This window comes from Erythrolamprus reginae, chromosome 2, assembly GCF_031021105.1.
Source record: "Erythrolamprus reginae isolate rEryReg1 chromosome 2, rEryReg1.hap1, whole genome shotgun sequence".
Classification (NCBI taxonomy): domain Eukaryota; kingdom Metazoa; phylum Chordata; class Lepidosauria; order Squamata; family Dipsadidae; genus Erythrolamprus; species Erythrolamprus reginae.
In genome coordinates this window covers 156,346,467-156,488,196 of record NC_091951.1, presented here as the reverse complement: position 1 = coordinate 156,488,196, position 141,730 = coordinate 156,346,467, and the positions used below count along the sequence as shown (strand labels likewise).

Genomic DNA, 141,730 nt, shown 5'->3' with positions numbered 1-141,730 from the left:
TCGCATTGTGTATAAATGAATGAATGAATGAATGATTGAATGAATGGTTTATAGCAATAGCATTTAGACTTATATACCGCTTCACAGTGCTTTACAGCCCTCTCTAAGAGGCTTACAGAGAGTCAGCATATATTGCCCCCAATATTCTGGGTCCTCATTTTACCGACCTTGGAAGCATGGAAGGCTGAGTCAACCTTGAGCCTACTGAGATTCGATCTGCCAAACTGCTGGCAGTTAAGGATGGAAAGTTGGGGCAAGAAGGGGTCATGTGTAAAGTGGAAAAACTGCTATTCATTTTCTCTCCCCCCCCCCCTTTCTTATGACAGGTCATCTTTGGACCCATGTTCTCTGGAAAAAGGTATGAAGGCATTCAGAATAGTTAACAATGGTATCTAGCTGCTTGAGATGACCAGAAAAGAAGACTGGGAGCTTCAAGTGAAATAAATTCCTTAGGGGGGGGAGGGAAGCTGCAGAGGAGCAAGAGTCTGAAGGCTTGGTTATACAGTACAGTACTGTATTCAGCTAGGCCCATGCATGCTCCTCCCTAACTCAGTAGACTAGGAATTAAAAGTATAGCTGAAATCATTTTAGCCATGAAAGCAACTGCATGACTTTGAGCCAGTCAGTCTCTCTGTCTAATCCATCTCACAGGGTTCATGTATTTGTAAAAATTATAAAAGCTGGATATAAATAAATAAAAACTAAAGAGTAGATTACAAGAGAGTAGATTACAAGAGAGTAGCACCGTCTTATTGTTTGAAACTTCAGCTATGAATTTTAGAAGTCTAAACTTTAATTTCAATGCCACTACAGGAGGCTGGAATAAGGAGTGGGCAAAAATTACCTTGTTTTCTGCTTCTGAAAATACAATATCTAAATGGGAAATGGTATAGGTTTGATATCTTGAAGAAGTATATTATCAAAGGGCCTAGATGCTCAATTGCTTTGACGTTATGTGGCCAAATTATTAAAATTGAGATTTGGGGTAGTGCAACAAGTTTTGATGCATGATAGAATAAAAAAGATTTGACTTTTTGATACTTTATGGGTTTTTTGAGTAGCATTTGTCACAATGGAATCTTAATTCTTTTTTAGCACTGAACTAATGCGCCGAGTTCGTCGATTTCAAATTGCACAGTATAAATGTCTACTAATCAAGTATGCAAAAGATACACGCTATTGTGTCAATGGAGTCTCCACACATGACAGGTGAAAATGCACTATGAGCAAAGTAAATCAATAGTTTATCAGTTGGAGAAAATACTTTGTAGAGATACACTTTTTGGTTCAGGAAAACAGAGTTCATATGTGTCGTAATGTTGATTGCTTGTGGATTTTGTTTCATCATCTTTGAGAAACTGCAATTAGTGATAATGACTCAACATACAATATGTCTGACAATTTTTTGGCCTTAAAAACTGTACAATAAAGCTTCATATAAGTATCAACATAATATGAGTTTTTAGAGAATTGGAAAAAGGATTTACCGATTATGATAAGACAACCATGGCATTATTAAAATGTGAAGACATTGTTTCACAAAAATAAGTCACTCATTTCCTTATATAGTAACAAGTTGTAACTATTTGACTATACCTATATATTACACTTACACAGTTTAATGTTTCTTTACAAAAACAAAGAAGAAATGTCTCCTGTCACTTTGGAGGGAGGAAACAAAATTGCAAAAGATTTTGTTAAATGCTAGCGTGATGTAGAATTCTCTGTGCAGTTATATTTTCATCACAATATTATTCTTGTGAGGAAAATCATCCCATATGATTCAATCTTATAATTGTAACTGAATGCAGTTCTTTGTGTAACTTGTTTTTTTGAAAGTTAAATAAGCTAAAATTGTGATCCCCCTAATTTATCATATTGTTTGAGCCTTCAGATTTTATTTTTTCACAAAATGTCATCTATTTTCCCATATAAATAAAACAATTGCAAAAGGGTAAAACATTTTTCTGCATCTTTTATTTGAATATCTTCATTAAAATGTTTGCTGTCAGATAGTCTTAAGGATTCAGAGGGTTGTTTTCTGTCTTAAAGAGGATCTACAGGTTTTTGGTATTTGGGAATAGTTACCCTTAAACAAATTTTAAAGTAAATACTTACCTTATAAGCAGAAACCTATCAAGGAGAGATGCAACCTAGAATTAAAGAGAAATTTCCTGATAGAAATTGATCAGTGGGATGGCTTGCGTCCAGAAATTGTGGGTGTTCCATCGCTGGAGGTTTTTAAGGAGAGATTGGACAGCCCTTTGTCTGAAATAGTGTAAGGTCTCCAAGCTTGAGCAGGGACTGGAGTAGAAGACCTCCAAGATCCCTTCCAACTCTTGATATTCTTTCTACACAGAAACACCATGGAGGCCATGTCAGCTTGTTGTCTCAAAGACGTCCAGCAGGAGGCTCTGAATTCTGCTGTGATTGGCATTGACGAAGGACAATTTGTAAGTTTATATTTCCTGAATGTTTAAATAAATGCCAAGTACTGTAATTGTTTCCATACTTAGAGTTTGAAATGTAATTCTGTACACACTTAGATAGGGTAACACCCATTTTATTCATTGATACTACCTCTGAGATGTGGGCCAACAGTGATGATATGATAGATCTTTATATTCTCTTGACTTGATTGTAAATGTGAATGATTAAAACACAATCTTATGCATGCGTAGCCTGGAGAATAAACCTCAGTAAACTCAGTAGGACTTAGTTCTTAGCAAATGGATAAAATTGTACTGTGAATACCATTTAAATGCTTTTAATGGCCTAATCTCAAACAAATTGAAAATGCAACCAGACTTGGGAACACAAGTAGAATTTTGATCATCTGGGGGGGGGGGAGCATGGGGTTAAAGGACACACACTGTTTAGAAGAATATCATTTTGCTCTCTTTACGCAGGAAGTGTGCAAATTTATTCTTTTGAATTATAAAACCTAGAAATTAGGGTAAGCTGAATGATAGAATTGCAACAAATAAAAGGAAATGCTTATGTAAACGACTATATTCTATATACAATTTATCTTACTATCAGAGAAATAATGTATTCAAATTTAATTACCAGAGATGATCAGTGGGAGGTTATGTTGTACTCCTGCTCTTGAGCTTCCTAGAGGCATCTAATGTACCAGGGCATTCAGAATGGTGAACTAAATAGATCTTTACGTTCTTTGGAGCAACATCGCTAACTTTATTCACAACAAAACAGCACCTTAGACATTGCTTTACAAAGTTTCTAAAGGCTGAAATGAGGGAATGATGAACTTTTAATTTTCCTAATTAGTTTCCAGATATAATTGAGTTCTGTGAGACAATGGCCAATGCTGGGAAGACTGTCATTGTGGCAGCCCTTGATGGAACGTTTCAGAGGAAGGTAAATTTCTTTAAATTCTTCATTAGAATTTCTGGATCGTTTATGTCACAGATCTACAAAATATTTCATGGTTTCATTTCAGGCTTTTGGGAACATCTTACAACTGGTCCCCTTAGCAGAGAGCGTTGTGAAGCTTAACGCTGTTTGTATGGAGTGTTATCATGAGGCCTCTTACACTAAAAGGTTGGGAGCCGAGAAAGAGGTAAGGCTCAAATAAAAGCTCTCCCTTTCTTTAAAGCTATTGATATTGCCTGTTAAAGGTTGAAAACAACAAAACTTTTCATTTTTAAATTTCATCCTACCAGGTGGAAGTAATAGGAGGGGCAGATAAGTATCACTCAGTCTGCCGGGTCTGCTATTTCAAGAATCAACAACCTTTGGTATCTGAAAACAAAGAGAACCTACTAGGTGGGAATAAGTCTCTGAATATTAGTGCCTCCAGGAAAGTCTTGGCTACCCGTCAGATCATGCATTGGAGTCCCATCTAAATTGAACAAAGGAAGCAAGAGATCTGATTCCCAGGTGAATTTAAAAAAACCATTTTCCTGACCTTCCTTCTAGCGTTGCATTGTTAAGCTGATGTCCCTTCAACACATCAGAAAGTTGTTTCTATGAGGAGCAACAAGACTTGAGGACATTATAACATGCTGAGAACTGCACTGGTTTATCAGTCTCTAGAGGGAAGATTTTGTAATGTCATCAGTGGCATTTCCTCTTGCACAAAAATTCCCCAAACTGTTTAATTTAGAGTTTTAACGGCCATAATAGCTAAAGTAAATTTACTAACAGCAAGTTGCATTATGAAACTGGAACACTGTTTTTCTAAATCCATCAAATTGGGGTTTAGGGGAAGGGGAATTCTTACTCTATTCAACAAGTAATTCATTCAGGCTGTTGGGCTGTAAAGACGAAATAGGTTAGCTGAACAAAATGTATTTTTATTTGGTGCTGTGTGTACCTGCCTGTAAGTAAAGGATCTGGGTTTGCAAAGGAAAAAAAGCCCTTTTTACAGCCCTTATAATTAATTAATAAAGGGGGCTTTCTTTTAACCTTCCTGAACAGACTTGACATCTTACATTATCAATTTAAATATATTCTACTTTCGCTTGTTTAATTTATTAAGTTGGCTACTAATGTGTCGGTCATTTTGAATATTGTATTCCTGCTTCATGCTTTCTAGCATACTGTCTAACATTTTGTGATGATTATCTGCACTTCCTCTTTTTGAGTAAATGTAATCTTTTTACACTGAAAACATCCCCCTGTCTTGCTTCTGTTGTCTTAGGAGCAGAAGTATTAACTTCTGTAGTGGAAACTGAAGGGTTGGTTTTAATCAGTGGTATTGAATAAAATTAATCTTAAAAGTTTTATGTATAGAACTTAGTAGTACCAGTTCATCTTAAGAATATTTAAGCTGCGACAAGAGCTTTATTACTGGTTTAAATTGTATTCTAGAGTTATCCTACCACCTTGTTAATGCCCTTTGAAATAACAGGCATTATACTGCCCTAATAACTAAAGCACATTAATCAGGAAATGGCTATATGTATGGCGTTTGTTGAAGGGAAATTTCAGCCAAAAATGCTGGAAAACCTAACAATGACTGCCAGTAATCTTATCCTACTTATTTATAGATGATTTTCACACAAAAGCTATACAACTTTTTTCCAAACAAAAAGCAGGCAGTAAAGGCTGGGTTAAAAGGGCTCATGCTTTTTAAAAGCTTCACTGCTATCTATATGCTAGATAATATACCTTTCCCAGTTACTAATCTTTCTGTAAACTAAAGTATTTGTCCTCTCCCCTAAAATTAGAGGATACATCAAAATCCACAATGTGTTCTAAGGGATGCATATAATTCAACTTCTATACCAAAAAGGGTTAAAACACTTCAAAGCCCCAAGATTGCAATATTTGCCTGAAGTTTCCCAAAACATGCAATTAGAAAACAATGTTGTCAACAGCCACAAGCTATGGATACAGAAAAGCCATTCTCCGAAAGACTTGTTAATGGAGATGTATAAATCATTGTGTGCAGAACAGTCATTTTTAGCTAGTCTTTGCCTGAACTACAATACATCAATTTTGAATGTTTTGGTCTGCATACAGACTAAAACGGGGGTCTATTTTGTTAAGTGGAGGACTGAAACAGATGGTTTTAGATAGAGCAAGAATGGTACCACATGCAGAGGTTGGCAGTCAAATCAGGGAGGAAGGAGAGGCACTGTGAATGTGGGGATAGGCTCTGCTGTGCTTTTGGGACAGAGACTGCTGGGAAGAGCAGGGCAATTGAGGCAATGGAGTGTGCTGTGCTTTGGCACTGGCTGCGGTTGAAGGCAATATGCCTATTCCATTCACCAGAAAAATCCTGCTTTGAGTTTGATCAAAAGACAGCATTGCAGCTATTCTTGAGCTCTTCTAGAATGCAAAGTGTTATGGGTTCAAAGCTGTGTGCGTTTTCCACTTCACACACATTCCTATTTGTTAGTGAGTCAGGAAAGTTTGGGAGAATAAAATCCGTAAGACTGACTTTGTCTTTGGTACATTATTGAAAACCTGAAGGTCTCTAGTCTAGAGAATACTTAAAACGGGTCTTAACAATTCTCCACGAAGCCAAGTCCTTCCCACTTTTAAACCCAAGGAAATGTTTGATATAGTAAATTCGGTTAAATCATTAATGCATTACACGTAAAGCTTTATCTAGAAAGGCTTTTAATTGGTTTTGGTATCAGCAGCGGAAACGATAGAAAGAACTGTACAGGTATTTCCCAGTCTGGAAGGGTAGCATCACAGAGCCATAGGAAAACCAGACCCTTTGGAGGCCTGGGATGATCAAGATCAGAGGTCTTCAAACTTGGCAACTTTAAGACTTGTGGACTTGAGGTTGCGAAGTTTGGGGACTCCTGATCAAGATGAACAACCACAGATGTAACAGCACCAGGCAGATAGCAGTGGCAAGGATCCCACTGGGGCACATCCAGTGGAAGTACAGTTTTCCTCTGCTGCGAAATGCCTCTAGCTTAATTTCCAGCAAGCAGCTTAGTTAGCTGCAGCACTAATAAGACCAAGTAATCAATACTGTGTCAGCAATTAATGTGCCTTGCAAGCCACACAGCAAGCTTCCTGTGCCCACAAAAGAAACATATTTTTTTTTTTGCAAGAAGCAAGATTTGAAAATAGTTCAAAACAATAGAATATCCCAGAACCCAATACAGGCATAACCCACAAATCTTTGGATGTGGCACCCTCGCCAATTTCACAGTAGACATAGTCCCCAGAAGTGACTGCATAGCTCTAGGGTACTATCCCTGCCAGCTGCTGTGAACAGTGTGAATGGCAATCAATACACAGGTGGAGGCTGGTAGCCCTCAGAGTTCTCTGCAGTGTGAGTGAAGGGGGGCTGCTGGTAGCTCTCGTGACTGGCATTGGGGTAACTGGAGTATGGGGGTGTCGGACCTGGAGCTGGGTCGATGTAACTTTGGTCAAAATCTTGGACACCCATCCTGTAACGCTGCAGGGCGAAGGCGATCAGGAGTCCCTATGGGAGAGGAAGAGTTAGTTGCAAGAGTAGGAATCTGCCCACAAAGGCTTGCTTGCCAGAGAAGAAATATCCTCTGCAACCCTCAGCAGTGTTCCGTGAATATGCCGTCGCCTTAATTTAATCACACTGCGGCTTAAAGTATCGAAGAAGTTAGTTCATATTGTAAAAGGCACCTCAATGCATTTCCCTGGGATTCCTTCATTCAAGGTTCTCACAGTCTTAACTTCCATGTTCCTCAGGCAATTAGAAGGCTGTCTTAATGATGGACATTTCAATGATTCTCTAATTTTGTGCTGAGGTCCTTTTAATGAAATAGCAAATGCAAAATAGCAAAAAAATCACCAGTTTCATATCCTGTTTGCCAATCAGGCAAAATAAGCTTTTAAAGCTGCTTGATCTCAGTGATGATGAACCTTTTTTTTCCTTGGGTGCCAAAATAGCATGTATGCACGCTATCGCGCATGTGCGAGTGCCCACATCCATAATTCAATGCCTGGGGAGGGCAAAAACAGTTTACCTGGCCCCCCAGAGACCCTCTGGAGGCTGGAAACGACCTGTTTCCCAACTTCTTGTGGGCCCAGTAGGCTCGTATTTTGCCCTCCCTAGGCTCCAAAGCAGGGGTAGGCAAACTTGGCTCTTCTATGACATGTGGACTTCAACTCCCAAAATTCCTGAGCTAGCATGAGTGGCTCAGGAATTCTGGGAGTTGAAGTCCACAAGTGTTAGAAGAGCCAACTTTGCCTACCCCTGCTCCAAAGGCTTCCCTGGAACTGGGGGAGGGTAAAAACACCTTTCCTCATTTCCTTCCCCCCCCTCCCCCCCAAGGTTCATAGGTGCCATAGGTTCGCCTCCCTGCCCTAGGCTGGCCACGTTCATCCCCGGGCTTTCTTGAGGCAGAGGAAGAAACTTTACTCACCCATGAAAAAATGGAGAAGAAACTGAAGGCAATTGATGCACGGGCAGAATCGGCCCCAATTCGTACATCGTCAGGATTCGTTGACGACCACTGGTTTGTCAGCACACAGAATCCAATAAACCACAAAAAGGTCCAAAGCGCTAGACAGAGGACAAGAGAACACACCCTTATAGATTACATGATAGCATGAGAGTAACATTTTAATTATACTTATGAAAAGTTGCAGTACGGTGCATTAATCCTATTCTGATATTCTTAAAGAGATGCAGTGGTGCAGAATGCAGTACTGCAAGCTACTTTTGCTGATTGCCAGTAGTTCAGCAGTTTGAATCTCACTGACTCAAGGTTGACTCAGCTTTCCATCCTTCCGAAGTGGGGAAATGAGGACCCAGATTGTTCAGGGCAATATGTTGAAACTAAACTGCTTAGAGATGGCTGTGGAGCACTGTGAATCGGTATACAGTGTTCCCTCGATTTTCGTGGGTTCGAACTTCGCGGAAAGTCTATACCACGGTTTTTCAAAAATATTAATTAAAAAATACTTTGCGGGTTTTTTCCCTATACCACGGTTTTTCCCACCAGATGACGTCATATGTCATTGCCAAACTTTCGTCTGCCTTTAATAAATATTTTTTAAAATAAATTTTAATAAATAAACATGGTGAGTAATAATCTGAATGGCTGCTAAGGGAATGGAATATTGCAATTTAGGGGTTTAAAGTGTTAAGGGAAGGCTTGTGATACTGTTCATAGCCAAAAATAGTGTATTTACTTCCGCATCTCTACTTCGCGGAAATTCAACTTTCGCGGACGGTCTCGGAACGCATCCCCCGCGAAAAGCGTGGGAACACTGTATAAGTCTAAATGCTGTTGCTATTATTTGTGGGAGGGGGGAGGATTCAAGTGAACATTGGCCACTTTGGACAAATGATCAAGAGCAGCGTCCCCCAACCTTTTGGGTGGCAGAGACCAGTTTTGTGGAAGGTTGTGGATCAGGGGATGTGGTATCACGCAGTCTGGATCCCATGTGCGTACAGATGGGGCCTCGCCCACTTGCGTGACCCAGTTCCTGGCAGGCTGCAGACCAGTCTGTGAGCTGAGGACCCCTTTTCTGCAGCATGGGCAGGCTTCGTTTTAAGGCATTGGGCAATAGGATACCTTTCAAACGCTTTGAACAATATTCTTAATCTTTGGCAGATGGCAGAGACTGAGCAGAATTGTAGTCCAAGGAATTTTAAAGGACTGCTTGTTCAATGATTGAAATTACTATGCGACTGGAAAAAGGAAATTCCTGGCCACTCCTTCATGTTATAGCCATCACAGCAGCCACTTGGTCACAATTTGGGTGCTTGGCGACCCATATTTATGATGGTTGCAATGTTCTACAGTGGTTCTCAACCTTCCTAATGCCAAGAGCATTTAATACAGTTCCTCATGTTGTGACCCCCAACCATAAAATAATAAAATTATTAGGAAACGGATGGGTTCTAACTTACCTGAGCTGCTGGTTCAGTTCCTCCTGCACTGCGTGGCCATGCCTCGTGGGCACACATGCGCAGTGCCGATTTTTTTAAAAAAAAGCAAACCCCCCCCCCAACCCAAAACAAGATAGTGACACATGTGCGGTGCTGGAAATTCAGCTTCTGTGCATGCTCAGAAGTTCCCATGCTACAGGGTTTGGGGTTTGGATTTTTTTTTGCAGTAGTCTATTGGCAGGTGGGTAGACCTGCCTGGAGACGAATAGAGGAGTGGTGTCTCGGTTCCTGAGACCATCGAAAATCTATGTTTTCTGATGGCTTTAGGTGATCCCTGTGAAAGGGTCGTTCGACACCCCCCCCAAAGGGCTTGCAACCCACAGGTTGAGAACCGCTGCTCTGCAGTCAAGTCATAAGACTGCCATTTGCAACCCTCACAGCCAACGTCCGACCAGCAAAATCAAGCCAGCAGGAAGTTGCAAATTATGCTCAAGTATAATTTGCACTAACTTAGTTATGTGTTTCACGGTTTCACATGACTGCTTAAGTGAGGGAATTGCAGGTCCCCGTTTCAGTCAGACTACCAGTGGTGACTTTTAATTTAGAGCACAAGATCCAAAACATAAAACCAGAGAACAGGCTCCTATTCTACGTTCTCTTATCCGCATGAAGGAGCACCCAGAATGAGGTCTCCTCCCTTAAGGCCACTTTGCCCTTTCAAAAAGCAAACCTTAGAGGGCATCATTCCAAATGATCTGAACAATTACATGCGAGGACAGGGGAATAATAAGCCACCCCGAGTCTTCGGAGAGGGGCGGCATACAAATCTAATAAATTATTATTATTATTATTATTATTATTATTATTATTATTATTATTAATAATAATAAGAGCCAAAAGGAGAAAGGCTGTCACAAGTCCGGAAGAGAAAAAAAGAATAGGGACAGAACTCAGCTGTTCTCCCCAGGGTCCTCTTTGAGTTCCCAGAAACATACCTGAGAAGGCTAGGTCGGCCATAACAAGGTACTTGCGATCCTTGGCACTGCTAATCTGGGGGAAGTAGATGTCGACCATAAAGAAAAATACACAAGCCAGGAAGGCCACCACACCAATGCCAATACCATAACGACAGGTGTCCTCGCTATGATTAAAGATGCAGTAAAGGTCTTTGTGTTTCCCATCGCTGGTGTAACCTTCTCCAATGATGCAGGAGAAAACAATGAGTGAAAATACCTGCAAAATAATAAAAGAGATGGGAGGAGAGATCAATGCTAACACTTCCCAGGGAAATCCCACAGCCATTTATTGAATTACAGATTCTACAAGTTTCGAACTCAAATTTGCATGCCTGAGGCTATTCTAGAGCAAGAAACATTGAAGGGCTATACAAATTTTTACTACCACACTGTGGGTTTGGCTTATTTTGTGGGTGTGGCTTGATGGTCATGTGAACAGATAGGAGTGGCTTGCCAGCCATGTGACTAGGTGGGAGTGACTTGACCAAGGATTTACCAACAACCTCAAAACAATACAGTGGTACCTCGTGATACGAACCTCTCATCATACAAACTTTTTGAGATACGAACCCAGGGTTTGGAATTTTTTGCCACTTCTTACGAACTTTTTTCACCTTACAAACCTGCCACCGCCCGCTGGGATGCCCCGCCTCCAGACATTCGTTCCAAGCCAAGCCCCAGTTTTTGCGATCCTGGGATCCCCCGAGGCTCCCCTCCATGGGAAACCCCACCTCCTGACTTCCGCAAAAACGCGCTGCTGTAGGGAAATCCCAGGAGGGGAATCCCAGGATTGCAAAAATGGGCAGAGTTGGGGGGACAAAAACAGGAAGAAAAGACTCATGGAGCTCAAGAGAGGAGAAAGGTGGGGAAATGAGCAGGACAGGTTGGGCAAAAACGGGAGGGACTCATGGAGCTCAAGAGAGGAAAAAGGTGGGAAAATGAGCAGGACAGGGTGGGCAAAAACAGGAGGGACTCATGGAACTCAAGAGGAGAAAGGTGGGAAAATGAGCAGGACAGGGTGGGCAAAAACAGGAGGGACTCATGGAACTCAAGAGGAGAAAGGTGGGAAAATGAGCAGGACAGGGTGGGCAAAAACGGGAGGGACTCATGGAACTCAAGAGGAGAAAGGTGGGGAAATGAGCAGGACAGGGTGGGCAAAAACGGGAGGGACTCATGGAACTCAAGAGGAGAAAGGTGGGGAAATGAGCAGGACAGGGTGGGCAAAAACAGGAGGGACTCACGGAACTCAAGAGGAGAAAGGTGGGAAAATGAGCAGGACAGGGTGGGCAAAAACGGGAGGGACTCATGGAACTCAAGAGGAGAAAGGTGGGGAAATGAGCAGGACAGGGTGGGCAAAAACGGGAGGGACTCATGGAACTCAAGAGGAGAAAGGTGGGGAAATGAGCAGGACAGGGTGGGCAAAAACGGGAGGGACTCACGGAACTCAAGAGGAGAAAGGTGGGAAAATGAGCAGGACAGGGTGGGCAAAAACGGGAGGGACTCATGGAACTCAAGAGGAGAAAGGTGGGAAAATGAGCAGGACAGGGTGGGCAAAAACAGGAGGGACTCATGGAACTCAAGAGGAGAAAGGTGGGAAAATGAGCAGGACAGGGTGGGCAAAAACAGGAGGGACTCACGGAACTCAAGAGGAGAAAGGTGGGAAAATGAGCAGGACAGGGTGGGCAAAAACAGGAGGGACTCATGGAGCTCAAGAGGAGAAAGGTGGGAAAATGAGCAGGACAGGGTGGGCAAAAACGGGAGGGACTCTTGGAGCTCAAGAGAGGAGAAAGGTGGGAAAATGAGCAGGACAGGGTGGGCAAAAACGGGAGGGACTCATGGAGCTCAAGAGGAGAAAGGTGTGGGGAAAATGAGCAGGACAGGGTGGGCAAAAACGGGAGGGACTCATGGAGCTCAAGAGAGGAGAAAGGTGGGAAAATGAGCAGGACAGGGTGGGCAAAAACAGGAGGGACTCACGGAACTCAAGAGGAGAAAGGTGGGAAAATGAGCAGGACAGGGTGGGCAAAAACGGGAGGGACTCATGGAACTCAAGAGGAGAAAGGTGTGGGGAAAATGAGCAGGACAGGGTGGGCAAAAACGGGAGGGACTCATGGAACTCAAGAGGAGAAAGGTGGGAAAATGAGCAGGACAGGGTGGGCAAAAACGGGAGGGACTCATGGAACTCAAGAGGAGAAAGGTGGGAAAATGAGCAGGACAGGGTGGGCAAAAACGGGAGGGACTCGTGGAACTCAAGAGGAGAAAGGTGGGGAAATGAGCAGGACAGGGTGGGCAAAAACGGGAGGGACTCATGGAACTCAAGAGGAGAAAGGTGGGGAAATGAGCAGGACAGGGTGGGCAAAAACAGGAGGGACTCACGGAACTCAAGAGGAGAAAGGTGGGAAAATGAGCAGGACAGGGTGGGCAAAAACGGGAGGGACTCATGGAACTCAAGAGGAGAAAGGTGGGGAAATGAGCAGGACAGGGTGGGCAAAAACGGGAGGGACTCATGGAACTCAAGAGGAGAAAGGTGGGGAAATGAGCAGGACAGGGTGGGCAAAAACGGGAGGGACTCACGGAACTCAAGAGGAGAAAGGTGGGAAAATGAGCAGGACAGGGTGGGCAAAAACGGGAGGGACTCATGGAACTCAAGAGGAGAAAGGTGGGAAAATGAGCAGGACAGGGTGGGCAAAAACAGGAGGGACTCATGGAACTCAAGAGAAGAAAGGTGGGAAAATGAGCAGGACAGGGTGGGCAAAAACAGGAGGGACTCACGGAACTCAAGAGGAGAAAGGTGGGAAAATGAGCAGGACAGGGTGGGCAAAAACGGGAGGGACTCATGGAGCTCAAGAGGAGAAAGGTGGGAAAATGAGCAGGACAGGGTGGGCAAAAACGGGAGGGACTCTTGGAGCTCAAGAGAGGAGAAAGGTGGGAAAATGAGCAGGACAGGGTGGGCAAAAACGGGAGGGACTCATGGAGCTCAAGAGGAGAAAGGTGTGGGGAAAATGAGCAGGACAGGGTGGGCAAAAACGGGAGGGACTCATGGAGCTCAAGAGAGGAGAAAGGTGGGAAAATGAGCAGGACAGGGTGGGCAAAAACAGGAGGGACTCACGGAACTCAAGAGGAGAAAGGTGGGAAAATGAGCAGGACAGGGTGGGCAAAAACGGGAGGGACTCATGGAACTCAAGAGGAGAAAGGTGTGGGGAAAATGAGCAGGACAGGGTGGGCAAAAACGGGAGGGACTCATGGAACTCAAGAGGAGAAAGGTGGGAAAATGAGCAGGACAGGGTGGGCAAAAACGGGAGGGACTCATGGAACTCAAGAGGAGAAAGGTGGGAAAATGAGCAGGACAGGGTGGGCAAAAACGGGAGGGACTCATGGAACTCAAGAGGAGAAAGGTGTGGGGAAAATGAGCAGGACAGGGTGGGCAAAAACGGGAGGGACTCATGGAGCTCAAGAGAGGAGAAAGGTGGGAAAATGAGCAGGACAGGGTGGGCAAAAACAGGAGGGACTCACGGAACTCAAGAGGAGAAAGGTGGGAAAATGAGCAGGACAGGGTGGGCAAAAACGGGAGGGACTCACGGAACTCAAGAGGAGAAAGGTGGGAAAATGAGCAGGACAGGGTGGGCAAAAACGGGAGGGACTCATGGAACTCAAGAGGAGAAAGGTGTGGGGAAAATGAGCAGGACAGGGTGGGCAAAAACGGGAGGGACTCATGGAACTCAAGAGGAGAAAGGTGTGGGGAAAATGAGCAGGACAGGGTGGGCAAAAACGGGAGGGACTCATGGAACTCAAGAGGAGAAAGGTGTGGGGAAAATGAGCAGGACAGGGTGGGCAAAAACGGGAGGGACTCTTGGAGCTCAAGAGAGGAGAAAGGTGGGAAAATGAGCAGGACAGGGTGGGCAAAAACGGGAGGGACTCATGGAGCTCAAGAGAGGAGAAAGGTGGGAAAATGAGCAGGACAGGGTGGGCAAAAACGGGAGGGACTCATGGAACTCAAGAGTGTGGGGAAAATGAGCAGAACGGGGTGGGCAAAAACAGGAGGCTCTTTTCGCCTTGCTTCATTGGGACTGCCACCTCTTGCCACCTCTCGCTGTCCCTCCCCCCACTCCGTTCACCTCAGCTCAGTCTGCCCCCCCCCCTTTTTTTTAAAGCCTTAATGTTTTGGATTTTCCTAATGGGCTTGCACGAATTATTGGCTTTTCCATTGATTCCTATGGGAAACATTGTTTCATCTTACGAACTTTTCACCTTGCAAACTTCCTCCCAGAACCAATTAAGTTCGTAAGATGAGGTATTACTGTACTCATATCAATGGACTCAAAACAAGGAGATCATCGAATTCACCCACATCCTAGAAGTGAGCATGTATAGAACAGTGAAATGACAGAAACATCTCACTTAGAATTTTGAAAGCACATTTTGAGCATTGTCATAAAGGTGCCTTCATAATTAAAATGGCCACTCACAAAATAATCACTTACTCAAAGACAACAATCTAAATGTTCCTTGCTACTTTCGCAGCCTAAGTGAATGTCCCAAAATGTTCCATTCCACATAACAGTCTTAACCCTCCTTCCTGCAGACTACCAAACAAAATCAAGGTTTCCGGCAAAACCTTTCTAGAGCAGGGGTCCCCAAACTTGGCAACTTTAAGACTTGTGAATTTCAGCTCCCAGAATTCTCCAGCCAGCTATGAAGACCTCTGTTCTAGAGAATACTATAGCCATTCGGAAAGGAGGGGAGGCAAAAACCCAGATCACGTAGAATTAATTCCAGATCTTATCTCCTTATATTTTTCCTAGACACTTTTGTTAGCAGAATCACTGGCTTTGGGGTTTTTAAATGCTTTCGGGAAGAATGCAGAGGCTGCCCAAAGACGATGCCCTACATTTTCTTTCAACATCTTTCAGTGCAAATTGGATGCTGTGGGGTGGAGCTCCATTTTCGCTACCCCGTCCAGGCAGCAGCCCACCTCTTGCAATATATGCACACTTTTGGTATGCTGCCCAATCCCCAAAGATTTGGAATAAGAGTAATAAAACAAAACAAAGTATCGTGGGCCAACTATAAAATTATTTATTTATTGATTGATTGATTGGACTTTTAGCTCTGGTATTCATGCAACCAGCCTTGCCCAAGAGGAATTCACTACCAGTATTCACAGAAATATTTGATTTTTTTCCTCCACGAACACAAGAAACTCTACCATAAAAGGTTTCCAGGTTCCTGTTAATGCAGTGGTTCTCAACCTGGGGGTTGGGACCGCTTTGGGGATCGAATAACCGTTTCACTGGGGTCGCCTCAGACCATGGGAAAAGACAAATTTCCCTTGGTGTTAGGAACTAAAGCTTTCTATTCTGGCGCCTTGGAACATATTTTTACAATCCAACCAATCAGGCATTTATAATGGGGGTGTATCTCTGATCTTCCTGCCAATCAGCTTAAAGTTCTATTGGGAGAAAGGGTGCTAGATTTATGGCTGGGGGCCACCACAACATATGAATAAGAAGAGCTTTGGTGGTGCAGTGGTTAGAGTACAGTACTGCAAGCTACTGCTGATCACCGGCTGCCAGCAGTTTGGCAGATCGAATCTCACCAGGCTCAAGGTTGACTCAGCCTTCCACCCTTCCAAGGTCGGTAAAATGAGGACCCAGATTGTTGGGGGCAATATATGCTGACTCTCTGTAAACCGCTTAGAGAGGACTGTAAAGCACTGTGAAGCGGTATATAAGTCTAAATGTTGAACATGAGGAACTGTATTAAAGGGTCGTGGCATTAGAAAGGTTGAGAACCACTGCCTGAATGGAATGGAATTGAAAGGCTCACCAAACTACAAACCGAATTCTGATTGCAGGCAAATCGAGCACACCCTCAAGCAGGTGCTTCTCAAACCAAATCAGCCCAGCAGCCTTTTGTGTGTGCCTACCTGCGGGATTTGCTTTTGCCTATGCTACAATTTTTTGAAAAGAAAGGCAGAAACTTCTAAAAGGTTTTTTTTTAAAGCTACAGAATCCATTCCTTCAAGTCTTTTAACAAATACACATTTCCTAGGATTTCAGGCTACCCCCTTTTTTTTAAAAAAAAGAAGAGCGTAGTAGAGTCAAACAAGACAGCTGCCTTCTACTTCCGTGTTTTGGGTAAGGAAAGCAGAGGGAGGGGTGGAATTCGGCTTGAATGGGTCTTTGTCTATCGCGGCGCTTAGACTTTATTTATTTATTTATTCATTGGATTTCTATAAGATTAAATCCAATTAAATTAAAATTACAGAATTTGTTTCCATAAGCCTACAGGTAGCAGCCGGCGCGCACGTTCTTTGCAAAGCAGGACCGGGTGCTGCAAAACAAGGGAGAGAGGAGCCATGACCGGGCTCGTTTTGCTGGTCCCATTTTCGTTAACATTGGTAAGGAAGTCAGTCCCTTCGCGCCGCCCGTGGGTCCATCAGCTGACCTCCCTATGACTAGGCTGCCTCGCCAATAAACAACGCTCGATACAAACGGGTTTTTAATCTGGCCCAGGGGTAGGCAAAGTTGGCTCTTCTATGACATGTGGACTTCAACTCCCAGAATTCCTGAGCTAGCATGATTGCCTCAGGAATTCTGGGAGTTGAAGTCCACTAGTCATAGAAGAGCCAACTTTGCCTACCCCTGAATTATTTTCTGGCCGAACCCGAAGCAAAGCTAAATCCGAATCGAAGCACACCGGCTCTCTCGTCACCTCAAGGGCTTGGGGAAAAGGGGGCCCCCTGCCCGGCGAGAGTCCAAAACACCCGCAACGCGAAGGGCTTGATTTGAACCCAGTCCTCAAACCGGCCGTTAAGTTTCCCAAGCGGCTCAGCGCCGTCGGGATTTTTTTTTTAATTTGGAGAAGCGAAACACCGAAGGGAAAGTTTACTTTTAAGCAACAGCCCCTGGGTGAAAAAGCAATAATCCCTCTCCGAAGGAACAGCCGGGGCCCTCCGCTATAATAAGCGTTGCGTGACTCTGCACTGCTTAGCTCAGGTTACTATCTAGATAGCGGTCCCAGCTCAATAAGTTAAACTAGGGGTCCCTCAAATTTTATGACTTTAAGACTTGTGGACTTCAAGTCCCAGAATTCTCCAGCCAGCCACAAGCCTTAAAGTCGCCAAGTTTTGAGGAGCCCAGAATTTTAAGCAGACGCTCCTCTCAGTGATTCTACTTCAGTGCTGAGGGATCACCTCAGCTACCGGCACACTCCGGCCACGTCACGCCCTAGGTGAGAGCACCCGTTCCAAGGCGTGGCCGCGAAAAAGGAACGCAAAAGAGAAGCCAAATCGGTCTCCGGCGAGCTCAAGCTTCCCTTCCGGAGCCGGACAGACTCACCGCGCTGCAAATGCGCGCCACGACCTGCGGCTGCTGCAAGAAAGCCCACAGGTCAAACGCGCCTCCCGCTTTGGGGGCTCCGTAGGCGCCTCCGCCGCTCTCCATAACGTCTCTGACGCTGCTCTCCGCCGACTTTGTCCCAGCCCGGAAACTCCCTACGGCCGCCTCGCCCCGAACTTGTGTTGGAAGCGCTCGTCGGCCCCGCCCCTTGGGAGGAGAGACCCTGGCCGGGACCGCGGAAGCGAAGGAGACCGCCTGCTGGTTTTGAAGAAGGGACCGCGAGCGAGGCTGCTGCTTCTCAAACCGTAGCTCATAAAATCATCTGGCCCATAAAATAACACGACCTAAGCATAGCCCATAAAATCATCTGCTACAACGTTCTTCCTGTCAACGACTACTTCAGCTTCAACCACAACAAGACACGAGCACACAACAGATGGAAACTTAAAGTAAACCGCTCTAAGCTCGACTGCAGGAAATACGACTTTAGTAACCGAGTAGTTGATGCATGGAACCAGACTGTAGTATCATCACCCTAACCCCCAAAACTTCACCCTTAGACTGTCCACTGTTGACCTCTCCCAATTCCTAAGAGGACAGTAAGTCCCCTGTCCTAATGTTTCTCTTTTACTAGTATCATGTATATAAATATTATCTTTGTATACCTCCAATAGGTAGGTGACAAAACAACTACCTAACCAATCAATCAATCAATCAATCAATCAATCAATAAGTTTGCTTTCTCCTCCCTTACTTACTAAGGGAAGGAGTTAGTACATGTTAACAATAGCCTTTACCTTGTTGTAATGCGTTTTTAAGCTGGGATTCAGGTTTGGGAGCTTTTCTGCAGAAAAAAACAACTACTGCCAACCTGCCTTCCATTGAGGACCTGTATACTGCATGAGTCAAAAAGAGGACCATGAAAATATTTACTGACTCCTCGCATTCTGGGCACAAATGGTTTCAATTCCCACCCTCAAAATGAGCCTCTATAGAGCACTGTACACCAAGACAACTAGACATGAGAACAGCCTCCCCCCAAAAAGCCATCACTCTGCTAAACAATTCCCTCAACAATGTCAAATTGTTCACTAAGGCTTAATTATTACTATTAGTCTTCTCATCATTCCTATCACCCATCTACAGTAATGGGCTGCTGTCCCCCGGGGAGTGGGGACACAATGGGAGTAGTAAGTTTATGCACTATTTATTGAATATTTAATAGGTTTTTTGTTGTCCTTCCTTCTCTAATACCTTAGTATGATCCTTAATTACTTTTAAAATAGGAAATAATTAAATAGTATGTTTTTACCCATAAAAGCTTTAATCATTTTAATCATTATCTAGAACTGAACTTTTATAGCAACTAAAGAAAATTGAGCTACTTGCCTAATCTATTATCATATTTTAACCTTGTGGGTTCAGTACAAAACCTTAAAATGTTAGTATGCTCCTCAACAAATAATGCTATCTAGCATTTGTCCTTTTTGTGGCTATTCAAATAATGTGACAATCAACTGAAAAAGAGTCCAAGCAGTTATTTGAAAACTTATTTTGATCGGTAAGCCATTCCCACCCAGTCACATGACCTTTAAGCCATCCCAGTCACATGAATGTCAAGCCATTCCCACCTGGTCACATGACTATTAAGTCATGCCCACAAATAAGCCACGCCCCCAGCGTAGCAGTAAAAAAATTGGCAGCCCATCACTGCCCATCTTCTCCTGGTTATGACTGTATGACTAACTTGTTGTTTGTATCCTTACAATGTACAGTACAGTAGTCCCTCACCTATCGCTGGTGTTACGTTCCAGACCTGGCCGCAATAGGTGAAATCCGCGATGGGGAATTTATCGACTGATAGTACTTATTTAAGTATTTATATTGTAATTGTTTGGTAAGTTTTCATTGTTTTAAGTGTTTATAAACCCTTCCCACACAGTATTTATTTTAGATACAGTATTTAAATACAGTACTGTATTTACAATTTTAGATATTTTTTTTTTAAAAAAAAACCTGCCGAAAGAGTTCGGCGGGCTGTTTAAATCTGCCGATCGACTTCCTCAGAAACCCACGATGAAGTGAAGCCGCAGTAGGTGAAGCGCGGTATAGCGAGGGACTACTGTAGTCCCTCACCTATCGCTGGTGTTATGTTCCAGACCCGGCCGCAATAGGTGAAATCCGCGATGGGGAATTTCTCCTCCTTCCCAGCTCTTTCTACAACCCCAAGCACACCGCCGCCGCCGCCAACCACTAAGCGCGCCTCCAAAGACTGCCTTCTCGGCACTGGCGAGGCGGGTTGAACGAGGGGATGGGCCTCCGCCGGAGCTCAGTCCCCGCGTGCTCATTATTCGCCCAGCCGCGGGCTGGTTGGCTTGTCCTGCCCTTCCAAACTTCTAAGCGCCGTATCTGTGCCAACGCTGACTTCAAAACCCCTGATGAAGTGAAGCCGTGGTGGGTGAAGCGCGATATAGCGAGGGACTACTGTATTTTAATGTTTCCTGATTGCTTATTTGTATCCTATGACAATCATTAAGTGTTGTACCTCATGATTCTTGACTTGTGTGTCCAATCACACTTGGCCAATAAAAAATTCTATTCTATTCTATTCTGGAAAGCTGATGAAGCCACGCAAATCTGGTGGGGGATCAATACCAAGGGGGAAAGATAGCTTCTAATTCAGTCTCCTGAATTAGGACAAATTTCTAAATGGCATATAGGAAAGTATGATCGCTTTAAGAGCGACTACTCAACTATCAGAGAAAGCAAAATATCCATTGGCTATACAACATTAAGCACACTTCGATAAAATATTCTTTTAAAAAAATAAATAAATCTGAATTTAATGTAATGTTGACATTGTATCCCTGCTCTGCAAGATGCAGAGTTTGCTAGCAGATTTCTAGATACAGTACTATGTAAGATAGTAACTATTACCTACAAAGCTCTATATGGCAGAGGGCTACTGTTTGAAAGATCATCTGCCTCACGATTTCTGTCCGTCCCGTATTATCTGGAAGCATGAACATGCTCCAAAGCCCCACAATTAAACAGTGGCGTCTTCTGAAGCTGGGAAATGTGTTTTATCTGAGTGGTATCTTTCCTCTGGAGTTAGGCCCACCCCAGATCCCTGCAATCCCACTCTGAAGATATTTTGGAAGGCCCTGAAAAACCTTCACAGGTAGTAAAGTGGGTGGGATTCCCCTGCTTGTGACTTTATGTTGGCTTTATTGTTTATGTCCTCACATTTTGTAGTTAACTTATTTTATTTATTCATTCATTCGTTTATTTGTTTGTTTGTTTATTCATTTATTCATTCATTCATTTATTAATTTATTCATTTATTTATTTATTTATTTATTTATTTATTAGATTTGTATGCCGCCCCTCTCCGTAGACTTTGGCGTCACTCTGGTCATTTTTAATATATTGTGTTTTTTTATAGTATATATATATATTATTGATTTTCTTAAAATAGACAGACACACATACAAACATTGAACACAAAATGGGGATACATTTTCCCCGCTTATCTTGAAAGTATAAATTCAAATACAGAAAAAGAATACATAATTAGATATACCGTATGTTGAATATTAAAAAATTTGCTAAATTTGAGTTAAGGTTTTTCACATTGTTACTAATATATATATAAAACCAAGATTCTTACTATATTTCTTATATATAAACTAATTCTTATATATAAACTAATTCTACCTTAGTCATTAAACAATAAATTTGAACTAATGTTAGTATTATTATTACCCAAGTAAAAACAAATACAACAAATTAACTAAAAATAAATTGTATATCTTATTTTTTCTTATCTATCCATTTATAAACATTGTTCCATGCTTCATAAAACTTAGTATCTTCTTGATCATTTAAACGTCTTGTCATCATATCCATTTCAGCGCAATCTAATAATTTTGCTATAACTTCTTCTTCTTTGGGGATTTCCTCCCCCTTCCAATTTTGCGCATACGTGATTCTAGCCGCTGTTAATATGTGTATAATTAAATATAAAATTTCTTTCTTGTAAGTCTGGTTGGTAATTCCTAATAAATAAAATTCCGGGGTGTTTTCAACCTCCTGCTTTACCGTTTCTTTTATTATCTCCTCTATCATCTTCCAATATATTTTAGCTTTACCACATGTCCACCATTGATGGTAGTAGGTTCCTATTTCTTTCTTACATTTCCAACACAATGGAGAAGTTTTAGGGAACATTTTTGCTATTCTATTTGGTGGGAGATGCCATCTGTAAAACATTTTAATTGGTTTTCTTTTAATGATACTGATTTGGTCATTTTCCAATTGTTGACCCAAACTTTTTCCCATGTATCTATGTCTATTTCTTTACCAATGTTTTTGCACCATCTTATCATATTATCTTTTAGGGTCAGTTCTATATTTTTAGTTGCAATAAGAAATTTATAAATTTTCCCTATTGTTTTTGTTTGATTAAGAGTAATTAAATTGCTTAACAAATTTTTATTTTTGTTAAAAATATAAAGTGTTTTATCTTTCTGGTATCTAGATCGAATTTGGGATAATGCCACCAATCTATTGTTATCCCTTCATATTGTAATGTAATCCTAGATTTTAATTTCATTTGGTCATTTAATAAATCTTTATATCGTATAATTTTTTTGTCTTTTATAGATTTTGGGTGTATTATTGCTTCTAGAGGGGCAAGCCATTCTGGAATAGTTAAAAAGTGGTTTTTCCTTATGTCTTTCCAAACTTCTAGTAAATATTTCCTTAATGTATGTCTTTTAAAATATGAGTGATTTTTCTCCTTATCATACCATATGAAGGCGTGCCATCCAAGCATAAGATCATACCCTTCTAAATTTAATATTCTTTTATTTTCTAGAGTAATCCAATCTCTAATCCATGTTAGGGCGGCCGCCTGATAATATAATTTCCAATTTGGAAGTCCAAATCCGCCCCTTTCTTTGATATCTTCTAAACAATTTATTTTTATTCTTGCTTTTTTCCCTTGCCATAAAAACTTTTTAACTATATTTGTTAAATTTTTGAAGAAAGTACTCCCTGGGTTTATTGGGATTACCTGGAATAGAAATAAAATTTTAGGTAAGATGTTCATCTTAATTGTTGCTACTCTTCCTAAAAAAGATATTTTCAAATTATTCCAAATTTCTAAATCTTTTTTAATTTCTGTCAATAATTTTAAATAGTTATCATTTTTTATAGTTATTGTTTTAGCTGTTAACCAAATTCCTAAATATTTTACTTTTTTAGCAATCTTTATTCCAGAGATACGTTCTAACTTGTTTTCTTGGATTTTACTCATATTTTTAGTTAAAAATTGTGTTTTACTTTTATTTATCTTTAAACCTGCTACCTTTCCATAATGTTCTATTGTCTGCATTAATATTGGGACTGTCTTAATCGGTTCTTCAATTATAAAAGTTAAATCATCTGCAAAGGCTTGAACTTTGTACGTCTCGTCACCTACAGTTAGGCCTTTTATTTTAGGGTCTGTTCTTATTTTAATTAATAAAGTCTCCAAAGCCATAATAAATAGTAACGGTGATAAGGGACAACCTTGGCGAACTCCCTTGTTTATCTCAAGTGTTGTTAATTGTTCATTATTCAATATTATGTTCGTTGTTTGTTTTAAGTAAATGGCATCTATTAAATTAACGAATTTTGAGCCAAATTTCATTTTATTTAATTGCATTTTTATAAATGTCCAATTAAGATTATCAAAAGCTTTTTGAGCATCTAAGAACATTAAAGGTAATGTTTTCCCCGGGTGTTGCTCATAATATTCTAACGTGTTTATGACAATTCTAAGATTGTTTTTAATTTGTCTGCCTGGTAGAAAACCATTTTGATCTTGATGTATTATTCCATTTATAACTCTTTTAAGTCTGTCCGCATATATAGCAGTAAAGATCTTATAATCCACATTCAATAATGATATAGGCCTATAATTTTTAATTTTTTCTGGTGCCGTACCCTGCTTATGGATTAAGGTTGTTAATGATTCTGTCCAAGATTTAGGAATCTTTCCTCTGGAGTTAGGCCCACCCCAGATCCCTGCAATCCCACTCTGAAGATATTTTGGAAGGCCCTGAAAAACCTTCACAGGTAGTAAGGTGGGTGGGATTCCCCTGCTTGTGACTTTATGTTGGCTTTATTGTTTATGTCCTCACATTTTGTAGTTAGCTTATTTTATTTATTCATTCATTTGTTTGTTTGTTTGTTTGTTTATTCATTTATTTTTTCATTCATTCATTTATTAATTTATTCATTCATTCATTCATTTATTTATTTATTAGATTTGTATGCCGCCCCTCTCCGTAGACTTTGGCGTCACTCTGGTCATTTTTAATATATTGTTTTTAATGACCCAAAGGTGGTTTTTTTTTCCAGGAGGCAGTGTACTTTCTTGTTTTTCCTTTGAAGATGTTTCGCTTCCCATCACCACTATCCTGTCAGAGCTGAAGAAGCTTCTTGGATGAGAAGCAAAACTGCTTCAAAGAAAAAACAAAGTCCAGTTGCTCCTGGAAAAAAGCACCTTTGGGACAACTTGACCTGGATGACTGAGAATCTCTACAGAATCTTGTTTTTATATTATTCCGTTGCAAGCTGCTTAGAGGCAGTTGGAGTTGAAACAGCACCAATATTGAATAAATTAAACAAGTCCTCTAAAACAGTGTTTCCCAACCTTGGCAACTTGAAGATATTTGGATTTCAACTCCAGGAATTCCCCAACCAGCGGATGCTGGCTGGGGAATTCTGGGAGTTGAAGTCCAAATATCTTCAAGTTGCCAAGGTTGGGAAATACTGCTCTAAACTGCTTGTTACATTGAAGGAACAGCATTGGAGATACAGGTTGGGAATAGTTCTTCTTTCTCTGAAGAGTGTGTTGTATTCACGGTTGGAGAATCTCAGCAAAATCTGTAGGCCTGAATGACACAATTCAGATCAAGGCTTTAGGACATCTGTTCCCTTTATGAAAAAAGAAAGCTAATAGATTCTTATTGAAAAAAATAATTTAATATTAAATGCAAGAAAGGGAAAATACTGATCACCTAGCAAGTAATGAAATCCGAGAAATTGTAGCCCCTTTAATCTTACAAAATACATTTATCTCGCTTTCTTAGTGCTATCTAATCTGAAATACATCAATTTTTCCAAACACAGCAGAAGTGGTTTTGATTCATTTGAACTAAATTGTTTTGTTAAGGCTTTCTCCCACTTGCATCCAACCCTCACAAACATGCCCTGGCACATTTCTTCTGCCTATGACAGGGCCTTTATCATGGCTCCTTTTTATAAGTCACTGTTAGCTGTACTAGTATTGAAACAATGTTTTCCTTACCAAGGATACTGCTGAAGGCCACCTTAAGGTATGTAAAAACTGTTAGCCTTTGGTTCTCATCACCTTAGCAGGAAGTGGGGTGGGGCTGCAATGCCTAACAGAGGCAAAATAAGGATCAACAATGAAGACCTCAACTTTAGGTGCTGTTTTCTATTCCCACCAACTCAATAGCAGGGGAAAGTCCTGAGCCTTGTTGGAATAAGTTTTCAATTCAAACTATTGCAACTAATTCAATTATTTAGATCCATTATGATTATGCAGGATTCTAGAAATCTAATACATGTGATTCATTAATTAAATAAAACACCTATCGTGAGTTTGTGTTATGTGAGTCATAAATATGATGCAGAGGATCGAATAGTTGCTCCTGTGCTCTGGTCAGTGAAGGTTCTTCCCACTTCATGTTTAGATCAGGATCATTTTCTACCTCCCCTAGTTCAGATATACTATTTTGTGGGTTCTGTTCTTCTCAGAAGAAAATACATTTTCTTGCTTGATCATCCTTTAACTCTTCTACCAGCTTCTTCTACATTCTTTTTTTTTCTCAGGAATCTTTTACACCACGTTTATTTATTTTATTTATTTATTAATTAAATTTGTATGCCGCCCCTCTCCGCAAACTTGGGGCGGCTCACAACAGTAACAGAAAACAATATATAATACAAATTCAATAATTAGAAAGCTAAAAACCCATAATTTAAAAAACATGCACACAACATACCATACATAAACAGTATAGGCCTGGGGAAGATATTTCAGTTCCCCCATGCCTGACGGCAGAGGTGGGTTTTAAGGAGTTTGCGGAAGGCAAAGAGGGTGGGGGCAGTTCTAATCTCAGGGGAGAGCTGGTTCCAGAGGGTCGGGGCCGCCACAGAGAAGGCTCTTCCCCTGGGACCCGCCAAACGACATTGTTTAGTCGACGGGACCCGGAGAAGGCCAACTCTGTGGGACCTAATCGGTCACTGGGATTCGTGCGGCAGAAGGCGGTTCCGGAGATATTCTGGTCCTATGCCATGGTTTAGGGGAATTCCACCAGAACTCTATTTTTATCACTAAATATCACTTTTCTTAGGCACACAAAATTCATGTTAACAAGAAAAAAAATGAACCATGAAAACATGATATTAAATACATGTCAAAACAAAACATCTTCCCATCATAGGTATAATAGATTCCACGGTGCATATTAATGCATCTCATCCAACATCCTTCTGCAAAATTACAGGATTGCTCACTGTACCTGTTGTCTCTTGAGTCTGTAATGCTTTGTCTATTCATAGCCTGTGTCTGAACAATGTAAACCGCAAAGACAATGCTGCAAGAGGCAAGAGAGAAACGGTCACGCTCATGCCAGCAGTTCCTGTATTTTTACTTTCTACTTCCTTCACTGAATAGATAGTGAAATGAGAGAGTTTAAGGATAAGGCATAAAAATAATTTTTATGTATTTTATTAATTAAGACAAATTAAATGTATTTGTTTATTATTATTATTATTATTATTATTATTATTATTATTATTATTATTATTTGTTGTGATTCCGTCTGAGGCCCCTCAGGGAACGGCTGATCCTCTGCCGGCTTCCTGCTCAGAGGGGGAGGATGAGGAACAGGAGGTTCAGGCAGACGGGGAGGAGGAATCTCAGGCTGAGGGAGAGGGAGGACAGCCAGAGTCCCCCGAGAGGGAGCTCTCCCCAGCAAGCAGCCTGGATTCCTTAGATGAAAATGCACAAGCAATAATCGATCTCCGGCAGAGAAGAGCAACACAACGAAGGGGACAATTAGCCAGGTACTTTCAGCACTAAAGAGGCAACAGCTGGGTTTGGGTGTGGTGCTCTCTGGAAAGGCTGAAAAGGCAGACCCACCCTTCCTGGCTTGTGGAGTATTATCTTTGGGAGTCCTGGGACCTGGCTGTGATCTTTGGCGTCTTGGAATTCTGGTTTGTGACTTTGAATACTGAAACCTTGGGGGAAAAAGGTGTGGGTCTTATTCTCTACAGTGGTGGGTGTGCCAGCAAGAAGTCTGCTGTATTGTCTGGCCATCAGGACTCTGCTGTGAAGTCTCATAGCCTGCCTGTTGGGAAGAACAGGTTTTTCTCTGTGTTTATTTTTCAAACTATAAAGTGCTTTTGCTTTTACCAGCGTGTCTGGCTGCTTTTTCCAGTTGGTGTTGAAGTCTGGGGGCACCCAGACAGAACAATTATTATTATTTATTAGATTTGTATGCCGCCCCTCTCCGCAGACTCGGGGCGGCTCACAACACAATAAAAACAGTTTATAACAAATCTAATAATTTACAGTTTAAAATATTAAAAAAAACCATTATTAAACAGACATACACACAAGCATACCATACATAAATTGTATAGGCCCGGGGGAGATATCTCAGTTCCCCCATGCCTGATGACAAAGGTGGGTTTTAAGGAGTTTGCGAAAGGCAAGGAGGGTGGGGGCAGTTCTAATCTCTGGGGGGAGCTGGTTCCAGAGAGTCGGGGCCGCCACAGAGAAGGCTCTTCCCCTGGGGCCCGCCAACCGACATTGTTTAGTTGATGGGACCCGGAGAAGGCCCACTCTGTGGGACCTGATCGGTCGCTGGGATTCGTGCGGCAGAAGGCGGTCTCGGAGATATTCTGGTCCCATGCCATGAAGGGCTTTAAAGGTCATAACCAACACTTTGAATTGTGACCGGAAATTGATCGGCAACCAATGCAGACTGCGGAGTGTTGGTGTAACATAGGCATACCTAGGGATGCATACCTAAATAATAAATGTTATGGGTTAGGATTCTTATTGATTAAATTGATAGATCTTAATAGAAATGACTTGTAATAACGGAATCTTGAAAGTTTGATTGTGCTATCATTGCTCCTTTATATCACAGTAAACACGGGAAGCATTTGTCTGAGCTACTTTGGAACATTGTTTTGCTTCCCAGGATATAAAATAATGTCTTGTCCCTCTCTACCTAGATGAAATTCAAAATGATCATTTCTTAAGAAATGAATGCATCCTGTCACACACAATATAAGAATATATGAAAGTGATGTATATCACATTTTTTTATTTAGTATAGTCTCAGTGCATTAGCTTTTCTTACTAAAGTCAGGCTCCAATCTTTCCCAAATCCTAATATTTCTGGTTTAGTAAAAAATCTCTAGCTCCAGCAATTAGGAATTTTTGGTTCCCAAGGATGGGAGGGACCAAAACATAGAGAGGAAACACACCTTTGGTCCAAATTTGGACACAGCCACCTACAGCCTTAGTCTGACCCTTAATTAAATATAAAGGTTGGGCCTGCTAGGGCAGTGTTTCCCAATCTTGGCAACTTGAAGCTATCTGGACTTCTTCACTGACTGGGGAATTCTGGGAGTTGAAGTCCAAATAACTTCAAGTTGCCAAGGTTGGGAAACACTGTGCTGAGGAATAGATAGCAGAAGCCTTAATAACAAGAGGATGCAATACAAGAAAAATGTTCAACTAACTCCTAATGGCTCTGCTAGGACTATCATATGAGAGAAAAGCTGCCATCTATTTTTTGTGCAATGGAACCTATAGTGAAGCTGTTCTAAAGCTTTAGGCATACAATGGCCACTTTTAGAAACTTATATAATCATAACACCTTCACAAAAATGCCAGAACATAATCTCTTCTTGTGCTGCAAAGCATCCTCCTAGGAACCAGAATTATTCTTTATTATTGTTATAAATCCTAATGACTAATTAAGAGTGTCTGATTTTGCAAAATATGCTTACAATGAAATGACACAAGATCCATGTGATGATTAGAATGTAACACTAGCACAAGGGACACATTCCCCTAGGTCTGCTTGCAATTAATATTTGAGACAGAGTTGTATAGATTAGAAAATGGTCAGATTAGAAAACTAAGGACAGTTCCCCATTTTATCTCAAACCACTTCTTCCTTTTCAGCATTCCAGTTGCATTTCTGTCTCTGATCTCTGTCTGAACCAGAATTTCCAGCATTTAAAAAAAAATATTTACAAATATACAATGAATACATTTAATTGCAGTTGACAGTAAAAACATATCGAGTTACAGAAAACAATAGTCATGTCGAATTATAGTCTAAACGATATACATTTGACAATAGACCAAGACAAATAGACAAAAAAAAGGTCGATAAACATACAAACATACAGAAAAAAAGAAAAGAAAAAAGGAAAGAGAAGAGGAGAGGAGAGGAGAGGGAAGGGTGGGCAGGTGTACGGTAGATCTGTATTGAGATTATGAACTGGATATATTTTCAGCAGATCATTTCCTTATATCTAATATTTGAAATTATAGATAAGTAAAATAAAGCGTTGAATAAATCAAAATAAAGAGGGTTTTAAGAAAGCCAGTCCAATTTTAAAGTATATATCGATGTCTCATACATCTATTGAGAAAGAAAGATTTAATACCAGATTTGTATCTGTTTGAATACAGTATATACAATTCTTAGCATTTGTTAGGCAAGTTGTTCTTTTTTTTCTAACCATCAGTAGAAAGGATCCCAACAGTTGTTGAATGCGGACTCAGTACTGTTTCTAACTGCCATAGTTAACTTAGTCATTTCTGCACAATATTTGATTTTCCCTATTATTAAGTCATCTTGGGGTATATCTTCGTTTTTCCACCATTGCGCAAATGCTAATCTAGCTGCTGTAGTTATATGAATAATTAGGTGGACTTGATTTTTAGAAAGATTCTGTCTTAGAATGCCTAAAAGAAAGCATTCTGGGGTTTTATCGAGTTTCAAATTCAAAATTTCATCTATCCAAATTCCTATTTTTTTCCAGTAGGCCTGCAATTTTTTTTACATTGCCACCATAAATGGAAGTAAGTACCTTGTTCTTTTTGACATTTCCAGCAGTTAGATGATAATTTATTGTTTAACTTAGCTAATTTTATTGGAGTAATATGCCATCTATAGAACATTTTGATTAAATTTTACTTATATGTTGTAGCTAGAGTCAATTTAAAATTTCTGCTCCATATGAGTTGCCATTCTTCAGCTTTAATTTCATTTTTAAAGTCGAGATTCTATTGTTTAATGTTGGTTTTTATTTTAATGTTATTAAATTTGTTAGTTGTTAGGTAACAATATAATTTTTAATTAGTTGCTCCTGTGGTCCTAAACATATTTTATCTAATAAGGTATTTTTTGCTATTCCTAACGTATTTTTATCTTTATTAAATTTCGATTGTATTTGTAGATACTCCCACCATTCTGTTTTTTGACCTAAAGTTTCTAGTTCTGCTCTTTATTTAATTTCTCCGTTGGTATTTATTATGTCTTTATATCTTATTATATTTTGTTTTTATGGAAGTTAGGGTGTTAGGGAATTTCCAACATTTTTGAGCTGTTTAGCTTATATGTAATTTTAAGAATAACTTATCGAAAAGAGTTGTTAGAGGGAAAGATTCAGAAAACAACTGCTATTGTGGATCTGCCTAACCAATTTATTAAAAGACAACTTGGCGAAGTTAGTCTCTGCCATGCCTTTTTAGCCTCTATGATGCAGTTATCTCTAAACCATATTTCCTACTGACTCAGTTCCCCAGTGGAGATATTAAGGGAGCCAGTTTAGTGTAGTGCTTAAGATGCTACCCTAGAAACCAAGAGGCTATGAGTTGTAGTCCAGCCTTAGGCACGAGAGTCCCTTTTTCTCAACCCACTCCATTATGTGTTGTTGTTGGGAAAATACAAGGAGGAAGCAGCATTATGTATGTCTCTGCCTTGAGTATAAAAATAATAAAGGCAGGGGGAAAAAACTAATAAATTATTCCGAAAGTGTTACCAGAAAGAATGTTGCCTGGTATCATAACTGGTGTTGACTGGTTTAATTCATGCATGCTGAGCATAATGGCTGCATGGATTACAACTGTCATAATTCTCAATGCAGTATATTCTCAATATATAATTTGCACAACAGCCATATTAAAATAATATATTTGAGACATGCTAGATGCATAATTTTAAAGTTTGTCATTCATTGTTTTAAATTATCTTTGCATGTAGCCAGCCTCTAGAGGTCTCCCTTGCCTTACACGCCAGCTTGATTAATGGTTTAAAAATTATTAGCTCTATAAATACTATCGGACAAAGATGGGCAACTTATCGTCCTACTGATGTTGCTCAAATTAGCAAAACATGAAGCAATCATGAAAACTGTTGTAATTCAACAATATCTGCAAAGCAACAAGTTGCCCACTACTATAACAGGGATTCCCAAATTATTTGTTCCAAGGGCAGTTTTTACATTTGAAGAGCATGCCATGTGGATTAAAAGAAACAAGCAAACAAAAATAGCCATGAAAGCTGGTCCATTCACAAAATGATTTCCATTAATTGGACTGACCAAGAGGCAAATTGCCTTAACTTCCTTGTTTTCTAGTCTTCCAAGATCCTATTATCAATCTATAGTTTAGTTTTGGAGGTTTTTATTATCATGTAGGCACATTTAAAAAACAGAATAATGAGTTACAACATCTGCTATTTTTATTTTATATGGATAGGAATTTTCCATTATTGGAAAAAGATGACTAAAGGATGATGTTTTACTTTGCAGCATGCTGACTTCAGTTTGATAGAAATAATAGCACTTTTCATTCACCACACTGACTTTTTTATACTAGGGCAGGGATTGATATTTTTTTCAAAAGGAGGGAGTGGAATATTTTTCACTTCCTTTGGTTGACATCATAATGTCATGAGAAAGTCTTCTTTGGTCATCCAGGAAGTAAAAGGCTGAGTTACAAACCCATTCTCCTCAAACATTGCCAAGTCTTATCTATTTGTACAGCTGGAAAATTATTTCCAGTTCCTTTTAAAAAATTTTATCCAGAAAATGTTTCCCAAACTGGAAGATTTTAGTTGAAGCCATACTGAAGCTCACTAGACTCAAGATTTGGAAGGATCATGATAGATTTGAATGTTAGACGATACCTAACAACATGAAATTTGATGGCGAGAAAAGGCAAGATGAAGGCAAGAATAGGTTCAATCAGTAACTGTGAGTAACTGTAAGAGAGATCAAGAGTCCTGGTGGAGAATCATTTAAATACGAGCCAGCAATATGCTATGTCCATCAAAAAAGCCAATGTGTTCTAAATTGCATTAACAGAGGGATAGAATCAAGATCACATAAGATCACAACTATTAGTACTGCTTTATAATGCCTTGGTAAGACCATACTTGGAATACTGCATCCAATTTTAGTTGCAACAATGCAAAAAAAAAGGTGTTGACACTCTAGAAAAAGTGCAGAGAATAATAATAATAATTATTAATAATAATAATTTATTAGATTGGTATGCTGCCCCTCTCCGAAGACTCCGAAGACCGAGCAGCAAAGATGTCTGGAGACTAAAACATATGAAGAATAGTTGCAGGAACTGTATATGTCTAGTCTACTGAAGGGGCTAAGGGACTAGGACGACATGATAGCAGAGTTCCAATATCTTCCAATATCCTTAATAACTATCGTCCAGACTCCAACCTTCCCTTTATGGTGAAGGTTGTTGAGAAGGTGGTGGCACTCCAGCTCCAACGGTCCTTGGAAGAAGCCGATTATCTAGGTCCCCAGCAGTCGGGTTTCAGGCCCGGTTACAGCACGGAAACTGCTTTGGTCGCGTTGATGGATGATCTCTGGCGGGCCCGGGACAGGGGTTTATCCTCTGTCCTGGTGCTTCTTGACCTCTCAGCGGCTTTTGATACCATCGACCATGGTATCCTTCTGCACCGGCTGGAGGGGTTGGGGGTGGGAGGCACTGTTCTCCAATGGTTCTACTCCTACCTCTCCGGTCGGTCGCAGTCGGTGTTAGTGGGGGGTCAGAGGTCGACTCCGAGGTCTCTCCCTTGTCGGGTGCCTCAGGGGTTGGTCCTCGCCCCCATGCTATTTAATATCTACATGAAACCGCTGGGTGAGATCATACAAGGGCATGGGGTGAGGTATCATCAGTACGCTGATGATACCCAGCTTTACATCTCCACCCCATGTCCAGTCAACGAAGCAGTGGAAGTGATGTGCCGGTGTCTGGAGGCTGTTGGGGCCTGGATGGGTGTCAACAGACTCAAACTCAACCCGGATAAGACGGAGTGGCTGTGGGTTTTGCCTCCCAAGGACAATCCCATCTGTCCAGCCATCACCCTGGGGGGGGGGAATTATTGACCCCCCTCGGAGAGGGTCCGCAACTTGGGCGTCCTCCTCGATCCACAGCTCACATTAGAGAACCATCTTTCAGCTGTGGCGAGGGGGGCGTTTGCCCAGGTTTGCCTGGTGCACCAGTTGCGACCCTATCTGGACCGTGACTCATTGCTCACAGTCACTCATGCCCTCATCACCTCGAGGTTCGACTACTGTAATGCTCTCTACATGGGGCTACCTTTGAAAAGTGTTCGGAAACTTCAGATCGTGCAGAATGCAGCTGCGAGAGCAGTCATGGGCTTACCTAGGTATGCCCATGTTTCACCATCACTCCGCAGTCTGCATTGGCTGCTGATCAATTTCCGGTCACAATTCAAAGTGTTGGTTATGACCTTTAAAGCCCTTCATGGCACTGGACCAGAATATCTCCGAGACCGCCTGCTGCGGCACGAATCCCAGCGACCAATTAGGTCCCACAGAGTGGGCCTCCTCCGGGTCCCGTCAACTAAACAATGTCGGTTGGCAGGCCCCAGGGGAAGAGCCTTCTCTGTGGCGGCCCCGACTCTCTGGAACCAACTCCCCCCAGAGATTAGAACTGCCCCTACTCTCCCTGCCTTTCGTAAACTCCTTAAAACCCACCTTTGTCATCAGGCATGGGGAAATTAAACATCTCCCCCTGGGCATGTACAATTTATGCATGGTATGTTTGTGTGTATGTTTGTTTAGTAAATGGGTTTTTAAAAATATTTTAAATTAATATTTAGATTTTTCATGAATTGTTGTATCCTGCTGTGAGCCGCCCCGAGTCTGCGGAGAGGGGCGGCATACAAATCTAAATAATAAATAAATAAATAAAATAAACCTAAGGGACTGCCACAAAGAAGAGGGTGTCAATGTATTCTCCTAAGAACCTGAAGGCAGGAAGAAGCAATGGATGGAAGTTGATGAAGAAGAGATCCAACCTAGAAACAAAAAGACATTTCCTGACAGAACAATTGATCAGTAAAATGCCTGGCCTCCAAAAGCTGTTGGTGCACCATTTGTGGAGGATTTTAAGAAGAGATCAGACATTCTGGAATGGTATAGGGTCTCATGCTTCAGCAGGGGGTTGGACTAGAACAGTGCTTCCCAACCTTGGCAACTTGAAGATATCTGGACTTCAACTTCCAGAATTCCCCAGCCAGCGAATGCTGGCTGGGGAATTCTGGGAGTTGAAGTCCAGATATCTTCAAGTTGCCAAGGTTGGGAAGCACTGGACTAGAAGACCTCCAAGGTCCCTTCCAATTCTACTATTCTATAGCCACAAGTGACTAAGTCCAACCTCTCTTGAATTCCATTAATTTTTATCTAACTATAAACAGGTGTTAACCTTTAATTCAAAATATACCCATGCATAGGCGGTTAAGCAATAAATCAGTTGAATAAGATCTTGTGTGGTCTTTCCCACCTGATATTGAAGCATTTATTCAATAAATTACTAAAGAACAGGAAATCAAAAATTGACTTACCGGTAATTGAGTAAAACTAACTACAGTATAGGCAAGTGTATTATGCAAACATAACCTATATCGTTAAATGTTTAACATCATGCTGGAATTATACACGTTGTTTTATGAGAAAGATGCTTCTTTTTTAAAAATAAGTTTTTCAATATGGATTAGAATAAATCAGTCTAGAATGCAAAACAATATATTTTATCCCTACATTACGGCTAATTATTACCCCCCTGCTTTGCCTTCACCAGACAATATTTTTTTTAAAAAAAAATCTAACATGAGTTTAGATGTTGCATGCATAGAAGCCCTTCATCCAATCATCACATAGCTAAGGTCAACTAAAGAGTTTGAGGAAATATTTCAGTTTATAGTTGCCAGCCTTTAATTCATAAATGCATTTTGATTAATGTAGTATAAAACTGATATTGGCTATACAGTAGTTAGATGTACTAATTTTAGACCTTGACATTACTCCATTACAACTCTCTTAGTAGAAATGTGGAAGTATTTAAATAGTAACTATGAGGCATATTATTGTTTTTCTCCTTCTCTTCCCCACCTTATCATTCTATGTTTTACACCCAGTTCGAACATTCCTGATAAATTCCTGGAGGAACAAAAACTTAAGATTTACCAACCCTGATTTTAAATAAAAAGGAAAACAATGAACATGCTTTCCTTCTGAAGAATTTGCTATCATAAACATAAAGCACAGGAGCGTTATAATTACCAGACTAGAAGGCAATTCACTATTTTAGTTTGATGCTTAGCAGTTTTGCTTTGCAATGAATGCCATTTTTGGAAGAATGGTTTTATATAATTGGTTTTATATAATATAATAAAAGAGTAAAAACAACAAAATTAGCAGAATAGAATAGAATAGATTTTTTAATTGGTCAAGTGGGATTGGAGACACAAGGAATTTGTCTTGGTGCACATGCTCTCAGTGTACAGAAAAGAAAATAAAAGTTCATCAAGAATCATAAGGTACAACATTTAATGATAGTTTGGGTACAAATAAGCAATCAAATCATGTCAGTAACCAGACAATATAAATTGTAAGGATACAAGCAACAAAGTTGCAGTCATACAGTCATATGTGGGAGGAGATGGATGATGGGAACAATGAGAAGATTAATAGTAGTGCAGATTTAATAAGTACTGTAGTTTGACAGTGGTGAAGGAATAATTTGTTTATCAGAGTGATGGCGTTCAGGGGAAAACTGTTTTTGTGTCTAGTTGTCTTGGTGTGCAGTGCTCTGTAGCAACGTTTTGAGGGTAGGAGTTGAAGCAGTTTGTGTCCAGGATGTGAGGTGTCTCTAAATATTTTCACTGCCCTCTTTTTGACTTGTGCAATATACAGGTCCCCAATGGAAGGCAGGTTGGCAGCAATTGTTTTTTCTGCAGTTCTGATTATCCTCTGAAATCTCTCTGTCTTGTTGGGTTGCAGAACCAAACCAGACAGTTATAGAGGTGCAGATGACAGACTTAATAATTCCTCTGTAGGACTATATCAGCAGCTCCTTGGGCAATTTGAGTTTTCTGAATTGGTGCAGAAAGAACATTCTTTGTTGTGCTTTTTTGATGACATTTTTGATGTGAGGTGTCCATTTTAGATCTTACAATATGGTTGAACCTAGAAATTTTAGGGTCCCTACTGTTGATACGGTATTGTCTAATATTGTAAGAGGTGGTTTCTCCTAAAGTCTACCACCATTTCTATGGTTTTGAGTGTACTGTATTCAGTTCCAGGTTGTTCCGGTTGCATCACAAGGTTAGTTGTTCAACCTCCCATCTGTATATGGATTCATCATTGTCTTGAATGAGCCCGATCACTGTTGTGTCATCTGTGAACTTTAGAGATGCAGTCATTGGAATAGAGAGAGAAGTGGAGAGAGCACCCAGCCTTGGGGGGGGAGGGCTGTGCTATTTGTACAGGTATCAGATATGATTCTGCTTAGCTTCACCTGCTGTTTCCTGTTTGTTAGGAAGCTTGTGATCCACTTAACATGTGTTCAGGTATCACTAACTGGTTCAAGCTGTGTGGACCTCAACTCCCAGAATTCCCTGTTTGACAAGGGTTGAAGTCCACACATCTTAGCAACCTTGAAAGACATTCACTTTGAAGCTATAGAAGCCTCCTGATAAGAGTAGTTGGTCTCACTGGATATGAAAGCTACTCATTTGTACAGAGGACACGCGTTTTTATTATCGGAAGCAGTTTTCCGTTTCAGTTGGACGGAACGTATAAAGCAAACCCAAAAGCACCTTTCCTGCTCCAGTAGGTGCTTCAGGAAAAAAAGAACTACAGCTCCCAGAGTCCTTTGTTGTTCAGGTGAAACACAGGGTGTGTTCTAGCCGCCGGGACTGGGGTTTCGTTTGGAGGAAAAAAAGTTTTCTTAGTGTGAAGAAGAGCCATTTAACCTGATTAAACCTGGAGGAATAACTCACAAGGTGAGTGGAAAAGTTGATCTGATCTAACTGCAGGGCTATATCGCGATTCCGGGAGTTGTAAAAAGGTTTCCGTCTTTATTGTGTAAGGACTTACTTATTCTCGCACGTTTTACAATTGTTTGTTTGTAATAATCGGGTGGGGTGAGGAGTGTGTGGGGGGGTCTCTTGGTTGCAAATTGGGGCCTGAATGTGATCTCCGTTACCGCGATCGCTATCCTGGATGAATCTCAGCAATGCTATTGTCCAGCGTAGGATTTGCTCCAGGCGGGAAAATCACCCGAGGGACGCGGCTACCAGGGATTCCCGCGTGGAGTAAGTGACTTCGGTGTTTCTTTCTCACACCCATGGAGCTGCTTGCGGAAGAAGTGAGGCCCTGATCCTGGAGGGGCCGGACCATAAATCAGACTAAGAAGTGTAATCTAACTAAATGCACTAAAATGCTTTTGCTTTTTTCCTAATACTGTACATTCCAAGCCCCCCCCCAAAAGAAACCCCCAACAGTACAAAAGCATTTTCTATTAGGTCCGGAGACAGTCTTAAAATCAGTTATTTAATTGTGGGATCCTAAGGTATTGGATTCAAATCAGGCAGGGTTTTCGTTTTAAAAATTTCGCTTAAAAGGAGTGCATCTTTTCTACCTTTCGAAAATCTGAAAGGGGCAAGAGAAACACTCATTATAATGTAGAGATAACTGGAAAGAGGCAAGATTTTAACACGCAGATCTCCTTGGGAAAACTGGCTGCTGCTTTATGATAAAATATCACTTATTGTATTAGCCACATACTGCATAATTTACTCCCATTAAGAAGTTCAAGAAGAAGTGGTGCTTCTTGCTAAATATAGATCTCGTAAGTCTTATGATTTTTTAAAAAGTAAAACTGCACAATCCTCAGAAACAAGAAAGCACTGACATTTCTGGACTTTAGAATTTACTTATACTAATGAAAATGCGCCTGTTGCCTTTTCTGAATTAGTTTATGTTTTGTAGGATTAGGTTTGCCCCACTTTTTTTTCACCATTCCCTCCAGAAGAGCACTTTTAAGCAAAAAATAAAAAAATTTTTTTTTTAAAAAAATGATTCGTTTCCACCCATTCCTTCTTAATAATAATAACAGAGTTGTAAGGGAACTTGGAGGTCTTCTGCTAAGGTCCTGATCAAGTTTAAACAACCAGTGATTGTAATAATCTTGCTCCTAGATAAACAGGCTGAGATCTTCAATATAAACATGAGTAGAAGAGTTGTTGGAAAAAATGGCTTTTCTTCCTTAACCCTTTTGGGATGCCCCAACGTATCAGCTCATTTTAAGGGGAGGTGGCTGCTAAGAATATGCCCAAAGAAAAGGGAGGGTAGAAGATGAGACAGCAGGCTGGACTGTTTGGCACAGCAGGAGCAAAAAGCCTTGCTTATGCAGCCTGTCCATTCTTCCAAAGCTGCGTGAGTGAGAGAATGTAAAGGAGGGTTTTGCCATTAGCCAGTGGAATAGGATGCTTTTGACGGAGGCAAGTGTTTTACTTTGGGACTATGACAGATTTCAAGAGCTAAGGTGGCCTTTGGGCAGCCTTGTTTTGGTAAGTAACCAGGCTGTAATTTTTATTTTGAGGAATGAGCTACCAGATGCATTAGAGATATACAGTACCATTTTTTCCTATGTTTTTCTTTGATGGATATATTTATTTATTTTATTTATTTATTTTGTCCAATACACAATGAGGGTTTTAGTGGGTATATATCTATATACACATAGTAAAATACATGATGAAGGTTATAGAGGAGATACTCATAGTAAAATATATCTAAGAAATAATAGAAAAGAAGATATAGTAATAGAACATATCAATGAAAGAATAGAAGAAGAGATATAGAAATAGAAGAAAAGATATAGGAAATATAGGAGAGCAATAGGACAGGGGACGGAAGGCACTCTAGTGCACTTGTATTCGCCCCTTCCTGACCTCTTAGGAATCTGGATAGGTCAACCATAGATAATCTAAGGGTAAAATGTTGGGGGTTTGGGGATGACACTATGGAGTCCGGTAATGAGTTTCACGCTTTGACAACTCGGTTACTGAAGTCATATTTTTTACAGTCAAGTTTGGAGCGGTTAATATTAAGTTTAAATCTGTTGTGTGCTCTTGTGTTGTTGTGGTTGAAGCTGAAGTAGTCGCCGACAGGCAGGATGTTGCAGCATATGATCTTGTGGGCAATACTTAGATCTTATTTAAGGCATCTTAGTTCTAAACTTTCTAGGCCCAGGATTGAAAGTCTAGTCTCATAGGGTATTCTGAATTAGGAAGAGACAACCTCCTGCCAGGTTCATTTCCCAGCTTTCTGCTGGAAACCACTTTGTTGGGTGATAACTTTTATATCTTCTTCTCCCATTCTCTCATTTCCCCTGAAACTCTGCTTTAGGGTTATGATTTCATCTGAGCAATACCATAAATACTGGCAAAAACATAGAACTGCAGTCTGGTTATTCTATGGGAGCTGAAATATTTTTGTTTCATCACACAATATACGCACTATGGAATAAATTTATGGAAATATAATCTGCCTGAACAAAACATTTAATTTCTTTTAATTCATTCTCTTGTACCTGCACAATGTTTTTGTGATGTGCTCATGCACATGAAATGATGTAGTCCTAGGGCAATGGGCTGGCTGGCTGAATCCTGATTGGCGCCTTAGAAACTCAGGAGTGACCATGCCAATTACAAATTCTTCCTTTGGGTGATCCAATACGTGATCCAAAATTCTTTGAGATTTGGGTGATACCAACTGGTGTAAATGCTGCCAAATATCTTCAGTTGTAGTTTATGTCTAAACTGAGCAAACCAATCAGTTCTGGGTTTTTAAGTGAGAAAACAATGTGGCTCACTAGGAAATTGGAGGTGGGGGGAGAACTATGAATCCTTTAAATTAGGATATATATGCATGGCAAAACCACTTGAAGACACCCCCCTCAAAAATAAATACAGTACAGTGATCCCTCGATTTTCGCGATCTCAATCTTCGCGAAACGCTATATCGCGATTTTTCAGAAAATATTAATTTAAAAATACTCCACGGTTTTTTTGCTATTTTTTCCCACCCGATGACGTCACTCTCTTCCTTCCTTTCTCATCTTTCTTTCTCTCTCTCTTTCTCTATCTTGCTTCTTCTTCTCTCACACTCTCTTCCTCCCTCTCTCATCTCTTTCTTTCCTTCTCTCTCTTTCTCTATCTCTCCCCCTCTTGCTCTCGAGCGGCGAGCGAGCGGCCGGGCGAAGGGCGGGCGAAGGGCGGGCGAGCTGCGAGCGAGCTGACATTCTTCATCAGCGGGGGCAGAATTGCACAAGCGTTTTGTTGAGGGAAATTGCCTCAGTTTTAAACGCGAGGCTGCAAAAGAGGGAAGCCTCATGCGCGCCGTTTCCTAAACCGTGCACGCACGGAGGCGCCGGAACATCCGGGTGGCTCCGAAGCCAAGGCGCCCAGGAAGCCTCCCATCAACCCAGAGGGCCCAAGAAACCCGGCCCGCTTAGGCCGCTCAGCGGAGAGGCCAGCGCAGCCGAGGCGCTGCGGGGAGCCGCCTCCACCTCCACTACTACTACTACTCCCGCCGCCGTCCCCTCCCAGCCAGGCAACATGAAGCAGCAATGCGGCTCCCCAGGCTCGGTCCCTCTGGCACTCGCCGGGGGACGCCTGAGGGGGCTCCCTGAGGAAAGCGTGGAGAGAGAGAGAGAGAGGTGGGCACGCTTTCAGCTGCCACCCCCTTAAAATCTCTTCTGCACGGAACGACCCTCCTCTGAGAGGAGGAGGCGCAACTCTTTCCCTGCCAGCGACACCCCCGTTTCCCCGAGGCGGCTCCCGTCTTCTTTCTCCCACCCCCTTCGAGCCGAACGGCCGAGACGCCCCCTTCTTCTAGTTTAAAGAGAAAGCAGAAGACATTATTAAAGCCCAACTTCGGATCGGTTCTTCGCTGCCCCCTTCCCATTCTTCCTTCCCCTGCTCTAGGGAACCGCACGCCCCTCATTCAAGGAGCAGCAGACAACCAGACAGACGCCTGTCTCCCTCCCTTTTCGGGTGCCTGTCTCCCTCCCTTTTCGGGTGCGGAGCCCCTCAAGTTGCCTCACGGGGAGGCGGCGGGAGAAGGAGAACTCCGGCTAAGCCAGGCTGTCTCTCTCTCTCTCCCCCGTTTCGGTCTTCCCGGCATCAGTGCCTTCGCCTTCCTCCCCCGACAGCGCCGCGTGCAAGCTCGGGTTATCCGACAGCCGGGAGCGTCCCTCTTGCTACCCACCTCTGAAATAAAAGTGAGCGAGCGGCCGGGCGAACGGCGGGTGGGCGGGTGCCTACGGGGAACGTGGTGGATCGGGCGGGTGGGCGGTAGCAGCGAGGGCGCCGGAGGCGCTGGGGGGGGGCGGGGGCAGCCAAAAATGGTGTTTTTACTTCCGCGCCACTACATCGCGAAAAATCGATTATCGCGAGGGGTCTTGGAACGTAACCCTCGCGATACTCGAGGGATCACTGTACTATTAAGTACTGTATTTATTTATTATTATTTTTTATTAAGTATGGATGATTATTGTGCAGATCAAGGGCCACCTGAGTAGATCTCCTCCAAATCAGACTGAAGAAAGTCTACACATCTCCTTGAATGGGTTAGACCAGTGTTTCCCAACCTTGGCAACTTGAAGAGATCTGGACTTCAACTCCCAGAATTCCTCAGCCAGCGAATGCTGACTGGGGAATTCTGGGAGTTAAAGTCCAGATCTCTTCAAGTTGCCAAGGTTGGGAAACACTGGGTTAGACAGTGATAAAGTTTTGCTATTCAGTTTGAATTGGTGCCAGAGCAGAACAAAAAGGCTTCTAGTTCATTGGAAAGGCGGGCAGTCATGACGGGGAAGCAAATACATTTCATGCATATCATTTGCGTAACAGCTGGCCCCTTGCATTCTGTGGAAGTGAAAGAACATGATGCTTGGCATTTATGTGTAATCCTTAGGTCATGCTAATCTACATAACGGGGTATAATTGAACTTCTGTACAAAAGAAGAACCCAATTCTGCTGATATCAAACATGAAGCATTTTAGAGCAGACGTAGGCAACTCTCTTGGCACCGGGGGTGGGCTACTGCCCGGACAGGGGGCAATGGGGGGACACAGTGGGGTAGCGAAAATGGGGCTCCACCCCAGAGCACCCAATTTACACTGAAAGATGTTGAAAGAAAATGCAGGGCGTCCTGCATAAGCCACCGCCACAGTGTGGTAGTAAAAATTTTGGTAGCCTTTCACTGCTTGGCACCCATCAGGTTCCCTCTCCATCTGACAATTTGTTTATATCCTACTTTTTAAAAAAACAATACATGGATATTGAGGTGCTGCAAAGAAAAGTGCCAGTACTGTATTTAGTTGCAACTGTGTTTGCATAAAAGCTGTTAAATAAAAATGGTGGGGCCATGGCCTATGGAGAAAACCTTTACAAAATGTTCATAGGTGGTATTTGCTGCCAGCAAGATTGGCCAAAACATCTAAGAACTCCTCTGCCAATTGTTGGAAATGTAACCAGACTCCAGGAATATACTACCACATGTGGTGGGCATGTAAGAAAGCAAGGAATTACTGGGAGAAAATTCATAAATGGTTTGAAACGATAACTGAGCATTATACAGTGATACCTTGTCTTACAAACTTAATTGGTTCCTGGACGAGGTTCTTAAGGTGAAAAGTTTGTAAGATGAAACAATGTTTCCCATAGAAATCAATGTAAAAGTGATTAATACGTGCAAGCCCAAAATTCACCCCTTTTGCCCGCTGAAGCGCCTGTTTTTGCACTGCTGGGATTTCCCTGAGGCTCCCCTCCATGGGAAATCCCACCTCCGGACTTCTGTGTTTTTGCAATGCTGCGATTTCACTGAGGCTCCCCTCGCTGGGAAACCCCACCTCCGGACTTCCGTTGCCAGCGAAGTGCCCATTTTTGCGCTGCTGGGATTCCCCTGCAGCATCACAAAAACACGGAAGTCCGGAGGTGGGGTTTCCCATGGAGGGGAGCCTCGGGGGAATCCCAGCAGCACAAAAACGGGTGCTTCGGTGGCAACGGAAGTCCGGAGGAGCGGCATCCCAGTGGTGGCAGTGGGTTTGTAAGGTGAAAATAGTTTGTAAGAAGAGGCAAAGAAATCTTAAACCCCAGGTTTGTATCTCGAAAAGTTTGTATGACGAGGTGTTTGTAAGACGAGGTATCACTGCATTGGGTTCAAATCAGAAATGTGCCTTTTTAGGTATATTGTCGGAAAGCTATGACAAAGCCATCATTTACTTAGTGTTACCTATATTGACGGCAGCTAGAATTTCCTATGTTGAATTTCATATTGGAAAAATATGAACACCCCATTGGATGATGACATAATAAAGAAAATTTGGACTTATGCTGAAATGGACAAATTACCATATTTTTCAGAGTACTGTATAAGTGCTAAAAGTGTTAAAAAGTGCTATTGCTAACATGTTGTAAGCCGCCCTGAGTCTACGGAGAAGGGCGGCATAAAAATAAATAAAATAAAATAAAATAAAATAATCAAATCAAATCAAATCATAAATAAGAAAATTTAGGTGTATCTTATACACCAAATGTAGCCCAATCCAGTGACCCCCACCCTTTGGCCTCTGCCTCCCAGCAATTTATCTCCTTGAAGCAAACAGTGCAGAGCCTGATTAGCATTAGCATAAGCAACTGATTATCATCCTCCCAACCACCAGCTGATTGAACTGCAGGCAGCCTCATGTGCTAAAATAAAAGTGAAACTAAAACTGCAAGGAGGCAAATTGCTGGGAGAGAATTTTATTTTCTTGTGCTAATCTGTTGCTGAAATTGGATGCAAGGAGGTAAGTCAACAACTATAAATGTCTATAAAATGTTCAAATTATTAGACTTATTTTTAAATACTGCTTTATATTGTTCTAGACAACTTAACAAAATATAGAAGCTTTTTAAAATAAATTCTTGATCTGAAGAGGCCCAGTGTTATTGTATCTTTTTTTAAATAGCAGAGAATAATGTATACTTCCAGAAAGCCACATCAATTTTAACAGAATCTGTACAAGTATAATCTGAAATGTAACAGTGTCCTGTTTAGTATTAAGATAAGGCAGTTGAGTTAAACCCTGACTTAGTCATGATTGGAGTAGATCTATTTAAATAATTGGGAGGAGTTAGTGTGACTACATTTAAGAAAACTTTCTGGCATGTACTGCCATAATGTACATTTCTCCAATTCTTTGCTATTTCTATGGGTCAGGAACACATGCACAGAAATACACAGCAAACAGTGTGTATCATCTGTGTTGTTTGCTGTTTGGCAAATAGCTGGCAGATTCCCCCCCCCTTCTTTTCCTCCCGAAAACCTAGGTGCGTCTTAAACTCCAATGGGTCTTATACTCTGAAAAATATGGTAACTTTAAAAATTAAAGATAAAGAAGACTTGAAATATTATAGGGTATGGAATAAATTTTATGAATGGATAGAGACAAGGGGGGAAATGAGAGGGAAGTTTATGAATATCAGTACAACAAAGATGTATAAAAATATGGATATAAAATGGAAAAATTTGTAAATAAGCTAATGTAAGTAGAAACTTAGTTTTCTTTTGTTTTTTTTGTTGGTGTGTTGCTCTAATTACTGTTAACATAGTACAGTTATAGTTATTAACTTGTATATTAAGTTTTGCCATTGATCTCTCTATTGCTCTGCTTTATTTGTATTACTGTCTTGACATGATACTGTCTTTTCAATAAAAAATAATTTATAAAATGATGGGTGGCACCATTGAGGGAGGTGCACATGATTTAATTTTTCCCCTATTGCTACTAATGTTGAGTTGAAGTGCTCCTGGACTTCCATGAGTCAGCAGAAAACTATTCAGACTGCCCCTGGCAATATCATAATAAGCAGAAAAGTGCTAATTAACCCCAAGTACAGCTATAGGTGACTTAAGGCTGTCTCATTCGTGGGTTGACAACAAGATGCCATGGAACATTGCAGAAAAACCGGTACCAGAGTATGCTGAATCTTTGGTTAAGTGAAACCACCGATCAAGTTATGGTGGCTGGGGAATTCTGGGAGTGGAAATCCATTCATCCTGAAGTTGCTAAGGTTGAGGTTTGCTCAGAAAAACCCAGGGAGGTGATAATAACAATAAACCAGCCGATAGCTAAGAAAATAAAGAAATAGAGCATAATTAATGGTTTGAACAGGAACATACCTATCCTATCTGGTCCATTAGCCTTTCTGTTCCCCAAACATCCTGGCAAATTTGTGGAAAGACAATTCATCCTCCTCAGGTCTTTCTTCCTGTCAGAACTAGTTGGGGAGGGGCATTGTTTTCTTTTGCCATGAAAAGTGTTCCAATATCTAACAGGTTGCCTCTTCTCAACCTATTCTCAAAAGCATCTGAAGGTAGAACAAGAAGCAATGGGTGGAAACCAATGAAGAAGACAAGCAACCTAGAACTAAGAAGAAATTTCCTGGCAGTGAGAACAATTAATCAGTGGAACAGCTTGTCTCCAGAAGTTGTGGATGCTCCAACACTGGGAGTTTTTAAGACGTGGTTGGATGACCATTTGTCTGAATGGTGTAGGGTTTCCTGTCTGAGCAGGGGGTTGAACTATAAGTCCTACAAGGTCCCTTCCAACTCTCTGATTCGATTAAGAAAGAGATGCTTTCCTTGCATTGAGAGATGAGAAGTGATGTTCTCCCTGCCCTCTCCTGGATGTGAAAAGACATTGCATATAGAGCAGGGCTGTTCAGCCTTACCAACTTTAAGACTTGTAGACTTCAACTTCCAGAATTCCCCAGCCAGTACTGGGGACTTCCTATTTAGCTCATTCTATACTGGATGATTTCTTTCATGGAAGAACAGCAGTGAAATCTACTTACCCTCCCTACTGGTTTGAAGGTGCATGCTTTTTCAACCTCTGCACATATGCAAAAGGTTTTGCGCATGTGCAGAGGGCTAAAAAAAAGAAAATGGTGATGTCCGGGCGGAACCCCACACTGCCACCACTACCAGTTCTCCAAACCACCAGCAGCCACTGCTACTGGTACACCCAAACTGGGCCTAACTGGTAGCATTTCATCTCTGTATAAGAGGACTGGGAGAGCCATCAACTCCAAGAAAGAAAGAAATCTCCAGAGTTTTGCTGCTGCCTTGTTTTTTCAAAGCTGAGTCCCAATATTTTAAAGTGTGGAATATCCAGAACTAGCAGCTCAGGTTTCAGGATTTTCTGAAAATCATAAAACAGCAGCTGTTAAATAAGCTGAAATTGCTCTGACTGTTCAATTGTTGCCACACCTGTAGTTCCACAAAGCTGTGAATCTCTCTAGCTTTGTTTAGCCCTTGTGTATTTTGGGGTCAGGGAAAGATTAAGGCTCTACAAAGCACGGAAAGCTGCTACTTCACAACAAGCTTTGCTCTGAAGCTGTGACTAAGCTGGAGCTGGCTTCCAATTTTTGCAACAGGGGAGGTGAGAATACATAACAAGGCTGAAGGATTTGTGTTTCAGAACGCTCCTTCAGAAAGTTTGGATTCTCTATTTATCAGGCTGGAACAAAGACGTCTGATCGTCCGTGTCCAACTTTCACCCTTGTCCTTGTATCAGAAGATAAAAAATATGCAACATATTGTTGCAGGCTACACTTCAAGTCATTTTTTTTTTGCATTAAAAAGGTCAAGTCTGGTTTGCCATCTTGCCATTTTAATGAAGTTTTATTTTGCCTCTTGCATAACAAGGTCCTAAGATCTCCAAAAAGCCAGACATCTTAACAGACAGACTAATAAGGGAGTAATAGATAATGTGAGAGAGTTCAGAGTGAGAAGCAGAAGTGGGTTTTTCTCCCCAAAGTCAAGAGCTGTCCTGGTCAAGATGATTGTTTAATCACTTCCCCAAGAATAGAGTATGTACTGACCTTATACTTAAACCACAAGTTTATAATTTCAAAAAGCAAAAGATGCCACAAAGTTCTTTGTTATTGGCAGACCAAAGTACTAGCATCTTCTGCAGATAAACAAAAGTATCTTTCTGAATACAGTAAAAGCATGTTGCAACCCTTGCTGAGTTGAGGGGCAGATAGTTTCCTGGTGTTGAACGCTGACAGGATGCTCCGTTTTTATCTTTCATAGGCAACAAGCTCACTTCCTTTCTTCATTCTTCTCATGCTCTATTGAGAGTTTTAACCCCCTGAACCTGCACAGTCAGTGGTAGAAACAAGCTTCCTGTCAGGCAGGAAGCTTGGTTGCTTCATTTGCTGGTGTTCACTCGGAGCCTCCTCTCAGGAATGCAGGAACTGGGCTTTTTTACTAACCCTTGGCAGCCTAGCCCATCCTGGATGATTGAAATGCAGAGCTGCTTATCTATCTGCCTTAGTGGCAGTTGGGCTGCTTGACAAGAATTGGGACCGTTAAGTTTTTGGATAGTGAAAGCCAGTGATACACCTGCAGGTAATGCAAAGGGAGCTTCCACTTTCCTTTGCAGATATGGTTTGCTTTTCTGCTATAAGTCAAGAGAGGAATGAAGTTTGAGTGCCAGCAGCTGTATTTGCATTGTCTGAAATGCAGACACCCAGCCTGAATTGCAGCCTTTGTCTTGACCCCGTTTTTCCTTCCTTTTTGTGTGATTTGCTCACAGCGGACCGGGCAGCTCTTGCGATACACACTTTCTAAATCTTGTAGTAGTAGGCAGCGGAAGAGCCCAGTACAGCTCTGTGTGTCTCATGTTGTGTCCTTTATGGTGTGTAGGCTTGAACGTTGTGGCCTGCTGTGCTTCGATCTTGAGAGGGAAGAAGAAGACATCAGATATTAACAGCGCCATCTGAACGATTTTGTTGGAAGAAGTGGAGCCTGAATCTTCTCAATGGAACCAGCTTCAAGTGACATTGATTCTTTCTGTAACCTGCATTTGGAAATGTGGCGGGACTAAAAAGTGCAGAGGCGAGCAAATTACTTCTTGTGGAGTTGTTTATCAAAATGTCCCACACGGTGACTTTCACCTTTGAGGACCTTGAGAATGGAGACCCTGCCAGGTGAGTGTGGTTCTTTTTTAAATAGGCACATTTTTAAAAAAAGCGTACATGGGAACTGTATTCATTCCTGCCTTAGAAAAAGAAAGCATGTGATCAGATGGTTAAGAGCACTTCCAAATTATGTACAAAGCTGAAAATTTATTTCAAAGCAAAACTCCTTTTCAAAAGCCTGACTTTTCTTTTTCTATATTGAATGATCAGAAAACTAAAAGTAGAATTCTTGTTAGCATAAAGCATGGGATGGAATATTGGTGTGCGGGAGTTCTGTTGCCTGTTTATGAAAGCTGGAGAGAGGAGATCCCAGTAACAAATACAAATCATTACTAACATTGAAAAGAAAAAGTTGATGGACTATTTATATGCGCTGTTGATGTTACCTAGTTTGGTAATGAAATACTATTCTCAAGGAAACCACCAAGATCAGAGAGCACCAAAGTCCCCAAAGTTCAACCCTGAGCTATAAAAATTCTCTACTATCAGGACTATTTATAATATCTAGTGTAGATCCTTGGGAATGAGTGGGTAGGGCATAAATTGCCCTACCAATTTTTCAGTTATTTTCAGAATAGTCTACAGTGTTGGGAAAATATTAGTCATTGCTTCTAAATGTTTTGAGCATCGCTGCTTCAGATCTGATTTTAAGACATATGAAACATGTTTTGTCCATTATTGAACCATATGGTACTAAGATTTACAAATTGCTATTATAGAATTTTAGTCACAGAGATCAAAAGTATAGGATCCATATAGTACAAATCAGTGAAGGGCTACCAAAATTTTTACTACCACACTGTGGGCGTGGCTTATGCAGGAGGCCCTGCATTTTCTTTCAACATTTTTCAGTGCAATTTGGGTGCTTTGGGGTAAAACTCCATCTTCACTACCCCACTGCGTTCCCCCCCATCCGGGCAGTAGCCCACCCCTGGTACAAATCCTGGAAGAAACAAGAATTGATTGATTCTATTCATTATTTCCCGAGACTTAGGACAGAACATACCAGAACAGTATACAGCTATGTAATAAAAATTTCCAGACTTTGGATGGAAATATGATAACAGTTTAATTAAATTCAAAATAAAAATAGAACAATTATAATGCAATTACTAGAGCGCTAAAAGATATGATGCTCAGATTAATCCCTACCTTACAAAACTAATTTCCAAGATGTAATAATCAACACTTTGTTGTTTGTTTGTAGTTTATTGTTTAAACATATAAGGCTTTGCTTTCACTCTCATTATGTAGATCTCCTGGGTGCCCATTAGTAGATGCTTACATAAGGCTCTGAAGACCCTGAGGGAAAGTCTTTGTAAACCATGTTTGATCATGTGGTTGGTTATTCTCCATCCCTCTTGTGTATTCTGTCTGTGTCTTAGATTCTGTCTTGGTTTGCTATAAGAACTGTAATGTTCTAATATGTTTTGCCTCCTTTCATTTAGTCATTATATATTCCCAACTACTAACTAAATCCCATGTGAAGTTGGTGAGATATTAGAGGCTGTTGTTTTAGGGATCCTGTCAATTAAACAGTTGAGCAGACTGCTTCTCTGTTCCCCACAGCCAAGACTTAAGTCCATATGATGAAGGGGCTGTCCATGATTCCTTCCACCAGCTAATTAAGGAGCAGAGCAGCTTGGCTGAGCAAGAGTTGGTGGAGATGCAAGATCTGACTAACAGGAACAAAGGTGAGTCAAGACGTGCCTATATAGCACAGAGACTTCCTGATGATTATCACGGATGTTCTATTTGCAGGTAAATAGTTTGGGTTAGGGGAAAAGATTTTGTGTAACTTTTAAGCGGTATTTCCTGTTTTTTCTTCAGAGAACACTGTAAAAAACTATGCGGCCTGACGTTACAGCTTTTAACTTAACAAAATTTATTTGTTTGTTTGTTTGTTTTCTTAGATTTGTATGCCGCCCCTCTCCGTAGACTCGGGGGGTGGGTGGGTCACAGCATACAATTAAACAATTCATGACAAATCTAATAAATTTAAAAAACATTTAAAAACCCCATTATTAAACCAGACATACACACAGACATACCATACATAAATAGTATATGCCCGGGGGAGAGGGGGGGGAATGCCTCAATTCCCCCATGCCTGACGGCAGAGGTGAGTTTTAAGGAGTTTACGGAAGGCAAGGAAGGTGGGGGCAGTTCTAATCTCTGGGGGGAGCGGGTTCCAGAGAGTCGGGGCCGCCACAGAGAAGGCTCTTCCCCTGGGACCTGCCAGATGACATTGTTTAGTCGACGGGACCCGGAGGAGGCCAACTCTGTGGGACCTAATCGGTCGCTGGGATTCGTGCAGCAGAAGGCAGTCCCGGAGATATTCTGGTCTGATGCCATGAAGGGATGTGGATGAAGAGATGTTTCTAGAAAGCATTTTCTTTCTTTTCAGTCATTGTATTTCTTTAGAACTATTACCTACAACTAAACAAAAATCTATGGCTTCCTAACTACGTTTAACAACCTTATTCACAATACAAAGTAGGGTGAAAAACAAATACATGTTCTCATTTTATCCTCACAATCACCCTGTATGGAAGATTGGCTTCAGAAGTAATGAATAGTTTGCAATACATTTATAGCCAGCATGGATTTTAATTTGAAGTACAGTAGAGCCTCGATTATCCGACATAAGCGGACGGGCTGACAGTTGGATAGCCGAAAATGTTGGATAATCCAGAGGGTCTAAGAAAAGCCTTGAAAATGAAATCGCTATGAATTGCAAACCTATTGAAATTTTATTGCAAGTTTCTCCTCCATTGATACAACCGGCTTCTTCCTTTTCATTACATTGTTTGGGGGCACGTTTGGGGCTCTGCACGTCACCTTCCCCATCACGGCTGCCATGTTTGGGGGGGTGTCTGGGGGCACAGAAATGCCTATGCCCCCAAGCAGCGTCGGACAAGTTGAGACTCTACTGCAGGGGTAGGGAACGTTGGCTCTTCTATGACTTGTGGACTTCAACTCCCAGGATTCCTGAGCCAATCATTCTAGTTCAGAGAATTGTGGACTTCAACTCCCAGGATTCCTGAGCCAATCATTCTAGTTCAGAGAATTGTGGACTTCAACTCCCAGGATTCCTGAGCCAATCATTCTAGTTCAGAGAATTCTGGGAGTTGAGCCAATCATTCTAGTTCAGAGAATTGTGGACTTCAACTCCCAGGATTCCTGAGCCAATCATTCTAGTTCAGAGAATTCTGGGAGTTGAGCCAATCATTCTAGTTCAGAGAATTGTGGACTTCAACTCCCAGGATTCCTGAGCCAATCATTCTAGTTCAGAGAATTCTGGGAGTTGAAGTCCACAAGTCATAGAAGAGCCAACGTTCCCTACCCCTGCTCTACTGTAATAACAATGACCTCTTTCACAAAATCAATATTATACTAAATAAGACAACTGAAAGGGCATTGGAGATAGAGGTGAGCCCATAGAGCAGTGAGGGTGAACCTATGGCACAAGTGGCACATGTGGCACGTGTGTCATGTCTCAAGGCACCTGAGGTGTTGCCCTATGTCAGCTCCAGCGCCCGCTGGATTTTGGGTTTCTTTTTTACCATTTTCATTCTCCCCAGGCTTTAGGGAAGCCTCCTTGTTGTGCCCAGAGGACAGTTGAGAAATACACCCCGCCTCTTACCCTTGGGCGGGAAAATACAGAGCCTGGATTGGCTGGATCAGCCTGGCAGCAGGAGGTATAAATAGCTGCCAGGCGCGGCCATCTTGTTGTTGTTATTGTTACAGTTAGTTGATGAAGTTGCTGTCTCACTTCTCCAATAAAGCCTGTTAACGATTGTCAGGCCTACTGTCTTTCCTGGGGAGGTTTTTACACTCCTGAACCCTGGGGACAGTGAAAAACAGCCCAATGGCCCAACCAGAAGTTGGGCCTTTTTTCACTGTGTTTAGGTTTCAACCTTGGCGGTCAATGGGGTGACAGAGGTAGCAGCCAGATTGCCTTCTCATCCAGTCAAGACATAGGGAGAGTGAAAAATAGTCCACAGGCTTCAGTGAGGCCTGTGCGCATGGGCGTGTATGTGTGTGCGCGCATGTGTGGGGGGGCAGTGGGGAGTGTGCATGCATGGGGGAAGAGCATTGCCTTGTGGGTGTGGGCACGCATGCACAAGCTATCACACCCTTTTGGCATCCAAGCCAAAAAAGGTTTGCCATCAATGCCCCGATGGTGAACCTATGGCATGTGTGGCACAGGTGGCATGAGAAGCCCCTTCAGAGGGCACACAAGATGTTGTACTATGTCAGCTCCAGCACTCATGCACACATTTTTCCCTCTGGATGCTTTAGGGAAGCTTCCTGAAGCCCCAGCATGCAAAAAACAGTACAACGGGCAAAACAGAAGTCCGTTTTTCTAAAGTTTGGGTTTGTCCATTTGGCTATTTTTTCACGTCCCAGGCTTCAGTGAGGCCTCTGTGCATGTGCAGAGATGGGGGAATTGTGATTATGCGCAGAGGCAGCAGGTGGGAGGTTTGTGAATGCGTGTGGGGGGAGGGAAGGGGGCAGGCACATGCACGTATGCTAGCACACACACACAAACCCTTTTGGCACGCGGACCAAAAAAGGTTCGCCATCCCTGGTCTAAGCGCTTGCTAAGAATTTTACCCACTTTTGAGCATCTCAGTGTTTTGGTATTTGTGAAGCTTGGATTTGGAGTCTTCTGCTTTTTTTCTGAAACACAATTTTTTGTACACAACTGTATGGGCACAAGGATCTCTGTCCTGGGTAAACGACAGGGAGTGACTCAGTCCACCTGGTAATCATGTTATAAATATTTGCTATAGGAAACAGTAAAATAAATTGAGTTGTAAAACGTTAGGAAAAAGAACATGCTCATTTGGGGATATGGCACAAAAGGAAGAAGGGGAGAGGTGGAGATTTCAGTTTTGATAGAACAATTCATAGCAACATTATTTTTATTATTTTATTATTTTTATTACTTTTATTATTTATCTTTATTATTTATCTTTATTATTTATTTTTATTATTTATTTTTATTATTTATTTTTATTATTTATTTTTATTATTTATTTTTATTTATTTTTATTTATTAGATTTGTATGCCGCCCCTCTCCGGAGACTTGGAGCGGCTTACAACAACAATACATAGTACAAATCTAATGGTTAAAAAAGGACAGTTTAAAACCCTCATTATAAAAACAGTCATGCATCCCAAACAAACTATACATAAAATGAAAGGGCCCCGGGGGAATCAATTTCCCCATGCCTGATGGCAGAGATGGGATTTTAGGAGTTTGCGAAAGGCAAGGAGGGTGGGGGCAGTTCTGATCTCCAGAGGGAGTTGGTTCCAGAGGGTTGGGGCCGCCACATATCAGGGACTTTTCTTTTTCTCCAGAAAATCCGGTTCATCCCTCAGATCCGACTGGAACTTGGAACCCAAATGTGCAGCTGGTTGAGCATCCTGATTTCTCTTCCACCACATTGCGCATCCTTGCCAATATGCCCAGCAGAACTATTGGTGAGTTGTGATGCTCCTGGGCTGTAGCCCCAGTCTGCTTCTTTCAATGGAGAAGAATTTCAGGACAGGGCCTGTGAAATGTGGGAGTTAGCATAGAGGACGATCCTTTTCTCCTCTCCGTAGTGACGGTCTTCCCTTTCGTTTGCAGGGCGCAGCAGAGGAGCCATCCTGTCCCAGTATTGCAACCGCACTGCCAGACGACGGCGTCGGAGCAGCCGTGCCCCTCTCCAGGAAGTATCCCGTTCTGCACGGCCTAGTTTCCGACAGCTGTCCCTAGAGTTGGATTCCAGTTACAGAGAAGAAGACCGTAAGTTGACTAAAAGAGGAGGAAGATGCCTGCTAAGGAGAAAAGTAGTGCAAGAAAAATAGAAGTGTATATTTAATTTAGCATGCAGTTATTATGAGTAGCAATAGCAATGGCACTTAGAGTTATATACCGCTTCACAATGGTTTACAGCACTCTCTAAGCAGTTTACAGAGTCAGCACATCGCCCTCAGCAACCTGGACTTCATTTTACTGAAGTCAGGCAGCCTTCAGTCGGTCAGGATTGAATTGCTGGCAGTCAGCAGAATTAGCCTGCAATACTGCATTCTAACCACTGCAAAAAAAAACCCCCAATGACATTTCCTTATAAATAAATAATCCTGTTCACTCTCAGTATGTAATCCAGCCATCCAGGCATTGTAATATCTCAATGCTTCTTAGAAAATGGTGATGAGACAGGGGTGGGCAGGAAGTAAAACAGCATGGAACGCCATTGCACCGGCGAAAATGGACCTGTGCACGTCCGGCGGGTGCGTCTCCTGGCCAACCCAGTGCGAGAAGCAGCTTGGAGAGGTGGCCGATGTAGCAGATGGCCAGGAGACGCACCCGGCTCCAGTTTATTTCCAGAGCCATCCTGGCACCTACACTGGGAAACCCGAATCTGAGTTCCCCATCCAGTTGAAAGTTCACATCCTTTGCCCCCACTCACAAACTTGTCACGTTGCCCACTCAGTTTGTGCCAGCGTGGCAAGCCCTTCCTCCTCTTCCTCCCAAATGGGTGGGCATAGGATGGCCTCGAACCACTCAAAAGAATGCTTTGTGGCTGCATCTGTCTCCTCGAGAAAATCACCCCTCCCAAGTTGTCATAAACATCAGGCCTTCTATAGATAGTGTGACAAGCCGTTAATTTATCACCAACTTCTTCACCTGCTTGACAGGTATTCCTTTTTTCACGTTCCTATACCTTTAAAGAAAAAAAGTGATCCCAATTGAAAGTGGAGCAAAGAAAGCATCCTTTTTCCTTCCTGAAATCCAAGTGTTTGCACTGGAGGTGCAGTTGGGCTGCTTGACCTCTGATCTCACCCTCTGCATTTCCTCCGTAGCCAAGTATTCTTTGCTGGTCAAAGAATTGCGGAACCTGCCAGCATATCAACGCAATCACATGCTGCAGACGATGCCTCTAAGCTTGGCTGAGAAGCGCAGATTCAGGTGAGTTCCTCTAATCCTTGTTAGTGTTCTGGTCATAATCTATTTTTGGAGGAGAGAATCTACTTCACTGCTCTTCCTCCCCAAAACAACTTTTGCCATGTTTTAAATATACTTCTCTCCCACCCCCCCATCGCATCTCTTACAGGCAGGATTCAAGTGGGCATTCAGGTACCTTGAGGAAACCCAAGCCAACGGGTCGCTTGTCTTATTGCAGCTGGATTAAATACCACATCCTAATAGTAAGCCATCTGCCCCACTTGACTTTTTTTGTGGTGGGTGAAAAACAAGTGGACTCAGAGGACTTTCTGTGTCTTTCTCAACCTGCTAAGAGAAAGGAAACTTTCACTGGAGTCTTTCTGTGAAATTTGTTACTTTTCCCAAAGAGTTGGAAAAAGTGCTCTGGAAAGCCTTTTTGCCAATTCATTATATACTTATCAAGAAGGCATTAGCAAGTTTTAGGAGGATCATTCTAGGTCACTGCATTGAATATGAAGCAGGGAGGGTTGTTGTTTGCCAAATTCTGGTGGAGGGGAAAAGTGACTTTTGGTTCCAACAGGCTCAGAAAAATAGACTAGTGTTGATAGAGTTCACCTCTGTATGTCTGGACTTTGGGAAAAGGTGTTAGGTTTGTTTAAATGGTTACTTTTTTTTTTGTTCCTGTTTTGTCCCAGCTAAAATTCCTCTCACCTGTGATTACTGTATTTAAGTTCAGTTTGTTGTCTTCACTTTGTTGTCCCCCCCCTTTTCTTTCTTACTGCACACTATGGTGCATTATGTGCCCACTTATTTAGAATGTTTTTATGGTTAGGAAAGGAACCCTTTTCTTTGCATAGTTACTTTGGTGTTGAATCAGAAAGGTAATGTGTATCTCAGGAACCGCCTTCTGCCGCACGAATCCCAGCGGCCAGTTAGGTCCCACAGAGTGGGTCTTCTCCGGGTCCCGTCAACGAAACAATGCCACTTGGCGGGACCCAGGAGAAGAGCCTTCTCTGTGGCGGCCCCGGCCCTCTGGAACCAACTCCCCCCAGAGATTAGAACTGCCCCTACCCTCCCTTGCCTTTCGTAAGCTACTCAAAACCCACCTCTGCCGCCAGGCATGGGGGAATTAAGACTTCTTCTCCCCCTAGGCTGATACAACTGTATGTATGGTATGTTTGTACGTATGCTGGTTTTATATATTAAGGGGTTTTAAGTTAGTTTTTTAGTATTGGATTTTTACTGTATATTGTTCATGACTGTTGTTAGCCGCCCCGAGTTTTCAGAGAGGGGCGGCATATAAATCCAATAAATGAAATGAAATGAAATGAAATGAAATTTTGTGGCTTTGCTCTTGATTAAAAAACTGGGAAAATAGGAAAGGTGGCTGCTGTGGTCTTCCTGCCAAGAAACATAACTTGCCAAGCAAATAGAAATAATTCCTACTTGGAAGCAAGGGATGCTTCTTCACTCCAGTGGAAGCTGCAAAGCCTTTTGTTCAACAGCAATTTTTATATCACAAAAAGGAGACAAAGAAGAAGCACTCCTTTTAACATGAGTTTTACAATCTGAATTCCTGGAAGACTTTCTTTCCATATATTTTAATGCTTCTTTGCTAATAGTGTTCTGGGCTTGAAAAAGAATCAATTAGCACACTTTTCCATTGTGCTAAATATTGCTTTAAACATTTAATTTTTTTTGCAGTATTCCTTCCAGTAGCTAATTGCAATTGCTATTTCTGCACAGTAAGACTGAGAGAGTTTCCCATAAGAAAGGTTGGGGTGACATGTTTCTGATGCATGTTGGACCATACTGTTATTTCCTGTCAAATAAAAGGGATTGGATGTTTACTCCAAAGTCATCCTCCTGTCATGTCTTCATCTGAAGTTGATCCTGCTGTGTCCATTTTTCTTGCAGGGCTTCCGGAATTTTTGGTACAACCTCCTGTCCTTCCTCCCTATTCTCCAGCCCTGGCATTATTCCCTCAAGGAGATCAGTGGCCGTTTTGGCTCTAGCATCCTCTCCTATTTCCTATTCCTCAGGACGTTGCTCTTCTTCAATCTCTTTATGTTCCTGATCCTGCTGGTCTTCGTAGTTGTCGTGCAGGCTGCTTTCCCTTCTGCCATACCCAACAGTGTGGCTTTCACAGGATCTGAACTCTTAACTGGAGCAGTGAGTATTCCTGAAATCCAATAGCTTTCCTTTACTAATAGAATTACTCAACAGAGTTTTGAATACCTATAGTGACATATTTTACTCTAATCCAGCCAGTTTCAGAGTAGAAATCATTGTTTAGCCCATGAAAAGATGGTTTAAAAATCCAGATAAAGCCTGATTCCTGCACTGTGAGACAGAATGGGGGAAATATAAGCCATTGGTGTCTATCAATTGTGCCTTTGATTTTCAGTCCATAGCTTTCTACCAGAGTCAAATGTTTGTTTGCCAATCTAACTGATTAGATTGCCATAGTAAATTACACACCTATTGACTTTTAGTCTGTAGCAACATGTCTGGATGGTTGATAGATTGCTTTCCACTATCAGTGCTTCTGCTTGTAGTCTACACTGTGATAGTGTGAACTTGTTCCAGAAACAAAAGAATACAGGTAGTCCCAGGGTTAAGAGTGTCCCTGTAGCAAATGTTCAAAGTTACACAAGAAGCAGCACCCCCTGGTGTTTATGAACAAGTCCCAAAACTATAAATCATGCAGCACCACAGCAATTGTTCATCCTTAAGAACAACCACTGAGGCTCTGCAACATTCATCCTGCACGTTATAGGCTGAAATAAAGGTCTGAAAGGGCAGATCCAATGCCATGTTCAGGCCTCCGAATCCGCCTCTCTGAAGCTCCATTTTGGCCTGCAACGTGCCAAGCAAGACCTGTAGAGGCCCAAATGGAGCATTGAAGCTTCATTTTGGCCTGCAATGTGCCAGGGAAGCCCTCCGGAGGACCAAATGGAGTGGCGGATCTGCCCCTCCCGAGCTCCATTTCAGCCTGTAACATGCCAGGCAAGGCCTGTGCAGGCGTAAGTGGAGTTGCAGAGGGGGTCACACAGCTGAGAGGCTGGAGAGGAGACTGCTTGCTAGACCTTTGCATGGTAAGTGATCTAGCGTGGCAGATTGGGGGAGGGAAAGCAATTGTGGGGAGCATGATTCATTTCAGTGGGTCAGGGAGGCATTGAGTGGTCTTAAGTAGGTGGCCTGTCCCATCACATGGCCTTCCCCACCCTGAAATATCTCATGTGCACTTAACAAACCGTGCATTCGATTAGCAAACGCATGGGTGAAAGGAGGGAGTGATCCCGTTCAAGGTATGAGGTTTATTACCGTGAATCCTTGGGTTACGAATTGTTCTGCCGGCGTGTTTCAACCATCCATAATTACAGGGTAATTAGTCCAGGAAGACACACACCACACGATAAAAGGAAAACCCAAAAGTTTTTATAAACAGAAAAACAGAAACAGCTCCCTTTTTAAATGTCAAAGGGATTTTCTGGTACACACAAGGCACAGGTTAAATGCAATCCAATTGCTCACCCAATAACTGGGAAATTGAGTCCAATTCTAAAGTCCAGAGAGTCCACACACAATCTTGAACAGCACAAAAACCACGATCTTGACGAAACAATGAATCAGATAAACTGCCATGAGGCTAAAACACCAAGCTGCACTTTTATCTGTAGCACTAATTACAGCAGTGCCACCCAACCACAGGTGGCCTCATTTTCTCTTATAATAATCCTTCAGTTGTTGTCTCCTATGCATTTCTCTATGCATGCGTGGATGTGTCATTAATTCTTGTTCGGAATCCATGGATGATACAGATAATTGATCTCCTCCTAGGCTGTCTGTCAAACTCCCCTCTTCCCTGTCACTCACGCTTCCTTGGTCAGAGGAGGCTTCGTCGGCAGATTCTATCGGGAGCAAAACAGACCTGTGGCATGTGGACATTTCCCCCACATCCACCTGCACATTCCTTGGGGCAGGAGCTGGGCCAGAGCTAACCATAGCACGAATGGAATGTGCAGGCTCCATTCCATTCGTAACTCAGGGACTACTGATAGTGTTTGGAATAGCCCAAGGAGTATAGGCTACTTCTATGTGATTTTGGAATCTGTGTAAGACCATTTCCATGAATAACCTGTGGCTCTAATTTTATGAACGAAATATTTCAATATGGTTACAGCCAGAGCCATCTTCTTTAGGAAAGGATAACCCTCCAAAGGATTGAGAATAATTTATTTTCTTCACAGGGCTACTTCAGTCACACAGTGATGTATTATGGCTACTACAGTAATTTCACACTGAATGCCCCGGATGCTTCTGAGGCTAATAGCACCCATCACAGGCAACACACGCATAGCCAGATGTCCTACAATATGCCTCTGGCTTACCTCTTTGTTACAGGAAGCGCCTTCTTTGGAATCTGCTTTCTCTTGATCTACAGGTGAGATGAGATGCTGACTAGCTCCCCTTTGCATAAGAGCCCAGCTGGTCCTTTCTTTTCTGCCAGGGAGAAGACCAGTCTTCCTAAATGCATTTAATGTGTATTTGCATCTCTTTCACGTAGGATTTAAATAAATGAATATTTTTATCGTTGTCCCAAGTGGTTTCCCCCCAGCTATCAATGTTTATTTTTATTGGCTGTGATTCTCAGCACCAGGGCGAGGAAGCTCTGAGGCTCACCCAGATTTTTTGTATATCAAGAGTCCAGGTCATCTGGACCAAGACCAAAGGATTGTGGGACATCTTAGTGGAATCAGAGTGATACAGGATTCCCAGAAGACAAAAGAAATGGTTACTCAGAAATTAGTCTCGCTGAACCTTGTGGGGGACTCTTATTTCTGCAACATAGGATTATATTGCAAATCTTGTGTAATTTACACATAAATTATTTGAACACAAATATTGTAGTTTGTTTCAAAACAATTTTAGACTCCTTAATATGATCATTTAAAAGAGGATTTAAATAATTACATAACTTGATATTCATCATTTTCAAACTGCGATTTTTCCCACCAAGAAATGGTTTGATATCAAATACTCTTAACGCAGGAGTGTCCCAACTCAAGGCCTGGGGCTGGATGCAGCCCATGGGGTGCTTAGATCTGCCCCGCGGGAGTGCCCTGGAAACAGTGAAGGACTGGCCCACGGTGCCTCTGCCAGCAAAAAGGCGCTTGGGAGGACCACACATGGGTCCTTCCAAGCTCCATTTTCACTGGTAGAGGGTTGCAGGAGGCTGTTCCAGCTAAAATGGAGTTCAGGAGCCTGTTTTCTCTGACAGAGTGCTCGGGCCACCACAGGCGCCCCTGACACGACTGACGTCGAGCTGGCCCTGCCCACTCTGGCCACACCCACTCTGCCCAAGGTCAAACACAACCCTGATGTGGCCCTCAGGGTGTCAAACTGAGTTATTAATTATTCCTGTTATTAATAGGAATAACATCATTCCTATTATAGCTTTCCCAGTGCTCTTAGCAATCTTGCCTCAGCAGTTTACTCAAATTTATAATATTAAGCTTATCTACAATCTTATGTAGGCATACCTGCCTATTAAATACAGTGAAATTTGCCTATAGCTCTGCCAATTTTTTAACCCGACAGTTAATTCCATGCTTGCAGCTAACAGAGTGACCACACAGACTCTTCCTTGGAAAACAGTTTAAAAACTGATACTGGTGTAACCAGCAAGATACTGATAACTTTTTTTTCTCCTCACAGTGTGTTTCACTCCTTTGGCGAGAGTTACTGTGTAGGCAGTACATCAAGTAACTTGGCAGTCAAAATCTTCTGTTCCTGGGATTACAAAGTGACTCAGAAACGCTCGGTCCAACTCCAGAGTGAGAATATTCGCACACATTTGAAGGTAAGTGCTGAACAGAGCTGCATAGTCTGTGAAAGTGCAAGAACTAAACTAATTGAGAAATAAAATCTCCAGTGTTAGAGAAACAAAAGAAACGAGAAGCCAGCTTGAGAATGCATTTGATAGAAATAGTGCAGCATTTAAGGCTGAATACACCAAAATCTTCATTTTCACCAATGCTTCTGCAAGTTGGTTAGCCAGTAGGTGTGAAGAGCCATGGTGGCACAGTGGTTAGAGTGCAGTACTGCAGGCTACTTCTGCTGATCACCGGTTGCCAGCAGTTTGGCAGATGGAATCTCAGTAGGCTCAAGGTTGACTCAGCCTTCCACCCTTCCAAGGTGGGTAAAATGAGGACCCAGAATGTTGGGGGCAATATGCTGACTCTCTGTAAACCTCTTAGAGAGGGCTGTGAAGCAGCATATACTGTAAGCCTAAATGCTAATGCTAAAGATATTGAATTCTGACTGATATCTTGCCCACTGCTACAGCCTTAGTGTACAAAAGAAGGAGAATAATCCCGACTTTCCATTATATCCTTTGGCTGAATACTTGCAGTGTTTCAAATTATGTGAATGTTTGAGCTATTTTCTTCTTTCCCTTACGAGCCTTGGTGGCGCAGTGGTTAGAGGGCAGTATTGCAAGCTGCTTCTGCAGACTGCTGGCTGAGGTTCACCAGTCCAAATCTCACCAGGCTCAAGGTTGACTCAGCCTTCCATCCTTCCGAGGTGGGTAAAATGAGGACCCAAGATGTTGGGGGCAATATGCTGACTCTCTATAAAACCACTTAGAGTGGGCTGTAAAGCACTGTGAAGCGGTATATAAGTCTAAATGTTATTATTATTATTGCTAACTATTGTATTATTGTATTAATGCTAATAGTATTAATACGACTACTAATGCTAACTACTGTACCTCAACCGTGCTAGCAACATTACCATCCCATGTGGTGTCTAAAATGTTCGTTGCCCCTCCTGATGCAGGACATTTTAGTGAACAAGAATCAAACTTAATGCCCTGAACCTATGACGTTCCCTGCCCCAACCAATTCATACTACAGTGAGGACGAAAGGATTCCATCTGCAGGAAATAAATATGTTTAGTGCATTTTATAGGAGGGGTACAAGAAAAACGCAGCAGCCTGTGTGCACCAGGGTGCCTCTTGATTCTGAAACTGTAGGTGGGATGAGAAATTTGGAGCTTTTGGCCCCTACAAGCAGTCAGATCAGTTCTTTGGCAAGGAGCTATCTGCCCCTTCCTTGGCAGGTCGAGAGGGGGAGAAGGGGTGCAGCTGCTAGTGATAGGTTGCTGATGAGATTATACTCCATGGAAGTTTGATCCTCATAACAACAGCAATGACAAAATTTTCCCATCCTATCGGTTTAGCAACAGGAAAGAGGACATGAATACAGAATAGGAAACCTGACTCATTTCATACTCAATGGCAAAGCCTTCTCAGAATCGCAGTGCTGAGCGTTAATAGAGAGATGAAGATTGCATCCAAGATAAGATGTTGTGTTCCCAGGAGGTTTCAATATAATTCGCCTGAAGCTCGTCTTTTCCTGTAATTACCTATTTTTGGTTTACATCACATTCCCACTTAAAGCCTACAGTTCACTTTTGTGGCTCTAGTCTGTCTCCAGAGATTTCCTTTACGAAAAATCAGTGCTGACTTCTCATTCATTCAGAAACTACTTATGTGTCAGGCATAACTGTACCGTTGCACTTTCATTATTGAGTCACATGCTTTAATCCCTTTTAATCAGGAACTAAGCACTCTCTCCCTCCCTCTCTCTCCCTCCCTCTCTCTCTCTGTATCTTCTCATTTTTGCAGGAGTGTCTGGCTGAGCAGAGGCTGGAATCCTATTTAAGCTTTTCTAAGAAACTTCAGGAACTCGTAGTCTTGCTGGTGGCCTGGACTGTATCTCTTAGCACTGTTGCAGGCGCCGCCATTGGTATACACTACTTTTCTGAATACGTACACCAGGTATGTGAGAAGTAGGGTTCCTATTCAGTTACCTGCTCCTGCTTCCTGGGAGAGAATCATGAGAATGAGATCATTTTCTAGGCTCAGACAGTAAATCAAGGCTCAGGAGTGGCAGGAGCCTCTGAGAAAGAGAAGTTAAAACAGACAAGATCTCAGCAGGCACATAGAAAGGAGCAGGGCATTCGTTACATAGCTGCAACTGCTATCTTATGTTTTTTTTATCCTTCTTGCCACTGTTCAGGACATTTATACCAATAGCAGTAAGTCTTGGATTCATTCATTTATATACTGCCATAGGAACCTATCAGAAAATCTTGCCCCCCAAATTCTGCAGGGATTTGTGAGGTAGCCTCTGAAAATAAGACACAATTGAACTGAAGGAGAAATAATAATAACAGTGTTTATGGTCAGAAAGCCATTATTGACAAATTAAAAAGGTAATTTATACATCAATGAAGAAAATAACATGATGCAAATAAAGCATAAGACAGGGCTGTAATAGAGTGATCTTTCCCAAGCTTGCATTCTCCAGGCGTATTGTTTTATTGTTCCCCTCGTACTCAGCCAACATTCTCCATGTTTGCTTTGGCTGATGGGAAATGTAACTATAGAGAACAAACACACTGTGGTAGACCAATAACACAGGTCTACAAAAACATATCTTTTGTAATCCTGACAGTTGACCTTGTACTTTTCTGAATCATTTTTTGTTCTGATTTCAAAAATGTATATAGTTTTTCTGTAGCAGGTATAGTTTCCACGGAGCAGCATCATGATAAGATATAGGAAATATATTGACGGCATTAAGAAAACAGTAATTACCACATACATTGAAAATGTAGAAATAACGTAATAATAAAAATGCTTCTATAGCAGAAACTTTATGTGACAGAGCAAAACTAAGCATATTTTTAGGATCAGCACATCAAACTCCGTAAAACAGACATATTACCTTTGCTGAGGATTTTTTTTGGTGCTGACCAGTGTAATGATACCTGGCTTCTATAAATTAACCATTCTTGTGAATGAAATTAAACTCTTAATTTCAGCAGAAACATAAGTGGGGCCAAGAGCATTGAGCTACCATCTTGAACGGGTCCAAAGACGGGCTACAAGAATGGTGGAAGGTCTTAAGCATAAAACGTATCAGGAAAGACTTAATGAACTCAATCTGTATAGTCTGGAGGACAGAAGGAAAAGGGGGGACATGATCGAAACATTTAAATATATTAAAGGGTTAAATAAGGTCCAGGAGGGAAGTGTTTTTAATAGGAAAGTGAACACAAGAACAAGGGGACACAATCTGAAGTTAGTTGGGGGAAAGACCAAAAGCAACATGAGAAAATATTATTTTACTGAAAGAGTAGTAGATCCTTGGAACAAACTTCCAGCAGACGTGGTAGATAAATCCACAGTAACTGAATTTAAACATGCCTGGGATAAACATATATCCATCCTAAGATAAAATGCAGAAAATAGTATAAGGGCAGAGTAGATGGACCATGAGGTCTTTTTCTGCCGTCAGACTTCTATGTTTCTATCTTAACTGCAGAGAAAGAAGCCCCTTTTCCAAGATGACTCTTTCAAACAAACAGTAGTTTGTTTGTAGTAGTAGTCCTTGTGGAATGACTACAGTAGTCGTCGTCATGGAATTATTGCACACACTCTGCTAAGTACAATGGCCGAACTTGTCTGTAGGGATTTGAGGGAATGTTCACTTTGAAGGAAACTTTCCATGTTCCATACTGACAGTTCCATTTGCACTGAATGTGAACATGCTGGTTTTCCTGGTGGTTTCATGCATCCTTTGGGCATTTAATGCATTGAATAGCCAGGCAGCATGATGCACTGATTAAGGTGTTGGTCATGGACCAGGGTAACTGTATGTCGAGTCTCTGTTCAACCATGGAGCTCATTGGGTGACACTGAGCCAATCACTTTAGCCTATCTCAGTTTGGTTATGATAAGTTGTAGGAAAGCTAGTTTGGTCTGATAGTTAGCACACTGGGCTAGAAAGCAGGAGATTGTGAGTTCAGGTCCCATTTTAGCCATGAAAGCTATCTAGGTCAGAGGTCACAAATCTTTTGGATCTCAGATACCACTAAATTTATAATTTTAAATACTGTGGACCACTAATATCATCTGCCTAATGACTGGCTGGGTAGACATAGCCAACTTGATGTCATTAATATCTAGGGGCGCCTTGCTGGCTTCTACTCACCTTTCCTCTCCCATCCCCTCCTCGTCTGCCCACCTGGGCTCCTTAGAGTCCCAACAGGAAGAAGTTATTGGAGCTAAGCAGACACCAAAAGAAAGAGTTGGCAAAACAGCTGGCTCAGTTCAAATTGGATCTGACCGAGAAGGAGGCTCAGCAGAAGCACCTCATTGAGGACTACAAGCATAGGCTTTCCAAGCAGTTACTGGTGCCTGGAAGCTCAGCAGGCTGAGATGGTCAGCCAGTTCCCACTGGAATAAGGGGCTCTTAACCACCAGTGGCATTTCCCTCCAACCTTCGCCCAAAGTCCCTCACCAGGAGGCTGAAGCAGACATCAAGTCGGAATTTCTGCCCCATCCTCCAACCTGCACAAAAATATCCCAAGGGAGGAGACTCTCTGCAGCAACACAACTGTTCATTGCACATATCCGTCTCAGGGGCCGTAGTTTGAGGATCTCCAATTTACTGCAATATTAAAAAAACACAAATAATTTTTCTGCAGACCACCAAATTTTTCTCATGGACCACTAGTAGTCCATGGACCAGTTGATGACCACTAATCAAGGTGATCTTGGGCCAATCAGTCTCTCTCAGCCCAACTCACTTCACAGAGTTTTTATGGGGAAAATAGGAAGAAGGTGAGTTGCATATGTTTGCTGCCTTGAGTTATTTGTAAAAATAATAAAGATGGGATGCTGATAAAGAATAATAGCATCAGGGAAACCTCTTTCTGTGCTGTCTTGATTTCCTAGTGAAAAAGGGGCAGATAAATGCATGCAAATGATTTTTCTCCTTAGGTTCTGCATGAGGAGATTTTGAAAAACAACCATCCTGGGAAAGAGTTGTTGCTCCTGGCCCTGCCTCTGGTTGTATCTCTCATTAACTTGCTTGTGCCGTATTTTTACAACCTCTTGGCTGCGTGGGAGAAACAGGAATCTCCAGTCCTGGAGGTGTACATTGCCATTTTCAGGTAATAAAATAAAATAAAACCTCAGTCGAAATGCAGGGTGAATGGGGCTCAACCGCATCCCATTGTTGCAATATCATTAACCATTTATAAAAGGGATTTAAAAGCCATTTCTACCAGCAGTATTGTGCAGGAAGAGCTCAGCCCTCAATGCCTTTCTTTTCCATTCCCCATAAAACAATTTGTGCAGTCCAGCCAGAAGCATGTGATAGGATAAGAGGGGTGCGCTGTGCTTGCAGAAACGAGCTAATTCATGGTATACATATTTTGGAAATAGAAAGAGCCATTTGTACCTCCTGTGTAGCTAGAAAAGAGGAGGCACCTGGGGCTTGCTTACTTGTTGATTGATTGATTGATTGATTGATTGATTGATGATTGATTGGTTGGTTGATTGATTGGATTTGTATGCTGCCCCTCTCGGAGGACTCGGGGCAGCTCACAACATAGCAAACAATATACAATGTACAAATCTAAAAATCCAATTAATTTTACTAGAAAAACTTTCAAAACTCTACTAACATTTAAAGTCATTCATTCCTATTCCCATTGCAAAACATACTACATTTGTCGGCCAAGGGGCAAGGGTCTAATGGCCCCAAGCCTGGTGGCACAGGAAGGTCTTTAAGCTTTTACAGCAAGGAGGGTGGGGGCAGTATGAATCTTAACCTGCTTCCCTCTTCTTGTTCTGCCCACACTCTGCCTCCCTGTACCAATGCAGGATAAAAGATAGATTATTATTATTATTATTATTATTATTATTATTATTATTATTATTTATTGGATTTGTATGCCGCCCCTCTCCGTAGACTTAATTGCTCCATGTGTCAAGAGAAGCAGGGAGGGAGGATATCTGGTGATCATTCTTCTGATCTGAAAGCAAGTTTTTTCTTAAGCAATACCTTTTATTTTTATTTTCTTAAGCAATACCTTTTTATTTCTTTTTTTTTCTCCCAGGAATTTAATTCTCAAGATGGTAATCTTGGGCCTACTGGCCTACCATTGGCTGAGTTGGAAAGTGACATCTTCAGAGATTCAGGTCAGTTCAGATCCGAAGTAACTCAAGGCTGTTCCTGGAACAGTTCAAAAAGGGTTAGTGACTCTGCCCTTCTAACATTAGGTCAGCCACGAATCAACGATTTTAGGAGTTGTAGAACAAAAGAGCTTTTCTCTTGGTCAATCCAGTGTGGGTTATACCAAAATGACAACCCGTGACAGTCAGTAATGAAGAGAGAAAGGGCCTTTAGAACATGGAAGGGGTTCTCTGCAGGGAGTGGCTTTTCCCTTTGAATAAGACTGGTCACCCAGACGATTTTTCTCTTGGGTCATACATAGCCTGTGGTGAGTGGGTTGAGGATAGGAAATGGGCAGGCACACACACACACTCACTCTCTCTCTCTCACACACACACACGTGGGCAGAAACAGGTGTTTCCTTTTTCTTTGTGGGCGCTGAGAATACAATTTTCAGTGCTTTACTAGTTTTGGGGAATCAAGCTTCCCAAACTTGCCATGCAACTGGGGACAGTAACGAAAGGGTTTGGAGATTGCCAAATGCCCAACTTCAATACAGCCAGTTCCTAGCATTATTAAATGTATGGAGGAAAAAGGCTGCTGAGTTTTAGGCTACAACTCACACTCACTTGCACAGTATTCCAAACAGCATTCCTGCTCTTTCCAAGGCAAGACATTTCTTCCCAGGCCTATAAAATTATTTCTGCATGGCAGGGAGGGACACTGCTCTGATAGGCTGGGTGAGTGTGTGCTTCCGATAAGAGAGAAGTCGATGGGCAGAGAGCTCTGGAAAGAGTGCAGGAACACTCTTTGCAGCATTGCATCATGGGGTTCAAATATGTTTTACTAGGCTTTTCAGTGTTTGCATGCCAGGGAGAGGTTTCTGAGCACTCCTATTGCAGCTAAGAGACAGTTACATTGTAAGTGCCCTAGTAATAGATATCCGGTGGTACAGTGTTGCCACGAAGACTTCCCATATGAGGGGTCCTTGGGGCTCCCTGAGCTTGTTTGTTTTCTTGTAGACATTTCATTACCCTAACTAGGTAACCTCATCAGTGCTAGTAAGGAGGGCTGTTTGCAGATAGTTTATATTCTGGTGTCTTGCCTATGTGAGTGGGGGGGTCTTAGAGATTCTTTGGTTGGGCTGTTTACTGATGGCTCTTTGGCATTGTTGATTGTTGGTCTGAAGTTGACCTTGGAGTTAATCTATGCTGATCTGGGTTCTGATTACAGGTGGAGAGATGCTGGAGTGTTTTTGTTCTCTTTTGGGCTGTTTGATTGTCTCTTTTGCATAGTCTATGGATGTTGTTAATGTCTATGTGTCTGTTGATGGCTGATTTGTGCCAGACTTCTAGAAATTCCCTGGCATTTTTGGACTAGGATTGTCACATTTTCCCAATTGAAACTATGGCTAAATCTGTCTATACATTGTGAAATTAAAGAATTTTCATCATGTCTTCTGACTGTTAAGAGTGCAGAATGCAGGCTACTTCAGCTAACTGCTAGCTGTAGTTCAGCAGTTCAAATCTCACCACCGGTTCAAGGTTGACTCACCCTTCCATCCTTCCAAGATGGGTAAAATGAGGACCCAGGTTGTTAGGGGCAATAGGCTGATTCTGTACACTTCTTAGAGAGGGCTGTAAAAGCACTATGGAGTGGTATATAAGTCTAAAGTGGTATATAAGTCTAAATGCTATTGCTATTGCCAGCTGGTGTTCATGGATGTATTCTGCCATTTCCTATATGGCTGCAGTACATTCGAAGTTACAGTACGTTTCCCTGCCTTTTCATTTGTGTTAAAGGCTCCTCAGTTTCTTCCCTTTGAATCAAAACTCTGGCACAGGACTTTTTTGTGTTCCCTTCTCTTATGATCTCAGCAGCTTGCTCCTAAATGCAAGACGAGATGACACAGGCAAAGAGCATAACGGGACAGCTCTTTAGATCTATTTTGATTCACTCCTTTATATGGGAATCGAGAAGCACCACTGGCCCTTCAGGCTTTGTTCTCTTCAAAAGGTGGTTTTAGCTCCAAAGAAGCTGTGACTTTCATAAAATCGATGGGACTTTGGCCTGAAGGACTAGATATTAAAAGGCCATGAAAGATCCCAAGATACTTCACCAGAAGAGCCCTTCACTCCTCCACTCGAAACAGAATACCCTATGAGACTAAACTTTCAATCCTGGGCCTAGAAAGTTTAGAACTAAGATGCCTTAAACAAGATCTAAGTATTGCCCACAAGATCATATGCTGCAACATCCTGCCTGTCAGTGACTACTTCAGATTCAACCACAACAACACAAGAGCACACAACAGATTTAAACTTAATATTAACCTCTCCAAACTTGACTGTAAAAAATATGATTTCAGTAACCGAGTTGTCGAAGCGTAGAACTCATTACCGGACTCCATAGTGTCATCCCCAAATCCCCGACACTTTACCCTTAGATTATCTACAGTTGACCTATCCAGATTCCTAAGAGGTCAGTAAGGGGCGAGTACAAGTGCACTAGAGTGCCTTCCGTCCCCTGTCCTATTGCTCTCCTATATCTCCTATACCTTTCTTCTATTCCTATATCTCTTCTTCTATTCTTTCATTGATATGTTCTATTACTATATCTTCTTTTCTATTATTTCTTAGATATATTTTACTATGAGTATCTCCTCTATAACCTTCATCATGTATTTTATTACGTGTATATAGATATATACCCTCTAAAACCCTCATTGTATTGGACAAAATAAATAAATAAAATAAATAAATTAAAAGAGATCCTGCATTAAGCATTGTTAGCTTCCTCCAGGAGTAACCGCGTGCCAAAGAACTGAGCATTACATTTTTGTTAAATTTGGTTTAGCCTGCTACTCGGCGTTCATTTGATTTCTGTAAAGGTGATAGGGAGAGAAGCGCGTCTGCCTGCTCTGATGCAAATGGTGCTTACTTTTCCACAGTGCTGGGAAACCTTTGTGGGGCAGGAGCTCTACCGTTTGATGGTGATTGATTTGATTTTCATTCTCCTGGACGTCATCTTTGGAGAGCTGATATGGAGGTAATAATTACAGTGGAGTCGGACTCAGAATATTATGAAATTTGGAACAAGCTATATGAATGGCTTGAAAAGAGAAAGCAAAATAAACTAGTAAATGATTAATGTAGTCATGTAAATATGACGATTCTCAACTATACTAAAATGGAACAATGATATCAATGAAAAACAACTAAATATGTTAATGAAAAAGATTATGTAAATATGGTAACGGAAAAGATTATATAAGCATGGATTTATTGTCAAAATGTAATTTAATTTAACTTAGCTTAACTTAATTTAATTTATAAGCCACCCAACTCCTTTTAGACTCTGTGTGGTGTACAGCAAATAAAAGCAATGTAGAAACAGTTAAAACCCCAGAAATAAAACAATTCAACAATCATTCATTTCTTCTCTGCCGGAACGAGATGGTCTTATTCAAAGGCCCCGTGCCTGCTGGCAGAGCCAGGTTTTCATGGCCTTCTAGGAGGCTAGCAGGCTGGGGGCGGTATGGGTCCCTGGGGGTAGCCGGAGCCACCACAGAGAAGGCCCTCCCATACGGCCCAACCAATCAGCATTTTTTGACCACCAGGACCTGGAGAAGGCCAACACTGTGGGCCCTAATTGGTCGCTGGGAGGTATGATTAGCTGTATTATAATCCTAAAGGTTATGTAATGTAGTTGTATAGTATAGTATTGTTTTGTTTAATTTTTGTATATATGTCTTTTTTGTTATTTTTGAATGTAAAGTCAATAAAAACTATTTTTTTTAAAAAAAAATTACAATGGAGATAATATAGAGGCAATTAGATGTTCTCCACTTGATTCCAGCAAATGGTGGGGCACATACTTATTTAATGTAGACAGCATACATACATAAATCTTAATACACAGGTAATCAAATCATATGGGTAGTGTTGAGCCAAAATTGGTTGTTAAGTGAAGTGAGTTGCGCTTGTTTTACAACCTTTTTGCCACAGTTAGGTGAATTATGCTGTTATTAAACTTCCCCCCTTAATTTTTCTGATTGGAAGCCAGCTGGGAAGGTTGCAAATCGGGATCACATGACCTTGGGGGACACTGCAACTACTATACATGCATTCCAATTGCCAAGCAGGCAAATTTGGATCATGTGACTATGGGGATGCTCCAACATCATAAGTGTGAAAACTGGTCAAAAGCCACTTTTGTCAATGCCACTGCAACTTGAAATGATGACTGAACAAATGTGAAAGACTGCCTGCACCACTCTGTTTATGCATGTTTATGAATAAGATTAAAGGATATAGATTATGAAGCTGTGAAAGAGCATAGGATGCTATCTTCGGGCATTAAAAATAAGCAAGGGATTTACCCTTTATTGCAATGGGAAAGAAGGATTAACTCCTAAAGTGGAAACTGGGAGGGGCGAATCTGAAAAATGTATCTTTTTTACTTAGTAGACAAGACAAGAAATAATTTGCTTGATACTTTGAATAAAAAAATATAAGAGGGTTATATATTAATTAATTATAGCCACACAGAGATGGTTTTTTTTGAATTTTTAAGCAAGCTCCCCCTCTTTACTTTACAGGATCATATTGGAGAAGAAGTTACAGAGTAAACAGAGGCCTGAATTTGACATTGCTAGAAATGTGCTAGATTTGATTTATGGACAAACCCTAACCTGGTGAGACTCTTTCTCCTCCTTCTGTTGGTTGTTTCCTGCTTTGTTCCATATACAAACAACCCTGATTACAAGCTTCAAAGTATGTTGATATGTAAAATACTTGTGTGCATGTTATTTAAAATAATTGTACCCTGTCTTTGTCAAAATTTTCAAAATACTTCCCAATATTTATACACAGTATTTTATTTTATTTTTAAAAAATACATTGAATTAACCTCATGAAGACATGTATGTGAGATGAATCCTTGATTATTGTTATTATTATTATTATTATTATTATTTATTGGATTTGTATGACGCCACCCTTTTCACTATTGTTCACTAACACTGGTTTCTGTGGTCCCTCTGTCTCCATCTCTAAATGAAAACTTTTGATTACTTAAAACAAATGGGGCGAGGTATGGAATTGTGTCAGTGCATTGCATTTTAACGAAATAACAGCTAAGCAATATAGCATAACATTTCTTTATCTTTTAAATCTTTTCCCCCCCTAGGCTAGGGGTTTTCTTTGCCCCACTTCTCCCTGCGGTCCAAATCCTCAAATTGCTCCTATTGTTCTATGTTAAGAAGGTAATTTAGTTGGCATTTTTTTCTTAGTTCTGAAGCACATTGCATTACCTGGCAGATGAATGGACAAAGGACAGGAGTGTGGAAGTGGCTGTAATATTAGAGACATACATACACACACACACACACACACACACTTACTTCCTGGGTCTGGATGGAAAAGTTAGCAAATCACATTGAATGGGACAAACTGCATTGGCCAGAAGACCATTTACAGACAGGAGAATCCATCAGGAGTTCTGGGCCAAAATGATGTATATTTCACACTTGACTCATTTAGAAGCAGCAGTGAATGGACTGCACTGTTACTCTGATATGTGAATTAAGAGTATTTCCGTAAAATATTAAAAACAAAAAAGCTTTGGGGAGTTACATTTGCAGGAGAAAATATTTTTGCCATGGTTTATTTTCCCCTCCTTAAAATCATCCCGACATTATTTCTTCCTGTGCAGCATTTAGGAATAAGTGACCCTTAAAGCAGAGGAGAGGCATTTATTGTCTATAGCTCACCTTTTTCAACAAACGTACATACCCTCTTTCCCCCAAAATAACACATCTCCTGATAATAAGTCCAATCGGGCTTTTGAGTGCATGGCAATAAGGCCAAGCACTTATTTCAGAGTTCAAAAAAATATATAAGACAGGGTTTTATTTTGGGCGAAACAGGATAAATAAATAAATACTACTACATGTAAGTTTTACTCAAAAAGTACTGCTCTTAGGAATAAATAAAACTCCATGCGTTTTTCTATGAATCTGTCTTAGGTCAGCTTGATGAGAAATTGTCAATGTCCCAGCAAACCCTGGCGTGCATCTCACATGAGTACCATCTTCATCTCTCTGCTTTGCTTCCCTTCATTCCTGGGTTCCTTCATATTCCTCTCCTATACCATCTGGGCGTGAGTACATTTTCTGTGCAAAATAACCTTGCAGTTACATTCCAGATGTGAAATATTTCAGACCAAATAGTCACAACTTCCACATTTCTGTATAATCTCCATTCTGTCATCCATTGTCTGATACAAAACAGATCCAGTTTTGGTGGTTTTAGGAAGAAGTGGGCTCTTCCTTGTAAAACGTGTATCTCCATCCCATATACAAGTTACTATGTTCCTTTCCTCCTAAGAGGCCTGTCTTCTACCAATCCTAGTTCAATGGTACCTGCAGCAGAACCATTTTAACATAATCTGCTGTGAGGTCAGGAAACTATAGACTGCGTTTCTGATAAAGTGATTTCCCATTATTCTGTTATTGCAACTTTCAGTATGATGTTATTTTAGCAAAACACTTATTTTTCCTTTGAAAAATGTATCTTTCCATTAATGTAGATATCACAATTAAATCTGTTTTATTTTCTATTCTCAGAACTCCATTTCACACATAGTTGCATATTCAGCATATGTCTATGGAGATGCTCAGTCATCCAGGTCATGGTTGTCCCAAAGGTGCTTTTCCAAAAGGCGAGTGGACTTTGTTTTTCTTTGAAGAGGTTTCACTTCTCATTCAAGAACAGTCAGAACTGAAGAAGCTTCTTGGATGGAAAAGTTTAAGAAAAAACTTAAGACCTGTTCCCTTTTGAAAAATCACCTTTGGCACATTTTTAATATATTGTTAAATAAAGAAGGGACTTATGTTAAGAAGGAAATTGTTTTTTATATGTTGGTGCTATCAATTGTGTTTAATGAATGCTAAAAACACTGGTTTTATAATAAGCAATAGATTATATGTAAATCTGTAAAATGAAGAATTAAAGGTGGTAATTACATGTTACATTTTCCTTTTGCTTGACATTTTGATACTCAGCTTCTCTTTCCCCATACAGAGTAAAACCATCAGAAATGTGTGGACCTTTTCAAACTTTTGATACCATCTATGATTCTTGGAAGGTATGGGTATCAAAGTTGGAAGAATCCAATCCAAATATCACTTGGTTTACCTGGATCCATCAAAACCTCTTCCAAACTTCCTATTTCCTGTTGTTAATTACTGCAATGTTGGTGTAAGTTGAAATTACAAATTTATTTATGTAAGCCTAGAAAATCATAAACACTTGTTAACCATTGTGCATAAAATATTTTTCCAGATGTATGTACCATGCAATAGAGTGATTGAATAGTATGAATAAAGGTTGATGACATGTCATTTTTCAATTTAATGTAGCATCAGGATATATCAGAAGTTGTTTGATAGTTTCTGCTGCTGAGTATGCAAGTCAAACAGGAATAATTTGCTGTGGATTGTAGTCTAATGTAATGTTTAGTTTGTTGTATTTGAATTTCTAGGAAGTTCACAAAAAATGTCAATTTGTCTTCTTCCAAACAATATAAAAAGCTTTAAAAAGTTGACTGCAAGTATTTAATAGAAAATGATTAATGATTTGGAGAAGTAAAATTGAGACTTTTTAAATAAAATACAATTGATATTTTAAAACCTGCAAATTATGTACAGTATTAGTAAAGAATTATAGAATGAACAGTTTAAACAGTTTACTTATTAGTAAACTTTTAATTTAAAAAATGTAATAAATACAATACATATAACTTTTAAGAGCCATGGTGGTTAGAATGCAGTTGCTGCCTGCAGTTCTGCAGTTCAAGTCTCATCAGCTCAAGGTTGACTTAGCCTTCCATCCTTCCAAGGTCAGTAAAATGAGGACTCAGATTGTTGGGGGCAATATGCTGATTCTGTAAAACCACTTAGAGTGGGTTACAAAGCACTGTGAAGCAGCATATAAATCTAAATGCTATTTCTATTTTTATACATCTCTATATTTGTAATCATGGTAAATGTTAAATTAATAATCCCCAAGTGACAATGTGATTCAGAATTAAACTAAATATCCAATGTGAGATACAGAGTTTTCAATTTATTAAAAGTAATAAAGACTCTAAGGTTATATAGAAAATTATGAATATGAGGTGATCTCCGCAGGAAAAAATGTACAGGTATAATTATATTTAGCATGAAATAAGTTTTTTAACATTAAAAAGTCCTCTTTGTTGAATAGTTTATGCAAAGCCAAGTAAAATACTTGAAATTTAGTTGATAGTTTTTAATGTTAAAATGTATGATGTAAGATACATTATACTATTAAGATCTTAACATTTGCTGTAACTTTTAACATTTACAATTTTATGTTTTGTTTGTTGAGGGTTTATATTTTTAAAATAAAATTCAGAAACTAGAAAAAAGTTTATTTTTGCTGAACAGTTGATGTTTTGTTTACAAAGTAACCACTATATAATTACATTCATAGTGAGGTGGCATATTTTATATCCTTGCATCTCACAATTCCTGCCCTTATCAGATATAGACCATAATAAGAAATCACACCATGTAGGTTAGTATTATTTGCATTGTAGTAGCTACAGTAGCAGATTCTTGCAACTCTGAATATGCTTCCTCACTTTATCTTAGTGTGAAGGAGCCTATCTGAAGATATTTATTCAAACTTGTTCCTTGCAATGAGGGCTCAAACTGGGCTTGTCTGATCATTCCTTAGTATTGGCTCGCCTCCTGTCCTTGAATGCCATTCTAAATGCTCTCTATATGCAGTGGGCAGAGGTCTCAAGATGGTCACCAGAAGATATAGGCATTTTAGATGTGCTGGCTTATCTAGTCATAGATAATTGATTACTCTTGTTCTTCTAAAGGACTATCCCCCCTGTTCTCTGTTTGAAAATACCTGGGCAAAGCCATAATATTATTATTATTATTATTATTATTATTATTATTATTATTATTATTATTATTATTATTAATTGGATTTGTATACTGCCCCTCTCCGCAGACTCCCCTTGCCAATTCTCTTAGACTTTTTGGGAGCACACAGTTTTCTTCTCACTATGTTTTCGTTAATTATTTAGCATAAATGTCACATTCTCCAACCTTGTGTTTTACAGTGCTGTGATCTACTTCACCATTGAGATGGTAAAGGGTCTGCGGAATATCATTTCAATGCTAAAGTATCAGATTGCCAATGTGAGTACTAAAGGGGAGTGGCTCCCCTTTTAAAATAATTTTAATTTAAACATACCGGTAGCGTGGAAAAAAATTAATATTTTTAAATTTATTAATTAAAGGGACAAAAAAAACCCTATCAGAAATATAGAAAGTACTGTATCCTAAAGCAAATATTTAAAATCTGCACAAACTGAGATTATGTATTTATTTATTTTTGAAACACACAAATATAAACATCTGGATTTATGGTTATTTATTTTATTTATAAAATTCTTATACAGTTCCAGCTCCCTTACAGGATGGGGAAGTACCATCAGCAGAATTTATACCATCATTTACACAATTCTCCCCACCCTCCTGGCCTTTCGAAAGGTTTTAAAAACACAGCTTTGCTGGCAGGTCTGGGCCATTGAGTGATGGCATCTTGCTCCGGCCATTAGTTATGAATGAATGACGGATGAGTGCTTTTTATTTTGGGGGTCTTAAACTTTGTATATGTTTTTAATTTTGTACGCCACCCTGAGTCTGTCAGGGGAAGGGCGGCCTATAAATTGAAATAATAAATAAATAAAATTCCACATTTCCAGAGCCCTTATTTTCTCCAGTCTCAACAGCTATTTACCAGTGTCATTAGCTTTTCCCCATTCTTACCTTCACCACTGAAGCATTTCTATTTAAAACCGGTCCAATGTATTCCATTTCCAGGGCAAACATATATTTTGATTTGGACACAAACCCCCTCCAACCCCCCCCCCCTCCTCCTTAGCATTGTAGGCATTTTCAGTATCCTTATCCAATTTTTAGTATTTACATGTAAACAAACAAATTTAGACAGGAATAATCTATTATGAGTTACCCTGATTATCCTGGCTAAAAATAAAGACTAAATCTGATTTAAAATATTTTTAAATGAAAAAAAATCTTAAAGAGATTTTACTGTTTTTATTCTCAGGAAATACTGTTTCCTAGACTTGTGAAGTCCTCTAATTAAAAAAAAAGTTTGCTTGGTTTTATGTTATACTTTGTTATATGACAGCTTTAAAAAAATTCATTTCCTATGTTGCAACATTTTATTTGTCCTGAAAAAATAGAACTTTACAGTTAATTATTAACTCACTGATTTCTTCAAACATGTTCAACCAAAATCTGTAATTAAATAGATATTATCAAAGTTGGTAATATTCATCAATTTAATCACACTCCCTCAATTCGTCTTTATTTTGTGACTTTTTAAAGAAAAAATAGCTTGTCTTCCTGCATAGCCCAACTTACACTAATTGTAGCTGAAGGGAGGGGCTGCAAATTGACTGTGCCCAAACCTCCTACTGTAGACGCATGAACTGTAATATGACTTTCCCCTTCATACCTATTTTGCCAATCCTAAGTAAACTTTTAGTAATCAATTCCAGCATAAAGAACAATTAGCAATCCTGCATTGTATTTGCCTCAGCTTTCATAATGTCCACATTCTATTAAGATCAGTTTTCTGTTGCGCATCTTAAACCTGTTTCATATTCCAGGAAAGAGAAGACAAGAAGTTTCTCATTCAAAGACTTCATATTATATATGAAAAATGAATGTACAACAGGGTGAAAATGCGGTAAGGCCACTTGGAATTAACTACGACGAGACAGGACATGCCAAATAAGGAGACCCAAAGAGTTAGCTAAAAGCTTTGCTCAAATTAGGAGACAGCCTATGCTAATTCCACACAATGAGTAGCCTCATACATTGGCATTGGCATTCTGCAATAGTTTTCTCTTTTCTCTCTTTCAGTAGGCCAAAATACAAGTGCACTTACAGGTTTCCCTAAGCTCCTTCAATGCTTTTAACAGATTACAAATTTTGATCACATGATCATGGGGATGCTACAAAGGTCATAACTGTGAAACACATAAGTCACTTTTTTCAGTAGTGGTGTTAACTTTGAACGGTCACTAAATGAATTGTTCTGTTGTAAGCTGAGGACTACCTGTATTTGCTTACTCTTAGGAACCAAGTCTTTTTAGATCCTCTATTCAACACATAAGATACTAGAGGACATTATACAGTAATTCAAATACTGTATATGTCTGGGATTTTTTTAAATAAATAAAGATGAGCTTGTACTATATTTTGCAAATTGGTATTTTGAGGACAAATATAAAAAGGCAAGATAAGGGTTGAAAAGTGTGTTGTCAATAGGAAATGCATTGTTCATTATTGACTCTTAAATCATCACTAATTTTCTTATTACATTTCAGATCCATTTTCCCTTAGCATCTTTACCAGCAAATGTCCCAACAAATGAACCTTTCATTGAAGGACTTCTTAGGAAAATAGATATGGGACTATCCAGAAAAGGGTTGATGAACATGTTCATGCTGCTGAAGACATCTGACGTTGACTTCCTTCACTCCCTGCATGTGAATGTCATCTACCTTTAGTTGAAGAAGTTATATTCTAACTATTTGCTGGCCATTCCAGTTTGTCTTCAGCCAAATGGAAACCTTTCCTGAACCAGGTTAAGAGCTTCCAGTCTTCCTGAAGATTTTTACAGAAGATTTTTATAACAGAGAATTCAAACCTATATTTTATGATGTGCAACCGTCTAAGTACTTTGTTTTGCTGGGATTATGAAAAGCTATGACCTCATCTGGAAAGTGTAGAGTTACTGGAATGAAATCTTACAAAGGACCTCATGGTTTAATGTTATTAAAAAGGACTTGTCTTTTAAAAGTTTTCTAGATACCTAACAGTAAATTATATTCCCTTTTAATTCATTTGCTATTAATTGCCTAAGCGATGATGAACAGTTGTCATTTGCTAAGTTCTCATAGTGTGCAGTTACTCCAACATGGTTGTGCATGCCTACATTTTAACTCATATCCTTTGAATATATTTTCACTTCAGATGTGAGCACTAATCTGTAGAGGAAATTTTAACTCTGCTACCTCATCTTTTATTTTCTTTGTGGAATTAAGGTGTATGATTATAGGCCATTTCCCCCAATTTCTATGTTCCAGACAGTAAATTAAAAACTGCAACTTTTTAAAAAGAATTGTCGACCCACAAGTGTCAGGTGAGTGAAAGGAGGTATGAGAATATATGTCATGGCGAAAGCAAAGCATGTTTTTTAAAAAAAAATAGTGTTGCAACCTAAGCCTCAAAACTCATTGAAAAATTCTAGCTGTTCTACCACCTAATGCTGTATGAAAATGAAGAAAAGGAGTCCAACTGGATGGTATGTGTATATTATCCCATAATAAAATCTCACAGCCTTTACCTCAGCTGTGCAAATATTTCCCCAAACATTTTAACCGGTAGTAGAACAGCAGAACTCATCTCATTTCTGGACATGTCATATCTCCAATCTATCTATATTGAATAATGATAGACTATGCTTGCTTGCATTTATACAATTGGAAATGCTACTTTAACAATCAATTATAAAATATTTTCCAAATCAGAGATTCAGAAAGCAATGTAACAGGACTAATACCAGCTGTACTCCTTGGAGGTCAGTGGCTCTCTCTTACCATTCCTATGTTTTGCTTATTCTCTGAGCCGAAGCTAATTCCTCAAGGAAACTCTAATTTATTTTGGCCTGCAAACAAAATACTGTATCTTCTAAAGCAGTGTTTTTCAACCAGTGTGCCGCGAGAGATGGTCAGGTGTGCCGCGAAGCTCAGCTTCCGAGATCGGAAGCTGAGCTTCATTCTTCCCGCCTTCTTTTTTGCGCCTTTGGGGCCCAGTGGGAGAGCACTGGCAGCAGTGGCATTCGGGGTGGCTGCGAGCGGGAACTCCAGGTCAGAGGCACCAGCAGCGCCCCGCCTAGCTGGAGATTCCCTGGCGGCACCAGGTAGTAGCCAGCAATGTAGCACCCTTTTCCAGGGCCGCACAAGGAGCCGGGTGTTGGAGTTTGGGGTGGGCAGCGACAAAAGTGCGGAGGCCGGCGCCGCGGCCGCCCCCACCCCCCAGTGCCTCTGGCCCCCTCGCGCCCCTGGCTTCTCACCGCTGACGCCCACCTGTCCGCCTGATCCGCCCCTTTCTCCAGCTCCTCCCGTAGCGGTGGCTGCAACGGTGGCGAGAGCGCTCGGAGAAAACCTTCTCACAGCGGAGGTCGGTGAAGGTTCTTTGGAATGCTGGGGGCGCGTGCGCGTGTGCTCCCTATCCCCCTGCCAGCCCACCCAGAACATTTAAAATAAGAAAAAGCTTTGCCGGCCTCCGCAGAGAAGAAAGGAATAGAACAAGAGAGAGAAAGAAAGGAAGAGAGAAGAAGAGAGAGATAGCAAGAGAGACAATGAGAGAGAGAGAAAGAAAGACAGCAAGAGGGGGGGAAGGAGGGAGAGAGAAAGAGAGCAAAAGAGAGAGGAAGGAAGGAAGAAAGAGAGAAAGATAGCAAGAGAGACAGAATGAGAGAGAGAAAAAGAAAGAGAGAGACAGCAAGAGAGGGGAAGGGAGAGAGAGAGAGCAAAAGAGAGGAAGGAAGAGAGAAAGAAAGGGATGGAGAGAGAAAGAGGGAGGGAGAGAAAGAGGGAGGGAGGGAGAAATAGAGCGAAAGGGAGGAAGAGAGATTTTTTTGTCCAACCTTTCCCCCTCCCCCTCCCGCTCAATGTTCCCCAGGATTTTGAAAATGTGAATAATGTGCCGCGGCTCAAAAAAGGTTGGAAAACCTAAAGAACAAAACAAAATTACTAGTAAGTTTCAATAAAATGAAAGTAAGACAAGCCTTGTACAGAATGATTCTGTAAGAGCTGCTTAATCATTGACACAGTAAGCATTTTTTTTACTCTATGAAATATTTATTTCAGATAAATATTTAAGTGTCTAATTTAGAGTATTGTCATATAAACACCAGTAAGAAAATATGGCAGTATAAAATAGGTTAGTTCATAGCTTTCAGATGCATTGAGTTCATAATTGACTGGCTTTTGATAGAAATTAAATTAATTCTTAATATTAATTAAAGCTCCCATTAAACTGGGTGCTTATGGAGGGTCAACACAGAAAGATACAACATGATGAGATGGGAGAGTCAGTTCTATTACGTTGAGTCTGCCCATTTTGTGAGGCAGAAAGAGAATGTTATCTATGTTCACCTCCAGTAAAACCAGTAGTGGGTTGCTAGTGGTACGGATAAGGGCGCACAGCTTCGTGTCCCTGGCATGCGTGTGCACTTCCGAGCACGATTTTGCTTCTGCACATGTGCAGGAAGCAAAATCTCATGAGGGTACGGGAGCTTGCACGAGATTTTGGTGTATTTTTACTTCTGCACATGCGTGGAAGAAATCAAATCACTGAAATCTCATGTGCACGTGCGTCTATTTGCACATGCGCAAAAGCAAAAATCTCGCTCGGATGTGTGTGCCAGAGACACAAAGCTGGGCACCTTTGTCCGTACCACTAGCAACCCACTACTGAGTAAAATCATCTTGATGGTGACTGTCCAGCAGAGGTGCAACTGTACTGAATATCAGCATTCATTCTGCAAATATTGTTTACTGGAGCCCTAGCTTTTAGCCCTAGCACATATTTGGCTTCTTAAAAGCCATTCCAAGACTCTCGAGAGTCATTGAATTGGAACAAGTAAATAAATGTATTCAAATAACAGTTTAGTGGCTCTGATGGAGGCCTCCGATACCACAAGAGAATAAAATGGAAAGCTGAGAAGATAAAGGTTTAAGTGAAAAAGAGAGAAGAGCTGAGGGTTAAACAGAATACATCCAATATTGATAAGCTCTTATCTTGTTATGTTTTAAACTTTACAATTTTTAATTGGTTGAGATAACTAATTCATTCAGAACTTCAGAATTGCTACACTGCATACCCATTTTGTATTTCAATTATATTCTACTGAGGTTCTTTCTGCTGATGTCCCATGATTCAGCTAATCTGGTTCACATGATGGTATGAGCTCACCAAAAACCTGAATTCCAAGAATGTGAGATTCTTGTGAGAAGAAATCAAAGTCAAGGAAATCCCACAGAATTAGCACATTTCTAATGCATCTTACAGGAAACCAATAGTCTACAGTACAGCAAACATGCGTCAAGTATATGGCATTTAATACAGCAGGTCAATATTTCCCCCGCACACTGGTCTGGGTGGGATTTCTGACTGAGGAACAGCAGAGATTGCACCATCTGCTAAACCCCATCAGGTTAATACTTCTTAGGTCTGCATTTTTGGTTAGATCATTGTTGTAGAAAAAAGTTACAACTATTGACACAAGAGATTATGCACACAAACTCTTGAATAAGGTACTCTAGACTTGAATAATCAGAATTTCTAGTGTGTTAAGAACAGGGTTTAGTTCCTGTACTTCCATCAAATCTGACTTCACACAAAGCACAGAGTGAAATTAAATTTCATGTTGCCTACAAAACCTGATTGGTGACAGCATATTTTACTTACCATTATTTCAACTCTATATACCTTCATCTAGAGAAAATGATACAATGCTGTATATCATTACTGGGCTTACCGTTGGAAGCAATAACATTATTTTCCTTTCAATGCATCTGCACGCAGTAGCAACAATCCAATTTGCCAGTTAAGAGGCAATCCACTGAATAATTTAAATCCTATATTTCTACATCAAAGTTTGTGATAGCAACGTTGATCCACTGCTTGCAGGAAACACTTCAGCTTCCTGGAGTTTCCAGATTCCAACTTCAATCATGCAGGGTGGATTGAAGCCACTTCATTATATCTGATAAACCCCTGCCATCTCGTGCACTGATCTCAGCCACAGTGATAGCCTGTTTGGCACAAGCAATGATATCTTGGATTCGGAATAATGATTTCATCTCCACCAGGGACATGTAGCATGGTAAGTCACTAGGATTCAGAATAGTAAAAAGGAAAAAAAGTAGTTATACACCCATTTCCATTTGCCTGCTGAGCTGATAAAAGCCATTAATGTTAAGTCCTTGTGTGTGGAAATTCAGCTTAATTTTCTTACATTTTGTTGAAAATGAGGAGGACAGGAACAGATGTTAGCTCCTCAGCAGAAAGGAGGGACAGTAGTTGGACGCAAGATGCAGATATCTGGGTAGGGTTGGCAGCATCAATCATATACTGCAGGAGACAGAGCACCATATATACGGAATAAGTTTATGTGCATATTTCACTATTTGTGCCACTTGCCATGGCAAAACTAGAAATGCATAAAAAATTAGTACAATCTGAAAATTTCCCAAATGCTATAATTTATAGACAATAGTCTGTAAGATTATATTTTTTATGACTCATTAATTCCTTTATTCGGAGTGGAGTTGGGGCGATTGAATGGAGTTGAGCATTTACTGGATGGATGCCCTTCCTGACACCTATGCGGAATTTGCATAGGTGTTAGGAAGGGCATCCACGTCAAACATTAAACACTCAGCTCCATTCAGTCATTCAACTCCACCCCAAATAAAAGGCTTATAGAGTGAATGCTAAATATAATAGATGGATAAGTATTTGTTTACCCTATGTATAGCATATTAAATACAGATTTAGGATTATATTTTCTTACGAAGGAATGCCAATAGTGTTTATCAGTCCCACCAGAACTGCAGAAGGGATACTCACCAAGCCCCATTCATTAAAGAGTGTCACTCGGCAGGACCCAAGAGATGTGCCACGTTGTAGCGTTGCCCTCCCTTTGGCACACAATTTCTCCCAATATTAGATCAGCCCTAAACCTAGCTAGTTTCTGCTGAGTCCTTAAGACCTGGCTTTTCTTTCAGATATGTGGCTGGGAAGTACCACAGTTGGGATCATGAGTTGTGCAAATTTGTTACTGATTGATTTAGCCTTTGCCATTTTTCATTTCATTTTTCATAATGCTATCTTCAGTTGTTACCAAAAGCTTCATAAAGTGGGAACTGATTGAACGTTAGGGGCAAGATGTCCTAGGGCAGGGGTGTCATTGAGGCCTGCATCAGGGTTGTGTTTGACCTCTGGGGCCAGGTGTGTGTGGCTGGAATAGGGGTAGCCAGCATGACGTCACTCATCAAGGCTCCATTTTTGGCCGTGATGGCCTCTTGCAGTCCTCTGCCAGCAAAAACAGAGCTTGGGGAGGCTGCGTGCAATCCGCCTGGGCTCCGTTTTCGGTCATGATGGGCTGCAGCCCTCTGCCAGCCAAAACAGAACCTAGGCAGGACGCATATGGCCTCCCTGGCTCCATTTTTGCCAGCAGAGGGCTGCAAGAAACTGTCACGGCCAAAAATGGAGCTTGGGAGGGCTGCATTTGGCCTGCCCCAATGTCCATTTTTGCTGGCAGAGGCACTGTGGGCTGATCCTTTGCTATTCCAGAGTGGCCACTATTCCAGAGTGGCCCATTGGACCAAGCACCCATGGGCCAAATTGTGTTAAACAGTCATGATCAGCATACAAGTAGCTGTCAGCTTACAACTGGTCATTTAACACTGTTTGAAGTTATGTCACACTTCAAAAAAAAATCTAAGTCTGACTCATCTTCAAAATTATGACTGTCATTTCCCCCTCATGCAGTGGTCATGCGATTGCATTTTGGGTGCTTGGCAATCAGCTCATCCTTATGACCAGCTTCACAGCATTCCCTGGTCACGTCACCTTGATTTACAATATTTTTGCCATTTCCTGGCAAAAAGAAACCCAGCACCCATGGATATGCTTAATAACCACGTAATGTGTATAACAAACATATGTTTCACTTAACAACAACGACAATTCACTTTATAATAGTCATAAAAATAGTCACAAAATCAAGTTGGGTAATGAGGTACTTCAACTTATAACAGCAACAACTTGCAACCAACATTCTTGGTAACCCTGAGGTCCTACATGTACAGATCTTTCTGCCTTCTGTTCCCTAAATGTCTGTGTCAGTGCAAGAGGTCAGACTGCCAGAGGTCAGAGGTTTTATGGCAGCTATAAATCTTGCAACAGTACAGGAATGTGAAAGCCCAGGACAAATAAACAAGGAGCCCAGTTTCCATGTAGACAAATTCAGATTCTAGGAATCAGAGCTAATTATATTCTTGTACTGATACAAAGTTCAATCAGGGAACCAAAAACACAGGCAGAAGGCCTAAGAATGAGAAATTGCTTTCCAACAAAGACACGAACCCCAAGCCCTTCTTTTATAACATGATTCAGGCTTGTCTGTTTTCAAAGTCAAATCTCTTTTGAGGGCCCTTAGGAAGCCTTCATTCCCCTGAGAGTCCCTGACCAGAAGGTGTCTTTTAAGATTAGTGTTATAATCTTGTTGCCTGCCCAGGCATCTGGATCTTTAACCCAGAGAGCAGATTTTTGAGAGAGCAAGGTCACTGCCAGGGTGGGTTTCAATTATCTTCGTCTGGTTCCCTATTGGGAGCATGCACAGAAGCTTCTACGCAAGCGCAGAGTTGTCTGGGTGAATGAGCAGAGCCTCCTGCTGCCACTACCATTTTGCCCGATCTGGGGTGAACTGGTAGCAACTCACCATTGGTCACTGCCCTCGCACAACCAGGTTTTGGAAATATACAGTACACTAGATCTGCATGTCCATCAAGTTGTGGACAAGAAAAGTTTTACAAGGATTATACTACCACTGATAAAGTTGTGCACTAACACATGTATAGTATCAGTAGGCCAGCTAAATAAGCTCCCAAAGCCACAGCCTCTAAGAAGATTCGGACACCTCTAGCCCAGTGAGTAGCTGCTCTACTTCCTCCCTCAACTCCAATATTACAGAATAAGCATGATCACAATTGCCCAGAATCTTCAACTGTACCAAAAATAATTCTAAGTAGTAGCATTCTTCAATCTGACGTGTTGCACTCCCTTTCAAAAAAACATTGTTTAGTTTCTCTCATTCCTTTAATCCCTGGTATGTCACTGATAGAAGTTAAAATGCCTCTGTTCTGCCCCCACCCCCAACCCCTTTTAGAAGTCCTCTGAACCTTTAACTGCTGACCAGCCCTAGAATAATCATATAATCCTAACATTTAGACAAGCATTTCCCTGACTCAATAAAACAGCAGGAATCCCTCCAGGATAAAGAGAAATGGCGTATATAGATATGAAATACATATATCTGAAGAAGATTTCCATTTATGGATTTCACATAGGATCAAAACCCAAATCAGGAGAATCTGCACAGGAAGGACACGTTAAAACCAGCATGTCCACAAATCCTCTTGCTCACATCAAGGACTAGCCCTCTATGAAACCAAGCCTCTGGCCCCATTTCCTGTATCAGTGATGGCTAACCTTTTTCAGAGCGAGTGCCTAAAGTGTGCCCGCATGCATGGGCAACCCCCAAAAATGCAATACACATGAAGGCCCCAAGCATGTACCTGTGCCCATGTATCTGCACGCGCCCCCTGCATGCACAGGCAGGGGAGCCCACATCCCCTGCGCACCAGAGATGTAACAACACACTAGGTGGTGGGAGGTGCATGCACATTGCCACTGAAGTAGGGCAACAGCTCGCCTGCCCACAGATAGGGTGCTGCATGCCACCTGTGGCATCACTGTCCTATGTAGTCTACCCCCAAAAGCAAATCTCTTTGCTCTTGGGAATAGAATTGGATCTTCTTTATAATAGTCTGTCTGGATTTCATTTCTTCATTTGTTCTAGTGCCACCCAGCCTCATAGGCTCCCAAATTGTTCTTCTAACATCTAAAACCTGTTATAATCTTGCAGGTTTATTATAAAAATACCACAATTGTACATAATACACTGATGAATGCTCACCAGGACAGCAGAGCAGTCACTATAGTAACTGGGCCAGATAGGACCCATGCATCCTCCTAGTTCTCGAATTGTGATCTTCTTTCCTATTGGGAGATCAGTAAGATTTGTGCCTACCTGCAAAAACACAATCAGAAAAATATACAGATATGCAACATACCATAAACCACAATAAGTTTTATTCCCAAGAATCTGTGTGCAGAACTGTAGATACTGTCTACTCTGTTAATTAGGTTTCCTATCCTGATATAGTAATTTAACTCTCCCAATTCTACTGAGAAATTGGCACGCAATATTATAAAGTTGTTTTCAGGATCCTCAGAAACCTGAGCTCTATTTTCAGTGAAAGAAGTGCCAGAAGGCCTTCTGCTTTCATTAATGGTATGTTTTTCAGGATTTTAATATCCAAAAATATCCATGTCATATATGTACATACTATAGAGTTATGACTAACGTGACTATCATTTTCACAGGTAACTTGCCTTTACCAAGGGTGGAAAGAAGCAGCAGTTGAAAAATTATAAATTGGAGGGAACGTGATAATAATTAAACAATTCATTTATTTATTTTTCACATTTTTAAAATGCCCATCTCCCCAAGAGATGGATGCTATTGAATAAATACATAACAAACCACAGGTGGATGCAACCCAGATCAACACACATTATAAATTATAATGGAAGGAAAAAAATCATAATAGAGAGGATAGTAAAGTTTGTCCCAGAAGAATTAATCCTGAGGGCCACCTACTGGTTTTAATTACACGAGGCTTTAAAAAACTGCTTTGAATGAAGACAGTCTGAAAACAAGCATGAACCTGATGATTAATAATTACATTAAAATAGTGACAATCAACTATAAAATTAGAGCAGCAAAAAGTTATTTTTTAGAAGTAACTGTAATCCTATAGTATTTTGATGCACATTTAAATCCTACTGGTATAGTATACCATAATCAGGGGTGGGCTCCAGCCAGAACACTTAAACAACACAATATAACTCCAAGTAAATCAAACTTCTACGAAATCAAACTGTCCACTTAGGAAGCAACACTGATTAACAATCAATTTCACATGCTGTTGTGCACATTCAACTTTGTACAGAACCAAGTATTCAATGAGAATATTTCATTCGTTCAGATCTAGAATGCGTTCTTTGAGTGATCCCTTTATTTTTTGAGCAGTGTGCAGTATATTCAATAGCTAAAGAGCAAACTATGGCCATTCCTTCAGCAGTTTCTGTAGTCTCACTAACAATACTCTGTCAGCCAGCTTTTCAGCCATCAAACAGGCTGTGAGGAAAAGAGCCTAACTTTTTTTTTACTAAGTGCACTTCTATTTCTACTAGTTTTTACTCATCATTCCTATCATCCCTTTCCTCCCACTTAGGACTGTAGGACTGTAACTTGTTGTTGTATCCTAAGATTTTTATTAATGTTGATTGTTTCTTCATTGCTTATTTGACCCCTATGACAATCATTAAGTGTTGTATCTCATGATTCTTGACAAATGTATCTTTTTCTTTTATGTACATTGAGAGCATATATACCAAGACAAATTCCTTGCGTGTCTAATCACATTTGGCCAATAAAGAATTCAATTCTATTCTATTTTAATGCAGAAGGCATATCTCATTCTCGCCCTAATAATACTGACAAAAGGAGAGGAAGAACAGAAAAGTCTGTTTAGGGTATGTATATAAGCATGTATGGATGAACATGACTCTCCTAGTCCTGTTTTCCACTGACTCATATATTGTGCCTACCAGCTCCAACTATTTATGTGGGCTCAATTCTATACACCAAACAATCTTAATCTATTCAAGCAACAGTGCTCCAACAATTCCTTTCACTGGAATTTTTTTCACCAAATCTAGTGAACCAAAGACAATAAAAGCCATACCGTTGGCAAAGTAGCTGGTGGGTCTCCAAGGTCCTTGGCACCATCTTTGGAGCTCAGCTGTATAAAAAAGCCATTAAGGAAGATGGTAGGAAAGAATAACATTTAATACATTAAGATATAAGTTGGAGTGAAATTTTCCGGAGTAGCCTTTCTAAAACAATACTCTCCCATTTGCTTATGCTTATCTGGGAATTATGGAAATATTTCTCAAAGATCATTATCTGGAAAACAGCAGGATATAACTAGGGAAGACTGCTCAAGAAAGAGATCCCATTTTACACCCTTGCTCAATACAGTAAGGAGTAAATATTCTGTGTCAAAAAACCTACGTTCCAAACATCAAGAAGCCATTATTTTTTTAATCCCATCCCTTTCTCTGACACTTAATGCCACGTTAGATTCTTACAAGAGAAGCCAAACCCTTATAATTCTTTTTTCCAAGGTGGGCCTTTAAACGATTTAATGTCATATGGTGTGCTGCGCTTGAAAAAGTATAGGCAGCGGACAAAAACCCATATTCCAAGTCTGCCTTTTTGCATTTAAACTTCATTAAAATTAAATATAACCGACACCTTTTATTTTTTTGTTTTGCACTGTCATACATTTAATGGATGCCCTCTTCCGTCCCATTTAAAACCACAATTTAGTCGCCACTTTCTGCAATCTCTAGAGGCCACCCTCAGTCTATGCATCTCTGCCCTGGCAGAGGCAAGGTGCATCCACCACCTCCTTGGGGGCAAAAGGTGTCTCCTCGCTCCTTTCCTTTTTCCCTTTCTCGCCAGGCGCTCCTTTGCTCAAGGTTGACTCAGCCTTCCATCCTTCCAAAGTGGGTAAAATGAGGACCCGGATGGTTGGGGGCAATAGGCTGATTCTGTAAACCGCTTAGAGAGGGCTGTAAAAGCACTGTGAAGTGGTATATAAGTCTAAATGCTATATATAGCTTATAGCTATTGCTATTGCTATTAAGAGTTCAGGCAGGTCCTATATACACAAGTATATAATAAACTGCTAGCTGTAGTTCAGCAGTTCAAATCTCACCACCGGCTCAAGGTTGACTCAGCCTTCCATCCTTCTGAGGTGGGTAAAATGAGGACCCAGATTGTTGGGGGCAATAGGCTGATTCTGTAAACCGCTTAGAGAGGGCTGTAAAAGCACTATGAAGCGGTATATAAGTCTAAGCGCTATTGCTATTGCTACTTCGTCCGCCTTTGACCCCCAAGAGCCCCGCTTTCCCCCCCCTCCCCTCGTAGGGACCCGAGGATATTCTTCAGCCGCTTCACCAGCAGCGTCTTCCCCACCCCGGTAGCCCCGAGAAGCAGGCAGCAGGGAGGAGGCCCGGAGCTTCCCGCCATCCCCATAGCAACCGAGGCCCGATTGTCCCACCGCCAACGTTCTATCGTCGTGCTCATTGGTTCGATGCAACAGTTTGTTCCGTTCTCGCTTCAAACCAATCGCGAAAGGGTTGCTGCCGGAAAGCCCGCCTCCCCGCTGACTGGAAGGCGGAAGCGGGGCCTAAATTGCGGAGAGAGAGAGACGTCGGAAGGGGAAGAGCGGCTGCGGGTCGGTTCAGCCTGATCTTCTGCGGGGAGGACAATGGGGCGAGGAGGTGGCACCTTCGAGCGCCTTTTAGGTACCGAGGAGGGGGAAAGGGGACTTTTGGCCTAATCCTGTCTCAGAGCTTTGGCCTTCATTTTAACGTCCGCTCGGAACAGCGGGGCTTGTTTTCCCTTGTTTTCCTGCAACCTCCCTTCTTTCTTCAGCTTTTGGGCAAAAAAACCTTTTCTGTAAAAGTCGCGCCTTCCTTTCCTTGGGGATCTTTCGTGGCTTCTGAAAACCAGTCAGGACTTTGGAGCGGTTTTCCCTTTCGTTCCCTCTCCTTCCCCCCAAGCCCCATACACATTGGTAGGATCGTTGTCCTATTTCCACACAAATGGCAATAGGGTTGTACTTCAGCCACAAAGAGGTCGACTGGAGTGATTCATAATGTGATATATTGCCTGGTGTCATGTGATGGGATTACAGAATGACAGTAGTTTAGATCCGGCCACAATAAGTGTGAATGTTTTATTAAGGGTTTTTTAATTTTTTTAAAATTGTTTTTATATGCTTTTTTTCTTATTAGCCATTCAGCGTGGCTAATAACAAAAGCTTTGGGAGTTGGGCAGCATACAAATTAGATAGATAGATAGATAGATAGATAGATAGATAGATAGGTAGATAGAAATTAAATGGATCGATGGACGGACAGACACACACACACACACAGATACATATTTATTTTTGTAGATTTCATAGTATGCTAAGATCTACATATACAGTATGCTCAAAAAATAAAGGGAACACTTAAAACACAATATAACTTCAAGTAAATCAAACTTCTGTGAAATCAAACTGTCTACAGCAACACCGATTGACAGTCAATTTCACATGCTGTTGTGCAAATGGAATAGTTGTGCAAATGAAATACTCAATGAGAATATTTCATTCATTCAGATCTAGGATGTGTTATTTGAGTGTTCCCTTTATTTTTTGAGCAGTGTGAATACACACACACACATATATATATTCCTTTCCACTACGAACAAAAATATGTAACCGTGTGTGTATAAATAAATATAATATTCACTCAGACTAAGTCCTGGTTCTCCCTTGCATAGTAAATGGGAGAGGGATTTTGTCTCCCTTCCTGTAGTGATTGTACAATGCTGCTGATATCATCACTAACCTAGAATCAGGTTCTACAAGGTGACTTGATTGTACCAGGAAATAACAGACTTAAGTAGTGACTGATTCAAGACAAACGTGATGTGTTGGGTTAGGACGAATATCAATGGAAAGAAAATCTACATCAACTTCTGTTCAACAGTCAACAAATTAATTGTTTTTGTGCTGATGGGGAAAAGGCAATGATCAAGTTATTCATTTCCTTTCAAATATAGTGCTCTATTTGAATTTGGAGTGTTAGAATATACCAAAGTGCACCATTCCAAAATATAGTTAAATTCCTCCCAGAAATTTATAACATGACAGGGAAGGAGAAAATAAGGCTGAGAGGGTGATATGCAGAAAGATTAAATACGTACAGAAGCAGTTACATATACGGTAACTATGATTTATTCTATATAAATGTGGGGAAAAAAGTACCAAAGTTTATGACAAAAGGAAGTTTGGAGGAAGAAATGGAAAGAAAAGAAAATGAAGATGTTATAATCTACTGTAAACTTGATGATGGAGATGCTAGAGTGGCCTGATTAAAGAAATCTATTTATTTGGGATAATAAAGATGAAGTAATTAAAGGAAATATAAGATATCTGGGGAAATGAAATGATATCATTGGAGGAGTAAATGTTTATAGCTAGCTTTTACAGCTAAAAGTTCAGCTTTGCTGAGAAAAACTCTTCATAAATGCTTGCTAATAGCATACAGTAAATAATTGTAATAGCTATAATTGTTTGTGATCTAAAGTTCTCATTAATCTCTAATAATTCTCATCAGAAGAAAAATCCCTTTGTCCATCAATTCTCTGATAATGAATATAAATTTTAATTTGTGCCTGAATGATTTATCTTATTTTGCAGATAAGGCCACAAGTCAGCTTCTGCTGGAGACAGACTGGGAATCTATTCTACAGATCTGTGATATGATTCGTCAGGGAGATACCCAGTATGTGCTGAACTCTACCATCTTATCATTTCCTCTGTTTTTATGCATTTTATTGACAAAAGAAGCATTCTTTCATTAGAATTAAACTTTAAGCAAAGTATGAGTGGAAAGAAACATGCTGCTAACACAGATATTTGAATCTGTGTTTATCCATTTTCCAAAGCCTGAATTTTAGGTATTGGCTACATTGTGTCTCTGAAGACTTTGTTGTTTTATAAACACTCTTAGGCCATTCAAATAAACCATCATTTAGCACAGAGCTACACAATGTGAAATCTCTGAATAATTCACCAAATCCTTGGCAGCCTCTAGATTGTTGATAAATTGTAAATTTTTAACATGAAAAATACATAGGGAAGAAACATGTCAATGATATTATTATTATTATTATTATTATCATTATCATTATCATTATTTATTAGATTTGTATGCCGCCCTTCTCCAAAGATTTGGGGCGGCACACATAATAGATACAAACATAAGCATGTAGCACAAATCTAATAATTGAAAATACAACTCAAAGCCCTAGTGTAATACGCAATCATACAGTCCAATCACACCATACATAACATTTATTGGTCAGATATTGCAATGTTAATCTTAATATTAAATTTCATTAATATTAATTATCATTTAGTTTTTATCCTGGGTCTTGCTCACTTTTGTGGTGGATTTCAGGATGCTATTCAAAGCTGAGGGCTGCCATCACTCAAAAAACATGATTGATTGCTATGCTCCAGATACCATGGCTTTCAGCTCCCATCAATCCCAGCAAACATGACTAGTATCTGGAATTATTATCCAGTACATAGAAACTAAGAGAAATCCTTCTGGATCAGCACATAAGATTGTTTAATATACATTCTCTGTTACACTATCCAATCAGATCCATTCTAGAAGCTCATGAGCAGAATTTGAAGTTGGTAACTACCTTTGACTTTGGAAATAGATTATAATTTTAGACATACTAGACAACCCGAGGTGACACAAAATTTGTATTGTGACATCATAGGATGAATCCTAGACTTTTGTACTTTCATCCCAATGTTGAATAGAAGCAGGTAAGTCATGCGGCTTGTGTCACAAATGTTGTTATTTGTCCCCTGTCTCCATCTCTCTCTCTCTCTGGAAGATGCCTATGAATAGAACCATCAACATGAATAATCATTAATAGCCCTATCCTCTGAAGGTGTATCTTGCTAATCCATTTAAAAATCATTTTCTCTGATTGTCAGTGCCTACTGACAATGAATTTCATAGCTTTAATTGTTCCTGTGAATAAGATTGTTTTCTCATTTAGATTCAGTAAATAAACTGATTCTAATACTGTGTGTGGAAGAAAATATATTTTCTGTTATCCCTTCCCCCCCCCCCCCCAGCACGGCTATATCATAGGCTGTCTGCTTTATTAATTTAAGAAGCATTTCACACTATTTTTTTCCTTTTTGCGGTGCACTTGGTTTTCTCATTGCTGCATCTTTTGCAGCTCTATAATGGGGTGGGTTTTTTTTTTTAGAAATAACTAATTTAAGATGCAGTTTTAAAATTCGTTTATATTAAAAATTATTTCATTGGCAATTTTTATTTTTAATTAATTGGCTAATTATTCTTGGAAATCCCATAACAGAACTTGTTGCTACTTGGGACTAAGCATATAGTTCATTCCACTGTGGCCCTTTTGCCAATTATTCTAGGGCATTATCATTTGAGATATTTTCTTTGTCTAAGTCTAGGACTAATCTAGCCATAACATGATTTTTGTTTTTGTTTTGTCTTGGCATATACGCAGCCTTCTTCATCAAATGTTTGCATTTTGTAAATGACTATATCAGGGTGAAATGCTCCCAATTTGCTCATGTCTATTGGTTGTCAGAGAGCTGGTCGCGAAGGGAGCATGAGGCTCCGCCCATCGCTGCCATTTGGGTTTTTTTACCCTCTGTGCATGCGTAAAGCGTTCTAAGCATACATAGAGGGTAAAAAAAAACCCAAATGGCGGGTGGGCGGAACCTCATGCTCCTTTTGCAACTGGCTTTCCGATAATCACTAGGCACGAGTGAACCAGGAGCATTTCATCCCTGGGGTATATTATGTTTCATGAGAGAAAAAAATATTATCTGGCTTAGGTGTTTCTTGCAGCTGTCATTAGACTGAACTGCTTCTCTCCTCTCCCCCTAAATTTCCCAGGGCTAAGTATGCTGTGGGTGCAATTAAGAAAAAAGTCAATGACAAGAATCCTCACGTGGCACTCTATGCACTAGAGGTAAGCAGAAGTATAATCACACTCCCAGGGGACTAGGGAGGTTTTCCTCATTTGGACCCATCTGGTATACATTGTAGAGGAGATCAAGATTATTTGTTATAAAGTCTCTGGACTTCATTTGGGAATCAACTTTTGTATATTTTTCATGCAGGTCTTGGAATCTGTAGTAAAGAATTGTGGTCAGACAGTTCATGATGAGGTGGCTAACAAACAGACCATGGAGGAATTGAAGGAATTGTTTAAGGTAATAGCACTTAGGCCATTTTTCTTTACACTAAGCCAAACTAGAGAAGGTCTTATAATGAAATGAGTAGAATAGATTGACTTTGCTGTTCATTTTTCCCTGAAGGTTTGTATTAATATTACATGACAAAAATACTACCTTATATGACCCTTTTTAAAGAAAAAACAACACAGAAAAAAATGCCACAGTCCTGAAAGTTTTATTTTAAAAAATCTGTTTGGGCATTAAAAATTGCAATGACCTTATTCAAGCAATAGTATGTTTATGTATTTATATATACACATACCACATCTAACATATTTCAATTAGAGTGAAATAGTTTTAGAACACAACGATTTCTGTGTCTCCACATGTACACTGCTCAAAAAAATAAAGGGAATGCTTAAACAACACAATATAACTCCAATTAAATTAAACTTCTATGAAATCAAACTGTTCACTTATGTGTTATTGATTTATTCATTGCTTGAATACACTCACTATTGGATTGTTTTCTTATTATCATCACATTTTCTAATGTGTGGATTTTATTTACTAGTGTCAAATGAAACATAACACTTATATGCTTCCACTATATCTCTAAAAAAAATTGAAGAAAAATAAATTTTGGATAATTGTGCTGTTCTTGTACTCTGATTTGCTAGCTCTTAAAAATATATAGATTTAATATGCATATAGTATACACAAGTGTAGTAATGCTCCTGTAGCTAAGTGGTAGAACACATCTTTTTCTTAGAAGAACATTCCAGATTCAAATTCTGGACTCTTTTTGTACCATAGAGTAACATGACTCCTCCCACAAAGACCATTTTTACTGTTGCTCTCTAAACCCTAACCCTATCCAATTTAGATCTTGTCTTCATAATCTTTCCTGCCTTACAGTATTTCAGCCTCATTCCATCAATGGTTCTTGATGGAAGCAATATACTATTAAGCAAGGTGAGAATGTGCTTGTGACTGCATCTTCAGTAATCCAGAGGCAATCTTACTGTTAGGGAAGAGTATTTTTCTACAAGAGCCTTGCTGTACCTTTAACTTTGTTTTTTTAGCTTGTTGCAGCAGGAAGAACCTTACATGATTTTATATTTGTGAGGTAAGAAAAGTTGCTCATGTACCAAAACACCTCTTAAAATTAGATACACATTTCTTCAGTGAGAATAAATTTTTCAGAATAAATTATTTTGGGTCCCTAGTCATATTGTACATGTTTACAAGCAATGGCTAAACAAGGGGAAAAGTTGGGTTTATCTTTTCTTGCTCTGAGGAATGATGTACAGTGTATCAGTATCATCACCCAAACAGTGGAATATTGCGAGCTCAGTTCTGCTGGCTACAATGCCTAATCTTAACCCTTCCTATTACCTGCAGAGACAAGTTGAGGCAAACGTTCGCAACAAGATCCTGTACTTGATCCAAGCATGGGCCCATGCCTTCCGCAATGAGCCCAAATACAAGGTGGTCCAAGATACCTACCAGATCATGAAGGTAGAAGGTGAGGAAAGACAAGAAGCCTTCCATTGTGGGACTAAGGTCACTTGTGCGGGTAATATCTCTGCAGCTGGGAATTTGGAGAAAAATCAGAACTTTCTGTTTATTTATCAAATTTATATGACCTGAAAACCACCTCATAAATTTACTGACACTACTGAAGTGCTGGTGTCAATTGCTTAGTGTGTTTCAAACACTGATCATAGCCATTTCACTTCTTGGGCCTAGATTAGTCTTCTAAAACTAGAGCCATCAGATACATCGGCTTTCAAATTCTGTAATTCTTATCCCTTCTGGCTCCACAATTCTGGACATAGTGACAATAAAAAATTAATCCCTTTGCCCTTGTTCATTGTCACAGTGACATTCATGGGATTTAGTGGTCAGGTGATCATCTGGAAAGATTATGAAGAGTTCTTGCAAATAAATAGTTTGCCCTGCAAGCTTCCTATCTTTGGTTAAAAAAAGAGACTTAGGGGCTTTGCCCACATGAGGCAGAGCCTAGGGAAGCATGGAGACAGATGTAGTCCTCATATCAGGGCCCAAGATTTGGCATGCAATGGCATGACAGTGTTAATTTACCTACAGGTCATGTTTTTCCAGAATTCAAAGAAAGTGATGCGATGTTCGCCGCAGAAAGGGTAAGTATCTCAGCTGGCAAAATGTTTCACCTTGGGGGAAATAATTTTCTGTAATAATTATATCTTGAATGTGTAGCATATATTTGTTTTGTCTCTGCTTTGATACTGTTTCTAATGCTGAGAATTTGGGATGAATCAATCGCCAGGATAACAGCTACCGCTTCTCCTCTTTATTTTGCTATCAGTACATTAGGAATTTTCCTAATTCTTTTCTTCTCATTATTTCACATCTGAGAGTGATTTGTGATTGCAGTTGTATTCAGACAGACAGCTAATCTTTTTTCAACTTGCAAGTCAACAAAAAGATTAGTTCTCATTGAACTTTTATTGATCGTTAATAATATACGATATCACTGGATGCAATTCCTTTATCTGTAATGCATTCTAGCATAGCAGTACTTTTGGAAAACCTTGCACATTTAGGATCACAGTAAAGTGTTATAGCTGTCTTTTTTGGTACTCATAATTGACGTGTTTCTGTGCGGTTAGGCTCCTGATTGGGTGGATGCAGAGGAATGCCACCGGTGCCGAGTTCAATTTGGCGTGGTGACTCGCAAGGTGAGTACTACTGCATCCTCTGATCCAGGGATCAGATGCTGAATGTGATGCAGAGTTTTTGTTAGAGGTACTAGGAGAGAGGAGGGCATTGGTTTTTATGTTTTCCTGCCAGATGTTTATCTTAGATAATCCTGACAGTTCTGGTATGTTCACAGCATCATTGTCGGGCCTGTGGGCAGATCTTCTGTGGAAAATGTTCTTCCAAATATTCCACCATCCCCAAGTTTGGCATAGAGAAGGAAGTACGCGTATGTGAGCCTTGCTATGAACATCTCAACAAGTAAGAGCTTAGCTGCGGAAGGGGCTGCTACTGCATTGAGATTCTGAAAACAATGGCTGTTTGGGCACCTCTGCTTTTTGTATGTGTGGATTTAGCTGCGTGGGGTTTATAAGAATGAATGGTGTAACTTTTCCTATCCCACAGAATGGTGTTTCCAGAAAAATTGCTAGTTGGTTCACTGCAGATTATAGTTTAGTTGTCGCTGGGTCCCTCTGCTTCCTCTTCCCCATTGATCATAGCAAGAGGGTAGTTCAACAGCAGTCATGACCTTGTCCTTTCTATCCATACAGGAAGGGAGAAGGAAAAGGAACTGCTACCACAGAACTTCCTCCGGAATACCTGACCAGCCCTCTCTCACAACAGTCCCAGGTAAGTCCTTGCCTGTTTTAGCTCTCTGCTCATCTTTAATTTAATTCATCAGTTCCACATAGTAGGTACAGTGAATGCTGTTTGTTCTGCCCATAGTTGCCCCCAAAGCGTGATGAAACTGCCCTGCAGGAGGAAGAAGAGCTACAGCTGGCAATTGCACTTTCCCAGTCTGAAGCAGAGGAAAAGGAAAGGATGGTTTGTGTATTGGTCATGATCCTTACAAGTGGCCATAACTAATTTTTATTAGTCATAATTAAACGTTCCTAGGAATTCCTTATGCTTGGCTGCTTTGTGTTATCATAAGAATTTATTTAGCAGCTCAGGCTTCTGTTTCTTCCTGAGACAGCTTGTTGTCCAGTTGTAAGAAATTTGTGCTAATGTTACTCTTGTCTCTAAGCCAAAGGGAGCCCCTTCTGTTACCAAATAGAAGTCTTTCTGATAATCTCTCTCACTTAATCTACTGTTCACAAATGATCCAAAAATTGAATTCCTCAAAATTTTTCAATCTTTGTTGCATTCAGAAGGTTACAATATCACACTTTGTTTTCTGATAACAAGATATCACTGATGTACCGTATTTTAATGAAATATCCTCATATATAAGATTTTGTATTTCTGATTGTCAAAAGGATGCTTAACTCTTCCTCATAAGACACTGTGATAATCCAGATTTGAAGGTTGAAACATCACTTAGAGTGTGCGGGAGCACTTTTACACATTGATTATCCCTTAAAAATGTGTCTCCCTAGTCTTTTGTGTAATCCCAGATTTGATTTAAGAAGGCATCAAATGGTGATCTGAATTATCTTTTCCCCTTCTCAATCCTTAAACAGTGCTGCTCTTTTCTTTACATCTCTCATGTTGATAAACAGCAAAAGTTGATTAAAGATGGTAGACTTACATCCTTACTTTTCCTCTGCAGAGGCAGAAAAGCACATATTCTACCTACCCCAAGGCAGAACCCACACCAATCACCTCTTCAGCACCCCCAAGTGGTACCCTCTATTCCTCTCCTGTGGTAAGAATGCAGCCTTTGGCAGAGAAGAACTAACAGAGAATGCTTTTGGACCCCTGCAGGCTAAATACTTTTTAATTGTTTTAATTGATTTATCCTATGCAAATCAGAGTCAGGTTTGTGAGATGAGCAGCTATGTAAATCTGATTAGTCAATCCCAGGAATCAATTTCGGGGCTTTCGATGACTCTTAAGCCACTTCGTTTCTCATTTACCATGGCAATTCAATAGTATCTTGATCAGGCTGATAAAGGACATTTGAAAGATGAATATAAGAATTCGTTTTTGTTTTCATCTGCCTTGCTTGAGCAGCTGATTTGCAGTTCTATTCTCAAGCATTTGATATATATTTCTAAAGTATAATTAGATTGTGGGATAATGATATTTTGTGATGTTAACTTTACTAAGAATATAAAAAAAGTATGTCTTTTTCAGAACTCCTCTGCTCCTTTAGCTGAGGACATTGATCCCGAGGTAAGACTCCAATCTTTTTAAGCTAATGAGCTGGTCTAAATTATATCTGACAATAAGTTGCTGGTTTGAATAATGTGTTGGCAATAACTTGCTTTCATTTCTCAATATTTCTGGGCAGTTGGCTCGATACCTGAATCGCAATTTTTGGGAAAAGAAGCAGGAGGAAGTGCGCAAGAGCCCCACTCCTTCAGCCCCACTGTCTATGGGGGAGCCAGCAACCCAAGTTACTGAAGTCCCACCTGCCCCACTTAGCGTTGTGGAGGTAGGAACGAAACCCTTCTGCACCAGTGCAGTGTCACTCTCTAAGCATCATTCAGACTCAACCACATCACTGTATGGTTTGGGGAATATTTATTTATGAACTGGGTGTAGCAGCGCTAAAGGAAAGTTTAAGAGTGAGTGTTAGGCTTTCTTTTTGGGAGTTGGGAGTTTGTTTCATTGCAGGTGCATCTATTCTGGTGTGGGGACAAACAGTAGTAGTCATCTTGAAGAACAAAATTAACTTTTAAAGAAGCAGTGCCAGGACTCTAAGGCAGGAGAAGGCAAAACCTGGGACTTCTGGTAAGCGGTTTCCCATCTCTTCCCCAGCAGCAATATCAGAATGGTGAGACAGATGAGAGCCATGAGCAGTTTCTGAAAGCTCTGCAGAATGCAGTCACCACCTTTGTCAACCGAATGAAGAGCAACCACCTGCGAGGGCGGAGCATTACCAACGATTCGTCAGTTCTTTCTGTCTTCCAGTCCATCAACAGCATGCACCCCCAGCTCTTGGAGCTACTGAACCAATTGGACGAGCGTCGCTGTATGTTATCAGAATCTGGGTCCCTGATGTGTGATTGAAAATAGATTTAGAGTTCCCTCACTCCCTGTTGAATCTTAGCAAACTAAGCGACTACTACTCTTCGATTGGTATGGGGGTTAAAAACAATCCGGTGCTTCCCAGTCCTTCTGACAGTTCTGCTTTCCTCTTTAAGGAGATTTGGGGAGGTGTGACTAGAGTGGGGGCAGCAATGAGACTCCAGTATACTATTGTCCTTTTCCACAGTATACTATGAGGGACTTCAAGATAAACTTGCCCAGATCCGGGATGCACGTGGAGCCCTAAATGCCCTGAGAGAAGAGCACAGAGAAAAGCTGCGCCGAGCTGCAGAAGAGGCAGAGCGTCAACGTCAGATCCAGCTGGCTCAAAAACTGGAGATCATGCGGCAGAAGAAGCAGGTGAGGCTCGGACCCAAGTGTGTTTGGAGCAAAGATTCACCTGCTATCGGAAAGCATAATGACCACAGTGCCTAATACATCCTGCTTTATTCCAACCTTTAGGAATATCTGGAGATGCAACGTCAGCTAGCCATCCAGCGCCTTCAAGAGCAGGAAAAGGAACGTCAGTTACGGTTGGAGCAACAGAAGCAGACGATCCAGATGAGGGCACAGATGCCTGCTTTCTCCTTGCCGTATGCACAGGTATTTGAGTGAAAGAAGATGAGGGGGGGGGGGGCAAGAATTCCTTTTGCCCTTCCCTTCCTTTACAGGAACTAATCTTGCCTTCTGTGTGCAGCTGCAGGCCATGCCTCCTGCCAGCGGGGTGATCTACCAACCATCAGGACCCACAAGCTTCCCAGGCACCTTCAGCCCAGCAAGCTCTGTGGAGGGCTCACCCATGCACACTGTCTACATGAGCCAGCCCGCCCAGGGAAGTACAGGACCCTACACTGCAATGCCTGTGGCAGGAACAGGTAACAGCAGTAGAAGAAAGAAAAGGGGTGGCTGTGGATTTAGCCCAGCCTTTTACTGATAGGCTACAAAGCTCAGGCCAGAAGGATAGCTTTCATCTGTGGTATGTTTATTTCAGATCCTGGCATGGTGAGCACCTACATGTACTCCACAGGCAATAACAACACACAACCAACTCCACAGGCACAGGCAGTGCCCACCACAAATCCTGCTTATTCTTCCTATCAGCCCACACCTACGCAGGGCTACCAGGTACCGGATTGATCTTGAATATCCCCCCCCCCATCTCGCCTCAAGTCAGGAGACTACCTCCTAGCATTCTATTGGTTGCGCGAAGAATATAAGCCAGTATGGTGCACTGGTTGAATTAACTCTGGGAAAATCCAGATTTCGATTCCTATTCGGCAGTGAAGATCCTGAGGTGCTACAGGGCTAGTCAAGTCCTCACCTTAATTAAGGAGGATTTCTTGGCAGGATTCTCTCTTCACTTACTTGTGGAAAAAGCAGGCTTTCCCAGCTTTCTAGAAGCAGAAGGTATCATATTTTTTTTGCACGCTGAAGCTTATCTAGACTTTCCTTGGAGGTTTCTGGGTATCAAAGTTTTTCTGCTCAAAGTTGCTATGGGGGATTTGAGACACCTTTCCCCCAGGCTTATTATAATTTATGTTTGGTATGTATGTGCTGTTTTATTTTTAATTATGATAGGGTTTTTAGTTTTTTAAATATTAGATTTGTGCCAGTATATTGTTTTTATCATTGTTGTGAGCCGCCCCGAGTCTTCGCAGGGGGGCGGCATACAAATCTAATAAATTATTATTATTATTATTATTATTATTATTATTATTATTATTATGTAAGGGGCATCTTGTTCCAGCTATCTTCTTTACCTTGCAGAATGCAGCCGCCCCTTCCCAAACGCAGACAATGCCTGCCATGACACAAGCACCCCCCCAGTCTGGGGGTACTATGGGTTACATGGGCAATCAGTCAGTGCCAATGGGATACCAGCCCTACAATATGCAGGTGAGGGAATTGTTTCAATTGTTGTGCTGTTTCCTTTGCTGAACATGATGAATGAGAAGGTTATCAGTTAGAAGGAAGATTTATAGGGAATATGTGGTTGTGTTATAGATAGTGGTGGGATTCAACCAGTGTAACAACCGATTCACTGAGCATTTGAAAACAGCTCTAAAACAATCCACTCTGCCATGCCTATCAGCTGGGATTCAAACAAAGGAAGTATAGATCAATATAGCACAGTGCCAGGCAGGTGGGCCCATCTGATCATCAGAGCAAACAGGTTTGTTCTCAGTTGATCATCGAAGCTAGGGTTTCACCTGAACCGGCTGAATCCCACCCCTGTAAATAGAGATAGGAAAATTCATTTCTAAAGCCCAAGAAGTTTCATTTCAAGAAGGGCCACCTGTTATGGTGCACAGTTTGACAACCTCTTTTTCTGCTAGAACCTTATGACAACTCTTCCTGGCCAGGAATCAGGTCTGAGTAGCATGCCACCTCAGCAGCCTTACCTGTCAGGACAACAGCCTATGTATCAACAGGTAAGTCTTTGACCAAATTTTCAATGTAATCTCTCCCCCAGCAAAAAATACCCTAGTCCTTATTAAGATAGTGACTCCACCAACCCTTGGGCTAAGGGAACATGTGCTGCTCATTCTTTCCTATAGGAATTTCACTAAAAGAAATGCTATCGTACTCTATGCTCACTTCCATTTATCTTTTGCAGATGGCACCCTCCGGAGGGCCTCCACAACAACAACCTCCTCCCCAGCAGACAGTTCCCCAAGTGCAGCAAGTGCAAGGAGGAAGTGGAGAGGCTCAGCTTATTTCCTTTGACTAATCTCTTGGGTTACAAGGCAAGGGAGGGATGGGTTTCTAAAACATTGTAAAGCTATCATTTCTTGGTCACTGCTGTACTTGCTACACCATTGCTGTTCCTTTGTGCTGTTCCCTCAATGGGAAGAGAGAGGGGAGTTGAGCTCTTGGTGTTGGGTAATTTCCCACTGTCTGTCTGCATTTTCCCATTCCACCTGTCTAAAATGTTGCCACGATCAAGAATCTGTAACATCCTATATGCTGCTACTCAGCTATGGAGAGATTGGCCCACAGCCCAACTCCCTTAGCTTTTCATTAGTTGGATAACAGAGCTTAGTTCTCAAGCAGTCACTGGTATGTAGACCATTCAGGAAACTTCTCTTGTAGGGAAAATAGCATTTAAGCATGCTCCAGAGTCAAAATTTATGAGATCTAGTGTATGGCATGGCCCTAAGCCCATATTCTCTCTCTCTCTCTCTCTGTGGTCACATCTAGCCAAACAAGTGACCTTCCCTTTGCCCAGCACATTCAATTACTTTCCTCACTAATTTTTGACATCTCTCCACCACTTCCCTCCATGTCTTCTGAGAGCCTCTATCTTGAACACAGACTATCCCAATCCAGTATGTTTTTTAAATCCTCACCTCATCCAACCTATCTGTCCTTATGGCTTTGAAGATTTGTGTCTCATACTTAGTGGCTGGTGTAGACAGAATGGAATCAGTGACAATAAAAATAAGTATTTAAAACTTTCCAGTCTCTACTTCTGTTACAGTCCTGTGCTAGTATTTTAATCTTTACATAAATGTACATTCTACCAAATAGGTAATTGGGTTATGATTACTGAGGTGCTCCAGCAAGAATACACGAGATATGCTGTGTTCCAGGACTCAGGGAAGTTTCACCCATTTACCAACTGAAGAATTTGTAGAACTACCTAGCTTTATATTCAAAAGTTTGGTATCCAAACAGAAGGGCCAGGGAGGTGCAGAGCCCTGCACAAATCCTCCCACTGACCCACCAGATCAACTGGAGCCAGCCATTTTCTGACCTTCAGAGGCTTCTTCTCATCTCCAGTTAGAGAAATATTACTTTCATGTTCTTAATATCTTGGGCAGTCTTCAGCCATCATCAGCAATAGTCCATCTAGGAAAGGAAGCTTCATTTGGAGGACATGTCTTCAACAATACTAAACAGACTTCAGTCCTTGATGAGTTCATACAATTGAATTCCCTATGTTCGGTTTTCCATTCCGCAATATTCCAGGAAGTTCAGCATCTATCCATTGAAATTGTGTATTTCTGATAAGGTGCATTGATCTCTAATGTAATGGCAATAAAGGCCTTGGCAGTTATGCCTTATTCTAACTGCACACACTTTTGTTACTACATTATGATTTGCCTGTTTGTTTCATGCATCTTATCTCTAAAAATAAGTTGATCTAAAAAGATTCCACAATAAATTTTGAGGGGAATTATAGAATTCCTAAAATACACACCTAGGATTTTTTAAAAAAAATTAGGGGTACATAGCACATCTTTTACAGAGACTTGTATTTTGAATGCTGCCATTATTCTATGACGAAGTCAATAAGATTCCTCCAGTCAACTTCATTTAATTCTTGATAGTAATAAAAAAGTGGTTTGTAATTTGCCTTTCTCAACTTTCTGGTTTAGTCTACAGCTTTAATCTATCCAAGTACTAACCAGGTCCAACCTTATTTTTTTTTTCAAAGTCGGGGTTAGCTACTGTTGCAACAAAGAACCATTAGGTGAAACTAAGAAAACTTTCTGCTATGGAGAATATTTTTGTTTAACCTTTTTTAATGCTGCAATGAATGGACAGTGGCCATTAGTGCAATATTCTTACAAATTCCAACATAGAAATACAGGTACATCCAAGAACAGGATATACTATAAGGCAAAACTAATTTATTTTTGTACCATGTTGATGATAATTTGATGATAAAATGTATAAAACAATGTCTGGAGAAGGCAGATTGGGCTTTATGCCCCGATTTCCCCCCCACCCTTTGGTCTTCACCCCAAAAGCATTTTGTGCATGAAACTAAAACCTGTACATAACTATTTTTTTAATCACTGTGCCAACAAGTACAGTAGGCTAACCCAAATGTTTTTCCTGAATGTGTTTCCTGAAATAAACATTTGTTCCAAGAATACTATGAAGTTGACTTGGGGAGAAAAAAACCTGCTATAAGATGAACGGCAAACAAAGCGGGTGTCCACTTTCTCAATCTATTATAATTGGTTGATTGCTAAACAAATCAAATATAATAGAAATAAAATTTCTATTTCACTATTTTGTGTCTAATCTGTTGACTTCACTGCCTCGGGCAAAATTTTAAATTAGCCTTCCTTTGCGGAGGTGTTAGAGGCTCACACAGTAAATGGTAAATTATAGTCTTCCACCCTTCGCGGAGCCTCGCTCGTCCGCCAGCGCATTCAGACCCTAGTTTGAAGTTCTTTTTTTCCACTTAAGCCTCCGAATATGGAAATATTACTTTAGTTTCACTTTGTTCGCCGAGCGTTGCAAGGTCAGCTTGGGTAAACAAAGTTTGGCTCTATGGAAAAACGGGCTTCCTGTTCCCGTCGTTTTCATTTCTCACATGGTCCGCTAGACGGGCTTTGTATCGTCACATCCGCTTACCATCGAGATGCAAGGCTGGGTAACGCTCTGTACATCGCGGAGAGTCGAAGAGATTGGGCGTTTCGTTTAACCAGAGAGATGCTCGGAGAGAGCGTCCCCGGCGCCCTTTGCGGTGTGCACGCTGCAGAAAGCGAGGGGGACTGTCGGTGTTTCCTTCCTGCCGCCTTTTGCAGCCACCGATATGGCCATGTTTCCAGCGGCCGGACTCGGTACCGCTCTCCGACTGTTACTGCGGTACGTAGGCGTAGGCGACCGATGCCCTAATCGAAGGGGAAGCGGGTGGGGGCGAACCAGAGGCCTGAACGCCCCAATAAAGGTCATACGCCTGCCTCGCTTTTGCAGACGGAGCCCTTGCTTGATGGTGCTCGTGTAATTGCAGGGGGGCAGCGGAGATTTCTTTGGCTCTCTTTAAACAACTGTTCAGCCCTCTCGATGTGTGGAGGCAGGATTTACTTTTTGATTAGTCTTGATGCATCATCCCTGAAAGGTCAGCTTTGTTACCCCAACTTGCTAAGGGGGGCAGAACCTGATGGTGGGTGGAGTCCTGTAAGCTGGGGTGAGATCTGAACCACAAACTTCGTGACTTGGTGTTCTGTCAAATAAATAATGGGTGTGCCCAGGTAATATCCATAATAAGGTCTAATAGATCAATCAATACTTGTTGCTATTGATGCAAACAACCCCTCCCCCAATTAAAACAGGTCTATTTTGTCTGAGGAATATCTTATATCATGAATAAAAATGCACATTTAAAATAAATTTGCCCACATCAATCCCTAATTATTAAAAACAGTATGTCCTTAGTTTGTGATATTGAAGCATGACAGCAGAACAGATTGAGTTTTGTATGTATGTGTGTGTGTGTGTGTGTGTGTATGGGTAAAATGAGGATCCAGATTGTTGGGGGCAATATGCTGATTCTGAGAGAGCTGTAAAAGCACTATAAAGTGGTATATAAGTCTAAATGCTATTGATATACATTGCTCAAAATAAAATAAAGGGAACACTTAAACAACACAATATAACTCCAAGTACATACATACATACATACATACATACATACATTCATTCATACATTTCTATCCTGCCTTGCATGTACTTTAATTTATCCTTTAATTTATCCACTTTAATTTATGTGTGTGTGTGTGTATACACATACATACATATACATACACATATTAAAAATCATGCAAAATTGAAAAAAAATGACCTATGCTACAATATATTATAGTTTATCGTTTGGTTGACTGTTGAACTGCATCTTTTCTGATATGAAAACTGGTCACTATAAAGTTCCTACTATATAATACTATATAATATTTCAGGCTATTGAAAATAGGCATTATTTCTGAAACTGGAATATTTCCAAAATTGAATTTGTAAAAATTTGTTAAATGGCTTGGGAAATTTTTTTCCTTCTATTCAGTAGCATATGCACCAATTCATACGTTGTTCTCCCCACCTGGCCCTCTTGGTTGGTTTATCCTTGTTATCCCTCCTTTCTTTATCTGTTCAACAGATTTTTAAAAAAATTTGCACATATCTGTGTATTGGGAAATGTGAACTGTAACTATTGTTCTCTGGTTTTCTACAGGCAGCGTCGATCACAAGCTTGTGCTATCCGGATGCTGAAGACTACATGTTCAAAGTGTAGTGAAATTTTAGCAAGTCCCCGTATGGATGATGCCCCAAAAGAATATTCACCCAAGATTCAGCAGCTAGTTCAGGACATTGCTAGCCTGACTCTCCTGGAGATCTCTGACCTCAATGATTTGTTAAAGGTACCATTTTTAAATTGGAAGCTGGGTGATTAATAGATCAAAGATTTAAAAGTTATAGTAGATGCTTCCTGTTGTTTGTAGCTTCTTTTTCCTTATAGAGATGAAATGTGGTACTGTGGTTATAATCCCTACTTCAATATTACAAGTGATGTAAAAGACGGATAAAAAGATGTTTTCTATGCTTACAGAAAACTCTCAAGATCCAAGATATTGGTCTTATGCCAATGGCCGGGATGATGCCAGCAACACAGTTGGCAGCACCGGTAAGCTATTAGCCTTATATCTTGTCATTTACCTGAATCAAATGCTAATTGCTTTTGGACAAATGTCTGAATGTACCTGGTCAACAAATACACATTGTTCTTGAAGGGGGGGCATGAAACTTGCAAGATAAAAGGTGCAGACAGACTGGTTTCTTTATTTGGTATTTAAAAGAGCTGCTGCATGGTATAATGAAAATAATAGCACAGTTAGTATTTGTAGTAATATGCAAATTGTAATAAACTCCTAAATGATTGGCATTATAGAATGGAGCAAAAAGATGTATAAAGGATGTTCATGAGTTAAAGTTATCCACTTTTCTATGCAGCTATAGTTTTAGTTATCTGGATACTTTTCAGTCCTGAGTGTGATCCTAAAATAAGCAGGATAATAGACATATTTATTATAATGGATTTAGCAGCCATTTTTTTTCAGCTGTCGCTTTTTCATCTTACTATGTCTCTATTGCTTACTTAATAGTTTCCTACCTATTCTTGTATATTACGATTTTTTATTAAAGTTAAGCTTTGCATCATTAAATATGGAATAAATATCTTTGTTGTGCCCCAATTATTCTGAGATTTGTTTCCTGACTAAAAGATTGTATGCATTTGAGTGAATCAAGTCAAAATATTTCTAAAGCTTTAAGAAATTCAGCTCAAACTTAACTTTTCCAAGTGGTGGCTTAATTTTACTCCAAAAAAGTTCCCAAAACAATCTCCTTATAGCAGTTCTGGATACAGTGGGATATCTGTAGTATTTGTGGATAGATGCCTTTTAGAGCAGTGTTTCCCAACCGTAGCAACTTGAAGATATCTGGACTTCAACTCCCAGAATTCCCCAGCCAGCATTCGCTGGCTGGGGAATTCTGGGAGTTGAAGTCCAAATATCTTCAAGTTGCTAAGGTTGGGAAACACTGTTTTAGAGGCTACTCCATTCTCCCGCTGCCTCATATCACCCTCCTCAAGGTTGCTGTTTGATCTTCTCTCTATTTACCAAAAAAAAAAAGGCACCAGTAACACTTCTTTTCCTTTTATTTTTTATTTCACATTTTGAAAATATTTGGACTTTTACTGGGGCGGGATGGTGATAAAAATGTCAAAATGTGAAGATGCAGTAAAAATTTGGCAAATAGTAACCTACCCATGAATATTAAACCTGGGCAAACCTGGATGGGCAAAACTATGGACCACAAAATCTGCAGTAAACTTAGCATATAGCTCAAACTAGCTCCTGAATGAAAATCCATTAGGAATTTTGGGAAATATTTTAACGAGCTCCATAGAGAAAAAGAAAGAAATGGTCCTTAAAGTAAGAGGATTTTTCCAGAGAAAATAGCATGCAGGACATAGACTTCCCCCAAAAGAAAATGTGTTTGGAATGATTAGGTTAAGAAATTAAGAAACCAAGCTTTTTCAAGGATGGAATTTTTTTATTCTATCTCCTTTCTTCCATGACCTGACTCCTGAAGAGAAATTAAATGAGTTTACTCTGGGAAAAAACTTACTGATACTTCTTGCTAGTCAGAATTCATTTTTTACCCGCACTTGTGATTATTCCCATTGTGAGTTGTCATTTATATTTAAATTTAGGCAACTTGCTTGCAGAATGTAAAATCACTGATCAGGCAAACAAAAAACAGTATTAAATTTATTCCTTAGTGTGGATGGACAAATATGTTTTATTAGGTTTTATCAGTGAAATGTGTATATCAAAGTTCTGGAAGAATGAAAAAAGGAACAGAAATAATAAAGATTTTCATTACTTGTTTAAAATATTTATTCCCACTTAGAAATTCAAAGGAATGTATTTGATATGCTGTGAGAGAGCATCTGATTAAAATATGTCACAGAAGAATAAATAATATTATTGTTGTCAACACATTCAAAGTTACAGTATGCTAGTTCCTAAGTGAAAAAGACAAAACGCTAACAGGTAGCTAAGAAAAGGTGATGGTTAGCACTTTTTTGGCTCTTTTATCAGTGAAATGATAGAAGAAGGACAGGATTGAATTATGCAAAGTTGGCCATTAACTTTAAATGAGTTTAAATCTATACAATCAGAGGAATTCCATCTTAGGGTATTGGTAGCTAATGATCCAGGCTGAACATTATGCTAGCTTTAAAAATCCTAGAAAATAAGTCATTTAACTAGAACAAAGCAAATATTTTTTCTACGTTGAAAAGTATGATCCAGCAAATTATAGACCAGTTAAAGTATGATCCAGAAAATTATAGACCTCTGGAACCAGCTCCCCCCAGATATCAGAGTTGCCCCCACCCTCCTTGCCTTTCGCAAGCTCCTTAAAACCCACCTCTGTCGTCAGGCATGGGGGAATTGAAATTTTCCCTTCCCCCTAGGCTTATAGAATTTATACATGGTATGCTTGTATGTATGATTGGTTCTTTAAATTGGGGTTTTTTAGATTATTTTTAATATTAGATTTGTTTACATTGTCTTTTTATTGTTGTTAGCCGCCCCAAGTCTTCGGAGAGGGGCGGCATACAAATCTAATAAATACAAATACAAATACAGTTAGCCTGAATACAATAGCAGCATTTGGGAAGATATATTTTATTTTATAATATCTTTGATAGTGTAATGGCATATAGGGATGATCTTTGGGGTCATGTACTTTCAAACTTGCAAGATTGATGTCAGCCTTACAAGATTGTCCAGACAGGAATCACATCACATAAACTAACTCTACCGTAATTGTAAGATTGCATTAGAAGAAGAAAGCCAGTTTGATACAGTGGGTAAGGTAACAGACTAGAAACCTGAAGACTCTAATCCCACCTTAGACATGAACCCACTTGGGTGACCCCAGTCGCTTTTCTCAGCCCTGGGAAGAAAGCAAGAAGGAAAGTGGGAAGAAGGCAAACTATTTCTAAAAATCTTGCTTAGAAAAATGCAGACTAATCTAGGCAGTGGACAAGAATCAAAAGGCACCCAATACATACACACATGACTCTTACAAATCTGAAGGTAGATTTTCCCTTCCTGCATGAGCTTGAGAGGCCAAAAAAACTAGACAGGATCCCTTCTGAGATGTTCTGCAGGTGAACCTCTCTTATCCAACTGTCCTCTTGATTGTGGCTCTTTCCTGTTTCCCAAGGTCATTCCCATATACCATACATATAATTGATATAACAATATATTTCAGTTATTTTTATTAAATAAGTTGGATAAAGAACTGAAAACAATGCTTAATACACTTTCAGATCATACAAAATTAGGGCAGATAGCTAACACTCTAGAAAACAAAGAAAAATGCCCCCTTTTGATTCTATAATGATTAAGAAGAGATTATTGGATCAGTCTAGTACTATGTTTTCAATAATGGAAAGCTTAAAAAAAAATTCTAAGAAGTCCCCATGTAGAATATGAAAACAGCAACCATCCATTTTTTATTTGTGTCTTTAGTTCCATTGTTGGTTTATAATAACAAGCAACACTGTTATAGTTCAGTGCTAGCTTTGGTGCTCCTCCTCCATCTAAATGAACCAAATGAAGTGCCTAAATACTGTAGTTGGATCCTTCCTTTACTGCTCTCTCCCTGGAGACAAAGAGGCAGGCACTACCTACTAATTATCAATTTGTTTCTCTTTCCTCTTCATCTACTAGGCAGAGGAAGAAGAGGAGGAAAAAGTAGAAAAGGTCAATTTTACAGTGCGATTGACTGGGTTTAAAGCTGAAGACAAGGTGAAAGTTATCAAGGAAGTAAAGAACCACGTGGAGAACATAAACCTTGTCCAGGTAAAATTATTCTTTCCTATACTTGTTCAGATTATATTCTTGAGGGGGAATATCTCTCCTTGAAATGTTTGCAGAATGCAAACAGATGCTTTCATGTGAGTGACAGTTCCCTGGATAGTAACTGTTCATTTAATAGAAATACAGATCCCTCGAGTTTCGCGATCTCAAGCTTCGCGAAACGCTATATCGCGATTTTTCCACCCGATGACGTCACTCTCTTTCTTCCTTTCTCATCTTTCTTCCTCTCTCACTTTCTCTATCTTGCTTCTTCCTCTCTCACACTCTCTTCCTCCCTCTCTCATCTCTTTCTTTCCTTCTCTCTCTTTCTCTATCTCTCCCCCTCTTGCTGGCGGGTGGCGGGCGGCGGGCAGGCGAGCGGGAGCATCAGCGAGGAGCCGGGGTTTCCCCTTTGCGTGGGCGGCTGTGAAACCCCGATCTTCGTCTGCTCGCTGCTGCTGCGCCGAGCAGATCAGCTGCTGGGCGGCCGAAGGAACCTTCCCTGGGTCTTCCCCCTCTTGCTGGCGGGCGGGCGAGCGGCGGGCATCAGCGAGGAGCCGGGGTTTCCCCTTTGCGTGGGCGGCCGGGAAGACCCAGGGAAGGTTTCTTCGGCCGCCCAGCAGCTGATCTGCTCGGTAGCGCAGCAGCAGCGAGGAGCCGAATCGGGTTTCCCCTTTGCGTGGGCGGCGGGGAACACAAACTCCACCATCTACGCATGCGCGGCCATAGAAAAAAAGGGCGCGCATGCGCAGATGGTGTTTTTACTTCCGCAACACTACATCGCGAAAAATCGATTATCGCGAGGGGTCTTGGAACGGAACCCTCACGATAATAGAGGGATCACTGTATATATGCTGCTTTTTGGAGCGCAAGGTGCCTTAAAGTGGTTTGCACTAACAATACAATGTTATTAAAACAGTTAAGAAAAAAACAAAATGGGATCAGTAAAGTTAACATTGGATGGAAATATGCTTATTGTCTGCTTTAAAAAACATCAATGAAGGAGATTCCACAGCTAAGTAATGACACCGAAAATGCCATACCTTATACTACCAATTGCCTTGATGACACAAACTAGTGGACACTAGTAATTACAGTTAATTTCTTTGGAAGGTTTTGCAGGTAGACACTTTCCTTCAGATACTGAGGTCCCAAAAGATAAAAAGCTATTTTATAGATAAAAATCAACATCATACAATGTGCCTAAGAATGAATAAGAAGTTGTCCCAAAAAACAGAATTAGTATAATATGGTTCATAAGAGGGATATTCTAAAACTGGTTACTTCCCTTAACTGCCTTAGTTCATTTCTAAAATTGATTTCCATAGAACTATTGTAATTTTTTGATGTTGCCAGTTGGGAGCAGAAAGGGTAAGATATGATGGAGAGTTTAAAAAAAAATGATGCTGAGAGTAAAAGAAAAATTAGGATAATCAGATATAGTGGCAATTAGTGTGACGTCTGTCATGAATCATGTAACTCAGTGGCATCTATTGAGAAAGCAGGGCTAAAACAAATGGCAGGTTGGCAGAAAGATCACAGCAACGCAAACCCGCACCCCTTGGGTGTGAATGTATACAAAGGCACTAGACATGCATTTTAACATCGCTTTCCCCTGGCCTTTTTGACCTTTCATGCGTCTCCTTGCAATTGAAGTTGGTAAAGCTCCAAAGACAATTTCTTCAAAACTTTGAATTCTTTTTACTAAATCCTAGAACAGGTGAATCTTTACACAAAAAGATCACACTCATGCTTGGGGCCACACTCCAGAAAAGTTGAACTTCTGGATTCTAGCACACATGCGCGCCTGACAATAATCTAACTGGCATGCAAGCGCAGGGCGGGTTTTGGCACTGACGCATACACAACAGGATTGCGCTCCGGAAAAAGCCAAACCTCTAGGTTCTGGTGTGCATGCACAATTAACAGTCAGCTGGCCAGCACGCATGTGCACACTGGCTTTTGACACTGCTGCACATGGGAAGGACAGCTGATCATTGCACATGCATGCACGCCAAAAGCCCGGAAAACATACAGGCAAAGCCATGTGTACCAGGTGGTATGGCTTCGCGTGCCATGGGTTCGCCGTCATGGCTCTAGAACCATAATTTAGGAAATGTTTCTTTGGAAAGATTTTGGGGCTGTGTTGTCTCCTCAAATTCAGTAAGTGACGTAAGTAAAAAGTATATAGAGATCAAGACTAGTAATTAGCTAAGGCTTCTCTTGAACATTGTGCTGTCCTTTTCATTTTCTGATTAGAGCCTTTCTGTCTTGCAGGCAAAGAAGTTGGTGGAATCTCTTCCTCAAGATATCAAAGTAAATGTTCGTAAAGAAGAAGCGGAAAAGATTAAAGTGGCTCTAGAGGCAGCTGGAGGCACAGTAGTTATGGATTAAAGAATCTGCCTACCTGCCAAAGGACTTAAAGCAGAGCGGGGAAGGACCCTCTGACTTGTGTCAGCCACTCCTGCTGACTGGTGGTGGAGTACTGTACGGTTCCAGGATAAGTTGCTCTGCCCCATTTTTCTCTGCTGTGCAGTTTCCCATGGGGATGGCTCAGTGTGTAACAATTCTTTGGCACACCTTGCAGTCTGCTATGAGGTTAAAAACCTGTATTCATAACGAATATATGTGATGGATAACACCTGTAAAATATGTGTGATGATCCTTTCTTCCATTTTTATTGGATCCCCCCACCCCATCCAGCAGGTTATTCAAGTTTGCATGGGTATTTGGACCAGTGTTTTTTACTGGCAGACTTAATGATTTGTGGAATGAGATGGTTGGGGTCTTTCTAGATTTTGGGTCATTCTCTAAGATCATCTTTCCAATACAAATTGATTCTCTTTTAATAAACAAAGACAGCAGCTTGGCAATATTAAGCTTTCCCTGCTGTGACTTAGATTTAGTAGAAAAAAAAATGTGTTTTTTTTTCTCTCTGAAACTTTTCCAAATCTGAGCAGGTTAATCTTGGGTAGGGACACTACATTCTGCCAAGTTCCTTTGTGTATCTAATATCAAAGTAGATTGCTACACCGCCACCACCACATTAGCCCCCTGATTGATTTCTGTTTCTGTTCTGTGAGTGGACCTTTTCCTCTCCCCTGCCCTTAGTCCCTTTTGGTATGATTTATATATCAGCACAGCCTGCAAGTATCTTTTTCTTGGCACTTGCTAGGTCTTGCAATATGGTAGTTTGCAATCTTGGCTCCTCTTTGTAGGTTTAATACAACCCATTGTTCAGGTCAAAATGACTATTCTTAGTTTGTTTTAGATAGTTCATTCAATGGAACCAGATGTGGTTTTAGTCCAATGTCCATGTTGCACTTTCATTTAAAGCCAAGCTAAAGTGAGCCCTTGGCAGGCAAGAGATTACCTAAATGTGGCTTTTAAGGCACACTGATAGGTGGATAGGTTGATAGTTGAAATGGTTTTGTAGTTTTAACTACATTTTCTCCAGCACCTGAGAATTCATAGAGGAAATTTAAAGTATGCAAATTTATGTGAGGCTTTAAAGGCAGGAAGAATTTGAGACTTCTTTCTCTTACTGTCATTTTTTAAAAATTCTTTTCTCTAAGATAGCTTGGCAGTAGCTGATTTTTAAGAGTTGGGAAACAGGTTTTACTGACCAATAAATTTATTGGGCATTTTCTACTACATTGATGCAATAAACAGCGCCAAATATTGCACCTCCTCCAAAATGTACCACACAAATGTATTTTCTGTGCTTATGCATCTCAAATATTTTCAGGATTGCTGAAGCCCTGTAAATAACATCTTACAGATGCAACTATGCAGACTTAAAACATATTTCGGCAAATGAGCACACACTTAGCAATTATTCTGTCGCAGATATTGCTATCTAGGGTCTACAAAGATCATTGGAAAGCAGCAAATACACTCTTCAGAACTAGAATGATAATGATAAAGAATGTGAATGGAATATTTCATCCTAGTTTTTTTCTGTTATCTGTGATCAAGGCAGCAAGATTACTCAGAACGTGTAAAACTAACCAGCATTTGTGGATGCTCTTAAAGCAATTTGGAAAGGCAAGCCTTCAGAAGTTATGTGTAGTCCAACACTAAAGGTCTTTAAGAAGAGATTGGACAACCATTTGTCTGAAATAGTTCAGGATATCCTGCTTGAGAAGGGGGTTGGACTAGACCTCCAAGTCCTTTTCAACTCTTATTCTATTAATTGAGAGAGTGAGCAAGGTTGTTTTTTACATAGAAGGCAAAATTATAAGTGGTATCCCTGGTTAAACTGAAGAATTAATATCCTGCTACTGGGGGGGGGGGGATCAAGCAATTGTATGCAAAATGCTTGTAATGTGTATTGCTTCAAGTTTCAAACAAGCTGTTAGCATCATTTTGGAATCATTTTGCACTTGAAACAGTTCTGAAATGATTGAACCCATTTTAAAATAATTGTTTCAGATGTAAAATAGTACAACTGTAGATGTTTTGCAGATCTTTATTTAGTACTAACTGTAAATCATGCAAAATGAATGCCCTCTTAGGAGTCTTGAAGATGATTGCTATGCCAAAGACAATGCAGTAGGAGTTTAAAAAGCTAAAGCTGAAGAACATCTGTCAAAGGAAGACTGATGTATACAGTACAACTATGTAACTATCTAAAGGGAGACAGCTTTGCAAGAGGGCAGCTTATATACACAAGAAAGATGGAATTGCAGGAAGAAGCTTTAAATCCAGTAGTTTGATGAAACAGCAATACAATGCAAACTAAAGCTGAATTTTTAATTTCCTGCCAAACATTCCTAGTAAAGGGAAAGGGGAGAAGACAGCAAGACTTGCTCCAAAACAGATTTTATGATACCATAAATACATTTACTTTGGCATAAACATTGTAGGATTACAAGTCCTCTAACAAATGAATCATCTTCAACAGGAAGGGGGGGAAAACAATGAAATTGGGAAGCAATAATGCCTATGATGATGTTCGTCTATCGTGTTCGAAGAGGACTTTGACATCTATTGGGTTATGGACTGTACGTGATGTGTCCACAGATGGCTGGTGAGGCCTATACGGCCACAAAATGTTCTGCCACATGTTGGGCAGACATGTGTGGACACTATTGTCACAGCATTTGCAGCTCTGGCTTTGCGGAGTGCTCGCTTCTCTTCTGCTATGAATATTCTTCTGGCCTCAGATGTCTGGCAGCCCTGGTGGATCAGCATGCCTATATATTACCAGCCAATGCAGTAAGCCAAGAACACAAGCAGCCTAGGAAGTATGGTATAATTTTAAAAAGACCCTGATTAACCCCAAATCAGCAATAACACTGATTCCCCCCCCCCCCCTGATCAATTGGGTAAAGCAAATTGAACCCTGAAATGCCAGTGTTATTTGTTGATCACTATCTTTGTCCCAAAGGCCTAGCCCTAGCCTCTTACCTTGTGCCGTAAAAGGCTCCTAATACCAACAAAGTGAAATATAAAAACTGCACAATCAACCTAAACGTTAATTTCAGAAAGCAGCAATTCCACGGGCTTGTTCCATGATCTCAGGTGTGCCTGAGAAGTTGAGCATATATGACAACACATGAAATTGGGTCAAAGTCTGAGTCAACTCAAGGAAAAGCTTGTGTTGGTTTATTTGTTTAATTAATTTCCACAGGACCCACCTCACCTAAGTGAGAGGTTTATATAACCACAAATGAACTGGTGTGGACTAAGCCTTTCTTTTAAGTCTTTGGAGAGGGAAGGGAAACAAATGCAGTCCTTAAGACTCGACACTTTCTTAATCTTCCTCATAACATCATAAAACAATCTTTGAGGTTTGAGGCGCCTTACCAAGAAAAAGCAGCTTCGAGCTGCCTTGGACTTTAATGCCAATCATTTTTTAATAATAAATTTTATTAATTTTAATAACAACAGACACCTACTACACAAAAGACACTTCACAGTTTATAATGCCTATAAATTTAAATAATACATAATGAATAAATAAACTAGGTAACATCAGTGCTAGTAAGGAAGGCTGTTTGCAATCAATTTATATTCTGCCAATTTGCTCATCTACCTTGCCTGCTTCCACTCATCTCTTCTTCGCTGTGGAGAAATGTACAGAAGTGGTAACCCAAATTGCTCCTGTGAGAGGCAATAGCATTTAGACTTATATACTGCTTCACAGTGCTTTACAGCCCTTTCTAAGCAGTTTACAGAGTCAGCCTATTGCCCCCAACAATTTAGGTGTTCATTTTACCCACCTCGGAAGGATGGAAGACTTTAATGCAAATCATCTGTTTAGGGGTTTGACTGGAATGGGTAGGCAAAGTTGGTTCTTCTATTACTTGCGGACTTCAACTCCCAGAATTCCTGAGCCAATCATGCTAGCGCAGGAATTCTGGGAGTTGAAGTTCACATGTCAGAGAAGAGCCAACTTTGCCTACCCCTGAACTAGATGACCTGCGAAGATCCCTCCCAACTCTGTTCATCTGTAAAATCTCGGGAATTTCAAGTCCCTCTTATGAAAGAGAAGCCCGGGCGTGAACCTGGGCAGCCCCTGGAAACACCTGACACACACACCCCTCCTGCAAGCTGTGTGCACCGTTGGCTTCCCGGTTGCTCTTTTAAGCTCTCCCTCCTCCTCCGTCGCTCTCGACGTTGCCCGTTTAAGGCCGCCTCGGTGGGTGTGCGGAACGGAGGCTGGACTTGCCGCATCCGAAAGACGGAGGGAGGAACAGGAGGGGTCGGCCAAAGCCAGTCTTTGCCGGCAGGATGGAGGAGAAACGCGTGTCCCGTTGGTACTTCGGGGGCCTGGCCTCTTGCGGAGCGGCGTGCTGCACGCACCCGCTGGATTTACTCAAGGTGCGTCCGGGCAAAGGAGGGAAGCGGCCGAGGAAGACGCTTTTCTTAACTCGGCCGCTTGTTTATCCTTGCAGCCTGCCGTAGGGTTAAGTAACTAAGATCTTCCCGGCAGTTACTTCCTTGATCAGTTCAGGGGCCGGGAAGCCTGGTAGGGGCAAATGCGTTGTGTGGCCGGAGGAAGTTCCTCAGCTGGTTGCCATGGCTGCAATGGTTGCCCATAGTTGCCATTTTGGCGCCCTTTAACCCCTAGGAAGCGCTACCTGCCAATAAAGTCGAATATTTGTAGCCCGGGGTTTTATTGAGGGAGCCCTGAGCTTGCTTGTTTTTGTTGGCAGACTTTTCTTTACTTGTATGCTAATAGTTATGGATGAGTGATAGGTTGAATGTTTTAATAATTGGGGATTTTTGTTTGTGGGTAAGTTTTTTTTATTTTTCTCCACAACAGTGCAATATCATATACCTTCAATCTTCAATACGATACAATGAATTTACATTTATATTCGGTATTTATCATCCAGCAATATGCTGCCTCCTTTGGTTTTATCGCCTGGAAAACTTTCATATAAACTTTTATGCTCCCCGAGCTTGCTTGTTTTTCTTGGCAGGCATGTCATTACTTGTATGCTAATAGTTATGGATGAATGATGGATGAATGTTTTAATAATTGGGGTTTTAAACTTTGTGTTTTTGTTTTTATTTCTGTAGGCCGTCCTGAGTCCATTAGGAGAAGGGCGGCCTATAAATTTAAATAATAAATAATAAACTAGGTAACATCATCAGTGCTAGTAAGGAAGGCTGTTTGCAGTCAGTTTATATTCTGCTGACTTGCTTGTCTGCGTGGCCTGCTTCCATTCATCTCTTTGCTGTGGAGAAATGTACAGAAATGGTAACCCAATTGCTCCTGCAAGAGGCAATAGCAATAGCAATAGCATTTAGACTTACAACCTGCTTCACAATGCTTTACATCCCTCTCTAAGAGGTTTACAGAGAGTAAGCATATTGCCCCCAACAATCTGGGTCCTCATTTTACCGACTTTGGAAGGATGGAAGGCTGAGTCACCTTTGAGCCTGGTGAGATTCGATCTGTCAAACAGCTGGCAGCCAGTAATCAGCAGAAGTAGCCTGCAATACTGCACTCTAACCACTGCGCCACCACGGCTCACAATGACAAGGTGAGCCGGACTAGTCCCAGGGGCTGTGGTACGATGCTGGGGCTGCTTTCTATTTGGCTATACAAACTTTTCTTGTAAGTCTAGTACAGCGGTGAAATCTACTTGTTTTCCCTACTGGTTCAGAAGCGTGCACATTGCGCGTGCTTTTGCTCCACACATGTGCCACCATCAAGCGTACTTTTACACCCTCTGCACATGGGCAGAAGGCTTTGGGCATGCACAGAGGGTAAAAAACAAAATGGCGACATCCGGGCGGGTGGCTGAAGCCTTGTGCTGCTACCACTACCAGTTCTACGAACCACTGGTGGCTGCCACTACTGGTATGCCCGAACTGGCTGAACCAGTAGCAGTTCACCCCTGATCTAATCTAACAACTCTCAGGCAGTTGAAGCAATAAAGTATTGCCCAATTTAATCACTATTAAAGCATTGTGAGAAGTAGAAAAGCTGCACAAATATTAAAGAGGCCTGGAACACATTTCGTTGCCTTCTTTACTTGAATTTGACTTTGCGATAACTTGAAGCCACTTTCAAATTCCTCGCTAAGGTTTCTTGACCAAGATTTCCACTACTAGGTCGTTGACTGAGGACTTCTGAAAGAACTTTTCAACTTTTCTGATCTAATTAATGTACAAAAATATTTCTTCACAAAATGACTGCAGCTGAGCCCAAAAATTCAACCTTTCTATCCACAGTTATGAAGTGAATTACTACAGTTGTTAAGTTATAAACATGGTTGTTAAGTGAATCTGACTTCCCCATGGACTTTGTTTGTCAGAAGATTGCAAAAGGGGATCACATAACACTGCAATTGTCAAAAATATGAGCCAGTTGCTCAAATTTTGATCACTTAATCACAGGAATGCTGCCACAGTTTTAAGTGTAAAAAAATCATCAATTTCTTTTTTCAGTGCCTTTGTAATTTCAAACAGTCACTGACAGAACTGTCTTAAATCAAGGACTGTGCTTGCAATAGGTTTGATATACCTTTGGGATACTTATCAAGGTCAACCCATAGAAAAGAATAGAGATGGCATAAATTGATCAAGCTGCTCAATCTGTTAAAGGCAATTTGCTTTGGAACAGGTGCTTTGAGGGCTTTGCAGTTTCCATTTCCAGCCTCCAGAGCGTTTCCAGTTCAAACCTGTTTCATAAACTCATTGATGCTTTCCTCTTCTCAAACATTTGGCACACTTAAATGTGGTCTAAGTGGGGGAAAGTTTCCATTTGCTTGTCATTGCCTGGCTGTTGGCACCTTCAAGTCAGCACAAAGGTGCCTACTCCTGCAGAATTCCTGCATGTGTGCCCTCTGTGTTCCTGACCTGCTGGCTAGCTGCTTGAGGAGCAAATTCCAATTTCATGCTTTACAATAGATCTTTGAACTATAATTAAAAGATTGGTACAATACTCATCTTAAGTTGGAGCTAATTTTTCATTTTCCTCTCTGGACAGCAGATACGTCTGTAGCTTCATCTAATATATGTTCTCATTACAGGCTACAGTACTTCAAGACATTGATTAGTTAAAGAGGATGTACTGGATATTACTCTTAATTGATGAACTGCATTGATAGAAATCTCAAGTGGTTGTATCCAAGTGCTTCTTCCATTGGGCTTCTGTCCTTAGGACTCCTCTTATACTGGATGGAATGGAAGAACGTTTGTGCTGCTAGACTGAGGGTGTTTGTCTTTTCTCCTACCCTATTCCATATATTCACCTCCTTGTCTTGTTTGGCTTTCCTCCCCTTACAGCAAGGGTCCCCAAAACCCTGGTCCCCAGTCCACTACTGGTCTGCGGCCTGTTTGAAACCAGGCCACAGGAGAGATTAGCCAGGCACATGCATAAGCAAGCATGCTGGCTCAGGAATTCTGGGAGTTGAAGTTCACATGTCAGAGAAGAGCTCTGCTCCCGCACATGGAGTTGTGTATGTGCGTGCAAAGCACACACACACTGCGGATCCACCAAGAAAAGTTGGAACCACTGTTCTGCAGAAGGAACAGTAAACAGCAAACTAAACAATGCTACTATGTTGTTTGATTAACTTTGGGCGCCTTTCACCTAGAAATTCGATGTGGTTGTATTATTATTAACTCAAGTTGCCCCATAGCAGCACAGAATAGAATAGTCATCTGGGAGCAACTTTTAAGTTGGCTTTTCATGCTGCAGAACTGGATAGCTTAACAAGTTCTCAGTGTTGTGGAGTTCTGTGCAAACGTTGGGGTCTTTTGCCCTGGCTGAGAGACGTGTTGTTTGCTTTTCGCTATTAAAACATCCAAAGTTAACTGCTAATTAGATACGCAGTGAGGAATGCAGGACAGAGCTCTGTCAGAAGAAGAAGAAAAAGAAGAAGCAAGATGAAATTGGAATGGTTGTGGCTGAGAACTAGAACTTGCTGCTTCTGTCTAGATCAGGCATGTCTAACCCACAAGATGCATGCACTCCTGGACAGCTAGTAATATGGCCCCAAGAGATGGTAAACCTTTAACACTATTATATGATTTAGATACATTAGCTATAGTATACAGTATATTTTAAATGCAGCCCAAGACAATTCCATCTCACTCAGTGCTGTCCAGACAACACAAAAAGTTGGACATCCATGGGATTGATATTTCTAACTTGAGCAGTTAACAAACCCTGTTAGAGAGGAAGGGAAGGACTCCAAATGTTTTTATCATAAATTTCTAGATCAACAGTATTACCGGTATTATTTCTTATGTGAAGGCTGAAAAGACCATTCATAGCTACTGGGAATCTTTTGTCTTTAGGTCCAGGACAAAATGTCCTCTTTCATCACGAGCCAGTGGAATCCAATCTTGTTAATCCTTTGAGTACAAGGTTCAAAGTGAATGTTAATATGAGCTTGTGGGACCTTGTGATAGAGGGATAGAGGCAATCTTATGGGCTTCTTTCACTGGGACGTTTCAGGGCCGCCTTATTTGGCTGGGGATGTCCCTCAGCAAATGAGATAGAAAAAATGTCAACTTGACCTATCTGCCACTTCTGCTTAGGTCCATCTGCAAACTCAGCAGGAAGTGAAGATGCGCATGACAGGGATGGCGCTACGTGTGATTCGCAACGATGGTTTTCTAGCTCTCTACAATGGGCTCAGTGCCTCGCTTTGCCGACAAGTGAGTGTTTGGCTGCTGCTAAGATGGCTCACCTCATCATCTGCCATCCTGCTCATTTTCTCAGCTTCTTGCTTTCATCATTGGCAATGAGAATTCTGCAAATTCTGTCCAGCATTCTCTCCTAAAAATCCATGTTGAGCATTCTGATGACATTCAAGTTACCAACCATTTATGAATTTTATGCACGCTCTGAAACTGTAGAAGTGTAAAATACCAATGATGAAAATAGAATAGTGTTGACTATTTATGGCAATAATGGTAGATCAGGCAATATGGAAATTTCTGAAATAAACTTGTATGTTTTTGGAATTTAGTAGAATATGTGCAAAGCAGATGGGAATAAATTTGGAGCTGCATCAATTAATTATTTCCATAATATTTTGACAGTGACAGCTTTTTCCTTCTGCACCTTAAGATCTTGGTTGTTTTTTTCACATACTACATAAATATACTGCAGAGACTGATTCTGCAGCCTAAGTCAGTCATTCTGTAGTATGCCAGTTGTAATGCTGCCGTTTGTGATTTTCATCATTAAGCAGGATCTGAGGGAAAAGAGTAGGTTCACTTGCAGTCAGACGTGCCATATATTTTTACAAGCATGACAAACTTAGCCAGGGCAACTTTTTTTTAACAATAATAATAAAAAACAGCAGGCAAAACTTTGACTTCATTTTGTTCATCTTTTGGTAGAGTATAATAAGGATGTTAAGACCCAGACGTAGAACAGGCATGTCACACTTGCTTAATAAACTTAGTTTGCTTATTTTTCTATTTACAAATAGCTAAATGTCATTGCTGCCCATTTTGGGCACTGTAATTAGGAGGAATCGGCATAGGTAAAGGAGGAGGGGAAAGAACATGCATGTGGCCTGCGAACAATGACTATTTGTGATTCTGATGACCAGTTGTCGCAAAGGTGCTTTCTTTTTCAAGAGTCAACTGGACTTTCTTTCTTTGACGATATTTTGCTCCTCTTCCGATATTTTAAAAGAAACAACAAAGTCCAGTTAACTCTTGAAAAAGAAAGCATCTTTGGGACAACCATGACCTGGATGACTCAGAATCTCCATAGATTGATGAGCAGTTGCTGCTGCTTCTTGTGACTCTTTTCTGCTTCTTCAGATGACGTACTCTCTCACCCGCTTTGCCATCTATGAGACGGTGCGAGACAGCCTGAGACAGGGTGCCCAGGGGCCAATGCCCTTCTATCAGAAGGTGCTGCTAGGTGCAGTAGGAGGTGAGCTGAGGCCTGGCAAGTACAGAAAGAAGGGTGAAGGGATGTCAGGGCTGGGCAGTCGTTTTTCATCTGCTGTCCTTTGGTTGCAGGATTTACCGGTGGATTCGTGGGGACCCCAGCTGACATGGTGAATGTCAGGTCAGTTTTTCTTTCTTTCTTCTCCCCAGTACTCAATGGATTAATCCTTAGAAGGATCCTGAATTTGTGGAGAGGAGAGAAGGATTTTATTTTGCCAAGAGCAAGGCTACAATTTGGTGAAATCTGCACTTTTAGCATATAGCAATAGCAATAGCACTTAGACTTATATACCGCTTCACAGTGCTTTACAGCCCTCTCTAAGCAATTTACAGAGAGTAAGCATATTGCCCCCAACAATCTGGGTCCTCATTTTACCAAGGATGGAAGGCTGAGTCCACCTTGAGCCTACTGAGATTTGATCTGCCAAACTGCTGGCAGCCAGTGATCAGCCGAAGTAGCTTTGCAGTACTGCACTCTTAACCACTGTACCACTGAGGATATTCTGGTGCAAGGCTGTCAAACTTGTGGCCTGTGAGCCAGATGCGTCATGGGCTGTCCATGCCCCACGTGGGGGAAAGGTCGTGATACGTCATGTGATGATACTGTGATGATGCGGGTTTGACACCCCTGTTCTAGTGTCTCTACTTCTTAATGCTGTTTGGAGCAAACAAAGTTATATTTGGCAGGGTGCTTGAAGAGAGAGAGGTTTCCTCCTCCCACACCCATCTCAATACTCCTGTCATGTTCTTTTCCAGGATGCAGAATGATATTAAGCAGCCAACACATCTGCGACGCAAGTGAGTATCAGGGCTGTAGTTCGATGCAAAAAGTGAACAAATATGGGAAGGCAAAGAAGAGGATTTGGGGAAGGAAGGGGTATGAAGCCTGTCTCTGTTCAAAAAACCCCTCTTGAATATACATGAGAGAGGGAAAATTGATCTTCAAGTCTAAGATCTCTTTTAAATTGGTGGCAATCGCACCACAGATGCCTAAGTCCCATCTGTCAGAGCTGTCAGACAGAAAATGGGATTAAAAGTCTTTGAGGGTAGCCAGCTGGGGTAGTGAGTGCCTCTCAGAATTACATGAATATTGATGAAAGCTGTTGATTACTTCTTCCTGTTTTCCAGCTACTCCCATGCCTTGGATGGCCTGTATCGGGTGTTTCGTGAAGGTCAGAATTCAATCAGTGTACAGCCGAAATATATTGTGACTCAAGGACAGGGGTGTCAAACTTGTGACCAATGGGCCAAACACATCACATGTTGGCCATGCCCATCTCTGGTTTAGCAAAGGGGGGAAAAGTTCTGATATGTCACATGATGATGCGAGTTTGATACCCCTGCTCTAAGAAACCCTTGTTGACTTTTGCTTACTTGAAGGGGAAAAGAATTCCCTGAGCAGAACACTCTAGAATAGAACTTGTGGGCAACTAGTGGCCTCCCGGGAGGGCTATATTATGACTCTTGTTGGTCCTTCGTACTTTTGTCTTTGTCCTTTTCTCTAAAATAGAGATAGGGAACTATAGCCTTTTATGACTTGCTGACTTCAACTCCCAGAATTCCTGAGTCACCCATACTGTTGTATATACTCTTGATCAGTTGAAGGATGATGAAGATATTGAGGATTCAGATTCAGATAGTGTTTATGAAGTAGTGGGGGGCCCGGGGTTACAAGTAGTAGAACAGGTGGGAGGCCAGCCACAGGATGGGGCTATGAGTTCAGGATCTAGTGAGGGAGAATCAGACGCGCACTGGGTTAATCCTAAATTCAGAAGGGTCCAGAAACGTAGAGAGCAAAGGTCTGGAAGAAGATATTAAGGAGAGGAATGGGTTAAATATTGTAGTGAGGTATTTGGCACGTCAGGGGGCTAGTGGAGAAGAAGGGTGGAGTTTCAACATTGCTGAAAGGAAATATGGAGGTGTTTTCACCACACTAAAGCCAAGTATTTTGTATTGTATTTAGTCAGTGCTGCTGTCTTTTTTAAAGCTATGTAGTTAGGAAATAAATCTTGTCTCAGTGAAACAGGAAAACAAATGTGAGAAATGCAGCTAAGAGAGAGATAATGAACCGAGTGATGTCTGGAATGTGTTGAAAATATAGGAGAGCAAAGAAATAAACAGAGTTGCTTTATTCATGAAATGATGCATTTAATGAGAGTTATTTGTAATTACTAAACTTCTACCAGAAACCAGAACACATACTGGCTCAGGAACTCTGGGAATCGAAGTCCACAATTCATAAAGGCCATAGTTCCCCAGCTCTGCTCTAGAAAAATAATGTAGATAGTCGTCACTCTGATAATTGGAACAAGCAACTCTGACGCTAAGTGATTGTAAAGCATGATATCATCTGACTAAGTAAAGGTAAACACTTGCTGCTTGCTGTTGTTAAGCGAATCCTACATGTTTGTTAAGCATGACACCCTGTGATCTCCATCTGAGACCCCCTGCCAGTTTTCCCACTGACTTTGCTTATTGGAAGTCAGCAGTGAAGGTCAAAAATGGTGATCACCTGATCACAGGACATGGTGACTGTTGTAACTGCAAACTGGTTGCCAAGGATCTGAATCATGATCATGTGACTGTGGGGCTGCTGCGATGGCCACAACAATGAGGAATGGTTATACAGTGTTCCCTTGATTTTCGCGGGTTCGAACTTCGCGAATAGCCTATACCACGGTTTTTCAAAAAATATTAATTAAAAAATACTTTGTGGTTTTTTCCCTATACCACGGTTTTTCCCATCCGATGATGTCATACTTCATCGCCAAAGTAATAACTTTTGCAAATAAATAACAAAAAAAATAATTATTCTTAATAAGTAATTATGTTTATAAATATCAGGATCACAAAGTGCCTTATTCAATGGTGAGTACCAGTAATAATGGTGTGTAAATGGTTGTTAAGGGAATGGGAAATGGTAATTTAGGGGTTTAAAGTGTTAAGGGAAGGCTTGTGATACTGTCCATAGCCAAAAATGGTATATTTACTTCCGCATCCCTACTTCACGGAAATTCGACTTTCGCGGGCGGTCTCGGAACGCATTCCCCGCGGAAATCGAGGGAACACTATAAGTATCCTTGGTCAACTCCATCAGGTAATTGCTGAACGGTTGTTAAAGAAGGAAGGATTACATATTTAGTGTGATTTTTCCAATATTTTCTGGATTTTTCTTTACTTTTCTGATGATTTAATATAACAAACGTGAGAATTAAATTTTCTTGGTAGCATTTAATATATGATTAAGATATTAATTTGCATTCTATGTATATTTTATTTGTATTTTATGTGTTTGTACAACGTATATCTTCAAGAGTGAAAGAGGAGATGTGAAATTTCTACTTCACTTTTATTCTTTCTGTGGTAAAAAATATTTTTTGTGAGTCTTAGGTACTGTGCCTCTTGTGCCTAATGGGTAAGCAGGTCCACTGACTACAATTTTCAGTAATCCAGCCAGTGGAGGTGGGTGCAGGAGCCCAGTATGTGGTTGTCGTGGTTGCCACATCCTGATGGTCTCATATCTTTTCTATTTTCAATTGGAGGTTGATCCATAGGGATCAGTGATGCTTCTAGTTATGTAGGTTGTCCTCAAATTACAACCACAATGGTGTCCCAGATTTCTTTTTTTTCTTTTTAAGTTTATTTACACAAACAAACATTACAAACATTGGACACTTTGTGACCATCCTGTTTTTGTCATTATATAATATTTTCATAACAATGACTACCATTATTATTCAATGTACGTTACTTTTGGGTCTTACATATGCATCCCTCGTATACAAACCTTCTTTTAATTACTCTTTTCCAATTCTTACTTTCAACTTTTTTGACTGTTTTGTCTTTCTATCCATTGATAAAATTTATCCCATATTGCACAGTGTTCCATTTCTCCTTTTTCTTTCATTTCCAGAATTAATCTATCCATTTCTGCACATGTCAATATTTTTTCTGTTATTTCTTCTGTTGGTGGAGGTTTTTTTTAATTTTTCCAATATTCTGCGTATATCAGTCTTACTACAGTTGTTGTGTGTAGAATTAGATATAACTCTCCTTTCGTTTCTATGTTCCTACCTACAACGGCATCCCCAAATTTCTGTTGTTAAGCAAGACAGTTGCAAGACAGCAAGACAGTTGCTAATTGTGTTTAGCCATAGGTTTTACAACCTATTTTGCTACAGTTGTTGAGTGAATCTCTGCAGCTGTTAATCATGTCATTAAACAAATCTGGCTCCTCTCCCCCCCCCCCCTCCTACCCCACCCCTTGGCTTTGTTACAAATGGTGATCACAGGACCCTGGGACAGTACAACCATTATAAATATATGCTAGTTGCCAAGCAGCCAAGTTTTGATGCTACGATGGTCATGAGCTTGAAAACTGATCACAAATCAATTTCTTCAGTGCCGTCGTCACTTCAAATAGTCACTAAACAAATGGTTATAAGTTGAGGACTACCTGAATAGGCAGAAGACAGCATAAACTATCATATTTTTGGAGTATAAGACACACCATTTTCCCCTCTAAAAGAGGCTGAAAATTTGGGTGAATCTTATTCTCCAAATGTAGCTTTTTTGATGGTTTTCCCCCCCAGCCCTAATGAGGTGCCAATGGTCTTCCCTTTTCTTCTGGGTTTGCAGGTTTGTTTTCATAGTTATTCCCTCCAAAAAAGGTTTTGGCTTGCAGGATTTTTTTTATTCCTATTCCCTCGGAATAAGTTTTTTTTCTAGCCCTAAGTCTTTGAAGGCTTGTTTTCATTGCTATTCTTTCAGAAATTTTTTCCCCCCAGTCCTAACCAGGAGATAAAATAATGCACAGAAGCTGACCAGACTAAGGACACTAGCCAGATGAATACCGGATAGGTAGATTTCTTTCCCCCTACTTTCTTCCCCAAAACAAAGGTGCATCTTGTACTCTGGTACATCTTATACTGTACTCCAAAAAATGCTTCTTGAGGCAGAGGCTTTTGAAGAGTGTCCCCTCAGCCTTCTCCTTGCCAGGTACAGAAGGTAAAAATCAAAGCCCTCCTTAAGATCCAGATTGGGGTTCTTGAGAACTGAATCTTTCTCCAAACACCTTCCAGGTGTTTGATTTATCGCCTGCGTAGTCCTAGATGGCAGCTGGTGTCCCATCCAAATCTCACTTTGAAGCCAGAAGTGAGAGTAGCTTGTTTTGCTCATGGATATTAATTCTCAGTTGGAGTGCAATGAACGTGAAATTTGTCAGGGTTATTTTTGAAATTGAACTTGTTGGCAGAACATATAAAAGGCTCTTGTATTAGTCTGTGCTATGGTTAGAATTCACATGCAGGCGTTTAATAGGATCTTCTCTTGAGCTTCCTCAGCAGATGTACTTGTTTGTCTCTTTCATTGTGGTGACATACATTGAGCTATCTTTCTTTTCGAACACAGCTGTCTAACCTTTTTATAGCCGTAGTATCCAGTCTGCGATGTGTGTTGCTCATTGGTTTATTCTGCTCTCCCAAATGTTTTGGTGAATATACTCCGCCATTCTTTTTCCTTGGGAGTAATCGAAGATACCTATTCTTGAGTGAGGTCTGGTGGGGGAAGAGTTGCATCTGCACAGGATAAGCAGAAAACACTGTTAAAATAGAATCCCTATTCTGTAAATTTCATGCTTTTGTCTTTGCAGAGGGTGTGAAGAAATTGTTCTCAGGAGGGACAATGGCATCCAGCAGAGGAGCCTTGGTTACCGTTGGACAGGTAGGAATCCAGAGTCAATGTTGCCTTTGATCCTCTTCTGAATATAAATTTCTTTCTTTCTTTCTTTCTTTCTTTCTTTCTTTCTTTCTTTCTTTCTTCCTTCCTTCCTTCCTTTTTCTTTCTTTCTTTCTATTTCTTTCGCTCTTTCTGTTTCTTTCTTTTCTATTTCTTTCTTTCTTTCTTTCTTTCTTTCATTCTTTCATTTTGATTTCTAGGGCACCCTTCTCCTGATACTCATGTGTTCATGTGTGGCACGTTGCCCAAAGTGGCACGTGAAGGCATGTTGCCGGACATACACGGCCTTGCCTGTTTATCTTCCACATTTCTGGCATGCATGCATGCACCATGATCAGCTGTCCTTCGTGTTCGAGGCAGTGCCAAAAAGCAGGGTGTGCATTCAGGCCAGCCAGCTGATTGTCTGCCGTTCATGCATGTTAGAACCTGGAAGTTCGGCTTTTACGGAGTGTGATTGCTCCACATATGCAACAGTGCTGAAAACTGGCCTGTGCATGTGCGCCGGCTAGCTGATCATTGGGCGCGCATGCATGCTAGAACCCGAAAGTTTGGGTTCTTTTCCAGAATGTGGTCCTGGCAAGCGTGTGCGCGCACGACGTTCTGCACAACCTGTTCAGCACTTGATGCTGAAAAGGTTCGCCATCACTGATCTAGGCCAAGGATGGACAAGTAGTCCTCAACTTACAACAGTTTATTTATAGTTACAACAGCAGCGAAAAAAGTGACTTATGACCATGTTCCACAGTTATGACTTTTGCAGCACCCCCATGATCATGTGATCAAAATTCAGATGTTTAACAACTGATTCATATTTATGATGATTGCAGTGTCCCAAGGTCATGGGATCTTCTGATGAGCAACTAATGTAACAGCTGCAGTGACTTATTTAACAACCGGGGCAAGAAAGGTCATAAAATGAGGCAAAGCTCATTTAACATATGTCTCATTTAACAGCAAATTTTGGGCTCAGTTGTGGTTGTAAGTCAAGGACTACCTGTACAAAAACTTCAATTGCATACAGTGCTGGGTGGTGGATCAGAACCCAGGGACAAACAGTCCTTGATATACAACCATTGCAGCATTGCTATGGTCACATGATCAAAATTTGGATGCACGACAACTTACTTAATGACGGGAGTAATGTCCCAAGGTCATGTTATTTACGTTTTGCCAGTTTCTGACAAGCAATCAGTGGGGATTCGCTTAACAACCACCTTACTAATTGAAAAATGGCAGTGATTCACTTAACATCTGTGGCAAGAAAGGTAATAAAATAGAGTAAAACTCATTTAACAACTGCCTTGCTTATGGACAGAAAATTGGGGGCTCAGTTTTGGTCATACATTGAGGACTACCTGCAAATACACATTCATAAATGTGAAGGGTATGCAGAATTCAAGGACTTGAAACAGAATATTTGAGGGAACCCCAGAATACCCTGGTCCCCTTCCACAGTGTACCAATCCAAGGGCAAGATCCCTTTTGCTCTCATAGTTAAGGCCCCAAGGCTAGAAACCAGAAAACTGCGAGTTCTAGTCCCACCTTAGTCATGAAAGTCGGTTGAGTGACTTTGGGCCAATCCTGCTCTCTCAGCCCAATCAAGGGTGGTTGTTATGGGGAAAATAGGATGAGGCAGGAGTTTGCTCATCAGTTTGCATTATTTATAAAAAATGATAAAAGTGATATAAATATTGGTGGTTTCCGGAAAGAAATTTCCTGGGAGTTGTTCAAGGTATTCTGAATATGGTATTAGATCTGGGGCACTTTGAAAATGGCATTGATTCAGGAAGCTATGGAGTTGCCTTCAGAATAGCTCACTTGATAAGGGCTGAATATTCCACAGTTTTCCTGCTGCCTGCGTCCAAACCGTTCAGATGTACATAGCAATAAGCAATAGCCCTTAGACTTACATACCGCTTCACAGTGCTTTACAGCCCTCTCTAAGCAGTCAGAATATTGCCCCCAACAACTTGGGTTCTCATTTTACCCACCTCGGAAGGATGCAAGGGTGTGTTAACCTTGAGACTGGTGAGACTGGAACTGTCGAACTGCAGGCAATTGTCAATCAGCAGAAGTAGCCTGCATTCTAACCACTGCGCCATCTTACTCTGTACTCATTCTACACACCTATCTTACTCTGTACTCATTCTACACATCTATTTGGACCGGGGGTCACTGCTCACACTCACTCATGCCCTCATCACCTCGAGGCACGGCTACTGTAATGCTCTCTACATGGGGCTACCTTTGAAAAGTGTTCAGAAACTTCAGATCGTGCAGAATGCAGCTGCGAGAGCAATCATGGACTTCCACAAAAATGCCCATGTTACACCAACACTCCGCAGTCTGCATTGGTTGCCGGTCACAATTCAAAGGGTTGGTTATGACCTATAAAGCCCTTCATGGCACCGGACCAGATTATCTCAGAGACCGCCTTCTGCTGCACAAATCCCAGCGACCAGTTAGGTCCTACAGAGTGGGCCTTCTCCGGGTCCCGTCAACTAAACAATGTCGTTTGGCGGGACCCAGGGGAAGAGCCTTCTCTGTGGTGGCCCCGGCCCTCTGGAAGCAACTTGCCCCAGAGATTAGAATTGCCCCAACCCTCCTGGCCTTTCGTAAGCTTCTTAAAACCCACATTTGCCGTCAGGCATGGGGGAACTGAGATATTCTTTCCCCCTAGGCCTTTACAATTTATGCATGGTATGTTTGTATGTATGTTTGTTTTTATATTAAGGGTTTTTTAGTTGTTTTAGTATGGGATTGTTACATGCTGTTTTTTTATCACTGTTGTTAGCCGCCCTGAGTCTATGGAGAGGGGCGGCATACAAATGCAATAAATAAATAAATAAATAAATAATAAATTCATGTGTTCCTTACAAACTTTTGCCTCTTTCCTACAACAGTCTTGACTACACTAAGATTGAAGTGGGGGAGGGATGAAATTTACATCAGCTTTCTTGGTGCAACTGCTGCAGTTGGGGTTAAAAGTTAAAGCCCTTCACCTTCCCCCTTTGGCCTTACCATGGTTATAGCGGGAGCCAGAGTGTGACTAGAATACACATTAGGAGAAAGGTTACCCATATTTTTAAAAGTATGTTCTACTAGTTTTTCTCATCATTCCTATCACCCATTTCCTCCCATGTTGACTGTATGACTGTAACTTGTTGCGTATATCCTAAGATTTTTATTAATATTGCTTCTTCATTGCTTATTTGACCCCTATGACAATCATTAAGTGTTATATCACATGATTCTTGACAAATGTATATTTTATTTTATGTACGTTGAGAGCATATGCACCAAGACAAATTCCTTGTGTGTCCAATCACACTTGGCCAATAAAAATTCTATTCTATTCTATTCTATTCTTGATCAGGGGCACTACTCACAGTCACTCATGCCTTGGTCACCTCTTGATTAGACTACCGCAATATGCTCTACCTGGGGCTGTTCTTGAAGAGCATTTGGAAAATTCAGCCGGGCAAAATGCAGAGCTGATAACAGCTATGTATGTCTCTGGTAGTACAAACATCACTCCTCTGCTTCATGAACTGCATTGGTTACCAGTGTGATGCCAGGTGCTGGGCTGAACTTTTAAAGCCCTTCATGGCATGGGACCAGATTAACTGAGAATCACCACTTCCCTATTTCATCTGCCTATCTAATTAGATCCAGCAGAGAGGGCATGTTATAATTTGGTTGCCCCCAAACTTTTGTGCACCAGGGATGGTTCTATACAGAGAGGTTTCTCCACAGACTGGAGGGGGCCTAGTTTCACATGCTGCCTGCACCCTGCCGATGAGGCTTTATTATTATTATTATTATTATTATTATTATTATTATTATTATTAATTGGATTTGTATGCCGCCCCTCTCCGTAGACTCGGGGTGGCTAACAACAATGATAAAAAACAACATGTAACAATCCAATACTAAAACAACTAAAAAACCCTTATTATAACACCAAACATACCATGCATAAATTGTAATGCCTAGGGGGAAGGAATATCTCAGTTCCCCCATGCCTGACGGCAGAGGTGGGTTTTAAGGAGCTTACGAAAGGCGAGGAGGGTGGGGGCAATTCTAATCTCTGGGGGCAGCTGGTTCCAGAGGGCCAGGGCCGCCACAGAAAAGGCTTTTCCCCTGGGTCCCACCAAACGACATTGTTTAGTTGACGGGACTCGGAGAAGGCCAACTCTGTGGGACCTAACTGGTCGCTGGGATTCGTGCGGCAGAAGGCGGTCCTGGAGATAATCTTTGCTTTGCTTATTTGTGCAGCCCAGTTTCTGGGGTTGAGGATAGATGAATGTGAGAAAAAACACTCAGATATCTCAACAGGAAACCACTTGAACAATAAACATGAGCTTTTTATTCTTTTGAAAAAGGGCAGTGGAAGGAGAGTTCTCCGACCACAGCAACATTTTGAACTCAATAGACTGCGTAAATACATTTTCAGGTTTACAGGTGAAAAACATTTTTACTCCTCCCATTTATTGTTCACTCATTTTACGTAATGCTTTTGGCGCCTTACACAGGTGACTTCCAGCATAGAAATTCCCTAGAATGTCACATCATTTCTGACATCTGCATACTTCCTTTTTCTAATGTCAGCATGTCTCTATCTCACGCTCTCTCTTCCTGTCAGCATTACAATCTGGGAACAGAGAAGCAGAAAGAAAGCTGACATGCAAGAATCATATCTTGAGTATACCTCATACAACATGGCTGCACTTTACCTTACAAGAATAAGTTTCTATTTCTCAAATGGAACTATTGAGGTGGCTCCACTTTTTTAAATAACTCTTCATCTACTGTTCTTCGTATTAGCTTTTATACTTTTTAATGTATTTAATGTATGATCCATAGTGGCACAGTGATTAGAATGCAGTACTGTAGGGCTCACTACAGGAGTTTGATTCTGAACAGCTCAAGGTTGACTCAGCCTTCCATCCTTCCGAGGTCGGTAAAATGAGGACCCAGATTGTTGGGGGCAATACACTGACTCTGTAAATGGCTCAGAGGGGCTGTTAAGCACTGTGAAGCCATATATAAGTATAAATATAAGTTGTGTACAAGTCTGAGTGTCATTGCTATTAATTAACTGTTTTTAACTTTGTTGTTTATGAGATGGGTGGCCATATATAACTTGGTTTAACTGATCAATAAAACACTCGATATTTCTGTTCTCCTTGTGGGTTTTAAATTGGCAGCTGGTCAGTCGTTACGGAAATTCTGTAGCCACCTTTGATCAAGCAAAGCTCTGTCTTAGATTCTTATATTGTATAGAAGTTCTTATTATATTCTGAGGGAATGGTATTCCATGGTATCCAGAAATGAGTAACCAGGTGACTTTGGCTTTCCTACTTAGGATAATTAAGTATTTTAAGCTTCTTTCCTCTCTATTCTTCTCTATTTCTCATCCAAGAGGACAAAATTTAACCGACTTGTAATTCCTTGTATACTGTCTGTGTTTATGGGACTGCCCCCCCAAAAAAGGAGACAGGAGAAGGTTACAGAAGGAGGACGATTATCTTTTGAGGAGGATATGGAGTACTTCTTTTCTGTGGGGAATTATCTCTGCATGATGGCATCACCCTGGGGAAATTGTGAGGCCACAACAGGGTTAGGGAATGTAACCTCAACAGCCCAGGCACACATTGGTGTGGTGTTTAGATGTTTAACAACTGCAGACCTCTGGCACCTTTGTTTTTATGGTAGTCCCAGCGAGATCCATTAAGGCGGGGCTGGTCAAGCTCCCATCCTGAGGGCTGGATGTATCACACGGCCATGCCCAATTTAGCAAAGAGGGAAAAGGTCCCCATGCATTAAGGGCTCCAAACTATAAACCCATAAACTCCTAAATGGAGGTGCTTGAACTCCTAACAGGTGCTTGATGTCCTCATTCTGTCTGATCCATTGGGGTTTAGCAGAAGTTTGAGCCCATCTGCTTCGTTTCCAAATCTATTCACAAACAGCCTTATTGTTTCCCTGTTTCTTTGCAGCTCGCTTGCTATGACCAGGCAAAGCAGTTGGTTCTTGGGACCGGTGTGCTCGCTGACAATATTTTTACTCATTTCCTGGCCAGTTTTATTGCCGTATGTATATATCCGTGTTAGTGCAAAGTCAACCAGGGTGTGTATTTGTGTGCCTTTAAAAGAATTTTTGCTACTTATGCTAACATTCAAGGCTTTCTCTGCCAGTTCCTTGGAAAGGTGGAGTACGGCCTATGTCACAGAGCGGCCAAGGCTGGATTGCTACATATATCCAGTTTTTTCCTAAATGTTCTGTGCACCTTGTTCCTGCATTTTAATTTTAAGAGGGAAATGTCTGCTGATTAAGAAAAATCACATTGTAAGGTTAAAGTGATAGATGAGTATCAGCACACAGGTGGTGGCTCACTAAGGCAAATAAAACACAGAAGCATTTGGCATTGCTATCCCATCCCCCACCCCCTTATCTGATGCTTTGAAAAGCTCTAAAGCAGGGTTTATTCAAACTTGGCAATTTGAAAACATGTAGACTTCAACTCCCAAATTTCCTTGTTGGCTGGGGAAATCTAGGAGTTGAAGTCCACGCATTGTCAAGTTGTCCAGTTTGAAAAACCCTACTCCATGGGGCAAGAAGGTTTCTGGTTCTTTTATAAAAGATCATGCAAAAATCCTAGGACCTCTAACTCAGGAGTCTCAAACTCAATTTACCCGGGGGCCGCTGGAAGTAGAGTCTGGGTAAGGCTGGGACGCATCAGGTTTTCCACAAGAAAAGCTCTTACAAAAACATTCCAATGTTATCAAATGTCTTTATTTTTTCATCTTATTTTGTGTTCAAAACTAAAAATAAATTAACAAATTCATAAGAAGAAATATATCAATCGGTAATAAATAAATAAAATGAAAATGATAATAATAATAAGGATGATGATGATGATGTATGGATCATCGACATCGCAATCCCAGGGGACAGCAGAATTGAGGAGAAGCAGCTAGAGAAATTAGTGAAATACGAAGATCTAAAAATCGAGCTGCAACGACTCTGGCATAAGCCAGTGAAAGTAGTCCCAGTGGTACTTGGCACGATGGGCGCAGTGCCAAAGGATCTCAGCGGACATTTGAAAACCATTGGAATTGACAAAATCTCCATCTGTCAATTGCAAAAGGCCGCTTTAGTGGGATCGGCACACATAATTCGCCGCTACATCACCCAGTCCTAGGTGCTTGGGAAGCGCCCGACTGGTGATGAAATACGAAATCCAGCATAGTGATCTCGTTTGCTGTATTGTATTGAAATAATAATAATAATAATAATAATAATAATAATAATAATAATAATAATACTACAGATATAGAAGACTGAAGAAACCACATTCAGCTCCACATACAACACTGAAAAGTGCCATTCATATCAACTTGGGCCGCGCTAACATTAAACTTTAATATTGAGGTGGGGGCCGCAAACTATTGGCCCGTGGGCCGCAAGTTTGAGACCCCTGCTCTAACGTGCTTGGGATGATGCGAGTTGTAGTTGAACACATCTGAAGGGGGTGAAGTCAGAGAAGACTTCTTTTCCATTTTCAGCCTGTCTAACTGATTGTTTTTTAGTTTCATGCAACTGGATGGCTGCGATGCTCTGCCTAAGTAAAAAGACTTTTCCTATTTCTAATGGGGCAGGAGATATGCAGTGCATTGTGCATACCCACTTAGCATACGATCATTTATATTGTTCCAGCTAGAGCCCAAGCCATTCTCCCCCATCCAATGTCTCAGATCAGTCTGAATCTGTTTTGTCGTCCTTTTTTCTGAACTGCAGGGAGGTTGTGCTACATTCCTGTGTCAGCCTTTGGATGTGCTGAAAACACGCCTTATGAATTCCCAAGGCGAATATCGGGTGAGTGGCCACGATTGCCAGCTTTCTGATTTGTTAGAGAGCAGGTGCTCACATTAAACGCCAGCAGCTAAGCATTGCTGTCTTTGCCACTTGGCATCACAGCCCTTGTGATTTCACCATTGTTCTGTTCTTGAATTTCATTAAAAAGCAAAGAAATGAAACCTGGTGAGGATCTGGGTGGGTTCTGGAGATGGAGTCAAATCAGCATGCGCTGAGTTCTTTCCGTTTTGTTTCAGGGTGTCATGCACTGTGCACTGGAGACGGCCAAGCTTGGACCATTGGCTTTTTATAAGGTAATACAGGAGAAGATGAAAGCCACAGTGAGTAATCATGGCATATAGACCAAACAGGAGCAGAAGGATTTACTTAGAACTTCTGATATCCCCGTGCCTTCCTGTCCTAGCAATTGCTGGCCTCCATGCTCTTTCTGTTTGACTGTTCACCTTCCTCAAAAAGTGCAAGGCGGCCTCCATCTTTTCTCTTCAAGGCTTAGCTATTGGTGGTAACTAGCCTGAGGCTAAGATCTCCCCTTAGTGGTTTAGGGCTACCCAGTTACAGACAAGACACGGGAGCAGAATATGCAACATGTACAGGGAATAGACAAAAAAATGGAATTACCTTGCAGTTCTTTTGTGGAATCCAGATTTGTGAAGCTCCCTTCGAACAGTTTTTGTGGAAACTGGATCCTGTATGTGTCTATTGAGCTCTGCAGCGATCCGCTCTAACAATTCGCTTTAGGGTCCGACGGTCTCTCTCAGACAACTTCGACTTTTGACCAGACCTGTGCTTGGCTGAGGACATTTTCCCTTCTCTTTCAAAAGCAGTCATAACAGAATTAAAAAAAACATTAAAATATGTCACGTTTTGATTGATTTGAACATGTTCAAACATGCCAAAAAGTCAAGTATTTCCATTTTTTGTCCACCCCCTGTACTTTGTCTTAGCAATGAGTCCTCCTGTGTCATATGCCTTTTGATTCCTGATTCTACCTTACTTCCTTATACCCATGTGTATTGGAGAAAGCCTTCTGAAACTCCACAGTGGACAAAAGCTGACCGTTTTTTCTCCCCTCTTTTCTTCTTCTAGGGCCTTGTTCCTGCCGGCATTCGCTTGGTCCCTCACACTGTGATCACCTTTATCTTCCTGGAGCAACTACGCAAATACTTTGGGATTAAAGTATTGACCTAAGGGAGAAGAGACCTGTTAGAGTTTTTTAAAAAAAGATGGGGAACAGACACGACAGAGTCCTAGAATCGCTGGGTGTCCCCTTCAGTGCCAGGGCATTGTCTGGCTTCTCACAAAAAGTCCCTGTTTGGCATCTGCTCTTGGCCAGCTCTTCAATATGGTTTGGTGCCTACTGGTGGAGTTGCCCACTAGGATTTTCAGTGACCAGACCTGAAGGTCTTTCTTCTCTGCCCATCAGCACCCAGGACCTTTTCAGCATTCCTCACCAGTCCCCAACCTCTCTGTTTCCTTGCCATAATAGCCAGCATTCCAACAACCATGTCTGATTTTTTTGGGTCTTACTAACATGCTTTCCTTTTGTGCTGTCAATAGGCATGTGCCTCATTGAGAAGTCCTTTCCCCAGCCCCCTTCATTGCTCTCCTAGTCTCATGTACAGCCATACCCTTCCCATCTGTGTGGGGATTCCTTTCTTCCCCAAGCGGAAGTGTGTTGGCTGGCCCTTATGCGATCTTTAATCACAAGTTTGTCACAAGTTAATCACAAATTAGGGGCTGGAAACGGGTTCTGGTGGCTGCCAAGGGCAGTTTATAGCAATATCAGGCAGGGAGGGACCTTGACATATTGAATTATTATTCAACAATGTGGACAGAACAATGTTTTTCTCACTCTGTCCTGCCTGCTCCCTTTCTCCTCCCTCAGTCTTCTTTTACTCTTAGAGCTGTAGTCCAAGGAACAAGTGGTCCTCTTTGTTTATTTCCTGGGATTGTGGCATTGGGTGAGGGATGTCTGTCCACACACCCCAGTCTGTAGCCAGTCTAATAGCACTCTTCTCCTTCAGTTGCCTCCTTAAGCTTGTTCAACCAAAGCCTTCGGAAACCAAAGGGCCTTATACTGATGCTGCCTTGGAAATGCCTATCTAAGAGGGAACAAGTTTCCTGAATGCATGTAGCTCTTCCCTCATCCTGTGAATGGGCAGTGCAGCTGCCCAATTAAATTCAGAGATGGGAGGTAAAACTGGAAAGGCCTTGTGAGGCCCTTGGAACAATTTTAAAAAATATAGCCTAGCAGATGGGCTCCTTATTGTCCCTATGGGATATGGGTTTCAGTGTCAAGTCAGAAAGCCACCATTTTTTTTAGAGAGAGTACAATATGTTTGTTTGTCGAGCTTTTATCCTGAGCCTTTTTGGTACCACTGAAAAAAAGCATCAAAGGCTGTGGAATCTTCCCAAATTGCCTTGTTCTTACTGTGACAGCATCCAAATCCTACTGTAACGTTGATGTATTCTTTGTTTGCCTGTCTCGGAACCTGTTTAATGAAACAATTTTGGGGCATCTATTGATTTTATCCTCCACCAACCTGTGGAAGGGCTGCTGGCCACATTCAGTTCGGGGGGCTGGGGGGGGAGGTGATTATTGCCAATTCCAAGAATCAAAGCCAGTGATCAGCACTTTAGGAATCATGAAAATAAAGTGATTGTGCAAATCAGATGTTATTTATTTCTGCAATCTTATACACTGCTGTGTCGCATCCATTCCAGAATTGCATCTGCAAATACATGGAGCAATAATTGTATAATTATTGTAGAGAGAAGTGGGTGGATTGGTGATATGGATTAATTTTCCAGTTTTCAAAATTGCAGCAATAATCACCAATCACCAATAACTCCACTGAAATTTCATTGTAGTTGCAGGAGACGGCCTGACAGTAGAGTTACTAATTAAAGACCAGGATGTGTGGAATTGTATGATTCATCTACTGCCCCTTTTGACAAATGACCAATTAGCGAATAATTGAGAAAGATGGGACAAAAGCAAGCAGTTAAAGCAGTGATGGCTAACTTTTTGACTGGGGAGGGAGTTGTGCGTGTTGACAAGACATGGGCATATCTAGGAAAGCCCATGAGTGCTCTCGCGGCCGTGTTCTGCATGACCTGAAGTTTCCGAACACTTTTCAAAGTAGCCCCATGTAGAGAGCCCCATGTAGATATGTTGTAAGTCGCCCTGATTCTTCGGAGAGGGGTAGCATAGAAATCCAATCAATCAATAGCAAAACCTTACAAAATTCTGGTAACGTTAGCCATTTCTCTTGGGACAATTGAAGAGATCTGGTTAGTTGATTGATTGATTGATTGATTGATTGATTGATTGATTGGATTTATATGCTGCCCCAGGACTCTAAGCTTTTTTTTAGCTCTAAGCTTTTCTTCTCAGAATTTTTCTGTGATTAAAGGAGAAATTGATGAAACCCCACATAGAGTACAGCAAAGTTTAATTCTTCAGGCTCAGAGAATCACCAATCTTGGCCTTGAATTTGAGCTGCTAGTTCTGCTCTCTGACAGGCAGAGTCCAGGATTACTGAGCAGTTCCTTAAATGAGTCCTGAAAAGACAGGATAGTGGGTACTATTAATTCCCAAGCTGTGCTCCTTAGTCATGGTATGCATGCCTGGCTGGTATACAGTCCACAACTATCACACATTCCTAGAAACTTTTGCCTTGCTATGGGCTGCCTCCTGTGTGGCCTGCCTCACCGCTGAGTCCGACAGGAGCTGCCAATTAAACCT

General features: G+C 41.0%; 7 protein-coding genes across 15 annotated transcripts in view; 5 read left to right on the top strand and 2 right to left on the bottom strand.

Annotated features, from left to right (window-relative positions):
* The window catches only part of TK1 (thymidine kinase 1), a 9,404-nt gene extending 4,768 nt beyond the window's left edge, over positions 1 to 4,636 (top strand). For both annotated transcript variants that reach the window (XM_070740108.1, XM_070740109.1), the window contains 6 exons: positions 327 to 358; positions 1,096 to 1,209; positions 2,360 to 2,453; positions 3,292 to 3,381; positions 3,464 to 3,583; positions 3,687 to 4,636. In XM_070740108.1, coding sequence (XP_070596209.1) covers positions 327 to 358; positions 1,096 to 1,209; positions 2,360 to 2,453; positions 3,292 to 3,381; positions 3,464 to 3,583; positions 3,687 to 3,869 — 633 coding nt within the window. In that variant the 3' untranslated portion in view covers positions 3,870 to 4,636. The remainder of the gene's footprint in view (positions 1 to 326; positions 359 to 1,095; positions 1,210 to 2,359; positions 2,454 to 3,291; positions 3,382 to 3,463; positions 3,584 to 3,686) is intronic.
* Positions 4,637 to 6,076: 1,440 nt separating this feature from the next.
* Positions 6,077 to 18,089, bottom strand: SYNGR2 (synaptogyrin 2). The gene is made up of 4 exons (XM_070740111.1): positions 17,667 to 18,089; positions 10,309 to 10,546; positions 7,839 to 7,978; positions 6,077 to 6,919 (listed from the first exon to the last, which is right to left on the bottom strand). The coding sequence occupies exons 1-4, from the start codon at positions 17,769 to 17,771 to the stop codon at positions 6,722 to 6,724; spliced, it is 681 nt and encodes a 226-aa protein (XP_070596212.1). The 5' UTR covers positions 17,772 to 18,089; the 3' UTR covers positions 6,077 to 6,721.
* Positions 18,090 to 36,944: 18,855 nt separating this feature from the next.
* Positions 36,945 to 79,512, top strand: TMC6 (transmembrane channel like 6). Of its 2 annotated transcripts, XM_070740101.1 has the most exons (21): positions 36,945 to 37,123; positions 47,887 to 48,170; positions 49,731 to 49,855; positions 53,533 to 53,655; positions 53,804 to 53,962; positions 55,024 to 55,129; positions 55,275 to 55,368; positions 57,023 to 57,277; positions 59,359 to 59,552; positions 60,827 to 60,971; positions 62,800 to 62,952; positions 65,965 to 66,137; positions 67,089 to 67,170; positions 70,095 to 70,192; positions 71,745 to 71,840; positions 72,335 to 72,410; positions 73,173 to 73,306; positions 74,230 to 74,406; positions 76,310 to 76,388; positions 77,891 to 77,970; positions 78,614 to 79,512. In XM_070740101.1, exons 2-20 carry the CDS (start codon positions 48,115 to 48,117, stop codon positions 77,945 to 77,947), a joined length of 2,382 nt encoding a protein of 793 aa, XP_070596202.1. In that variant the 5' UTR covers positions 36,945 to 37,123; positions 47,887 to 48,114; the 3' UTR covers positions 77,948 to 77,970; positions 78,614 to 79,512. The 2 variants fall into 2 exon arrangements, with proteins under 2 accessions (XP_070596202.1, XP_070596203.1); XM_070740102.1 differs by lacking the exon at positions 53,533 to 53,655 and having other exon boundaries at positions 37,007 to 37,123.
* Positions 79,513 to 81,132: 1,620 nt separating this feature from the next.
* ARL16 (ARF like GTPase 16) lies at positions 81,133 to 90,384 on the bottom strand. Of its 3 annotated transcripts, none has more exons than XM_070740147.1 (5): positions 90,225 to 90,384; positions 88,961 to 89,019; positions 87,064 to 87,177; positions 83,317 to 83,432; positions 81,133 to 83,192 (listed from the first exon to the last, which is right to left on the bottom strand). In XM_070740147.1, exons 1-5 carry the CDS (start codon positions 90,367 to 90,369, stop codon positions 83,027 to 83,029), a joined length of 600 nt encoding a protein of 199 aa, XP_070596248.1. In that variant the 5' UTR covers positions 90,370 to 90,384; the 3' UTR covers positions 81,133 to 83,026. The 3 variants fall into 3 exon arrangements, with proteins under 3 accessions (XP_070596248.1, XP_070596249.1, XP_070596251.1); XM_070740148.1 differs by having other exon boundaries at positions 88,961 to 89,017; positions 90,259 to 90,384; XM_070740150.1 differs by having other exon boundaries at positions 88,961 to 89,017; positions 89,999 to 90,318.
* Positions 90,385 to 90,410: 26 nt separating this feature from the next.
* HGS (hepatocyte growth factor-regulated tyrosine kinase substrate) lies at positions 90,411 to 104,268 on the top strand. 5 transcript variants are annotated; one of them, XM_070740142.1, is made up of 21 exons: positions 90,411 to 90,590; positions 92,540 to 92,624; positions 94,809 to 94,884; positions 95,036 to 95,128; positions 96,497 to 96,620; positions 97,205 to 97,257; positions 97,747 to 97,815; positions 97,971 to 98,095; positions 98,386 to 98,464; positions 98,561 to 98,659; positions 99,387 to 99,482; positions 99,914 to 99,952; positions 100,071 to 100,214; positions 100,541 to 100,754; positions 100,998 to 101,170; positions 101,273 to 101,413; positions 101,508 to 101,685; positions 101,802 to 101,935; positions 102,578 to 102,706; positions 103,147 to 103,242; positions 103,428 to 104,268. In XM_070740142.1, exons 1-21 carry the CDS (start codon positions 90,554 to 90,556, stop codon positions 103,539 to 103,541), a joined length of 2,298 nt encoding a protein of 765 aa, XP_070596243.1. In that variant the 5' UTR covers positions 90,411 to 90,553; the 3' UTR covers positions 103,542 to 104,268. The 5 variants fall into 5 exon arrangements, with proteins under 5 accessions (XP_070596243.1, XP_070596244.1, XP_070596247.1 ...); XM_070740143.1 differs by having other exon boundaries at positions 90,451 to 90,590; positions 100,544 to 100,754; XM_070740146.1 differs by having other exon boundaries at positions 90,459 to 90,590; positions 97,220 to 97,257; positions 100,544 to 100,754.
* Positions 104,269 to 106,168: 1,900 nt separating this feature from the next.
* MRPL12 (mitochondrial ribosomal protein L12) lies at positions 106,169 to 114,631 on the top strand. The gene is made up of 5 exons (XM_070740141.1): positions 106,169 to 106,417; positions 107,778 to 107,964; positions 108,153 to 108,227; positions 111,853 to 111,984; positions 114,259 to 114,631. Exons 1-5 carry the CDS (start codon positions 106,365 to 106,367, stop codon positions 114,373 to 114,375), a joined length of 564 nt encoding a protein of 187 aa, XP_070596242.1. The 5' UTR covers positions 106,169 to 106,364; the 3' UTR covers positions 114,376 to 114,631.
* Positions 114,632 to 118,354: 3,723 nt separating this feature from the next.
* Positions 118,355 to 140,651, top strand: SLC25A10 (solute carrier family 25 member 10). The gene is made up of 11 exons (XM_070740140.1): positions 118,355 to 118,809; positions 122,992 to 123,111; positions 124,234 to 124,348; positions 124,438 to 124,486; positions 125,122 to 125,163; positions 125,494 to 125,537; positions 130,016 to 130,086; positions 136,104 to 136,196; positions 137,905 to 137,982; positions 138,219 to 138,275; positions 139,069 to 140,651. The coding sequence occupies exons 1-11, from the start codon at positions 118,720 to 118,722 to the stop codon at positions 139,168 to 139,170; spliced, it is 861 nt and encodes a 286-aa protein (XP_070596241.1). The 5' UTR covers positions 118,355 to 118,719; the 3' UTR covers positions 139,171 to 140,651.
* The last annotated feature ends 1,079 nt before the right edge of the window (positions 140,652 to 141,730 follow it).

What these genes read in the sequence shown, in the direction of transcription:
- SYNGR2 (XM_070740111.1), bottom strand. Translation starts at nt 17,771, where the DNA reads ATGGAGAGCGGCGGAGGCGCCTACGGAGCCCCCAAAGCGGGAGGCGCG. An exon ending in TGGCGCGCATTTGCAGCGCG is followed by an intron (nt 10,547 to 17,666) that starts GTGAGTCTGTCC and finishes ATTATTTTGCAG; the next exon opens with GTATTTTCACTCATTGTTTT. An exon ending in TCTTCTCCATTTTTTCATGG is followed by an intron (nt 6,920 to 7,838) that starts GTGAGTAAAGTT and finishes CCTCTCCCATAG; the next exon opens with GGACTCCTGATCGCCTTCGC.
- TMC6 (XM_070740101.1), top strand. Translation starts at nt 48,115, where the DNA reads ATGTCCCACACGGTGACTTTCACCTTTGAGGACCTTGAGAATGGAGAC. An exon ending in CTGAACTCTTAACTGGAGCA is followed by an intron (nt 57,278 to 59,358) that starts GTGAGTATTCCT and finishes TTTTCTTCACAG; the next exon opens with GGCTACTTCAGTCACACAGT. An exon ending in TTTGGAGAGCTGATATGGAG is followed by an intron (nt 70,193 to 71,744) that starts GTAATAATTACA and finishes TTTACTTTACAG; the next exon opens with GATCATATTGGAGAAGAAGT.
- ARL16 (XM_070740147.1), bottom strand. Translation starts at nt 90,369, where the DNA reads ATGAGCACGACGATAGAACGTTGGCGGTGGGACAATCGGGCCTCGGTT. An exon ending in CACCAGCTACTTTGCCAACG is followed by an intron (nt 87,178 to 88,960) that starts GTATGGCTTTTA and finishes GTGTTTTTGCAG; the next exon opens with GTAGGCACAAATCTTACTGA. An exon ending in GTGACTGCTCTGCTGTCCTG is followed by an intron (nt 83,433 to 87,063) that starts GTGAGCATTCAT and finishes TGTCTCCTGCAG; the next exon opens with TATATGATTGATGCTGCCAA.
- HGS (XM_070740142.1), top strand. Translation starts at nt 90,554, where the DNA reads ATGGGGCGAGGAGGTGGCACCTTCGAGCGCCTTTTAG. An exon ending in TGCTATGAACATCTCAACAA is followed by an intron (nt 98,096 to 98,385) that starts GTAAGAGCTTAG and finishes CTATCCATACAG; the next exon opens with GAAGGGAGAAGGAAAAGGAA. An exon ending in CAGAGGAAAAGGAAAGGATG is followed by an intron (nt 98,660 to 99,386) that starts GTTTGTGTATTG and finishes TTTCCTCTGCAG; the next exon opens with AGGCAGAAAAGCACATATTC.
- MRPL12 (XM_070740141.1), top strand. Translation starts at nt 106,365, where the DNA reads ATGGCCATGTTTCCAGCGGCCGGACTCGGTACCGCTCTCCGACTGTTA. An exon ending in CAACACAGTTGGCAGCACCG is followed by an intron (nt 108,228 to 111,852) that starts GTAAGCTATTAG and finishes TTCATCTACTAG; the next exon opens with GCAGAGGAAGAAGAGGAGGA. An exon ending in AGAACATAAACCTTGTCCAG is followed by an intron (nt 111,985 to 114,258) that starts GTAAAATTATTC and finishes TCTGTCTTGCAG; the next exon opens with GCAAAGAAGTTGGTGGAATC.
- SLC25A10 (XM_070740140.1), top strand. Translation starts at nt 118,720, where the DNA reads ATGGAGGAGAAACGCGTGTCCCGTTGGTACTTCGGGGGCCTGGCCTCT. An exon ending in GCTGCTAGGTGCAGTAGGAG is followed by an intron (nt 124,349 to 124,437) that starts GTGAGCTGAGGC and finishes CTTTGGTTGCAG; the next exon opens with GATTTACCGGTGGATTCGTG. An exon ending in GCTGACATGGTGAATGTCAG is followed by an intron (nt 124,487 to 125,121) that starts GTCAGTTTTTCT and finishes GTTCTTTTCCAG; the next exon opens with GATGCAGAATGATATTAAGC.